We start from the raw sequence: 144,179 nt of genomic DNA on the forward strand, positions 1-144,179 counted from the left end.
AAGAGCCTGGCTAGGGGGCATTTATGGTGGCCAGGGCTGGATGCTGATATTGAAAATTGGGTTTCAAAGTGTGATCCGTGCCAAGAGTCACGACCCAGTCCCCCCAAAACAACTCCGGCTGAGTGGGAACAGCCTGCTGGTCCTTGGTCTAGAATCCACATTGATTTTGCTGGCCCAGTGGGGTCTCAGTATTTTTTAATAGTGGTTGATGCTTTCTCCAAATGGTTGGAAATAATAGCAATGAACAACATAACCACAAGTGCCACTATCAAGGTATTGAGCAGACTGTTTGCATCCCATGGTTGCCCAGATCTCTTAGTGTCTGACAATGGGCCACAGCTAACAGCCAGGCAATTCGAATTGTTCCTAGATGGCCTAGGGGTCAGGCATGCCCTCATCTCGCCTTATTCGCCCTGGGCTAACGGATTGGCAGAACGTTACGTACGGGTGGCAAAGGAGGCATTGCGCAGATCAGGCCCTGGGGATGTGCAACAGAACTTGGACCAATTCTTACTCACCCAACACATTACCCCTAACTCGCACACACATGTAAGCCCTGCAGAGTTATTGATGGGAAGGAAGTTGAGGTCACCACTAGACAGGTTAAACCCAAGGTTCTGTGTTAATAATAACCAAATGTGTACAAAACCTGAAAGAGAAATGTATTTGGGACAAAATGTATATGTAAAAAGTTTTGATGGAAATGTAAACTGGATGAAGGGAATTATTGTTAAGCAAAATGCACCTAAGACCTATGTTGTTAAACTAGAGGATGGTCGTTTGTGGAAACGACACATAGACCACATTCGGAAGCGAACAGAAAATCAATTGCCACAAACCGCTGACATGGACTCTCCCCCTTCAACAGACTTTAGTACATTGCCCGAAATAAGAGACACGCAAAGAGACTTATCGGGCCAGGGGGAACCATCCAGCGACGCCGAACCATCCTCGTCCTCCGAAGCCTTCGTTGGGCCCGCCAGGCCAAGTCCGCAACACCGGGAGAACAGCGGCGAGCCATCCTCCACAGTCGGTGGCGAAGGAGAAATTGAACTGCGCAGGTCAGCGCGAGCTCCTCAGAGGCCCCACCGATTGGACGACTTTGTCACATGGCTTTCTTGATGGATGTGTCCAACTATGAGGGGAGGGGTGTTGTATCCTGTAATGGCTACCTTGTAACTCTGTAAATAGTTTGTTCCTCTTTCGGCGCTGTCTGAGCCCAAGCAGGAAGTCGCTCCTGATTGGCTCAGACGCGGCCGGCTCTGGCTTTGGCGGGAACCGCAAATATATAAAAGGAGCGGTTTCTCCAGCCAGAGTCAGTCGGTACTCGCTGAATTGTCACTTTACCTTGCTGAGCGGTCACTTATTCTCTGAGCTGAATAAAAGTACCGATTGCTCCAAACCCTGTCTCTGGGTCTACTTCACTTTAAATCAAGAGTCACTTCTCTCTGTCTTTTGTTTCTCTCTCTTTCCTCTCATTCTCTGTCTCAATCATTTTCCCATTTCTCTTTTTTCCTCCCCTTTTTGCTCATTTCTCTCTCTCTCCCTTCCTCTCCTTTTCTCTCTCTCCTCTCTTGCTTTCTTTCTCTCTCTTTCTCTCTTTCTTTCTTTCTCTCTCTCGCTCACTCTCTCGTTCTCTCTCAGCAAAAAGTTGCGAGACCGGAACCTGAGCTTCCTGCTTCGCGGCACACCTGACCATGTCTTGCGGCACACTGGTTGAAAAACACTGCCCTATCACTAAGTCATGGGTATTTCTACATCCATATATGTTTTCAGAGATTGTTATCATGATCTAGAAGACGAAGAGGTTGCACATGGATAAAAATACAAATAGCAAACCAGCCTTTAGATTAAATACTGTGTTTTGTTTTGTTAGTGGTATGTAGGCCATTTTGTCAATTGAAATATTGTGACTATAGATACAACAATTGGGCAACTTAAAGTTAATGGAAATAGAATGAGGTCGTGTTTATATTCAGAAGTTTCATTAAAAATTACTGACATATGCTTATGATTTAGCTTGAACAATATGCTGAGTTGATTTAGGGCATGTAGAACACATAACGCAACAACAACAAATCTGAAGGTTAAAACCAAACCAACCATGTTTTGTGCATATATCTCTTGGAATGCTTATCTGGCATGAAAAAGCATATACTGTACTTTGAACCTAGTAAAAGTTGGCTGAGCCTATGAGATGTTACATATTTACAACACAAGCATCTGTCCCTCCACTGCTTGAAAAAGGCAGATAGCATTACAAAAACACCATTGGCACATGTCAGCCTTTACCCAAATGTAAGCTTGGCAAATCATTCCAATTATATCACATTTTACAGTTCACTTGACATGTTGGTGTTGCCAGAAGAACCTATCAAAAACTGAAGCCTTGTAACATTCATTATCATGCCCTCAATAACTCAGACTGAATCCCTGTTTCATGACTATGCAAAGATAAATCCTCTGCATTCATTTCTGAGCAATTTATGTTGGAACATTGGGCTGACAAAATCACAAGGAAAGCCTCCTGTTGGGAGGCTTTAGATTTTGTTCCTTCTCCAGCAATCACACAGGAGGTATATTACAGCTATAAACAGCTTTAGCTCCATGGCCAATTCATTCCCTGCTCCCCCAAATTGCTGCTTTTTGTGCAGTCACATGACATGAAAAACCAAATACTATACTTAATTAATGTTGTCATTTCTGTTGTATCCAAACATATTATGGGTTAATATTCACATGTTGAGACAATGATTGTAACACATTCAAATGACAAACCATTTTAGTACAGTCGGATAAGATCTGAATAAGGGACTCTGTCTGGGCAGCGTACCATACATCATAAAACAAAAATGAAAAACAATTAAAATACATAGCGTATACTTCCTGAATAGAACTATTACCATGGATGTTAAAGCAGCCAATTCAATTTATAGCAAGTTTATATAGCAATTTATAGCAACCCATATGCTCCATTCCTGAAGAAAAAATGCTCTTTTTTTGGTAATTTTTTGTAATAGGAAATACAGTGGTACTTGGTACCAGTTGCTTTGAAACTCATCAAATTTGGTACTCTATGCATTTTGATGTGAAAATGTTGTCCCAGTATCATAATTTGTTTGGTACTCAATGCACAAGCTAGAATTTATCAGGGACAACTACCCATATTTTTCTGAGTGTAAGATGCACCTTTCCCCCCTCAAAAAAGAGAGTGAAAATCTGGGTGGGTCTTATACTCCAAATTTTATTGCATCAACCATATTTGGGGGGAAGGTGGAAAGAGCTGGTGTGGTGATGGTAATGGCATTAATGGCGACAACAGACAGCAACAGGCAGCTAATTGGCCGTCTTCTGGAAGACTGATCCAACTGCCAATCAGAACGGTGAAATTCAAAGAGTTCTGGGTAACCATTTGCTATAAATTGAGGAGAATCCTGACTTACCATCCCATCGATGCTACCTTAACCCCTGCCTAAAGCCTCTCTCACCTGCTCCAGGGCCGCCATCCCATCACTGATGCTGGGAGGCTGAGGGAACGTTGCCCTGCATCACTGCTGCTGGGATGCCACAGGAGCATCACCACCTGAGCTGCCGCCCCATCACTGCTTGACAGGTTAGCACCTGTTTGTAAATGGTTGGGGGTGCAAGGGTCTTCAAACGTGAAAGCTTTAAGACTTGTGGACTTCAACTCCCATTCCTGAGGTAACATGACTGGAGGAAGAATTCTGGGAGTTGAAATCCACAAGTCTTAAAGCTGTCAAGTTAGAAGACTCCTGGGTTAGGGGTGCAAGTTTAAGCCTTGTGGACTTCAACTCTCATTCCTGAGCTAACGTGACTGGCAAGAGTGTGTAACTTCAGGTTCTAGTATTTGAAATTTCTTTTTTCTCTTTTATTTTGTCTTTTCTTTTTGTATCCTTCTGTTGAATTATATGTTATAAACCACCCTGAGTCTTCGGAGAGAGGTGGCATATAAATCTAATAAACAAACAAACATATTTCTCAGTTGCTGTGTATAGCATTTCAGATATTAGATACCATAAAAGTAAAAAATAATATTTGGAATGAACATAATGTTTGAAAATATATGACTTCTATGCTATGGAAGCTTTAATCTACATACCTCTAGTAAATTAGGAAGTCCATGGCAACCCTGTAGAAGTGGTTTGTCAATGTTTTCTTTTAGGAAACTCCTAAGTGTAGCATACAGTCCTTGTAATTCCTGGGGTCTCTCATGCATGTAATATGTCCAATCCATATTAGTTTTCTCAATTAATCAATTACTTCTTGGTATGACTTAAATGTTGTATTATCATTGTAATATATTTAGAAATAGCTATCAAAATGTAAAGTATAATACATATCACAATAGTTATTCTTTTTTTTCACAATGACAAGAGCTAAATTTAAAATTCCAAAGCAAGATTACAAGACGTATTCAAATTATGTTGAAAGTACTTTATTGAAATCTCATGAGTGTGTCTGGCAAAGTAGCAAACACCAATACAAGAGTTTAAAATTTTTTCATTCTTTTTTTCAAAAATGTATCAAAAGTTATATTTAGAATATCGATACAAAGAATTAAATTATTGACTTGATTCATGGTCAAAGTAATACTTTCAAAATACATAATTATTAAAAAGTTTTACCTGAATATAAAAGAGAAAATTTAGGGGTAGGGGATGACACATTTGGTTCTCTTTACTCCAAGAAGCTTAGAGTCGTTTTAAATTTCTCTTGCTTTTTGCACTTCCTGGAATAGCATCTTTTTTACTTTGTCGCATAGACGACAAACTTCTACAATCTCTAGACCCATGGAAGGCACATAGACATAAAACACAAAAATCAAATGCACAATCTTCCCGGCTACAGAGTCCACGTTTTTTTAAGGAATGATATTTAGCAGGACACTGACATCTTGGGCAGGGCTTTAAAGCTTCATCACTGAAAAGAGTTTGCGCAACCTATATCAGGAAAACAGAGTTTAGGTATTGTATGCATGCATTTTCATAGAGCCACTAATTTATTCTCACATTATATATATTTAGGAGCAGAATGTTCAATATATTCTAAACAAAAAGTCAAAACACTTCATTATACTTGTAAACATATTAGGGCAAGAGACAAAGTTAATGGCAGCAGATATCACTTTTGCAGTAATATTTAACAATAGTCTTACTTCATTAAATATGTTCATCACTTAAATAATGTTTTCCAACACTCACAAATATTTTTAACTTTGCTTGCATGATTCAATATAGATTATGTCAAATTATATTGTGGGCATTGGTTTGTGTTTTATTCGAAAGTAAATAATTGCAGTTACCTACCTTTGTATATGCTTCATGCTTGCTCCTTGATTGAAGATGAGGGCTATGCTGTATTGGAGTCAAAAATTCATTGCCTGATGACTGCATTTGTAATGCCACAGATTTTGCTTGAGCCTGGACTGGTCGCAATGCAAATCTAGTCACCATAAATTTACTAGCAACGTTTTCCGTGTTCCATAGGCATCCCTTTAAAAATGACCCACAACCAGAAATCATTTATTTTTATAAAAAATAAAATTAATTTGCAATTTACCATTTTATGTCAACCACGCATTTAAAGATTCTATATGTTGTTTATCTGATAAGGTAAGAATAATAGGAAAATAATATATATTTCTAATTCAGTCAGTTTCAATACTGTAGGGATCTTGAAATTTAATATCCAAACTGAATACTTTTTATGCCCAAATATACACTATTTGTCCTTGCATTTCAGCATAATGGAAACCGTTTAGAAGTTTGTTCTAGATTACAGAGTTGATAGAGGAAGAGACCTTTTGAGCTTCACATTGCCCTATGTCAGTGTTGGCGAACCTTTTTTTCCTTGGGTGCCGAAATAGCTATCATGCACATGTGAATGCCCATACCCATCATTCAATGCCTGGGGAGGCAAAACAGCTTCCCCTGCCTCCCTGGAGGCCAGAAACAGACTGTTTCCCACCTTCTGGTGGACCCAGAAGGCTCATGTTTCACCTTACCCAGGCTCCAATGGCTTCCCTGGAGCTGGAGGAGCGCCCTCCCCCATTCCCTCAGAGGCTGCCTGGAAGCCAAAAAATGCCCTCTCAGAGCCTCTGTGCAAGTGAAAATTCAGCTGGCTGGCACACACATGAACGTTGGAAGTGAGCTGTGGCACCAGTTTGCATGCCAGCATATAAGGCTCTGCATGCCACCTGTGATACCCATGCCATAGGTTCGCCATCACTGCCCTATGTTAATGTTAGCCTGTTCAATCTTCCAGTTCAGACAGGGGCAGAATGTAAAGCAAATTCAACAAATCCAACCTATAGTATCTGTAATAGACAGGTTACTTTCTATGGCAACATTCTATGACTGAATGCAGTTTAAATGCAATTTTAAAAAAATCACTTCCAACAGAGAATTAAATAAAATAGAAATGTATACAGGTATACATTTATCAAAATATTTTACAATGTTACAATCAGAAACATACAGAAATCTTATTAATAATTTTAAAACAGATGTTTCTCAGATGGTTAGAGTTTAACCATACCAATATATAAGTATTTTAAGATTAATTTTATTAGATTATATCTAACAAAAGAGATATAATCATATAATCAAATTATATAGTTGACACTAGGCATAATCATGGACATAATTCATACATATAGCTTTTGTCAATCATATAATATTTTTAGTAAAATAGAGAAAGGTTAAACTAGGTTACCTTTTTAAGTCATACTAATGCTACATGCTAATAAGAACAATAGTAGCCAGTATACATCAGATACAGCCAAAATCCAGTTTTACCAATACTAATATTGTTCTGTTCAAACTAAAGTTCCAAACTGGTTTATTGTTACCAACATCCCACTGACATGTATTTGAGATGATACATATTTGTCATGTTATTTTTTTTTCTTCAAGGTCAAACCATGTCATTTCAATTCACTTTCCAAAGTGACCGTGTAATTTGTACATTACCTTAGCATCCGCTCTTAGCTGTTTGATATACAACTTCCGCCTGCGATTTGCATGCTTATCATGTACAACAATTTCTCGCCAGTTTTTGCTTACTTTCCACATACTGAAAGAAAAATTGGTTATCAGTAGCATTCCAACACTATGCAACAAATGAATGGATTGCTTCATTCCCAATACACTGTAGGTATAAGTGTGTATGATTCAAGTATATAGTGTTCTTAATTTACTTAATATACTGACAATGTAGTGTAAGAACTACACTGGAGGTTATTATTAAGAACAAACTGAATCAAGACAATATATGTTCATCAAATTATTGAACAATTTACACTTTTAACAATTTACACCATCTACTATGGAGAAACAAATGGTAGTATTAAATATTTAATTCCTAATATATGCAATTAATGTATATTATGTTAACATACTTCATTTCTTGGCCTAACATGAAACACATGGAAAATATTTTTCCATGCATAATAATTATTTGTCAAATTCCAAGCCTTATTTAATGGGGTTTAGGACTTTTTGCCTCTACCCTTGGCCGTACCTATCTCGCCTCCAGAGTTCCACCTCTGGACATTCACTAAATTTTCTCCTCGGCTGACACGCCTCTAGCTGTTTGCCCCATGCAATGAGCCACAAACTTTCTGTCCCACAGGTGAAAGATGCTCCACTATGGTAAATGGAAACTTGGATAAGAACATTTTATTTTTTAACATCTTTTCAAGCCTTCCTTTCACCCACTTCTGTTTCTTCTCCTAACAAGCATTTGTTCTTTTTCCTAGCAATAGTCTGAACTTTTTTTAAAAAAATCAGTTTTAGAAATAAAGTACAAAAACAAACGTATCACATATAAGCATATTTGCATTTTACAATTCTGTGTTTTCAGTTTACATTTTTTATGTATTCATATCACTCTATTTTTTTTCTTTTGAACCAATTATAGAATTTTTTTCCATGCAGTAAAAAGTTCTTTTTCTTGATGGTTCTGCAATTTTCTAAAGCCATTTGGCTGCAGCTCTTCCCCAACCCCCCATCCCCCGTGATCGATTGCACAGTAGCTACTGGCTACCTTGGCAGCTAGCCAATTGGCTGGCGGATAACTGTCCCAAGGAGCAAAAAACCCAGGACGAATCTTCATTCTGTGAATTGGCCATGGCCAAGCATGTGGGATAAAAGGTCCATGCCCATTGCCCCCGGTAAACAGCTAGGGGCGTGTCAGCTGAAGAGAAAATTGAGTGGTGAATAGCCAGAGGCGGAAATCTGGAGGCGAAATAAATGCGGCCAAGGGTAGGAGGCAAAAGTCCCATTTTGTATTTAATTAAAGTACTACTGTGTCAGAGATTACATAATACAAAGCACAAAGAAAACTTGGAATACCAGTGAAAACTACCACAAGATGTTGAAAAGTAAAGTGTTCTTATCCAGGTTTCCATTTACCTACCACCTGTTTTTTAACCAATCGCAGCAAATATTCTACAACAAAATATGTGTTCGATTTTGATTTTTGTAATTTTTTTCCTACATGTTTTGTTGGTGCTATTAGCTTCTACAAATGTTGCAGATTTTCAGCTCAGGGGATATTCATTTTGTATAGTGCAGTTAGGCTACATGAGCATAAGCTCTCAAAGAGCTAAATTTATTAATAGTCTATCATGTGATTACAATGTAACTACATATATATAAGAAAAGTAAACACTATTGGAGACATTCAGCAAATGTTTATAATCTTGCAAATATATATTTCTTACCTGCATAAGCTTTCTACAGTCAAGATGTCCAAAATTATAGCAAGAATATGTTTTAAGTCCCTGTCTTTTAATTCGGTTAAGATATCTAATTTTTCTATTCCCATTTTCTTGCCAATTAGTTGAGCAACAATATATTTTAACACAGATAAATGATCACCATCAAGTTTCTTCAGTAGTTCTTTTTTGTCTGTTCCTTTATTTCTGGTTTGCATGAAAATTTCATGAATCACTTGCAAAGCCGGGGTTTTTGAGAGATTTCCAAAATTTGGAACCATGCATTTACTTTCATCTTCTTTAAAAACGAATTCATCGTCTTCATTGATAAAATCATCTTTTTGTTTGGGGTTTGAATTAGCATTGGTATTGCAATCTTCCTCTTTTTCTGATTGTGAGCCACGTTCTGAAAGAGGAGATAATCTTCTTGAGCGTTGAAAAATTTTTACCTTTCTTTTAGAATTTAGATTGCTGGAAGGTTCGTTACAATTTTGAAGTAATTCTTGGAAGGATCCCTCATGAGCTGAAAAGGAATCTTCTGATTTATCATACCCTAGTGAATTATAGCTACTGGTATCAGGAGTTAGCAAGCTCAAGCCACTTATTTCTTTAACAGATGGTGTATTTGTTTCAGATGTATTAAAATTAAATCTTTCAACAAGATTGTTGATGGGTGTGATAAATTTGTCATCACTTACAGAAGATAATGGAGATTGAGAAGTTCTGATTAATCCTGAACTCTGATTACTAAAATATATGTGCTTACTGTCAGTTAAAACAATAGGAGTGATTGTAAAGGATTTGGACTGGATTGGTGATAAACCACCTGGTTCTGATAAGCTGCCTTTAGGTTTTGAATCATCTATTGTAGAAGTCCTTTGCTGGGAGAATATAAACCTCAGTTTCTGACAATCAGAATTAGATTCTTCAATTTTTAGCGTACTGGTAGCCAAAGGCTTATAGCTTTTGTCTTTTGGCGAATCCAAAGCATGCTTTGATATCCTTTCATCGAAGTTAAGGAAATGAGATAAACATGTCTTTTTCCTATTATTCGTTGAAGATGATAGTTGATTTTCAGAAAATCCCAATGTACCAACAGATGCTGCTTTTGACATAAGTAACCTTCTGCGCAGTGTTGAGTCTTTTTTGGCAACTTTGGGTGTTTCACAATAGTCTCTAGGTAGATTAGCATCCTTTCTTTCTGATAAAATAGCATTATGTTTAATGGGAGATGAAACTGAAGTGCACAAGCTACTAGAATGCAAATATTTAGAATATTCTGTTTTATTTTGTTCTCCTTTGCATTCTGAATCAGTATAAGAAAAACTTGGGTCCTTGATTGATTCATTGTATCCACTATCCTGAAATATGGTAGGAGAGCATGAATCTTTAAAACTGCAGTATATTGCGCTATTTCCAGAAGAGGTCAGTCTACCCCTTTTAAAAATATTAGATAGAAGTGAATGGGTTTCTGACATCTCGTGTTTGGAACTTTTTATCTCCTGCAAAATAAAAAATAGTATTTTACATCAGAAATCAATAGTATAATTTTATTTATAATTTTATTTACCTTTTAAGGCTTTTAAAAAGAGGCTTTTTGTCGGGAATAGTGCAGCATTTTCTACTTGTTCAGGGGTTGGACTAGAAGACTTCCAAGGTCCCTTCCAACTCTGTTATTTAAGAATTTAATATTCTTTGGTATTTTCACAGAAATACTGTTCTGTACTTGGTATTATCAGTTATTGGAAATTAGATCTTAAAAGTTTAGTTTTATTATTTGAAATAGCTTATTGTATTTTTCGGTATGTAAGACGCACTCCCCCCCCCCCCAGTGGGTGCAAATGTCTATGTGTCTTTTTTTTTTTTAACAAACACAACAAACAAAACATATACAGTACTGTAACACAATGAAGCTACAGTCGCTCCACTCAAAATAGAAGTCTTCATATAAAAGTAAAAAGTTTATCTGTAAAATACATATTGTTATATAGAGTAAAAATTTCAATCTTAATATAAATCTAAATCTGTATCAAAATTTATAAAGATATATATGAAAAAGAAAAAGTTTTTATGAAAAAACAAAGAGAAAAAAAGGGGGGGGAAAGAGATGAAATAAATTTATATTTGTACTAATAATTACCATCTTATGCAATTCTAATACTAAATTCAAATATGCAAAATAATATAGCAACACACTTATCTCTTATTCCTTGTTTCCCAACAAATATATACTTTCTGCCAGATATCATAAAATTCTGATTCTTCTTGATTATTTAACTGTCTCGTCATCATATCAAATGTCTATGTGTCTTATATAGCAAACGGTGGCCCCACCCACCAGCCCCCACCCTTCATCTCCCACTCTTCAGCCTCTGCCTCCCAGCAATTTGCTTCCATGCAGCAAACAGCAAACTGCCTGGTCTGTTTCAGCACAGCCTGATTTAACATGAGCAGCTGATGGGCAGTTGGATATGACTCCTGGAATACTGCCTATCAGCTGTTCCAGGCTGTGGTGATCGCCATCACCCATCACTGTCATTGCTGTCATCACTGCTGCCACCCATTGCCACCTCTGGCTTCCGTGCACCCCATTTTTGGTCTGTTCCGGGCAGCAGCAATTGTTGTCACCTACCCCCCCCCCCCATCTAGAATGGGCTGAAAATGGGACACACAAAGGCCAAAAATAGGGTGTGAAGATAGGCGACAATGATAGTCATGGGCAGTTGGCGATTCCTGCAGCCTGGAAGTATTCCAGGAGGCAGTTCCAACCACAAATCAGCTGCTCGTGTTAAATCAGGCTGTGCTGAAACTGACCAGGCTGTTTGTTGCAAGGAAGCAAATTGTTGGGAGACAGAGACAGGGTTTTTTTCTTCCCCAAAAGCTAGGTGCACTTTATAGTCTGAAAAATACAGGATATAGAATCACCAAAAAGTTTAGTTTCTGGCCATAATCGGCATGGATGGAGATCCACATGGATGTTCAAAAATTCGGTACTTACCCTGGTGGATTCACAAGGCAGCTGCAGATAACACAAAAACTCCACAATTGTATAGGCATTACCCAAGATGCTGTGGACCAGAAACATTTTACATTTACAAAATATACAAAAACTTTTATACCAACTGTAAATATTGAATTCTTTAGATTGCTTGAAATTGCAGATTATACAGAATACAGTAGGAAACCTTATAATCAGAATTGCTTCACAATCTAATAGTGTTGGACTAGAACAGTGTTTCCCAACCTTTTTTGAGCCGCGGCACATTATTCACACTTACAAAATCCTGGGGAACACTGAGCGGGGGGGGGGCGGCGGCGGGGGGGCGAACGGGGGGGGCTAAAAATGTTTGGACAAAAAACCCCTCTCTTCCTCCCTTTCACCCTATTTCTCCCCTATCTCTTTCTTTCCCTCTCTCTCCATCCCTCTTTCTTCCTTCCTTCCTCTCTTTTTTGCTTTCTCTCGCCCTCCTTCCCTCCTTTCTCGCTTTCTCTCTCTTGCATTCTTTCTCTCTCTCTTTCTGTCTCTCTTGCTATCTCTTTTATTCTTTCTTTCTCTCTCCCTTGCTTTCTCTCTCTCTCTCTCTTTCCTTCTCTCTTCCTCCTTCTCTCTTGCTTTCTCTCTAACCCTCCTTTTTCTCTCTCTCTCTTTCTCTCTCGTGCACCACGCCGGCAACATAGAGAGAAAGAGAGAGCGGAGAGAGAGTGGAGGGCGGCTTGCCGGTCCGCGGCCCCCTGGATCAGCGGCCCCGCATGGCCCCAGCGCAAACTCCGCCGTTGCCTTCGCCTCCGCCTAAGAGGCAGCAGCCACATCCAACCCTTTGCCCTCCCAGGTGTCTATGGCGCTCAGCGCCCGGCCACGCACCGCCTCCACCTCCCGGTACCCCCGCCCGACTTCTACCTGCAGGAACGGGTGGTGGGGCGCCACGAAGGGCGGCACTTGGAGGCCACCACGGCACCGTTGTCATCACGGCGCAAAGCCACGCAGTCCCGGATCGCTCGCTTCTCCGGCCAGCAAGCCGGCTGCCTGGGAAAACAGCGCGCTTTTTAAACGCGTGCTTTTCAAAGGCAGCCGACTTTGCTGGCCGGAGAAGCGAGCGATTCAGGACTGCGTGGCTTTGCGCCACTTCAAAAATTTCTGCGGGGGGGGGGTCCTAATGACTATGCGGGCGCACGCCCACGCAGCTTAGAAACAACAGTGGCCGGCGCCCTCCCACTGAGCCCGAAAAGTTCACTTCCCGTCACCGCCAGGGAAGCTCCACCCAGGCCGGGCTCACGGCACACCTGACCATGTCCCGCGGCACACTAGTGTGCCGCGGCACACTGGTTGGGAAACACTGGCCTAAACCATGACACCAAAGTGGTTCTCCTAAAGTTTGTGCTATAATTAATGTGTTAATTTTTAGTTCTTAATTAAAAGACTCTTAATTACAGTATCTTTTTGAAGGGCATTCAAAAATCAGTTGAAAAAAACTAAAATGATGACAGTCTTTCTTGGGAAGAAAAGGAATTTTATTAATTTCAAGGAGTATTGAAACAGCATGGAAAACATTTTCTAAAATTCATTTATGGTTTATATTGTAGAAAAACGGTTCTTGGGAAAAATTAATGTGTCATCTAATGAAACTTTTTGAGCTTGCTGCCAAGTAAATAAAAATGTCTTAATACCTGTTTTCCTAGAACAGTGATGGTGAACCTATGGCACAGGTGTCACGCCGAGCCATATCTGATGGCATATGAGCCGTTGCCCTAGCTCAGCTCCAACACACGTGCACACCAGCCAGCTGATTTTCTGTTCACATGGATGCTCTGGGAGAGCATTTTCAGATTCTGGAAGGCCTACGAGGGGGATGGGGAGGAGTTTTTTGCCCTCCCCAGGCTCCAGGGAAGCCTCTGGAGTCTGGGGAGGGTGAAAAACGTGCCTACCAGGCCTACCAGAAGTTGGGAAACAGGCTGTTTCTGGCCTCCAGTGGGCTACCAGGTGGAAGGCAAAATTGCCTCCCCAGGATTGAATCATGTGTGTGGGCACTCACACAGGCACGATGGTGTGCACATACGCTTTCAGCACCTAAGGGAAAAAAAGGTTCACCATCACTGTCCTAGAGTCTTACTTGTCACAGTTGGAACTATGATCACTTTCACAAAAGTTATTGGATACCTGAAGATTCATTGTTTACTTATGCTGAATTATATTATACTACTTTCTTCTACCTTTCTCTTCCCTCTGATTCTCTTCCTTCAGTTTATATTGTTTTTCCAGTGAAGTCTTGAGTGTGAATTGATCCAATGGGGAGGGGAGTTTGCAGGAAAGCAACAACTAAATCACAATTTCATCCAATAGTGGATTTAAAAATATGGAGAAACAGATTTGACAGCCTTAGACAGCTTTTCCCTGGAGGGAAATAAGGTGTAGATTTACAGATGTAGTCTGTAGCTATTCCTAACTAAAAATGTAACTAAAAATGGAACCACCATATTCAGTAACAGCGCATACAGGTGGTCTTCCACTTACAACTGTTCATTTAGTGACTGTTTGAAGTGACTTAAGGCAGTTTTTCACACTTGTGACCACTGCAGCATCCCCATGGTCACATGATCAAAATTCTGATGCTTGACAACTGTTTTATATTTATCATGGTTGCAGTGTCCTGGAGTCAATAGGGGAAACCAGATTCACTTAACAACCATGTTACTAACTTAACACCTGCAGTAATTCACTTAACAACTGTAGGAAAGGTCCTAAAGTGGGGCAAAATTCACTTAACTGTCTTGCTTCACAAAATAAAATTTTAGGTTCAATTGTGGTCATATTTGTCTCCTATTAGAACACAACAAATAACCATCATGAAGGGAAGAATGTGACATTTTTGATCTTTTTCAATTGCTGACAAAATTGATTATTAATATTAGAATATTAATATTCCACTTCTGTTTTACTTTGAAATGAACATCTACCAGTAATAAAATTTAGCAGGGAATGGCATACATCACTGAAAATATACTGCTCAAAAAATTAAAGGGAACACTCAAAGAACACATCCCAGATCTGAATGAATGAAATATTCTCACTGAATATTTTGTTCTGTACAAAGTTGAATGTGCACAACAGCATGTGAAATTGATTGTCAATCAGTGTTACTTCCTAAGTGGCCAGTTTGATTTCACAGAAGTTTTATTTACTTGGAGTTATATTCTGTTGTTTAAGTATTCCCTTTATTTATTTATTTTGAGCAGTGTATATTATCCCCTACAAGCCTGAGTAGAAGTTTTTGAACATATCTAAGGCAAGTTAAATATTATTAATTAATTTAATATATGTTTGCCTGCACTGGATATTTGCATAAGCCGTTGAAGAAGGAACATTTCTAATACAGAGGTATTTATGTTCACCTACAACATTTTACCTCAGATACATTCACAGCAGCCATCTTAAGCATGTCTACTCGGAAGCAAGACCCTTATTTTCCCCTCAAATTCCAGATTAGTGTGGAGAGCACACCTATCCTAAAAAACTCTTCCAAATTTCATCCATTCCTGACAATCTTGGGTGTCGGTTGTTTGAAACGACCTCCACCGGACCAGGCAACAGACCTCACTTACCTAGTCAGCCTGAAAGGCAAAAGTTGCTTCAAGTGAAGTTTTCTGCATGTTTAATTCAGAATGGAGGAGCAAGAGGAGGAGAAATGAAAGGCAGGGTGGGGGGGAGAAGACACCCCCTATCTCTTTCCCCAATGTATTCCCTCAGCAGTATGTTTAAAGCCCTCCAATAACTAATTCGCGTCCAGTTATGTTCAACCAACCCCGCTTTGCACCCCCAGGTGAGGGGGTTACACTCTTGCCATTTTCTCCGGGATCAGAAGAGCCGGGAACGGGGTTTATTCCTGGTTTTTTTCCCTCTGGCATCAGAAGAGCCGGGAACGGGGAGTGAGAGGCAAATCCTCCCTCCGGTCAAGGTGGGGCGAGGAAAGCAGACGGAGTGGAAGGGAGCCAGCGAGACCGGGGTGGTGGTGGAGAAGCAACGCGCGGAGATTTTGAGGAACGCGCTCTCTCGCTCTCTCGCCAGCCCAGAGCTGGGGATCAGCTGCGTGTCTCTTGTCTGTCCTCTTCCTGGGAAACGCCGAGGAAGAAGCCGCCGGCTGCTTGCGTGCGTCAGCTGAGCTTTCCCTCGCTCCGGTTTGAACTACCCGCCTTTCCTAACTGTTGTAATTCCCTCCCTTCCCTCCGCCCTGCTAGCTCCCAAGGAAGGAAGCTCGGGTAACTTTCAGGCGCATGAGCGTCGCGGTTCGGCGAAAGGGAGAGGAGGAAGAGCGGGCGCGATTGCTGTAGCTTGCTCGAGGCAAAACAAGGCAGCTACTGCGGGGAACTTTTATATATATATACGAAAGGTGAATTAAAGCAGCAGGACGGTTCCCTTGGCCAGGTTTCATCCCTGCCTTAATTCTCTCCTCCATCTCCTCCCTAGTCTACGGTAGTTCTGCGGGTTTCACTGGGTGCATTATTTTTAGCCGCTGCTTTTAGGATTTGTTGTTGTTGTTGTTGTTTTATACGGTGTATAACATTCTGTTTTGTGTCTTTAGTCCCGAAGCGGAGTCCCTGCCATCGCAATTCCCGCCGAAGTCGATTGGAATTCTCCTATGGAAAAGGTCTCGTTTCACAATGTTTCAATAGAATTCGCAGTGTGTTAAAATTGAGACGAGAACGAAAGGTCTTTGTCCCATGGCTTTTACACTGCTCAAAAAAATAAAGAGAACACTCAGAGAACACATCCTAGATCTGAATGAATGAAATATTCTCATGGAATACTTTGTTCTCTACAAAGTTGAATGTGCTGACAGCATGTGAAATTGATTATCAGTGTTGCTTCCTAAGTGGATAGTTTCATTTCACAGAAGTTTGATTTACTTGGAGTTATATTGTGTTGTTTAAGTGTTCCCTTTATTTTATTTTTTTGAGCAGTATAGTTAGGTAAGGTTCGATAAGTCATATGAAAACACAGCAAGAACACCTTCCTCTATGGTTTGCTTATTAATCTGAATGGTAGGTGGATTTAGGCTTTATAAAGCCCAGGACTACAGATATTTGCTGAATGTGTTTCTTTAGAGCTTGTACAGCATTCGGAAGGACTATGGGAAAAAAAGTTTTTTTCTTATAACAATGGAGGCACAGCTTCCATTTATTTTGTTTGTGTTAAAAAATGTGAACCTGGTCATTGTGGCTTGTAAACTATGTCCAACTATTTTTTTTAATTAACTGGTTAAACAAAGAGGTTTTAATTTGTGAATTTAGTCACAGCATTTTCAAATATGGTCCTTCAAACTTATGAGTTTGTCCCATTGAGTTCAATGAATGTTCTCATAGTAGTGCTATGGTTTGATGAGACCTTGTCATAATAGATTTTTTTTAAAATTTATTAGTGAAGAAAAGCATTTTGAAGATCTTCGGACCAATTTTCTTGAAACCAACATGTAGTTATAATAAATGCTACTCAAATAGAGGTGTTGGTATTTCAAGCTGTTCTAAATACATTTTGAATCTTCCAGCTCCCTAAAGTCCTTTCAGGATCTTTTGTTTTGTTGAATATTGAAAAAAAGAAATATCTTCCCGCCCTGGTTTACTAAATCAAACTAAGAATATATGTACATTCATAAAACGTTATATAATTACATCAAGAATAACTCAATTTATGGAACTGAAATTCCTTGCATTATAACTCTAGCTCGCTTTCTTGCAAAAGCGACGGTATTTTATTTGCTTACGTCATCAACGGGCGCCAGAGTCGTGCGTGTGAGATACATCCTGTAAGTAGAGGCCGTTATAGTAGGCTAATTTTGAAGAAATCAGTTCGTCTGAACACGTCTAGTCCGATTTTTTTTTGTCCTTTCCCCAATATTTTTCCTCAATTCATATTTCCTTTTGACGCACGGAGTAAAACCTCATAGATCAAGCCACGACCGGTAAGTCATAGAATGAGGTAATTTGCATTTGCGTTGTTTCCAATACCTTAACGGGCTCTCGTATCATTTTCTTTTTAATTTTGCTCAACCGAAATTGATTTATAGAAGAAAATGTAACTTCAACGTGCTGGCTTTTTTTTTTTTTACAACAGAATATGGAAACGGAAGAAGACGCTCCCCCTCCAAAGCAGCAACCTATGGTATATATCTGCGGAGGTAAACAATGCCATAGCACACGGAATAAAGCTGTTAAAGGGACGGGTGGGATGGGGTTGCTAGCAATGCTTTATTGATCAAAGTGTTATCTTTTTTCCCTATTGATTTCAGTTTTAGGGTTTTTTTAAAGCATGAACCTAAACAGTGCTGTAGATTTAAATAGAATGTGTGTTAGTTAAAAATCACTAGTTAATCTTCTGCAGTTTCCGTGCTAGTGCCGTTTTTCTGCTTTCTGAAGGAGGAGGAAAGAAGCTAGATATTACAGCTACTATGGGTTTGCCTCCTTTGTGTAATTATTCTGTGAAAAAGAATATGAGATGCCAGTCATAATCTAGAAGAAGTTCTTGAAGTTTTAATTATTTATATTGCTGAATGGTAGTCAGAAAGTTGGTAGGCAAAATTTACTTATTTCCAATGAAATCTGTTTTTTTAATGTTTTAATGCTTAGTTTAATTTCATTTTTCATGCTATCACTTACTTTACCCCTTATTGTCATTATTTTCAGGTTGCCATAAAGAAAATGAAATAAAAGCAAGAGATCCTATTAGATGCAGAGAATGTGGTTACAGAATAATGTATAAGAAAAGAACAAAAAGATGTATCCTTATACTTGAGCATCTTACATTACATAAATGTACATTGCTGCAGTGGCCATTAGTATGAAAAAAATCACAAATCACTTTTTCAGTGCTGCTGTAACTTTAAACAGTTACTAAACAAACTGCTGTAAGTGGAGGATTACCTGTATATTAGATGAAGCATACTGTAAAATTGCTACAATATTAAAAGCTCCTTAAGATCTGTAAATTAGAATCTCAGAGTTTACTATTATATTATTAGGTATGTAAATGTTTGATATAAGTTAGAAGTATTTTAAAGCAGCTTAAAATATATAACATAATAATTTGTAACCTATTTTCTCAAGTGACACTATAAGTGTAACTTGTGAAAGCAGTGTCTGCCACAATTAATTGTGCCAGCATTTGCTGTCCCAATTTAATATTTCCTTTCAAAACATTTTAAAATATTTTTTTTCTTTAGACTTTCATCCACCTAAGAGAGGAGTCTGGATAGGGAGTTTTTACCTGTAACACACCCATTTTTCCTTACAGTGCCTGAAAATTCTTATAGATGTTGACTTGGGCTTTTATTTATTTATTTATTTATTCATTCATTCATTCATTCATAATAATTGTAGATAAAATACTTGTGAGATTCTGGTAGAAAATAGAAACTACAGATTAAAACAACTTAATAGATACATATACAGTGATCCCTCGATTAGCACGGTCTCGATTAGTGCGAAACGCTACAACACGGTTTTTCAAAAAATATTAATTAAAAAATACTCCACGGTTTTTTTGCTATACCATGGTTTTTCCCACCCGATGACGTCATACGTCATCACCAAGAGTCACTTCTTTGTCTCTTTCTCTTTCTTTCCTGTCATTCTCTGCTTCAATCATTTTCTTATTTCTCTTTTTTTCTCCACTTTTTTCTATCATTTCTCTCTCTCTTTCTCTCCCTGTTGCCGGCGTGGTATATGAGAGAGAAAGAGAGAGGCAGAGGTCGGGCGCATTACCGGGAGGTGGAGGCGGCGTGGGTACGCTGGGTGCCGGGGACACCGAGGAGGGGGTGGACGTGGCCTCTCAGCTGCAGAGCCGAACAAGGGCGGAGGCAACGGCGGAGTCCGGCGCTGGGGCCATGCGGGGCCGCTCATCCGGGGGGGCGTGGACTGGCAAGTCGCCCTCCTTTCTCTCTCTTTCTCTCTCTTATACCACACCGGTAACAGGGAGAGAAAGAGAGAGAGCGGAGGGCACCTTGCCGGTCCACGCCCCCCTAGATGAGCGGCTCCGCATGGCCCCAGCGCCGCCCAGGCAAAGGGGAAACCCCAAGATCGCTTGCCATATTGCAGCGAAGGAGGCGAAGCAAGGCTCCAAGCTGCAATGCGGCAAGCGGCCTTGGGGTTTCCCCTTTGCCTGGGCGGCGGGAAGACCAAGGGAAGGTTCCTTCAGCCGCCCAACACCTGATCCGCTCCGCAGCGCGGCAGCAGCAAGGAGCCGAAGATGGGGTTTCCCCTTTGCCTGGGCAACGGGGAAACCCCATCTTCGGCTCCTCGCTGCTTCCGCGCTGCGGAGCAGATCAGCTGTTGGGCGGCCGAAGGAAGCTTCCCTTGGTCTTCCCCGCCGCCCACACGCAAACTCCACCATCTGCGCATGTGCGGCCATTAAAAAAATGGCGCGCATACGCAGATGGTGTTTTTTACTTCCGCACCACTATAACGCGGAAATCGATTAGCGCGGGAGGTCTTGGAACGTAACCCCCGCGCTAATCGAGGGATCACTGTACAATGGATCTCTACAATTGCTTTGTTCAAAAATACAATAGAATAAAAATATTTTAACTATTTTGTAGAATACAAGGAAGGAGGTTTCTACTTATACTTCCAGAGGAATCAAATTCCACAGCATTGGACCACTGTCTCATCCAAGCCCTATGAACTTCTCATGGAACAAAAGTTTTCAGAAACCCTTTTGAGATAGGTTGCATGAGCAGAATCAGCTTAATAGTTTTTTGAATAGTTTTCTGATTTAGAAAATCTTTGATCATTTGATAATTTTATCTGTAGGCCTCCCAGTTATAAATAAGTTTGTGAACCATGAGAAAATATATATGTGACCGAAAATCAACTAAGGGACAATCACTCTTTTATTTATACAAATTATAAAATTATTTGTCTCATTTTTATTATTGTTGTCATTTTCCATACTTTCCAGTCAATCATTTCTTTAACTCTGTCATAGTGGTTGTATTTGATGCCCGATGAAGAGAACAGAAGATGCATCTAATTGATCTGAATTCATGTCCATTCTGTGTTGATTTTATTTAAGCAAATACTCCAATTTTGGTTCTTGCAATAAAATTTTATTCAAGCATATTGTTTACTGTGTTTATAGAAGCAAAATTTGATTAGAATTAAACCTACATGTTAGTGGGTTGTTGTACTATCTAATATAAATTATACCATTTGATTAAAATTACCAAATTGTGTTTGGTTTGGAGGAATGAAGTTCAATTTTGGATCATAAAACAACAGTTCAATTTTCCAGCTTTAAGAATTAAACTCATTAATAGATGCCCAATTATTTACTTTGAGCTTTATCTCACTGACTAGTTACAAATATAACTACATATGCCCAATACTCACCCCCCCCCCCCCAGTGTTCCAATGTTGGAGAAACAATGTGCAAAGTAAAGAAAAAGTAATACAGTATACCAGTTTGATAAATGTACATGCCCCTTCTTTGATTTCTTGAAAAATAAAGGCTAAAATAATAGGATTTTGTAAGTGAGAACCTGTTTACAGACATTTTGCTTTATTTTTATGTTTTTTTTAAAATTACAATATAACAGTCTCCTCCCTTACATTTAACTTAATTGAAGTTTTAAATATTTGCGTACTTTAGTTTCAGATGGACAATCAGTTTTACGGTTCTAAGAAATAACAGAATAAAATACAGAGAATAGAGAATAGAATTCCTTATTGGCCAAGTGTGATTGGACACACAAGGAATTTGTCTTTGGTGCATATGTTCTCAGTGTACCTAAATGATACATTTCTCAAGAATCATGAGGCACAGCACTTAATGATTGTCATAGGGTACAAATAAGTACTTCGCGGAAATTTGACTTTCGCGGGCGGTCTCGGAACGCATCCCCCGCAAAAATCGAGGGAACACTAATATTAATGTCAATTGTAAAGATACAAGCAACAACTTACAGTAATACAGTCATAAGTGGGAGGAAATGGATGATAGAAATGATGAGAAAAAACTAGTAATAATAGTACAGCCTTAGTGAATAGATTGATAGTGGTGAGGGAAATATTTGTTTAGCAAAGTGATGACTTTCCGGGGAAAACCCTGTTCTGGTGTCTAATTGTCTTGGTATGCAGTGCTGTATAGCATTGTTTTGAGGGTAGGAGTTGAAACAATTTAGCTCCAGGATGCAAGGGGTCAGTAAATATTTTCTCAGCCTTCTTTTTGACTCATGTCCTCAATGAAAGCAGGTTGGCAGTAATTGTTTTTTCCCCCTGCAGTTTTAATCATCCTCTAAAGTTGTGTCTATTTTGTTGGGTTGCAGAACCAAACCAGACAGTTATAGACAGTGAAGGACTATCAAAAGTTTTACTACCACACTGTGGGCGTGGCTTATGCAGGACACCCTGCATTTTCTTTGAACATCTTTCAGTGCAAATTGGATGCTCTGGCGTGGAGCTCCATTTTTGCTACCACGCTGTGTTCCCCCACCTCACCCCATCCAGGCAGTAGCCCACCCCGGGTTATAGAGATGCAGATGACAGATTCAGTGATTCCTCTGTAGAACTTTATCAGCAGCTCCTTGGGCAGTTTGAGCTTCCTTAGTTGGCACAGAAAGAACATTCTTTGTTGTGCATTTTTGATGATGTTTTTGATGATAGGTGACCATTTTAGGTCTTGAGATGATAGAACCTAGAAATTTGAAGGTCTCTACTGTTGATACTGTGTTTTCTAGTATTGTAAGGTTTCTCCTAAAATCTACCACCATTTCTACGGTTTTGAGTGTGTTCAGTTCCAGATTGTTCCAGTCGCACCACGAGGCTAGTTCAACCTCCCATCTGTATGCAGTTTCATCGTTGAGACAAATCACTGTTGTATCATCTGCAAATTTTAGTTTTAACTAGTTTTAGATGGATCATTTGAGATGCAGTCATTGGTAGAGAATAGCTGCAGAATGAAATTGGGTCTGATACTATACTGCTCAAAAAAATAAAGGGAACACTTAAACAACAGAATATAATTCCAGGTAAATCAAACTTTTTTGAAATCAAAATATCCACTTAGGAAGCAACACTGATTGACAAATTCACATGCTGTTGTACACATTCAACTTTGTACAGAACAAAGTATTCAATGAGATTTTTTCATTCATTCATTCTAAACAATGTCGTCTGGCGGGATCTAGGGGAAGAGCCTTCTCTGTGACGGGCCCGGCCCTCTGGAACCAACTCCCCCCAGAGATTAGGACTGCCCCCGCCCTCCTTGCCTTTTGTAAGTCATTAAAAACTAATTTTGCTGCCAGGCATGGGAAAATTAACACACACCCCAATTGTCAAGGTTGGTGTATGGTTTGATTGGATTGTGTGATTATTTTACTATAAAAATTTTAAATTGAATTTTTAAAAATTGGATTTGTACACTATGTTGTGAGCCGCCCCGAGTCTTCGGAGAGGGGCGGCATACAAATCTAATAAATTATTATTATTATCATTATTATTATTATTATTATTATTATTCAGATCTAGGATGTGTTATTTGAGTGTTCCCTTTATTATCTAAATCTAATTTTCCACCTGATTTGCATTATATTTACATGAAACCTGGTTATCTTTCTTGGATCTAAGGATGACAAGGCCCCTCCAAGCTATATTTTTGTGCTGAACGACGTAATTGGGGGGGGGGGGGGGGGGTTCTTGTTCCGTTCCTTTGCTAAGGTGCTTTGCGTGGAAGGAGAAACGAAAAAGTGCATGCAAGTTCAGTAATATATTTAGTCGAACCCTTCTGTATGAGATCTATCCTTCCAGTGGTTTTAAATGGGAGGAGCGGGTTCTTTTCCCACGCGGCGTCTTTCCAAGGGTCGCCATGGCGACCGTCCAACGACGCCGCTCCCCCTCAGGGAGAGTTTTCTTTTCTGCGATGGGGGTTTCCACGCATGCTCCTCAGGAACTGAATCTCGCGCCTACAAGGACTTTCTGGCAGTCAAGCTGACTAACCGGCGGCGCTTTTGCCAGGTGCGAGCGCGCGCCCGCGCGCGTGCGTGAGCGCTCGCGTTAATTGGCTACTGACGGCGGGTGGACGCTCGTCTCACAGCATCCCGTTGTGGGATGGGACTGTTGGGAAGCAGTGGAGGGAAGGAGGAGGCGCTCGGCTTTCGTTGAAACAGGTAACCGTCCAAGGAACGAGAAAGGAAAAGGGGTGGGATCCAGAGGAATTGGGGAGAGCGGGAAAGATTCGGGGTGGGGGAGACAGAGGCATCAATGGAAATAATTAGAGCAGGAGTCTTCAACCTTGGCGGCTTTATGACTTGTGGACTTCGACTCCCAGAATTCTCCAGCCAGCATAAGTCAATGCAATGATAGCTGTGGAATTCTGGGAGCTGAAGTCCACCCATCTTAAAAGTTGTTCAATTGAAAAAGACACTGCTTTAGACAGATTCCTACCTATTTTAGTCTGAATCTCACAGAAGATTGATGCTCCTATGATGCATACATCAGTTTATGCATAAATAAACCTCATCAGTTTATTTTCTGAATTCACTCTCCAGTATAGGAATCCCTTTGACAAAAGAGCTTAGTGCAGCTTTGACAAGTTCAAGATAAGTATTTCTTAATCTTTTGTTTACTCAGAAGTTTCCCACTTTAAAAATGATGAAGGGCCTCCAACAAACTTTTGCTTACATGGGTAATGTTATCAAGATCATATTAAAGTTAACATTGTTTGTTGGGATTTTAATATAGGAGTTTCATAGGAATTAAATTCTGGAAAATAATTTCAATTTCACAGTCTTGATGAACCCCTAAGCATCTTAGATCTACATTTTATAAAACAGTGGAGTGGATTCAAGGATACACTGAAATTGTGCAAAATCCCAGGAAGCCATATTTTTCAGGTTAGTACATAGCAACAGTTGCTAATCATTTGAAAGAAAAAAGAGGCTGCGGTATCATTTTTGAACGACAGAGGGCATTTATGAGATCTGCCTTAACTAAAATTGTGCTTTGCTGCTATTCTTTATATATTTCTACTGTTTTCTTTGTGTGTCTTTAGAGTTCAGTCACAAATAAAATAAAATGAAATGGAGTAAATTATTGTATAGAAGAATGAATTCCAGCAAGAGCCATGAAATCTGATTTTAAATTTGGTTGATTCCAAAACTGGTTTTATTTATTGTATCATTTATAATGAAAAGAAATTAGCTGTGTTTTGAGTGAAGGGTATGTCTTCGTCCAATACATAGAATATTTATTTATTTATTTATTTAATTGGATTTGTATGCCACCCCTCTCCAAGGAATAGAATAGAATAGAATAGAGCAGAACAAATTGAACTCAGTTCAGTTCAATTCAATTTACTGGCCAAGTTTGTTTGAACACACAAGGAATCTGTCTTTGGTGCATATGCTCTCAGTGTACATAAAATAAATTTATAATTTATACATTTATAAAGAATCATGAGGCACAACACAATGATTGCCATAGAGTACAAATAAGCAATCAGAAAACAATAAATATTAATCAACACTACTAGTTGAGATGAACATCTTTCTTCCATATTTGAAAATAGTTTCCAAAAACTATCCTGACCAGGTTTATAACATTTTGTTTTATAACTTGCACAATTTCATAAATAATGATGATGAAAATATATTGGAAATAATTAAATTCTATCTTTGCAGCTATAGGTGCTGGTCAAATGTCATCCTGGTTCAGCCATGAAACAACAAAAACTTATCACATTCCTATTGATCATCTGGACTACAAATACATTGAAAAATGCACTGATGTTAAATATTTAGAAAAGATTCTCAAGATATTAAGGTAAGCATTTAAAGGATGTTTATTTTTATCATAATAAATATAGATGAATAAAATGAACTGATAATCTTTGCAATGAACAGTTTACCTTTAAGAAGCCTATCATTTATTTTTGCAGTTTATATAAATACATGTAATGATGTAATAATTTATAATTAAAATTGTATATGCCATTAAAATTATTATTATTATTTATTATTTATTGTATTTGTATGCCACCCCTCTCTGTAGACTCAGGGCAGCTAACAACAGTGATAAAAAACAGCATGTAACAATCCAATATTAAAACAACTAAAAAACCCTTATTATAAAACCAAACATACATACAAACATACCATGCATAAATTGTAAAGGCCTAGGGGGAAAGAGTATCTCAGTTCCCCCATGCCTGATGGCAAAGGTGGGTTTTAAGAAGCATACGAAAGGCGAGGAGGGTGGGGGCAATTCTAATCTCTTGGGGGAGTTGGTTCCAGGGCCGGGGCCGCCACAGAGAAGGCTCTTCCCCTGGGTCCCACCAAACGACATTGTTTAGTTGATGGGACCCAGAGAAGGCCCACTCTGTGGGACCTAACTGGTCGCTGGGATTCGTGCAGCTGATTTGATAGATTTTTTTAAAACTCTTGCTAAACTCATTTGTGGTAGCTAAACTCAATTAGGTTTCTATGAGCCTTAATTTTATATATGTAGGTGGAAGCTCTAAGTCTGATTAAGTTAAAAAAAGTAAAGGAAAATGTACAAAACAAGAACCATAGCAAAAGTAATTGGCAATATGTATTATAATAAATCAAGTAATAATTGACTAGATAGGTTTGTGTGTGTTGAGAGTGGCGATGTTACCGAAACTCAACAATTTGAGGGTTTTTATTAATGATTGGGAGGGAAGGATAAATATTTCATGCTGGTATTGGTATTTAGGCTTTAACTATTGGAATAATGATGTGTTCAGTTGGTTATCTTATATCCTGTTTATCTTTAGGTCAGGTGAAGAGGGTCTTTTCCCTGAACTTATTTTATTTTGTGAAAACCGCATTGAGTCTTTGGCTCCAAATAGCAGAGTTCTTCGAAAAGAAAAACCTGTAGCCAATGCTTCTAATTTTAGTACTGAAGAATGGAAAAAAATAAATGATGATTTGACGGTAATTCATAATTTAATCCATAATGTGAGAATTTTAATTTAGGGTTTCATTTAGTCCCCTGTTGAATTTACCACTACCACCACCTTGTACTCCTCAGCTGGCCACCTTCAGAAGACTGTATTCATCCCCTTAGTGAATTATAAAAGTTTTAAAAATTGTTGGTGTAAAATTTTAAGATTGTCAAACAAAGCACGTTGTCTAAGATCCTGCTTCTCATGAGAGATAGCAATAAGTTTCATGTTCTTCTATTAGTTTATTGATTGATTGATTGATTGATTGATTGATTGGATTTGTATGCCGCCCCTCTCCATGGACTCGGGGTGGGTAACAACAGTGATAAAAACAGAATGTCAAAATCCAATACTAAAACAGCTAAAAACCCTTGTTATAACACCAATCATACATACAAACATACTATACATAAATTGTAGAAGCCTAGGGGGAAAGATTATCTTAGTTCCCCCATGCCTGACGGCAGAGGTGGGTTTTGAGGAAATTACGAAAGGCAAGGAGGGTGGGGGCTATTCTAATTTCCGGGGGGAGTTGGTTCCAGAGGGCCGGGGCCGCCACAGAGAAGGCTCTTCCCCTGGGCCCCGCCAACCGACATTGTTTAGTTGACAGGACCCGGAGAAGGCCCACTCTGTGGGACCTAACTGGTCGCTGGGATTCGTGCGGCACAAGGCGGTCCCTGAGATAATCTGGCCCGGTGCCATGAAGGGCTTTATAGGTCATAACCAACACTTTGAATTGTGACCGGAAACTGATCGGCAACCAGTGCAGACTGCGGAGTGTTGGTGTGACATGGGCATATTTAGGGAAGCCCATGATTGCTCTCGCAGCTGCATTCTGTAGTTCTCCATTTGTATTACATTGCAAATTCTATATTAGCCAGGGAGTAATTAGAATTGTAGCCTAGAATAGTTAAAAATCGTATAGAGAATATCATCTATATATACGTGCACACACAAGCATAGTATTGACTTGGTTTATGTTTTTATTTTCTCTCTTGCTGTAAATGCAGTAAAAATATTAGTCATTAATGCATCTGTAAGAATGTATTGTTACCTTGTGCTTTTAGGCTGCAGATCTTAAATGTAGCAAATCAAAGCTTTCTTTTATTTTAGAGCTGGATTACAGAAATGAAAGAAGATGAGTATAAAACGCGTTTTGCTACAACTGAAGTTTTCAAGGAAAATGTGGAACATTTACCACCAATTCGTAGTTCAGAGAACCGTCCTCCTATAAGTCAGGTTATGCAATATCCATATGTGAATTTTATACTGTATACTGTGGAGAGGAGACAGAGTAAAAATGCCATTCTTCATTAGAATATGTGATATATTTCTATTTTTTTTAAAATTGCATATTTAAATTTGATACATGTGTATTAAGCAGTGGTGTTAAAATGAATTCATTGATTCCCCAGAATTGTATCTTGAAAAAATTGTTGAGTATATTTGCTTATTTGTGTTAGATTTATATTATACTCTTCCTTTACAAGCTCAAGGGAATATATATGGCACTGGATCCTCCCCAATTTTTGTTCTTAACTTCTAAGACAGTGTTTCCCAACCTTGGCAACTTGAAGAGATCTGGACTTCAACTCCCAGAATTCCACAGCCAGCATTTGCTGGCTGTGGAATTCTGGGAGTTGAAGTCCAGATCTCTTCAAGTTGCCAAGGTTGGGAAACACTGCTCTAAGAGATAACAACTATCTTAAAGTTATATGGTAGGATTTCCAAGGGAGAGTAAACTTGAATCAGTATCTACTCAGTGTTCCACCGGTGGTGGGTTGCTACTGATTTGGACCGGTCTGCATGAGCCAGTGGTGGAAATTTGACCGTTTGCCGATCTGGTAGTGATGGCCAGCTTGCCACTTCCCCGAACCAGTTCCAAAGTGGCCGCTGCTTGAACGAACCTTCTGCGCATGCACAAAGGCTTCTGCACATGCACAGAAGCTCAATACTCAGATGTAACATGCACACTTCTGATGTGACATGTGCACTTCCAAACTGGTAGGGAAGTTAAGAGAAGCCCAATCCTGCAGTAGACTAAACACTAAGGAAACTTAATTTGGATCACGAATTACTGACAGATGTAGGCTAGCATGGCCAAGTAGTAGGATATTTGAGCTGAAGTTGAGTGAATGTGCTGAACAACAGTAAATAAAAATTAAAAATGTGTTTTTATAATGTCTGACTGTTACAGAATGAAATCATAAAAAGCAAAAAATGTAAAGAGCAAAAAAAGAAAAATATACCAAGAGACTACAAAGAATGGGATAAGTATGTTGGATACCTTCTACTCATTACTTGGGATGGAGAGATGCTTTTACTCATTTGGATATAACTGTAAACAAAATGTTCTTAAGGCCCAGATTCAGTCCCTGATGTTGTTGTTGTTGTTGTTGTTATTTATTAGATTTGTATGCCGCCCCTCTCCTCAGACTATTATTGGTGTAAATAAAGGATGTTTTGCACTTTTGTGATGAAAACAAATATTGTAATGAAAAGTTATTGAAATTGAAAGATACACTAAATCATTTTGAATTTAAGGTTTGATGTTGAAAAAGAATGTTCCAAAATTGAAGAGAAGGAAAACAACAACTCTAAAACCAGTATTAACAATGACATAAAATTACCCAAAGCTGAGATAGACACAACAGGTAAGTAATCTCTAAAAATATATATAGTTTTTTTAGAAACTTTGGTTAATTGTATATCTTAATGGCATCTGTACATATCAGATATTTAAATTCCCATTCTCAAAAACAGATTCCTACCACTTTATTATGCTTTGGTCTGTGAAGATGCAGCTTTGCCTCTGTAAAACAAATAGAAAGAAAATGGGGTTTTTTTCTGATTGTATATCTTTACTACTAAAGTAATTAAACTACTAGTAGAAGGCATCTTTCATTTCATGCCCTTATTATCTTACGACCCAACTACTGCAATGTGCTCTATATGGGGCTACTCCTGAAAAGCATTCAGAGACTTCAACTAATCCAGAATGCAGCCGTGCTATCTATTGTGGGTTCAGCAACTCTCCGTGAGCTGCACTGACTCCCAATCAGTCTCCGGACACAATTCAAGATGTTGGTCATCACCTATAAAGCCCTACATGGCTTAGGGTCAGACTATCTTCAGGACCGCTTCCTACCTTATACTCCCAGCGACCGATAAGGGCTTACGGAGCTGGCCTTCTCCGGGTCCCGTCAACCAAACAATGCCAACTGGTGGGGCTGCGGAGAAGGGCCTTCTCTGTGGTGGCTCCGGCTCTCTGGAACCAGCTGCCCCTGGAGACCCCCACCAAACTGGTCTTCTTCAATCTGTAAAGACCTGACTTTTCCAGCAGGCCTGGGGCCGTTGACCGAATGAGATACCATCTAGATCCGTACACGAAAGATATTGAAAGACATGTATGGTTTTTACTAGGGTTTTGTAATAATTTTTTTAATTGTTCTTTTAAATATTGTTTTTATTTGTTTTAAGCCACCCCAAAGTCCTTGAGGAGTTGGGCGGCATATAAATTAGATAGATAGGTAGATAGATAGATAGATAGATAGATAGATAGATAGATAGATAGATAGATAGATAGATAGATAGATAGATTTTCATTTTGAAAATGAATTTTAAAAAAATTATCCTTACCATGTAGAAAATTATATAGATTTTAAAAATTAAAAATAAATGAAAAGTTACAAAGAACATCAAATCTTGATATTTCAGTTCAAGCAGAGTTGGCTGGCTCAAACCTTCTTATATACTGAATGAACTTATAAACTTCTAATCTGCAGTCGTACATTGGTTAACACTGTTCTCTAATGTCTCAGGCATAAGTATATTCCATGTTTGCTACTTCAAATCCTTTTAACTGGAGGTTCCTGAAAATTAAACTTATGAATTCCCCCCAATGCAAAATCTATGTCAAAATCTATATAAAATTTATAGGGTTATTGAAATGCAGGATTACTGCTTGCCAGGTCAGTGCAGTTTTCATAATATACCCATAGCTATGAAAGAAAATACTTTTATATAAGTGTTTTTGCCTGCAAATATTATTCCTTTTATTTATAATACAAATTATTCTAGGGTTGACTACAAAAGAAAAGACATTTGCTGCTCATCGTGAAAAAGAAAAGGGTAATGAGGCATTTGTCACGGGTGACTATAAAGAAGCTATTGCCTACTATAGTCGGTAAGTTACTGCTCTTTGAAATTTCTTTCTGATTTATTAAAATAATTTTACTTTGTCTTTGAACAAAGGAGGAACCTTAATTTGTTTTAAAAAATAATCAGTTTCACAGCAGAGTGGTCTTATGTTCCAGAAAGGATCTCTATCAAGTTAGTATTCTGAAACTCTGTAAAAGTTTTAGGACTGAGAAAAGGCTACAGACCTCACAATATATAGATAGAATCACTATAAAGATTAAGGGGAAATTGGGGAATTGTTTCAGTAAAGGGCAGTATTTTTCCCCCTAAGTGCCAAGTCCAAAAATAGGTGGCGGCAGCTTTCCTCTCTAACACAAAGTTGGACAGAACAAAACCCCTCAATATCTGTGTTCTGTCTGGGTCCCCCCAGACGCCAACACCAACCAAAAAGAGTAGCCAGACACACTGGTAAAAAGCAAAGGCAGTTTATATAATTCAAAGCAAACACAGGTAACAAAAACTGTTCTTACAGACAGGAACACTATGAAGCTTCACAGAGGTTTCACGAAGGCCAGGCAATAAAACAGGATTCTTGCTGGCAAAAACAACGCTGGCGATAATAAAACCCACGCCTCCCCCAAGTCTTCCAGACTTCTAGGCCACAAGCCAAGATCAGAGACGCCGAGAATCGAAGCAAGGTCACAGGACTCCCAGTTGATAACTCTCCACAAGACTGTAAGGGCGGGCCTGCCTTTTCAACCCTGCTGAGGAGAACCACACCCAAACCCAGCTGTTGCCAATTCAGGGATGGAAATACCTTTCTAATTGCCCCATCTTTGAGCTGCAAGTTGCTGCCTCATGTCTATTATAGCCTGTGCGTCTTCATCCAATGAATCCAGGCTACTAGCTGGGGAGAGCCCCCCCAACCGGGGGTCTCAGGCTGCTCTCCCTCCTCCTCTTCCTGACGTTCCTCTCCCCCGTCTGCCTGGTCCTCCCCCTCCTGTTCACTGTCCTCCTCCTCTGGGCATGGATCCGGCAGAGATCCAGCCGGTCCCTGAGGAGCCTCAGGCTGAATCACAATAATCTGATGACGTTTAGTCAAATGCCAATAAATTATTTCTGTTGTTTCCCAATTCAGTGTTGGAGATGTTACTATCACAAGAAAACAACCTCAGTTACATGCACACACTTACCCAACATACGTTTGGCAAAGCAACATTATGAAAGAAGTAGTAAGCAAAATGGATTTATTTTACTTACTACTTTTTTCATAGTGTTGCTTCTCCAAAAGGAAAGAGCATAAGCTAGGAGATAAAAGAAAAAGAAATCAAACTAGATCTGTTTTTTTCTGAATGTTTATTTTGACAAAGCTAATCAGTATGCGCTTTTCTTAATTTAGTTTTTGTTTTATAGTAAGACATTACATTAATGTCTATAACAAAAATGCCATTGAAAACATTTTTAAGTTTTTATATGTGTGATGGCAAACCTATGGCATGCGCCAGGTGGCACGCAGAGCCATATGGGAGGGCACACAATACTTTTCCATGTTTTAGCTCCAGTGTGCATACGTGTGCTGGCCAGCTGATTTTCAGCCGTGGGAAAGGCCATTTCATAGAGACATAGAAGATTGACGGCAGAAAAAGACCTCATGGTCCATCTAGTCTGCCCTTATACTATTTCCTGTATTTTACCTTACGATGGATCTATGTTTATCCCAGGAATGTTTAAATTCAGATACTGTGGATTGACCAACCACGTCTGCTGGAAGTTTGTTCCAAGGATCTACTACTCTTTCAGTAAAATAATATTTTCTCATGTTGCTTCTGATCTTTCCCCCAACTAACCTCAGATTGTGTCCCCTTGTTCTTGTATTCACTTTCCTATTAAAAATAGTTCCCTCCTGAACCTTATTTAACCTTATTTCGCCCTCTGGATGCTTCAGGGAAGCCCTGGAGGTTAAAAAAAAAAATCCCCCAATGGACAAACCAGAAGTTTGGAAACACACACTTCCGGTTTTATTTTATTTATTTATTTATTTATTTATTAGATTTGTATGCCCCTTTCCGTAGACTCGCATACACACACACACACACAAGGAGGGAGGAGACAGGGATGGAAAAAGAGGAGAAGATAGTAATAATAGTAATAGATTTTGGTTTTGTTTTATTATTAATTTCTTTTAATAAAAATAGAAGGGAATTGTTTGTTTATTTATTTATTTATTTATTTATTTATTTATTTATTTATTTATTTATTTATTTATTTATTTATTTATTTATTTATTTATTTATTTATTTAACTTCTATGCCACCCAGTCCCAAAGGGACTGCTGCTCAGACACTATACTTTTCCGCCCACACCGAAAAATAATTAGGGGGAACATTGGTGAGGGGAATTTTAAAAATCTAAAACTTTAATGCTTAAAAAAAAAAAAGAGGGGCTCTGAGGCGACGAGGAGGAGCACGCAGCTCCCATACATCTGGTACGAGGCTGCCTCCCTTACACTGCGCCAGAGAGAGAAACCTAGGGGGAATGGCAGGAAACTGGGTGGGCCTTCGTGCTGCTTTCAAATTTCCTGGGAATTTTTTCCAGGCTCTGGTTCTTAAGTAGAAAATGGTTCTTAAGAAGAAGCAAAAAAATCTTGGAACAGCCGGTTCTTATCTAGAAAAGTTCTTAATTAGAGACATTCTTAAGTAGAGGTACCACCGTACAATATTTGTAAACTCTAAATAATGTTGCTTACATCCATTAAAGTGAGTTTGGACCATAAAATCTGACACAACAGTGAAATTATCAAGCATTTAAGTTGTTAATAACTATTGATTGAAGTGTCTGAATTGATTGTCTGGACTGATTGATATATTTTGCTCTTTATAGAAGCATATCTGCACTCCCAACTGTAGCCGCATACAATAACAGAGCTCAGACAGAAATCAAACTCCAGGATTGGCAGAATGCGCTTCAAGATTGTGAGGCTGTATTAAAAATGGAACCAGAAAATGTAAAAGGTAGAATATATTTCTGAACACATTACGTGCTGAAACAAATGCCTTATATAATTATGGAATTAATGGGGATAGTGGAAATAAGGCTAACCCAGTATATGTCGCAATTTTAAACCAATTGGGAATTGTTTTTGAATTGTCTTCCTTTGAGATTTGGAGATTTTGGCAACCACACTGGTCTATCAGGTGATTTTTCAAAAAAGGTGCTTTTTTATGTAATTATTGCAACAGTTGGTACATGCCTGTCCTCAAATGATCTAAATTACCGTTACCTTTTGTATTTAAACCGAGAACATGCACACTCATATAATCAAATAAAATACATTTAATACCAATAATTTATTACACAAATATGTAGAGTAGAAAACTTAATATGCTTATTGTTCAAACTTCAACAATTGGCGGTATCCAATAAAATGAAATTCAATGGTGAAAAAAGTAAGGTTCTACATTTAGGCAAGAAAAACAATATGCACAGGTACAGTATATGTGGTACATTGCTCAACAGTAGTACAGTAGTCCCTCGCTATACCGCGCTTCACCTACTGCGGCTTCACTTCGTCACGGGTTTCTGAGGAAGTCGATCGGCAGATTTAAACAGCCCGCCTAACTCGATCGGCAGGTTTAAAAAAAATAAAAATAAAAAGCTAAAATTGTAAATACTGTATTTAAATACTATATCTAAAATAAATACTGTGTGGGAAGGGTTTATAAACACTTAAAACAATGAAAACTTACCAAACAATTACAATATAAATACTTAAATAAGTACTATCAGTCGATAAATTCCCCATCGCGGATTTCACCTATCGCGGCCAGGTCTGGAACATAACACCAGCGATAGGTGAGGGACTACTGTAACTGTGTGAGGGATCTTGGAGTCCTAGTGGACAACCATTTAAATATGAGCCAGCAGTGTGCAGCAACTGTCAAAAAAGCCAACACAGTTCTAGGCTGCATTAACAGATGGATAGAATCAAGATCACGTGAAGTGTTAATGCCCCTTTATAAGGTCTTGGTAAGGCCATTTATTTATTTTATTTATTTATTAGATTTGTATGCCGCCTCTCTCCGTAGACTCGGGGCGGCTCACAACAGCAATAGAACAATACTTGGCCATACTTGGAATACTGGAATACTGTACAGTATTTGGAATACTTGGAATACTGCATTGGTTTAGTAGGGGGTTGGACTAGAAGATCCCGAAGGTCCGTTCCAACTCTCATTAATATTATTAATGAGAAATTGTTTAATAGATAAGGTTTATAGACAGTTTTAAATGAAAATTATTTTAAGTATTCACAAAGATGTTGCATAGTCTTCACATACTTCTTTGATGATAAAAAGCAGTGACAACATAAAAATATTTAGTATTTCCCTGTCGTTATCCTACGTTCACTTCAAAAGTTGATTTTATGCCTGATTTGAAACAATACTAACTAGGAAAGGAAAATACTCATATGGTACATCAGAAATTCATTTTAGTTATTTATATAGAATCATCCACAGTAATGACTGAAAATAAAATGAGGCCAGATTCAAATATGGGTTTTGTTAGCCTTATGCCAATATTTAATAGTGAGATTGAAAATTAGCATTCATACTTCTTTAATTCAAATGTGTTATTGCAATTTTTTTTTTAAATCTATCAACTGAAACCCTCATTAGTAGATGTAAATAGTCATGATATACTTATCCCCAAGTCTTTTTTCTCCACTCTCTCTCCTCAATACAAGGAAACCCCAGTCATTTTAATGAACCCTGAATAGTATGCAGATTACTGCTTAATATTATGGCAAGTATGAATAATAAAAATCATTTGCTTTTGAGGCTGATTATATGTAATGACTACATAATTGCTTTACATTTACAGTATGTATGCAGCACTAAAATCTTGTTGGCACAGAAGAAAGTGATAATTATATTTGTTAATTAATCCATAGCTCTTTTGCGACGTTCCACTGTTTATAATAATCTACAGAATTTTAAAGCTGCTGCTGAAGACTTGAGGAAAGTATTACATATTGACCCAAAAAATGCCATAGCTGAAGTAAGTATTAATACTTATTTTGAGAGTCATAGCATTAATATGTAATGGTACATGTGTTGCAGTTTTTTATTGTTGGACATAGCATTATAGCAGGTCCTATAATTCTATGTCCAAGATGCTACCGTGTTTCCCCGAAAGTAAGACAGTGTCTTACTTTCTTTTTACCCCCAAAAGCCCCACTACGTCTTACTTTCGGGGTATGTCTTACATTGGAAAAAAATTGAAAGGGTCGCGTTCCCGAAGGCATCTCCCCAGAGTCCAGAAGGGCAGCCGCGGGACAGGAGCCTCGTGAGCCCTTTTCCAAGTTCAACCTCAGGGCTCCAAGCGGCGTGCACTCATGGAGCCACAGACGCGTGTCGGGGAAGCGCGTGTCTGGAGGGGAGGAGCCGCTCTGCGCAGTTGGGCAGCCCCACCTGCCTGCCGGAAAGGAGGCGGGCGAAGGAGGGTGCAGCTCCGGCCGCTCGCCTCGGAGCTGGTCGGCCTCGCTGGCCGCTTGCAGCCGAGCCTCGGCAGGACTCGGTTGCTGGGACGAGCGCCTTCGCTGCAAGCCGCCGCCCGCTCGGCTCGCTTCGTCCTTTGGTTTGCCAAGCCGGGGAAGAGGCGGTGGCGCCGCGGCGAGGCGAAGGCGAGGGGCGCACGGGGAGCTTGGAAGCGATGTCATCGGGCTCCCCCCCCGGCAATACCCCCGTGTTTCCCCAAAAGTAAGACATATGTCTTACTTTCGGGGTATGGCTTATATTAGCCGACCCCCCTGAAACCCCCGATACGTCTTACAATCGGGGGTGTCTTACTATCGGGGAAACAGGGTAATCTTTATTTAAATTCTGCTAACTTAGTGGCTGTGGCATTTGATAGAACTCTGTTGTAATGTGGAACCTGGGATTTCTGATCAAGACGTGTTAGACAGGAACTGGCGTACTCCAGGGCTCCTTGAAATTCTATTAGCCCGAAAACTGTTTAATTGGGGATTCCTGTTGGGAATGAAAACTACTGACTCTCTTCTAATAACTGATGATAGAAATGACATCTAAGAAGATACTGTTCTACCATTTTTCCTCCAGGTGACAGCCTCATATTGATAAATATGTAATGTTTGTCTTTTTAGTGATATAGGAGTGATATAAACACATCAAAATAATTATTAACTCTATAAGAACTTGCTTGGATGTGTCTAAGGATAGTTCACAGTTAGAAATCTTAAAAAATCTGTTGTCACATCTGTTGTTTCTTAAGTCTCAAATACCTTCTGGACAAAGCCATATATTTAGAAATTTACCGTAGTTTACCAGCTTTAAATGATGTAATAGGAATTTCAATGAAGATAAGGAGTCTTCTCTTAATAATAGCAATAATATGTTAAATATAGGTCTTGACTTATAGCTTATCAGCTAGATACTGGGAGCAACTATTGCTATCCTTTTCTTATACCTATAATGTTTGGGGAAATATTGTGAAGTTTCTCAAATTTGCCCTAAGAGATAAAATCTAAGAAAGCCTATCTTGATGGTATGGGATAGGCAAATAAGTTCCATATTACGTTTTTCTTGAGCTACCTAACATAAATCCAAGAATACAGTTTTCTTGGGGGATAGATGACTACCTGTGTTTGTTATTGTGATTAATTTCAATTTAGGAAACCAGATTATTTATCCTCATCTTCATAATAGCTTTCTTTATCTTGAACTATAGGCAGTTCCCTTTTTTCTCCCTTCACCCCAATTCTTGAAAATATGTATATTTTAGCTGTTCCTTGAACAAAAATAGGCTTTCCTTTTTTTGCCTATTGATCCAAGTAATAACTGCAATAATACTTAATTTATGAAATTGCATAAGAAATGTCAGAATGCTCTGCAAAAAACCAATAACAGCCAAATCAGGAGTGAACATCTTTACTTTTGGTGTCCATCTGTTTGATTGACATTACAGTCAAGATGTGTTAGGCAGGAATAGGGGAATCCAACACTAAAATTCTCTCCTGATCCTATATATATATATAGTGATCCCTCGAGTATCGCGAGGGTTACGTTCCAAGACCCCTCGCGATAATCGATTTTTCGCGATATAGTGGTGCGGAAGTAAAAACACCATGTGCGCATGCGCGCCCTTTTTCCATGGCCGCGCATGCGCAGATGGTGGAGTTTGCGTGGGCGGCGGGGAAGACCCAGGGAAGGTTTCTTCGGCCGCCCAGCAGCTGATCTGCTCGGCAGCGCGGCAGCAGCGAGGAGCCGAAGATTGGGGTTTCCTCGCCGCCCACGCAAAGGGGAAACCCCGATCTTCGGCTCCTCGCTGCTGCCGCGCTGCCGAGTAGATCAGCTGCTGGGTGGCCAAAGAAACCTTCCCTGGGTCTTCCTCGCCGGCCACGCAAAGGGGAAACCCCGATCTTCGGCTCCTCGCTGCTGCCCGCCAGCCGCTCGCCCGCCCGCCGCTCGAGAGCAAGAGGGGGAGAGATAGAGAAAGAGAGAGAAGGAAAGAAAGAGATGAGAGAGTGTGAGAGAGGAAGAAGCAAGATAGAGAAAGAGAGAGAGAAAGAAAGATGAGAAAGGAAGAGAGTGACGTCATCGGGTGGGAAAAACCGCGGTATAGCAAAAAACCCGTGGAGTATTTTTTAATTAATATTTTTTGAAAAATCGCGATATAGCGTTTCACGAAGATCGAGATCGCGAAAATCGAGGGATCACTGTATATATATATGATAGATATGTAATATATCTATCCTAGTCTCCCTTAATTTTCAAATTCAGCAAAAAAACATGTGATATATATATATATATTATATATTATAATATATAATATATACTATATATATATAATATATAATATATATAATATATAATATATAATATATACGAAAACAAATATATATATATATATATATATATATATATATATATATATATGTATGTATGTATGTATGTATATATATTTGTTTTCGTAAATTTTCACGGGTATATGTATGTAGATTGTTCTGAGTTCAAGTTTTGCCCTGTGTAATGTTTTGCATGTCTATGCGACGTTTCGGTGAAATCACATTCACCATCATCAGGCTGAAGTTCCAAGCTTCGTGTTGTAAAATGGAATCCATTTTACAACAACACGAAGCTTGGAACTTCAGCCTGATGATGGTGAATGTGATTTCACCGAAACGTCGCATAGACATGCAAAACATTACACAGGGCAAAACCCGAACTCGATACCTCTCGCTTACCAGACATCTGGAAACCAGCCCTCAAACATATCCCAGCCATAGAAACCAGACTCAGAACACACATTGTAAAGCAATCAAGCAGCCTGCAAGTTCCAACTACTCAGGATATCACGCCTAATCTACAACCATTAACTAATCAGCATACCTCAGCTACATCAACGACCCCAATTGTTACCCCACTGACTCACCAGGAAGTTTCTACACAGCAGGCAATTGCTGAGCCATCAAACCACACCCAGCCACCAGTATTTATAGAAGGAATGCAGCTCAGGTCTCGCAGTGTTCGCCTGAGAACAAGGACAGAAACACCAGCCTGAAGATGACGAGTGAGACCTCGTCGAAACGTCGCCAGAAATACGAACCCGGGGTTCAGAAAATTTTTGCCTCTTCTTACGAACTTTTTTCGCCTTACGAACCCAGGGAGGAGGCTGGAGAGAAACACTCCCCACAAAACTTTCTCCCCTCCTTCTTTTTTATAGTGAAACCGGAGTGGGGGAATATTATTGGATCGAACAGAAAAGTGGGGAAAAGAGGGTCATGAAGGGAGAACTTTCGCTTCTTCCACCTTCTGCTTGCCAAACATTCCCCTGGTGCGTGTGTGTGTGAGAGAGAGAGAGAGAGAGAAAGGAGAAGTGTCCTTTCTCAGAGTCCACAGAGGTCTATAGGCTGATGCTTCTTTTATAAAAGAATCTCAGGGGGAGAGCCCTGGAATAAAAGTCAAACCGGGCTGTTTAGAGGCACAAAAGCACAATCTCTTCGCTAGAAACAGGATTGGGGAAACCCGATGAGGAAATTGGGCGGGGTTTTCAAAGGGGGATTACAGCACTTAAAGAAGCTTTGCAGAACCCAATGTGCGGGGGGGGGAGGACACTTCAGCTGGGAAGTCTTTTTTTAAACCTGATTTGGGGGGGGGGAGCTCAACAGCACAGCCACATCGTTACTGCACGACTGGTTTCATGGACAATGTAGTTCCCACCGAAGTGGGATGGAGTCTAAGGACTACTGTTCCCAGCATGCTCCCGGCTGGAAGGACGAGGCAGCTCAAGAAGGCTCGCCAAAACACAGCAATGTTTCTCCGTTACATCAAACGGGGAATGTTTGGCAAGCTGATGGTTTCATTATAAAAAAGAAGGAGGGGAGGAAGTTTTGTGGGGAGTGTTTCTCTCCAGCCCCCTCCCCACAGTTTTCGTAACTTTCTTTCTTTCTTTCTTTCTTTCTTTCTCTCTCTCTCTCTCTCTCTCTCTCTCTTTCTCTTTTTTTCTCTCTTTCTCCCTCTCTCTCTCTCTCTCTCTCTCTCTCTCTCTCTCTCTCAAGCAGCAAAGGACTTAAAAGGAACCAGGGAAGGCAATTTATCAATCCAAGCATTTCGGGACAATCAACTTCAGATCGTAACTTTTTCAAAGCCCTGAGGAAACCAGCGTGTGTTTCTAGCGAAGGGATTGGGTTTCTGTTCCTCTGAACAGCCCGGTTTGACTTTTATTCCAGGGCTGTGGATTCTTTTCATTGCCAGCCCCCCCTCCCCCCCCGATTCTTTTATAAAAGAAGCATCAGCCTATAGATCTCTGTGGACTCTGAGAAAGGATCCTTCTGCTTTCTCTCTCTCACACACACGCACCTCCCCCCCACCTCCAAATCTCTTCCTTGATATCTCGGGCTCAGGAAAAGAAGCTCCAATCCACAGCCCGGATTGACTTTTATTCCAGGGCTGTGGATTCTTTTCATTGCCAGCCGCCCCCTCCCCCGAGATTCTTTTATAAAAGCTCCGATACTGAGAGTGTGTTTCTAGCGCCTCTTTTTGTGTACGGGCCCCGCTCCTTTAATCCCAAGAGAGATTTCATAAAGCTCAGTCTCTTTCAGAAGACTTGGCTGAGAACCCTTGGTTTGCTCGTTCCCAACGGGTGTTGGGAGCAGATCTTGCCTTCCTCCCACTCCTCCTCTTGCCTTCCTCCTCCTTCCCACGTTACCATGTCACACTCTCCCCAAGCTTTTTGTGCACCAGAGCTTTTCAAATCATATTTCGCCTTTGGGTGGCTCCCGTGTGGGGAACCAACCCCCCTCCTCCCGCCGGTTGGGGCATTGGAGGGATCGTGAGAGGTGGGAAAAAATCCTCTGGGTAAGTTGTGCCGGGAGAGCGCGCGTGTGCTGGGCAGGGATCTTCCAAAGTTACCAAAGCCTTGAACGGCAGATCTAGAGGAGGCTAGCGAGGGGGACCCTCCTGGAAGCAGTGGCTCCCAGGCGGCCTCGGTTCAGCTCTTGGAGAGGGTGGGACAGGCGCTGTTGGCGGAGGGTGGGAGGGCGATCAGCAGGGCGGGCGGGAAGGTGGCGTGTGCAGGCTCTCAGGTCCATCCAGGAGCTGAAAGTTTCGCCTTTCTCCACACCCAGCTTTGGCTCTTTGCGGGCTTCTGGCAGGAGGGGACAGTGGGCGATGGATGGCTGGGTCTCCCACGGACACATTTTGACAGCGAGATTGGGGAAATCCCCTCTCCCGACGCTTCCTTGGCTCGCCTGTCCCCACTCTGTTCTCCTCCACTTCGTCCGCCCACCGCTTTTTAAAAAAACTTAAAGTTTTGGATTTTCCTAATGGGCTTGCACGCATTATTCACTTTTCCATTGATTCCTATGGGAAACATTGTTTCATCTTACGAACTTTTCACCTTACGAACCTCCTCCCGGCACCAATTAAGTTCGTAAGACGGGGTATCACTGTATATATATTCATAGACTTTCACGGGTACAGGTATGACGGTCTTGGTATATTCGGGTTTCTTCCCGTGTAGGATTTGGAAATTTCTGGCGACATTTCGACGAGGTCTCACTCGTCATCTTCAGGCTGGTGTCTCTGTCCTTGTTCTCAGGCGAACACTGCGAGACCTGAGCTGCCTTCCTTCTATAAATACTGGTGGCTGGGTGTGGTTTGCTGACATATATACATATATATGCCGCATGATACAAACATTACAAATGTTTGAAAAAGGCAAAACAAATTAAACCAAGTTATAAAATATTTATGGAGGAAACAAATGGCTGTATACTGTAAGAAAAATGATAGAAACTCCATATTTTCTTGTAAAATACTGGCAATTAATGTAACTATGATGTCTTATTAGTCGGAATACATGTAGCTAAACATTGCAGGAGATTGTTCAACTTAACGTTTTTCTATTTATTTTCTTCTTGACATTTTTGACTAATAAGTAATTAAAAAAATCTTTTCTATCCTTGCTTCACCCAGAAGCAAAAAATAAAAATGCTAGTATCCATTTCCATTGTTTGATGCAAGGAGAAAGCTACCTACATATGATGTGATTTTTCTAGTTAGACATTTACATTGGATAACTATTGTGATAACTGTTTTCTCTGATGGCTTTGGTTTTGGGTTGCAAAATAAACCTTGTATATGTAAAAGAGCTCACTTCAATTTGCGAGACTGGCACACAAAGTGACACAAGAATTCAGAATTGATTATACAGAAAAAGCAATTGTTGGACAGATGCCCTGTAGAAATTAAAAAAACTAGTTAGGAGTACAGTACTAACAATTATTTTATGATTAAATGACATAGTTGGATCTGTATCTAAATTATGCTTAAAGAAACTCCATTAAAAGAAATTAATGTATTTTAATTATGGGTTTTTAGCTTTCTAATTATTGAATTTGTATTATATATTGTTTTCTGTTACTGTTGTGAGCTGCCCCGAGTCTGCGGAGAGGGGCTGCAATACAAATTTAATAAATAAATAAATAATAAATAAACAACTCATGCAAACTAAGTTTAAATCCAGTCCACATAACTTTGTACAGTTGAAAGTACAAATTGTAATATTTTACACTATTTAGTTAAAATATTACTATTATTCTACAGAAAAAGCTACTAGACATTGATAAGAATCTGACAGAATCAGAACCTATATCTCAGACCAAAAGCAAAGGAAAAAGAATATTCATTGAAGAAATTGAAGAATCAGAAGAACAAGAGAGAAATGAAGGAGAATTTGTAAATGGTTCTGGAGATAGAAGTAAGTTTATTGAATGTTTCATTTCAGAAATAGTGAGTAGATTGCAATGTACAGTATTTTTTAAAACACTGTCAGTTAATCTAATTTAGGATTTTTACAAAGACTTATAAAGACTCTCCAAGATTTTGGAAATTTCTTTAAACCCTACCTAGTGATATCAGCGACTTGAATTTAAATGTTTCTATTTGAAAAGTACTGTTACTTTACTAAGCTTCAGTAAACATCATATGCCTATCATCTCTTTGAACTCTTTACAGTTTCAATATCAATAGTTTTCCTTTGATGACTTCACATTAAAAGCCTGAATAACTTTTGGAATTAATGCGTAATAGTTTCCAAGTGGAAAATAAATTAAAACTAAAGGCAAATATATCTGTTCACAATGGCATATTTAAATAATACCTAAAAGTGTACAATTAATTACAAAGTAATGATATTGATATACAGTATTCAAGTTTATTGTATTCTGCAAAATAATGTTTGAAGGTGATATTTCAGAAATTTAGAATGTTTTTCCTTTACAAAGCTTTTAAAAGCAAACAATCCATAGTGGTATTTTCTTCAATAGAAATAAAAACACCTACATTTTACAAAATGTTTTAAAATAGTCTTTTTTCTACTTGATATATTTCAGTAATGACACTCAGTAAGTTTGTTTATTAACATAGTTATGACTGCTAATTCCATATAATTTATTAGGGTTTTTTTTTCACTGAATAGTATTTAGATAGTTAATTCCAGGTGAACTGTGTGTCATTCCAAAACAGGGTCCCACTGGTCTTGGAACAACAGCAGACTCGACCGTTTTAAATTTCTGTTAATAGCAGTGGTTTGGATTTTTATAATCACTTGATAGATGCACAAGTCTTGGGTTCAGTTCTTTTCGGTAAGCTAAATATCTTGGGAACTTTCCGGTGAACCTTTCAGTCCACCCCTGCTTCGTTCTGACAGTTGTTCCTTCCGATGATGCAGACTCTAACCCAGCTGATTCACTTCCTTGTAGAAACTGCAGTGCTGGTGGGAAGGGAGAGCACAAGCCAGCCAGCCGACATGGGCAATGTACAAAAGAAGTTCAATAGTCGCGGAGGTGCCTGGAAACCAGACCATAAAGAAGCCCAGAAGCCCAGAAACCCTTCGGAGAATAATGTTAAGAAAGGCACATTGGAAGAAACGATACGGGAACGTTTGCAGGATGACAAAAAGGACATCAATGGCTACCTGAGCAACTGTGTCAATGAAAACGAAATCAGGGAAGGGAAACCAAAGGAGGTAGAATCGCCAGCATCTGGGAAAAACAGCTCTACTCTGTTGCCTGCTAACGCTGCAAAACTGAAAACTGAAGGAAATGAATTATTTAAGAATGGGCAATTTGGAGAAGCTATGCTGAAATACTCCAGAGCCATTGAAAATGTACTCAGCTCAGGTGAGATACATATTTTACGTATATATTTCTAGAGGCAACGATTGGCATTTTTCAAAAGATGATTTTAAGATGCCACTCCTAAGCTTTTCGATTTTTCCTCCTTTTTTGTTATGTTCCAGGAACCAGCAGATAAAAGGTTCCTTTGCAGTAAGAGCCAATTATAAAATTGAATTCAAATTCAGTAGATAACTGCAGTTTTGTAATGCAGATTTCCTAGAAGCTGAATTAAGGGTTACATATTTAAAATTACCGTAAACTGCATAAAACAAAAATTTCCCCGAAGCAACTGAATTACTGCAATTGTGCATTTTTAGCACAACTGCAGTGGAACTTGGGAACCTAACAAAGCATATTTTTATGGTAACAGCAGCTGCATTTCAGTAAACAATTTTCTCTATAATTGTAATTCTAGGAATCCAAACTCCAGAGGACTTAAGTATTTTGTATTCTAACAGAGCTGCCTGTTACCTAAAAGAAGGGAATTGTGCTGACTGCATTCAGGATTGTAACAGGTAAAATAACAGTTGTTAATAAGGAAAAATAAATCTCGTGATTACGACAGTATTTGAGCTAGATTTTTAATATGATTTTTTAAAAAATAAATTGAAAGGTGTGGCCTGTGTTAATGCTATCGCATATTCCATTAGAATATATTGCATCTAACTTTTTTTAAGCCAGAGAGGAAAGAAGGTGATGAATAAGCTAGTTAATATTTCTTCCAAATTGCATCACAATGCCTGAAAGGTTTTAATGTTAAGGAAGTTCATTATAGAATTTGGATGCATGAATTTCCTGTTTCATATTTAAACCTGCAATCATGTACAGGGCATCTACAAAGAGTATCATAATTACAACATAGTTGCAAATTATGTAGAAATATTTCCTGACACACTAAAGCAACCATATAGTCTGTTGCAGAAAGATATTGCCATTAGTATCTCCTCTATCTCGACTATCCTACAATATTCCTGCTATTTTTAAAAAGTCTTCTGTTTTTGTGCTCTTAATTGTTGTCTAGTGAATCAGATCTCAGAAGGCAGACATACTTTAGTTTTTCGATTAAATACAAAAATACTAGAGGGCAAAGGTGTAATATTATACTCAGTTAAAAGTTTTATAATCCACAAACTACATACAGAATACCAGTGTACTCTGTGGGGAAACTGATAATATAGTGTAGTATTAATATTATATAATAAACTAACATAGACATGGTAGTATATTGTTTTGGGATTGTTACTGATTTACTATGCTACAATATAATCCCAAAACTTCTGCATGGAACAAAAGAAATATTTGGTTGCTGAACTATTTGGGCTGATCTTTAGTGAGAAAAATCATTTGAAAACAGATAGGTCATGTCAGAGTTCCATATATCAACATTTTATAAACTGAATCCCAATGTAGTTATGCTTAGAGTGGATTCATTGAAGTCAGTTGCTAATGTGGGACTATAAATTTATATTTCAATGATTCATAGAAGTTTCCCCTAGTAAGCCTAATATATCTGGTAAGCCTAAATATGTCCAATATATTTTTATACCCAGTAATGCATCTACATCATCTACCATATATTATTAAGGGCTATAGGCCCGTTAAGATGAAAACTTTAGTACTTTGTTATATGAATTCTTGTTTGTACTGCGCAAATGCAATTACAGAAATGTTATCTGTTAACATGCTTTATTAGTCTATTTCAAAATATATATTAATGCTTTTATGGTTATATTGGTCATTTAATTTAACCATACAGCAATTAAGAAAATGTTAAAAATAAAGAAAATTTTAAAAAAGTAAAGTGAAAATATAAAAAGATGGAAAGTAAATAAAAGATAAAGAAATATATAATTTGGGAATGACTACCTTTGTAATCTTGTTATATTTCTAATTTTAAATATTTGGCATGTTATATCCAAAAAGGTGGAATAATCTATTAAGGACAACTTTGCTGATGTAACTGAAACAGGAAAAAACAGGTGTAAATCCAAAATCTTTAATTAAAGGATTCTTAAAAGCTCTTTGCTGTACTGGGAATTTTTCAGCCATGCAATTTCCTACTTTAATTTTCCAATGTATCATTGTAAGAAACTCTGGAAGCCAGCAACAAAGAATTAATTTCCTGTGTTATATCATGTAATAAATCTTAGGAAATAATAATAATAAAGCTATCCTGTTACCCACAAAATAAGACATCCCCTAATAAGCCCAATTGAGTTTTTGAGTGCATGGCAATAAGGACAAACCCTTATTTCAGGATTCAAAAAAATATAAGACAGGGTCTTATTTTCAGGGAAACACAGTAAATTGGCATTAATAGCTGAACATCTATTGTCCAGTCTTTCTAACTTTTAGCCAGAATGGGACCAGAAAGGGTTTTTTCCAACATAGACCAATTAATATAATTTTCATGTCACGTATCACATAAAGAATTTATATTTAGAAAATCTAGATGACTTGGCCAAAATACTTTTAAAAGAGCGTTTACTCTATAGAGATTTGAGCTAATTCATCTTTGAATTCCTAAGCTTGTGTAATATTTTTATTACAACATTGAAGATGTTTCTTTGATATAAAATGCTATATAGACATCCATTCTTCAAACTTTTAAAATGGACTTTATTGGTAATCTTAAGAAGAAATCATTGCTGCAGAACTTTACTGGCTGAAACAAGTGTTAGCAGTTCTGCATAGAATAGTTTTTATCTTGTGAATAGAGCTTAACAAATTTCAGCAAGATCATTGTGTGAAATGGTAATAACATCAACTGATAAATTATTATCTTTATCCACCCTTTCTCCTAAAATTTATTTCATTAGAATCTTGTGATTAAGATGAAATTAAGTTTAAAAAAGTTTAAACTCTGCATCTTTCCTAGAGGTTTTATTTTTTATTTTATCCCTGGATGAAATAATTTTAATATTTGTTCTTTAGTGCATTGGAACTTCATCCGTATTCTATTAAGCCTCTCCTACGCCGAGCAATGGCCTATGAGTCAATGGAACGATACCACCAGGCATATGTGGATTATAAAACTTTATTGCAAATAGATAGCGGAATCCAGGTTGCAAATGACAGTGTTAACAGGTAAACATTTATGACATTTAAAAGAACACCAGGGTAGAACACTTCGAGAGATTATGTTATATATACACATTTTTAAAATAATTACTCTCATTATAATGATACGGTTTGCTTTTTTTTAAATGTAGCTGTCCTGACACTTTTTTCTTTTAAATTTACTTATTTATTTTTTAAATTTAAGGATGCCTAACTCAAATACTGTGACCTTGGGTAATGATACCGTTAGATGTTGCTGTTCAAGTGCTTAGCAATTGATTTTACACAAAACTCGGAATGCCTATTCATCTATATAATGACATATTAATGCATCTTAATCTGCAAAAGGTTAGCCAAGGAGCATTACTTGCAGTTTCTAAACACCTGGTTATAAAAGGAGAAATGTTGTAGCCAGTTGAATCAGTAAAATTGTATAACCATGATGTGTATACTCTTGTGTATCTTGTGTATCATAAAGCCAATGGAAGAACATTGCTTTTGTTATTTAACATCTCATTTTGTGTGCTACAAGAACCTCTTTGGCATCAGTAGTAATCTAGTATTCGGGAATAGACAATTAGAGTTGCAATAGCCTCTGATGTCATTTATCAAATTCCACATCTACCAGTAATCTTGAGACTAAGTGTAAGAGCCTTGGTGGTGCAGTGGTTAGAATGTAGTACTGCAGGCTGCTTCTGCTGACTGCCGACTGCCTGCAATTTGGTAGTTCAAATCTCAGCAGATTCAAGGTTGATTCAGCCTTCAATCCTTCTGACGTGGGTAAAAGGAGGGCCCAGATTGTTGGTGGCAGTATGCTGACTCTGTAATCTTTTTCTTTTTTAAAAAATGTTTTATTTTAGTTTTTGATTATATGTAATCTTCTTAAGGAGGGCTGTTAAGCACTGTGGAGCGATATATAAGTCTAAGTGCTGTTGCTATATATTCTCATGAAACAGATTTCATAATATGAAAGAGAAGTCATTTTTATGGTAATAGTCTATAGTGATTGGGATGGCAACACATTCTACCACAGTCTTCTCAATGGTAATATTGACCCATAGAGCTGTTGTTAACTGATAAGAATCCTGATGGTGGGAAAGCAGACAAACACTTAGTAGTTTCATAAAACCATTCATGGATGATGCTGTAATTATAAAAATTTCTGAATCATTCTCTTAAGGTTTATATCCTGATTTTTTTTTAAGTTCGTGTCAGTTTAAGAAAGCATAGAGAGAGATAAGGTAGTCTTCTCCAGCCGTCCCAATTGAAAGAACTAGAAGTGTAAAAACTTGTTAGATATCTCAAAAAGTAAGTAGAAACAATTGTGTAGTAATGCTTGAAACAGATTCTGCAGACAGTACCAGTAGCCAGCTTTCCAGCTTCACAATTACTGGCTAATGAAGTTGTTCTCCATTTTACTCAGTATAGCTATAGAACAGCCTGAAGTAATCATCCAGCAAATAGGATTTGGATGTCACAAAATCCCAGTGACACCCCTTGTCTATATTAATATAAGGGACCTGCAGAGACCATAGTAGTCCTGATCTGTTGCCATTTGGTAGCAATGTAATCCAGACAAGATAATGAATACTAGCTATAGAAAAACTAATCTATAATGAAATGCCTGCTTTGTATGAAGTGGCACTTCTCTCAGCAAACCTATAAACAGAAGCGCTCCTCAGCTCTTAAATATCTCAAGGTAGTCGCAGCTAAAAAGTTTGACAGATCAAGTGGGTGTACCAACCACAACCTTTCTGGAGTATTTAGTTCAATTTAATTTAATTTATTGTACTTCTTTGCTGTCCAACTTCCGAAGGACTCTGGGTGACCTACAATAGGATATAGAAAATACATTTTTAAAAAGTTTAAAAAATCACATACATACATATCATTCAGGCCAGACCTCGCAATTGCGAGATCAGTGGCCCCAAGCCTGCTGAAAAAGCCAGGTCTTCATGTATGTGGATGTATCCAGTGGTTTGTTTTTTAAAAAATATATTTTATTAGGTTATATTAAAAAAAACAGGGAAAGGGGGTGGGAATACAAAAAAGAAAAGTAGGAGGGGGATGGGGTAAACAGTATTTTTATACAGCAGCTTATATATATTGTTGTATATACAGTGGTCCCCCCAGTTTCGCGCTCTCGATCATTGCTAATCGCTATATCGCGATTTTTCCACCCGGAAGTAAAAACACCATCTGCGCATGCGCGCCCCTTTTATCTATGGCCACGCATGCGTAGATGGTGGAGTTTGCGTTCCCCGGGCAGATCAGCTGCTGGGCGGCTTCCCTGGGTCTTCCCCCTCTTGCTGGCGGGAGGGCGAGCGGCGGGCATCAGCAAGGAGCCGGGGTTTCCCCTTTGCGTGGGCGGCCAGTAAGACCCCAGCGCCGCTTCCCAGCTGAGTCCCGAAGCCAAACGCGGAAGTTCGCCTTTGCCGTCTGGCTTCAGGACTCAGCTGCTGCAAGCGAGCAGCCGGGCGGACGGGCAAGCGGCAAGCGATCTTGGGGTTTCCCCGTTGCCCGGGCAACGGGGAAACCCCATCTTCGGCTCCTCGCTGCTGCCGCGCTGCGGAGCAGATCAGCTGTTGGGCGGCCGAAGGGGTCTTCCCCGCCGCCCACACGCAAACTCCACCATCTGCGCATGTGCAGCCATGGAAAACAGGACGCGCATGCGCAGATGGTGTTTTTACTTCCGTGCCGCTACATCGCGAGTTTACGATTATCGCGCAGGGTCTTGGAACGGAACCCTCGCGATAATCGGGGGATCACTGTACATTCCAAATATTTGTCTATATGTAATTATTTTGTATTCAATATTCTTATTTGGATAATCTTATAACTGTAGTAGTTAGTAGTCCAAAGGTGACGTGGAAAGGAAAGGTAGTTGGAGATGGGATAGAAAAGAAGAAAGAAAGGAAAGAAGGAGAAAGAAAAAAGAGAGAAAAAGAGAGGGGGGGTAGTACCTGCTGGAAAAGCCAGGTCTTCATGTATATGGATGTATCCAGTGTTAGACAAATGCTAATCGCATCCAACTGAATTATTGTAACATGCTTTGCTGGGGATTTTGAAACATCAATTGGTGAATAGTCAGAATTCTGATCCCCCCCCCCTCCCCCCGAATTCATGTTTTAGGTGTATTGTTTTTGCTGTCTCGATAAGGTAAATGTGGGTGAAAGTACTTTTACATTTGAATTTTTTTAGTAGCAAATGCTTGCTTCATGTGATTCTGATACTATTGCTAAGTAGAGTGAAAAGCTTTTCTCACGTGGGTTCCCAGCCTTTGAATCCTGGGCCACAATAAATGGACAAATAGCACTTGGATTTTTGTTTTGCTTTCTGTTGTTGTTTTCTGTCAGGCGGTAGGGAAAGCAAGTAGAATGCTTGGCTGCATAGCTAGAGGTATAATAAGCAGGAAGAGGGAGATTGTGATCCCGCTGTACAGAGCACTGGTGAGACCACATTTGGAGTACTGTGTTCAGTTCTGGAGACCTCGCCTACAAAAAGATATTGACAACACTGAACGGGTCCAAAGACAGGCTACAAGAATGGTGGAAGGCCTTAAGCATAAAACGTATCAGGAAAGACTTCATGAACTCAATCTGTATAGTCTGGAGGACAGAAGGGAAAGGGGGGACATGATTGAAACATTTAAATATGTTAAAGGGTTAAATAAGGTTCAGGAGATAAGTGTTTTTAATAGGAAAATGAACACAAGAACAAGGGGGCACAATCTGAGGTTAGTTGGGGGAAAGATTAGAAGTAACATGAGAAAATATTATTTCACTGAAAGAGTAGTAGATGCTTGGAACAAACCTCCAGCAAATGTGGTTGGTAAATTCACAGTAACTGGATTTAAACATGCCTGGGATAAACATAGATCCATCCTAAGATAAAATACAGGAAAACTGGACCAATACAAAAAAGGACATGTGAGAAACCCAGCAGAGATGAGTTTTTAAAGCCTTACGAAAGGTCAGGAAAGTCTTCGGAGAGGGGCGGCATACAAATCTAATAAATTATTAATTATTATTAAATAGTATAAGGGCAGACTAGATGGACCATGCGGTCTTTTTCTGCCATCAATCGTATATGTTTCTATGTTAAAAGCAAACATCAACCTGCTTTTTAGACTTGGGAGGGAGAAAAGTATCCATTTGATATTCTATAGTACCTCATCTCAGTTCCCTATCTTCCCTCCCAAAGACAATGGGAATAACTCATAACTAATGCAAAATAAGATTGGGGGGAGGGGAGGAAGAGATGACCAGTCTCAAAATGATGAATCCCAATGACTGTCCAGGTCCCACAGAGTTGGCTTTCTCCAGGTCCCGTCAGTTAGGCAATACCACCTGACGGGGCCTAGGGGTAGAGACTTCTCTGTGGCAGCCCCAGCCCTCTGGAATCAACTCCCTCCAGAGATTCGTACCACCCCCACTTTCCTGACCTTTCGTAAGGCTTTAAAAACTCATCTCTGCTAGGTTTCTCACATGTCCTTTTTTGTATTGGTTCCATTTTGTAAGCTGCCCTGAGTCTACGGAGAAGGGCGGCATAGAAATCCAAATAATAAAGAAATAAATGAGGGCAGACAATTTTTGCATGGGTGTTTGGTAGGACAAGCAAAGCAGAAGAATGTCCTGGCAAGTTACATTTATTCCTTTATTATATCATCTTTTTAATATGTGGATTTAATTTATATTTACATTTTCTATTAGTTGAATTCGTATTCCTGTCCTTTAGCATAATATGCCGAATATAAATAATCAATACATTGATATTGCATATTATTATTTCAATGTGAGAAATCATTTTTAAAGGATTTACATTTGCCACACTGGTAATTATATACCAATCAATGAAGTTGTATTAATACTATACCACATCCCCCCAAATTAAAAGAAATTGTTATAAGCAAGTCCAGAACATCATTCTATTCCTATTTCCACATACTGAATGTTTGAAATCTTGACTAGGATGTGGCTTCCAAGGAATCTGCCTAGTCGGGATTTCCAAATAGCAATGACTAATTTATGTTGAAATAACTTTAAATTCTGGGCTTAGTTGTGGTTGTTCAGTACTAAAACCACCATTGGACTTAAATATAATGAAACAATTGATGATTAGCTACATATTGGAAGAGAGAGGGATACAACATTATCACCTTTTGAAAATATATGTACTGCTCAAAAAATTAAAGGGAACACTCAAATAACACATCCTAGATCTGAATGAATGAAATATTCTCGTTGAATACTTTGTTCTGTACAAAGTTGAATGTGCATAACAGCATGTGAAATCGATTATCAATCAGCATTGCTTCCTAAGTGGACAGTTTGATTTCACAGAAGTTTGATTTACTTTGAGTTATATTGTGTTGTTTAGGTGCTCCCTTTATTTTTTTGAGCAGTGTATACTTCAGACTGAACTTTAAATAAACTGAGAAAAGGCTTTATTTAGTATTTACTGTAAGATCTAGCATTATGATACAACCTGAAAAAGGTGAAGAATATGAATGGCAACTTCCAAGTTTTTAATCTTGACATTTCAATATACTGGTACATGCTTTCAGAATTGTCCAGAATAGCCTAACTCCTCGTTTATTGACTGAGTTCCATTCCAACTATCAAGTCATTAAACAAAATGGTGCCTGTGAACATGTGACAAATAGACACAATGTGAGGATCGTTGGTTGCTGTGATCATTCAGATATTTTCCTACAGCTCCATCAGTGTTATCTAGGGCAGTGTTTCCCAACCTTGGCAACTTGAAGATATTTGGACTTCAACTCCCAGAATTCAACTCCCAGAATTCTCCAGCCAGCAAATGCTGGCTGGGGAATTCTGGGAGTTGAAGTCCAAATATCTTCAAGTTGCCAAGGTTGGGAAACACTGATCTAGGGTGTGTTGTTGTCAGGCATACAAAATTTGTTGTAAATAATCTGTATTATTTTTTTAATTGCTGTCATGTTTACAAATAGTAGTTGCTAAATGAAGAATGCGTGTACTTCTGGTTTCTGGCTTGTTACTTAAAAATGTTTCTGTCTCTCATGCGTAACCCAATGACTTTTTCCCCCTTTCTAGGTTTTATTTATACTTTTCCCTTCACTGCTTATTACTCTTTTCTTCCTAGCAATCCATCTCCTTATTTCAGCTGTTTCCTTCTCTTCCTCTTCCTCCTGCTGGTAATTCTTTTTTTTCCAGCTTGCTAAGTATTTGTTTCTGGACTTTGTTAAACAGAGTTAAATTAAATTGAAGTGACCTAGATATCTCAATATCTTTAATGTGTTTTGTTTGAATTGGTGTCCTATGATGTTCTTAGAGTTTCTTAAAGATTACTATTAACGTTTTCAACCTAGTGAGAAATGAGGCTAAGCATCTTAAGGATAGTATAATCTGAGTGGCCAATACTGATCTGAACAAAATAAAAATTGGAAAGACTTTAACTTTGTACACGCATGGATCTGAGGCAACACAATGTGCTTGTGAGCATTTTAAATTAAATTTTATTATATATAATAAAACTTGTTTTTATTTTAGGATAACAAGAACCTTAATAGATCTGGATGGCCCAAATTGGAGGGAGAAGTTACCACCAATACCTGTTGTCCCAGTTTCTGCTCAGTTACACTGGTGGGATGGAGAAAACTTTACTTCAGAGTCCAAACAAAGGCAAACCGTTAAGACTCCTACCGGTAGTAAGTGCATATTATTTTAGTATACCAGTAGAATCATTAGTAAACTATTATGGAAAAAAGCTATATTTGAGATGTTGGTTCCATATCCATAGAGATGTTTCCCATATTTTTCTGAATATAAGATGCACCAGAGTATAAGATGCACCTTAGTTTTGGGGGAGGAAAACAAGGGGGGGAAATTCTGCCTCTGCCTCCCAGCAAACAGTATTACAAATTATAGAAAGACCTGGACAGACTAACACAGTGGGCCCACACCAACAAAATGATGTTCAACATCGACAAGAGCAAAGTCCTTCACCTAGGTAAAAAAAAAACCTGGACATACATACAGCCTGGGAGAAACCCCTCTCAGCAGTAGCGACGGCAAAAGAGGTCTCGGAGTCTTGGTGGATAATCGACTAAACATGAGCCAACAATGTGCAGCAGCAGCCAAAAAAGCCAATACAATCCTAAGCTGCTTCAACAGGAGAATACACTCCAAGACCAGGGAAGACTACTACGCCCTGGTCAGACCACACCTGGAGTACTGTGTTCAGTTCTGGTCACCACACTTCAAAAAAGACATTGAAACTCTGGAGAAGATGCAGAAAAGAAACCAAGACTTACGAAGAGAGACTGCGGGAACTGGGCATGGATAGCCTAGAGAAGAGGAGGGCCAGAGTGGACATGATAGCAGTCTACAGGTATACGAGGGGTTGCCACAGAGAGAAGGGGATCACTTTATTCTCCAGGGCACCGGAGGGCCGGACAAGGAACAACGGCTGGAAGCTGACCAAGGAGAGATTCAACCTGGAAATAAGGAAGAACTTCCTGATGGTCAGAACGATCAACCAGTGGAACAACCTACAAGCGGACGTTGTGAACTCCAATACTCTGGACATTTTAAAGAGGAAATTGGACTGCCATTTGACTGGGATGCTATAGGGTTCCTGCTAATGCAGGGGGTTGGCCTTGATGACCCGCATGGTCCCTTCCAACTCTAACAATAAATAAATAAATAAATAAATAAATGATATACTGTACAGTGATCCCCCGAGTTTCACGATCTCGATCTTTGCGAAACGCTATATTGCGATTTTTCCACCCGATGACGTCACTCCCTTCCTTTCTCATCTTTCTTTCTCTCTTTCTCTATCTTGCTTCTTCCTCTCTCACACTCTCTTCCTCCCTCTCTCATCTCTTTCTTTCCTTCTCTCTCTTTCTCTATCTCTCCCCCTCTTGCTCTTGAGCGGCGGGCGGCACCCAGGGAAGGTTCCTTCGGCCGCCCACCAGCTGATCTGCTCGGCAGCGCAGTAGCAGCGAGGAGCCGAAGATGGGGTTTCCCCTTTGCGTGGGCAACGGGGAAACCCCATCTTCGGCTCCTCGCTGCTACTGCGCTGCCGAGCAGATCAGCTGGTGGGCGGCCGAAGGAACCTTCCCTAGGTCTTCAACTCCCAGAGCGGCGGACAAGCGGCAGCCGGACAAGCGGCGGACAAGCGGCGGGCGGACAAGAAAAGCGGCGGGCGGACAAGCGGAAAAGCGGCGGACAAGCGGCGGGCGGAAAAGCGGCGGGCGGACAAGCGGCGGACAAGCGGGCAGGCAGGCGGCTCCTCAGCTGCTGGGTCTTCCCAGGTGCGGAAGTAAAAACACCATCTGCGCATGCGCGGCCATGGAAAAAGGGGCGCACATGCGCAGATGGTGTTTTTACTTCCGCACCACTATATCCCGAAAAATCGATTATCGCGAGGGGTCTTGGAACGGAACCCTCGCGATAATCGGGGGATCACTGTACACTGTTTGCTGTGTATTTCTGTGCATGTGAGCCTGACCCATAGAAACAGCAAAGAATTGGAGAAATGTACACTGTTTGCTGTGTATTTCTGTGCATGTGAGCCTGACCCATAGAAGCAGCAAAGAATTGGAGAAATGTACATTATGGCAGTATATTAATGCCAGAAAGTTTCTAACTCCTCCCAACTATTTAAATAGATCTACTCCAAGCATGGCTAACTCTGCCTTATCTTAATGCTAAACAAGACAATGTTACATTTCAGATTATACTTTTACAGATCTTTTTAAATGATGTGGCTTTCTGGAAGTTTAGTTAATTTTCTGCTCTTCAGATCAAGCATTTATTTTAAAAAGCTTCTTCATTTTGTTGTCTAGAACAATAATAAAGCAGTCTTTTAAAAGTAAGCCTAATAATTTGAACATTCTACAGCCATTTATAGTTATTGACTTACTTCCTTGCATCCAGTTCAGCAGAAAATAAAAATCTGTGTGTCTCTCCCAGCAATTTGCCTTCTTGCAGCTAGTTTCACTTTCAATTTAGCCTCAGATTGAGAGTCAGGAAGCTGATAATAATAAATCAACTGAGGGTCGGGAAGCTGATAATGAGTTGGTTGGCTTAACAGTGTTTTCTGTTTGCTGCAAGGAGATAAATTGCTAGGAGGCAGAGGCCAAAGGGTGAGGGTGGTTGGGTGTGGCTACATTCGGTGTATAAGATGCACCCAAGTTTTCACCCTCTTTTGGGGGGGTAAAAAGGTGCGTCTTATACTCCAAAAAATACGGTGTGTAGTATTTCATTGTTTATGCTAATCCTTCCTTCCCTGCAACTTCTCATGCTACGAAAGAGCATCTCAGAAAATCAGACCATGTCCTGGAGCCAACAAAATCCAAAGTGATGTAGTAGTTAGAAGTAGAAATTAAAACAATCTGGTGAATGCAACATTTCAAGGTAGAGTTTTTCAGGATCTCTTTCATACCTCCTTCATTGCAAATAAATCTTTACTAATGCATTCCTCGAGGATTGACCATACACTATGTTTCAGTTCATCTTGTTTCACATTCTTCATGCAGCATGGGGCGAATTGGCTAGGGTGTGCCCTTGTTTTATATAGCTTGAAACTGTGGTGCTTAGTTTTGACTTTTGATGGCAAAGAAATATTGTGAGATCATAAGGTTAGCTGAACTGATAAGAGATGTGGAAACTCCCTTATTTAATAATGAAAGGAATGTCCTATAAATATTTTTACTTACTTCCTGAATAGGTAAAAAATATTCTTCTGGCTATTAATGAATGGGCATCTATTTATCTTCAATAGGTGATAATGCAGAAGAGAAGTTCAAGCTATTTAAGAATCAAGGAAATGAATTTGTGAAAAAGGGTAAATATGAAGAAGCATTAATGAAATACAACGAGTGCCTAAAGCTAAATTCACAGGAGAAGACTATCTACACTAACAGGTAACAATTATATCCAATACTGCATCCAAATCCTAGCCAGCTTCATTCAGATTTTTAGGCAGTTATCATTAGTTTTAGTGGCGAAAAGCTGTTTGCGGTAGTCACCATTTTTGTAAATGAAATATAATTCCCATTTTGTACATACTGTACTTATATTTTCTGCAGGAGCTCCAAATAATATACATTTTACTATTTTAATATCCCTTATAACATCAGTGAAGAAATAATAACCAAAAGCCATTGAATGGACATTCACCACAAAACACGCTATGTATTATATTGCACCATTGTGATAGTGTATATTCATATTACTATAGCACCAGATATCGATACCAATATGGTGTTTGGGTCCATCATTTGCTCAGCTGGAAATACTCTACTGCAGGAGTCTCTAACCATAGCAACTTTAAGACTTGTGGACTTCAACTTCCAGAGTTCAGAGCTTTACTGGCTGAGGAACTCTGGGAGTTGAAGGACACAAGTCTTAATGTTGCCAAGTTTGGAGACTCTCGCTCTACAGAGCTGAGCAAATGACTATTAAAAAATAATAGGAGCATAAGCCGCACGAATCCCACGACTGGTTAGGTCCCACAGAGTCGGCCTTCTTCGGGTCCCGTCGACTAAACAATGTCGTCTGGCAGGACCCGGGGGAAGAGCCTTCTCTGTGGTGGCTCTGACCCTCTGGAACCAGCTCCCCCCTGAGATTAGGATTGCCCCCACCCTCCTTGCCTTTTGTAAACTCCTTAAAACCCACCTCTGCCGTCAGGCAAGGGGGAACTAAAACATCTCCCCCTTGCCCATGTTGTTTTGCTGTTTGATTGATTGTGTGCTTGTTTTTTATATATATTGGGATTGTTTTATGAATTTCTTAACTTAAAATTGTAATTGGATTGGTGGGCATTGGATTTGTCACTATGTACTGTTTTTTGCTATTGTTGTGAGCCGCCCCGAGTTTGCGGAGAGGGGCGGCATATAAATCCAATAAATCTAAATCTATAAGTATCAAGCTGTTTTTGAGTGTTGCAGTATGATCTTACACTCTCTTGTTTCTAATTGTACTATATTAGGGCTCTTTGTTTCTTGAAACTACTTAAATATGAAGAAGCCAGAAAGGATTGTGATTACGTTCTTCAGATTGATGGCTCTAATATAAAGGCTTTATATAGAAGAGCCCTAGCATACAAAGCTTTAGAGGTAAGATAAAAGATAATCGTATCTGCCAACCTGTAGATATTACCCATCAGATGTGTGTAGTGGATATGAAAATAAAAATGATGCACGGAACATATATTATTATATAATAAGAAAAACCTAGCTTGAAGGCTTAAGAATGTCAAAATGAAAAATGCTGAATTGGGGTGGTCCAAATAGTAAAAACTTTTAATATAAACCAGATGGGAGACATTTTTAAGGAAGTACAGTGGTACCTCTACTTACGAACTTAATTCATTCCGTGACCAGGTTCTTAAGTAGAAAAGTTTGTAAGAAGAAGCAATTTTTCCCATAGGAATCAATGTAAAAGCAAATATGTGTGTAATTTGGGAAACCACAGAGAGGGCGGAAGTCCTGTTTCCTCCCAGGAGATTCCTAGAGAGGCCCCACGGAGGCTTCACCCTGCCTTTTCTGTTTACAGATTCGGAGGCTCGGGTTTGTAAGTGGAAAATGGTTCTTGAGAAGAGACAAAAATATCTTGAACACCCGATTCTTATCTAGAAAAGTTCGTAAATAGAGGTGTTCTTAGGTAGAGGTACCACTGTATTTACAGGACTTGCCCTTTCATTGGCCGGACAGATTTAAGAGGACACAGCCATCACAGGTTCAACTGCTAGAGTTCAGTAGAAACCAAAAAGCAGTAGATACATTTGGCTGATTTATATATAAAGAAATCCTGCAACTAGCAGCTGGAAATGCTGCAGTGTAATCAGAGATAATTCTCAGAATAGTAACAAGATATTTGCAGGAATAATTGTTTCTGGTGTCACATTTTTAAGTGTTGCTCTAGACGTGGTTCTCAATTTATGACCAAACTGGAAATGCAATTTATAAATTGTTACGGTTGTAAGTCAAGTCATGTACTTGTAAGTGCAAATCCAGCTTAGCTAATGGCATTTTTTTCCTGGCAAAACTAGCAAAAAAATATAATAATCATAAACCACAATCCCATGACAGTAAGATGCTACAATTGGTGATAAATGCATGCCAATTGCCAAGTGTCCAAGTTGCAATTATCACCAAGGGGGCAGGTCATAAATGAATTTTTTTGCAGACTTCTGTTAATTCAAATCATTATTAAATAAATCATCATAAATCAAGGACTCTATCTATCTATCTTTCTTTCTTTCTTTCTTTCTTTCTATCTATCATCTATTGGACTTTTATGCTGCGCCTCTCCAAGGACTTGGGGCGGCTTACAACATATAATAAAACAATGTATAATGTTTTAGATCCAATTAATTAAATATAAAATCCAAAAACCCAAGCCATAAAAAGCAGTCATTCCCATTCAATCAACTTTATCTCAGCACATTCATCGGGCAGGGGGAAAGAATCTAATAGCCCCAAGCCTAGTGGCATAAGTCTTAAGACTCTTGCAGAAGGCAAGGAGGGTGGGGGCAGTACAAATCTGGGGGGAGATATTGCTTTTGGAATGAATAGGAATAGAATAACAGAGTTGAAAGGGACCTTGAAAATCTTCTACTCCAACCCCCTGCTTAGGCAGAAAACACTACACCACTTCAGACAAATGTTTATCCAACATATTCTTAAATACGTCCAGTGTTGGAGCATTCACAACTTCTGGAGGCAAGCTGTTCTATTGATTAATTGTTCCACCTACAGGAAATTTCTCCTTAGTTCTAAGTTGCTTCTCTCCTTGATTAGTTTCCACCCATTGCTTCTTGTTCTACCCTCAGGTGCTTTGGAGAATAGTTTGACTCCCTCTTCTTTGTGGCAACCCCTGAGATATTGGAACACTGCTATCATATCGCCCCTACTCCATCTTTTCATTAAACTAGAGATACCTAGTTTCTGAAAACGTTGTTCATATGTTTTAGCCTCCAGTCCCCTAATGATCTTTGTTGCCCTTCTCTGCACTCTTTCTAGAGTCCCAATGTCTTTTTTACATCTTGGTGACCAAAACTGAATGCAGTATTCCAAGTGTGGCATTACAAAGTGATATTAACACTTCACATGATCTTGATTTTATCCCTCTGTTAATGCAGCCTAGAACTGTTTTGGCTTTTTTTGGCAGCTGCTGCACACTGCTGGCTCATATTTAAAAATGGTTCTCCACTAGGAGACTGCCTCTCACAGTTACTACTGTTGAACAAGTTATCACATATACTATTCTTGTGCATTTTGTTTTTCTTGCCTAAATGTAGAACCTTACTCTTTTCACTTTGTTGGGACCCTATTTTAAATAAAATGAATCTTTTATATATTTGCCAAGGATGTAGTTTATATATATTTGCAAATTACATGAGGTCTTAGTAGGAACAGAGATACATGGCTTTTTTCTTGTTTTGATAACTAAAAGATTGTATAGCAGATCACTCACCACAGTAATGGATTCCTTAAGAACATAAGAATATCCCTGCTGGATTAAAGATTAGTCCAGCAAATAGCTATAAATATAGTAACATTTAGAAAATGTTGGGAAAAAATAGAAAACATGAAAGTAAGAATCCAGGTTATTTTTCTGACTTCAAGTAAATATTGTAACTTTTCTAAAAATTTCTTTATTTATGCCAATGACTGATTTTTCCTAACTTTCAGAACTATGAAGCTAGTATTGAAGATCTGAATAAAGTTCTTCTAATTAATTCTGATGTTGGTGAAGCACGGAAAGAATTGGATGAAACAACTCAATTATATAAGCTTAGACGTGAAGCCAACAATCCGCCAAAGCAAAGGAAAAAAATTGAAATCCAAGAGGTATTTAAGAAAAACCACAGAGGCTTACAAGCTTTAGATTAAATTGCTAGATTTTATTTGTAGCTTTATTTTTAGCTGATACATTATCCGAACACATTTGGCAGTTTGGAGATATTTAGTAACAATATACAGTATGAAATATAGAAGTCAGTTTGAACTACAGTGTTCCCTCGATTTTCGTGGGGGTTGCGTTCCAAGACCGCCCGCGAAAGTCGAATTTCCGCAAAATAGCGGTGCAGAAGTAAAAACACCATTTTTGGCTATGGACAGCCAAAAACTACCCCCACGCACACTTTTTCAAGGCAGCGCAAGGAGCCGGGCTTGAAGTTGGGGGCGGGGAGCGACGAAAGTGCGGAGGCCGGCAAAGATTGTTTTGAATGTCGGCTGCCCCCGCCCGCCAGCACCTCCGGCCCCCTCGCCGCTACCGCCCGCCCGCCCGATCCACCCCTCTCACCGGCTTTCTTGGGACACGGGTCCTCCTGCAGCAGCGCTGGCGGCTACGGCTTCTCATCCTCCTCATTCGGCCGATAGCTGCTCTGAGCGCTTTGAGAATGCCTGCCTCGCCCCTCTCACAGTCCCTTAGCTGAGAGCGCTTTCGTCCCAGCTATCAGCGAGGGGGCTGCAGGATAGGCAGGGCAGGCGTTCTCACAGAGAGGGAGAGAGAGAGGGAGAAAGAGAGAGAGAGCAAGAGGGGGGAGAGTGGAAGGTAGAGAGAGAAAAAAATGATAGAAAAAGGGAGAAAAAAAGAGAAATGAGAAAATGATTGAAGCAGAGAATGACAGGAAAGAAAGAGAAAGAGAGAGAGAAGTGACTCTTGGTGATGACCTATGACGTCATCGGGTGGGGAAAACCGTGGTATAGAAAAAAAACCGCGGAGTATTTTTTAATTAATATTTTTTGAAAAATCGTGGTATAGCCGCTTCGCGAAGTTTGAACCCGCGAAAATCGAGGGATCACTGTACACCTTTACAGTTTAATCTTCCCCTCCTTGGTCATGCCCCGGAGTCCAGACAAAAATTCTCTACTGCAAAATAAAGTCCCCATGAGGAGCATATGTCTTTTCCTTTATGAAATTACCCCAAAACAAAATTTAAGTAATGAAAGCTGGACAGAGCTAAAACGCATTCCTGGTGGAAAACACTAATTTATTTATTTATTCAATTTTTTCATGCCACCCTTCTCCTTAGATTCAAGGGCGGCTTACAACATGTTAGCAATAGCACTTTTTAAACAGAGCCAGCACATTGACCCCACAATACGGGTCCTCATTTTACCCACCTTGGAAGGATGGAAGGCTGAGTCAACCTTGAGCCAATTATGAGATTTGAACTGCTGACCTGCAGATCTAGCACTCAGCTTTAGTGGCCTGCAGTTCTGCACTCTACCCATTGCGCTATATCGCCTCTTAGTCAATAGTTGACTCATGACCTTGATAAGATGTAAGTTAAAACTGTCCTCCTTCAAGTTGATTTCAGAAAAGTGGTGCAGAAAGATATCACCTCAATACATTAGCCATTGGTCTGTGATGTCTCAAAGGACAATACCGTGCCTTTGTTTCCCTGATATTGTATTAATGTCGATTGAAACTGGTAAATTATGTTTTGGATTTGCTATTCCCCATACGAAGGCAACAACCACTTCCATGTTTGAAATTAGTAAGGCTGCTCTAAATTTTATGGCAATAACTGAGATTAATAATGGACAAGATGAATGCAAACAGGCTGCATCCTAATTCAGATAAATGAAAATTTGTGTGTAGCTGGTCATGCAGGATTCTTACCCAGGACGGGATTGCCGCTCTTGCTGCTACTGTTGCGCTATACACATAGCTTCGGGTTTCTAGTGTGGGCGCGTCCCAGTGAGATTTTGCTTCTGCACATGCGCAGAAGCAAAGAACAACCAAAATCTCATGTGCATGCACATCCCCTCATGAGATTTTGCTTCCTGTGCATGCGCAGAAGCAAAATCATGCTTGGACATGCGCACACCCTGGACACCCAAAGCTACATGCGCAGCTCCCATTTTACTACCAGTGCACAGTGTGGTCCGTATTGGGTAGGATTCCGATACAGATTCTACCTCTACTCAAGGAATTTATATTTTTCTTGAAACCTCTTTTCTAGTTAGGGTGTCTATGGTCCAAACACCCAATTTTTAAGGGGTTCAGTAACCCCCCACTAAGACTAGCGTGTTTGTTCTCGAGCATGTCAGATTCAGTCACAATACAGTGGTACCTCTACTTAAGAACTTAATTCATTCTAGGACCAGGTTCTTAAGTAGAAACATTCTTAAGTAGAAGCAATTTTTCCCATAGGAATCAATGTAAAAGCAAATAATGCATGCAAACCCGTTAGGAAAGAAATAAAAGCTCAGAATTTGGGTGGGAGGAGGAGGAGGAAGAAGAGGAGGAGGACAGTCGCTGCTGAAGGAAGAAGGGAATTAAAAAAATCCAAAACTTTAAGGCTTAAAAAAAAAAAGAGGGACTCTGAGGCGGCAAGGAGGAGCACGTGCCTCTCATACATCCAGTGCGAGGCAGCCTCCCATACACTGCACCAGAGAGAGAAACCCAGGCGGGCAAGAGAGGGGAACCTCTCGCTCCTTTGATTGAAAGGCAGCAGCGGCTGCCGCTGCTGTTACCTGCTGCCTCTTCCTTCCCATGCTGAAGGGTTCTCCTCTCCTCTTGCTCGCTCGTTTTGTATCCGGTGCCTTTCCTTCACTGTGGTGACTCCTCGGTTTGGCTGAAGCCAAGTTGATCTGGCCAGGGCACAGCGCCCCCTTTTGCCTTTCCACACCCACATGCTCTGGGAGGCAACCTCGCACCGGGTGTATGGGAGGCAGCGAGAGTATTTATTCCCTCTCCAAGCACCCAGAGAAAGGAAAATGTTTTGTTTGCTCTGGGCTGCCAATGCCCTCTTAAGCGCTACTGAAAGGTTACTCTGGCAGCCCAGAAAAGCCCGAGATGGTCAGGATTAAAGAGGGAATGGCAGGAACCTGACCGGGCCTTTGTGCTGCTCTCAAATTTCCTGGGAAATTTTTCCAGGCTCGGGTTCTTAAGTAGAAAATGGTTCTTAAGAAGAGGCCAAAAAATCTTGAACACCCATCTTATCTAGAAAAGTTCTTAAGGAGAGGCGTTCTTAAGTAGAGGTACCACTGTATATAGATCCTGCTTACGTCCTGTTTGTACTATTTTAACCTCCTGCACGCAAGACCGTCCTTGAGAAACTTCAGTTTATATATAATGCAGGCTCAACTCCTAACCAGAGCCAATTATAAACAGATTATACTCTGTGATGAAAATAGCCACTAGTTTGTTTCTGATCTGGCATGATTCAAAGCTGATGGTGCTTTTTATGAATTGGGAACCATACCTTTTGAAATATCATATCCTAATTTACCAATCTGCCTAAGATTTAACATCTGAGAAATGGGTGGAGTTTTTATTTTATTCCTTAGAGCAACTTTAAGACTTGTGGACTTCAACTCCCAGAAACTTCAGATCATGCAAAATAATTAATAATAATAATAATAATAATAATAATAATAATAATAATAATAATTTATTGGATTTGTATGCCACCCCTCTCAGCTGCAAGAGCAGTCATGGGCTTCCCTAAATATGCCCATGTTATTCCAACACTCTGCAGTCTGCATTGGCTGCCGATCAGTTTCCAGTCACAATTCAAAGTGTTGGTTATGACCTATAAAGCCCTTCATGGCATCGGACCAGGATACCTGCGAGACCGCCTTCTGCCACACGAATCCCAGCGACCGGTTAGGTCCCACAAAGTTGGCCTTCTCCGGGTCCCGTCGACTAAACAATGTCATCTGGCAGGACCCAGGGGAAGAGCCTTCTCTGTGGTGGCTCTGACCCTCTGGAACCAGCTCCCCCCAGAGATCAGGATTGCCCCCACCCTCCTTGCCTTTCGTAAACTTTTTAAAACCCACCTCTGCCGTCAGGCATGGGGGAATTGAAACATCTCCCCCTTGCCCATGTAGTTTTTGTGTATGATTCGATTGTGTGTTGTTTTTTATATATTGGGGTTTCTTTTTTTTTGGACTTTTAATCTAAAACTGTAACCTAGATTTTTAAATATTAGATTTGTTACTATGTATTGTTCTTCACCATTGTTGTGAGCCGCCTGGAGAGGGACTTAAATCTAATCTAATCTAATCTAAAGTTGTCACTTTGAAGACCTCTGCCTTAGAGAAACAAATTCAGAGGAAAATACCGTATTTTTCTGAGTATAAGACTCCCTTTAGTTTTAGGGAAGGAAAATAGGTAAGAAAGTCTGCCTATCAGGTATTCATCTGGCTGGCGTCCTTGGTCTGGTCAGCTTCAGCACATTATTTTATCCCCTGATTAGGGCTTTAAAAAACTTTATTCAGAGCAAGTTGCAATGAAAAAAAGTTTGCAAAGACTTAGGGCTGGAAAGCAATAAAAAAGCCTGCAAGCTGGGAAAATAGTTAGCGCCTCCTTAGAGCTGTGAAGAAAAGCTTTGAAAAAGTTACAGAGTATAAGACACACCCAATTTTTTAAGGGGAAAAAAGATGTGTCTTATACTGCAAAAAATACGGTAATAAATGGCCCGTGATGATTTCATCCAGACTTCATCTCTGTTAATGCTATGTCTATTCCTCTAAGCAGGACTTTGCAACAAAACTGCTGAACTGATTTTCTGGTTTGGTGTTTTATGGATGCTATATTTATTTTGAAAGTTTAATTGTTCTTTCAATTAATTTGTGTATTTTTATTATTGCTATTAGTCTCTTTGACTGACATTTCTGGAGAAAAGTGAGCTATAAATAATTGACTACTACCAAGTCACTTTGGACAAACCATAGGGAATTTTCCCATGAAATTAGTAACCCACTGAGAATTGGGCTCTAGAGAATAACTCAATCAGCCTTTCTGTGATCAGCTGCAAGTTATATATACAGTATATATATAAAGAGCAGGGACATTTTGGAAGATAATCTAGGAAGGAATAAATGAAAATATGATCATTATGAATGAAACATTTAAATATCCTTTAAGGGGTTGCACAAGTTCTTACATCTTGCCTCCTTCTTATTGTAATTATGATTGTTTTTTTAACATTGTGTGTATTTATTAAGGCTGACCAAATGCATGGTTATTTCTTTGTGAAGGTAAATGAACAAGAGGAAGATGATACCGAGACGTGTTCTTCAAATGCAGCACCAAACCCTTGCAGTGCTAAAGAGGAGCTTGGGACAACCAATAGCTCAGAAAAGCTAATCATTTCTAAGCCATCAAATGCCTATGAATTTGGGCAGATAATCAGCATTGTGAATGCCAGTAAGGACATTGCTGCTTGTGCAGACCTCTTAGCAATAATCGAGCCAAAAGATTTGCCGGTACTATTAAGCAACAAATTAGAAGGAGATACTTTTCTCATCATTGTTCAAGCTCTGCAGTCTAATGGGTTCAGCCAAAACCCTAATCTGGTATACCAACATCTTTTCTACCTAAGTAAAGCTGAAAGATTTAAGGTGAGCAGATTGTCTTCAGTGTAAATTATTTTTCAGATAGAAACATAGAAACATAGAAGTCTGACGGCAGAAAAAGACCTCCTGGTCCATCTAGTCTGCCCTTATACTATTTTCTGTATTTTATCTTAGGATGGATATATGTTTATCCCAGGCATGTTTAAATTCAGTTACTGTGGATTTATCTACCACGTCTGCTGGAAGTTTGTTCCAAGGATCTACTATTCTTTCAGTAAAATAATATTTTCTCATGTTGCTTTTGATCTTTCTCCCAACTAACTTCAGATTGTGTCCCCTTGTTCTTGTGTTCACTTTCCTATTAAAAACACTTCCCTCCCGGACCTTATTTAACCCTTTAATATATTTAAATGTTTCAATCATGTCCCCCCTTTTCCTTCTGTCCTCCAGACTATACAGATTGAGTTCATTAAGTCTTTCCTGATACGTTTTATGCTTAAGACCTTCCACCATTCTTGTAGCCCGTCTTTGGACCCGTTCAATTTTGTCAATATCTTTTTATAGGTGAGGTCTCCAGAACTGAACACAGTACTATTCCAAATGTGGTCTCACCAGCATTCTATATAGCGGGATCATAATCTCCCTCTTCCTGCTTGTTATACCTCTAGCTATGCAGCCAAGCATCCTACTTGCTTTCCCTACCGCCTGACTGCACTGTTCACCCATTTTGAGACTGTCAGAAATCACTACCCCTAAATCCTTTTCTTCTGAAGTATTTGCTAACACAGAACTGCCAATACAATATATACTGATATACTGTTATTTAGCTAAATGTCATTTTAAGTGTACTAATTAAATGTACATACTTTTTTTTTTAAACTTAGGTGGTGCAGACACTTCTTGGTAAGAATGAAAAAGAACAGGTTCAGCAGCTCCTGGCTTCTCTTTCCAATGCGCAAGACCAACAATTTTCTTCCAGTGATCTTGAGAATCTTAAGAAAACCTTTGAACTGTAAAGTTTCTTTTTTTTTAAATTACTCCATGCAAATAAGCGTAGTGTGTATGTCCACCTTGCACCAAGGGAAGGCAAACAAATAGTTTTATCTGGGTTATTTAATATGCTGCATATTTTACACACACTGTGATAATCTGCTCCTTCACCTTGTATATGTTTTATCCTACAATTATTTATATTTATAGGAATGTTCCCTACTCTTTGGCACCGGCACTTATATCAACAAATAAATTAGAAGTAGAACTGGGGCTTGAACAGACTCATTTAGATAGGAAAGAGAAAGAATAAAAAATGCTCCGTATCTGCTTAAGGAAGAGAACCGTTAGCCACAAGGACACAGTCCCATAAGGCCAAGGAAAGAGTCTAAAATGTTCCTTTTATGAAGGGATGTTAAACAAATGATAATACTTATAGGGCAAATATAGCTGTTTTGTTTCATTTCCTTCTAGTATAGGGGATTTTTCTAAAGAAAAATGGTGTTCAAAAATGGTGATTGACTACAATGAAAATGTCTGTGAATAAGCCCCGTTAAATAAGGAAGTCTCATTTTAAGTGGGGCATGTGTTGAAAGACTATGGAAGTATAACTCGGTGATAGGACTTTGTTTTTGCAGATGGGGGAAGAAATGGGCACTACGCATACCAAAATACAGTATATTTCAACTTCAGTTTTGCTTTCATTTGCTGTTGCAAATTCATCTGGCTTACGTTGAGTATGGCTTTCAAGAAAACCCCATCTGATTTCTTGTCTTACTCTTACAAAATTAACATGTTGGAAGGTTCTGAATGTATACACTGGTTGCAACAGGAGGTGTTTAAATCTCCTCTGGATTGCTTACATTGAATATACAAAAGGAGATTTCTCTGAGCTAGTGATTTACTACAGAACAGCAAAGATGAACCAAAATGTGTTTTTAAAAAATGGTTTGAAGAATAGAATTATTATATTTTAAACTGGAAGCTAATTTATTAATAGTATGCAATCCAAATGATAGTACAGGAAATACTACGGAAATACTATTTGCTATTTTGAATTAAAAGTTTTCTTGGATTAGAAACTGTAAAAAAAATGTTAAGAGCTTATTCACTTGAATGGTTTCCCTTGAAGAATTTTTGTAATAAGGTATTGAGTTGATTGATACAAAAATACTTGTAATGAATAAATATTTTAAAAGTAAGATATTTGGCATATTTTTATTATTGGTTAACAGCTTTGTTTTACAGAGTGTCACAAAATATTGATTATTCAGTTCCTGTGGCAAACATTTGGTCTTTTAGCATAAAAAATTATGTTTATGGATTAAAATATAACTTTGTTTTACAAAATATGGTCAATTTAATTTCACAATTAATACCAGTTCGGTTTGCTGTTTATCTTTTAAGATAGGGGTGGGGAACTATGGCCCTTTTACAATTTGTGGACTTCCAACTCCCAGAATTCCTGACCCAGCCATACTGGCTCAGGTCTTCAGGGAGTTGAAGTTCACAAGTGATAAAGGGGCCATAATTCCCCACCTCTGTTTTAGGGGAACCATCATAATCTAGTATAAAAACACAATATGGACTATTAAGATTCCTTCAAACCTGGACTTGGCTATAGTAGTCCCTCCTAAATCAATGCATCTTTGATGTTCCATACATTTAAACATTGTGGCTTATGAAATTTGTCTTTCCAAAGAGGTGTAATGGTGTTAGGATAGTTAAATAGGCAATTTTTATTATTAATAATAATAATAAATAATAATAATAATAATTTATTGGATTTGTATGCCGCCCCTCTCCGTAGACTTGGGGCGGCTAACAGCAATGATAAAAATAGCATGTGACAATCCAATAATAAAACAACTAAAAACCCTTATTATAAAACCAAACATACACACAGACATACCATGCATAACTTGTAATGGCCTAGGGGGAAGGAATATCTCAACTCCCCCATGCCTGGCGGTATAAATGAGTCTTGAGTACAGTGGTACCTCGAGATACGAGTTTAATTCGTTCCGGACCTGGGCTCTTAAGTCGAGCAGCTCTTATCTCGAACGACTTTTCCCCATAGGAATTAATGTAAATAATTTTAATTGGTTCCAGCCCTCAAAAAACTCACAAAGTTAGTCTAAATTATGCAGAAAGACATGTTTTTAATGAAGAAATGTACATGTACATATAAATGAATAATGAAGTTTCTTTCACTTAACTTGTAAACTTTCTTAAACTTTTAAATTTACATATGTTCAACTTCTCTGCCACCCAATCCTGTAGGACAGAGGTCCCCAACCCTTTTTGCACCAGGGACCGGCTTTAAGCGATCAAGAGAGGAATGGGTGAATGAATGGACGGAGGGTGGGAAGGAAGGAAGGAAAGAGGGAAGGGACAGGAACAGAGGAAGGAAGCAAGGAAACTTATGAAAGGGGAGAGTAAGAGAGGAATGAGTGAAGGGAGGGAGGGAGGGAAGAAGGTGGGAAGGAGAAAGAAAAGAAGAAATAGAGGAAGGGAAGGTAAAAGAGAGAAAGAAAAAGAGCAAGAAAGAAAGAAAGAAAGAAAGAAAGAAAGAAAGAAAGGGGGAAGGGACAGGAACAGAGGAAGGAAGCAAGGAAACTTATGAAAGGGGAGAGTAAGAGAGGAATGAGTGAAGGGAGGGAGGGAGGGAAGAAGGTGGGAAGGAGAAAGAAAAGAAGAAATAGAGGAAGGGAAGGTAAAAGAGAGAAAGAAAAAGAGCAAGAAAGAAAGCTGCAAGCACCCCCCCGAGCCCCCCAGGCCGGCTGCAACCTTTTAAAACACGCGCGCCGCTTCGCAGCTGTCTCCTGAAGCCGAACGCGGAAGTTAGCGTTTGGCTTCAGGAGACAGCTCCTTGGCGCTTGTATCTCGAATTTGGGCTTGTAAGTAGAACAAAAATATCTCTCCCCTCCCAGCTCTTATCTCGAGTTGCTCTTAAGTAGAGCAGCTCTTATGTCGGGGTTCCACTGTAGTTTACGAAAGACAGGGAGGGTGGGGGCAATTCTAATCTCCGGGGGGAAGTTGGTTCCAGAGGGCCGGGGCCGCCACAAAGAAGGCTCTTCCCCTGGGGCCCGCCAAATGACATTGTTTCGTCAACGGGACCCGGAGAAGGCCAACTCTGTGGGACCTTATCGGTCACTGGGATTCGTGCGGTAGCAGGCGGTTCCGGAGGTAGTCTGGTCCAAAGCCATGTAGGGCTTTAAAGGTCATGACCAACACTTTGAATTGTGACCGGAAACTGATCGGCAGCCAATGCAGGCCACAGAGAGTTGAGGAAACACAGGGGAATCTTGGAAGCCCCACGATGGCTCTCTATTAGCAGAAAAGTTAGAAACTTTGAATCCTTTCAAAGGCCTCAGCATGTATGAGCAAGTTGGCTAACCCCAACTTCTCCTGGTGGTCAAATCTATGGAAAATCTCTTACTGAGATTTCCTATGAGACATCGTCCCCCAGAGCACATCTGGGCGATCTCCTCTCCAGAGAAGTTTTTAAAAAATCAGTCAACTCATTGGTTCTTTGGTCTTTGCTGCAGCTGTCACCTCTGCTCTCCACAGAGAGATTTCACTGAACAAGTCCTGATTTGCTTTGAAAAATAATATTTCTGTCCCAACAGCATCTCTAAATCTTTGAGGCAGAGTTCATTGGAGTATCAAAACTCAAGAGAAAAATGCTTTTGGAAACAGCTAGCAGTAATATCCAATGAAATTTATTATTCATCCCTTGATTTATTGGACTATTTGGGGTACATGATGATAGCATTTTTAACCTGTTAGAACAGAACTTTATACAGTGATACCTTGTCTTACAAACTTAATTGGTTCTGGGATGAGGTTCTTAAGGTGAAAAGTTTGTAAGACGAAACAATGTTTTCCATAGGAATCAATGGAAAAGCGATTACTGTGTGCAAGCCCAAAATTCACCCCTTTTGCCAGCCGAAGCGCCCATTTTTGCGCTGCTGGGATTCCCCTGAGGCTCCCCTCCCACCTCCGGACCTCTGTGTTTTTGCGATGCTGCAATTTCACTGAGGCTCCCTTCGCTGGGAAACCCCACCTCTGGACTTCCGTTGCCAGCGAACCGCCCGTTTTTTGCACTGCAGGGATTCCCCTGCAGCATCACAAAAACACAGAAGTCCGGAGGTGGGGTTTCCCATGGAGGAGAGTCTCAGGGGAATCCCAGTAGTGCAAAAACGGGTGCTTTGCTGGCAACGGAAGTCCGGAGGCGGGGCATCTCAGCGGTGGCGGTGGGTTTGTAAGGTGAAAATAGTTTGTAAGAAGAGGCAAAAAAATCTTAAACCTCGGGTTTGTATCTCGAAAAGTTTGTATGATGAGGCGTTTGTAAGATGAGGTATCACTGTATTATTTTCTGTGAATGGAAGAGAAGCAGAGAAGAATACAATATTTTTTTGTATAGTTTACAGTACAAATCAGCTCATTTATTGTATTTTTCAAAGTATAAGATGCACCTAGATTTTAGAGGTAGAAAAAAGGAAAAAAGTATTCTGAACCAAATGGTGTAGTAATATATTATTTAATAAAATACCAATGTAGCAGAATACTTTTTGCAAACATGTAGAAACATAGAAACATAGAAGATTGGCGGCAGAAAAAGACCTCATGGTCCATCTAGTCTGCCCTTATACTATTTTCCTGTATTTTATCTTAGAATGGATATATCCCTGGCATGTTTAAATTCAGTTACTGTGGATTTACCAACCACGTCTGCTGGAAGTTTGTTCCAAGCATCTACTACTCTTAGTGCAATATAATGTGCCAATATTTTCACCCTCTTTTAGGGGGAAAAGGTGCGTCTTATACTCCAAAAATACAATACACCTCCCAGAACTCTCCCCAGCATGCTAGGCGGTGAATCCTGATAATTGGAGGCCCTGCATCTTGAAGTTGAGAAACAGTGTTGCAAGGCAGTGGTCCCCAACTGGTGGTCTGGACCACCGATGGTCCATAAGGAAATGTTGGTGGTCCGCAGAAAAAATATTTGCATTTTTATATTGCACTAAATCGGGGGTTCCCAAACTTGGCCACTTTAACTTGTGGACTTCAACTCTCAGAGTTCCTCAGCCAGCAAAGCTCTGAACTCTGGAAGTTGTAGTTCATAAGTCTTAAAGTTGCCAAGTTTGGAGACCTCTGCACTAAATATGATTTATCTTTTTTTTTTAAAAATCATATTAGTGATCCATAGGATTTAAAATTATGAATTTGGTCATCCCTGAGGTCCGAAAGGTTGGTGTCCCCTGCTTTAAGGAGTTGATTCGTTAAAGTTAACATGACTCCTCGACATAGCTGTAGAAGCTGGAAAGTAAAGAGGCTCTGTTAATGAATCACAGAACGTTGCTGTGCTCAGATGAGATCTGTCCTCCCAATTGGTTTCAAAATATGCACACCCCAACCACAAACCACACGATTATTTAGATAATGTAAAATATAAATACAGTGGTACCTCTACCTAAGAACGCTTCTACTTACGAACTTTTCTAGATAAGAACCGGGTGTTCAATTTTTTATTTGCATCTTCTCAAGAACCATTTTCCACTTACAAACCCGAGCCTCCGAAACTGTAACTGGAAAAGACAGGGAGAAGCCACCGTGGAGCCTCTCTAGGAATCTCCTGGGAGGAAACAGAGCCGGAAAAGGCGAGAAGCTTCCATGGGGCCTCTCTAGGAATCTACTGGGAGGAAACAGGGTCGGAAAAGGCAGGGAGAAGCCTCTCTAGGAATCTACTGGGAGGAAACAGGACCCGAAAAGGCGGGAAGAAGCCTCCGTGGGGCCTCTAGGAATCTTCTGGGAGGAAACAGGGCCTCCACCCTCCCTGTGGTTTCCCCAATCTCATACATTATTTCCTTTTACATTGATTCCTATGGGAAAAATGGCTTCTTCTTGCAAACTTTTTTACTTAAGAACCTGGGTCACTGAATGAATTAAGTTTGTAAGTAGAGGTACCACTGTACTGGGTGCCCAAATACTCATTGAAGCAAGAATAAATTTAGGAGCCAAACCTGTACTTGTTCTAAAAACATGACTTTACCATTCCAAGATATTTTCAGAACAGCAGTTTTAATGTATAGCTTTGAAAGGCATAGGATGGAAATAATTGCTTAAAACATTCACATCAAGAGCTACAAATTCAGGCTTCAATGCTCTGTAGCACAAAGTCACGTGTCCTTCCATTTCGTCAGAGGTAGAGTAAGAACAAAGCACATACACAAGCTTTTTCCAGTTATGGCAGCAGCTTCTTTCCTAGCTTGAATCCTGCAGTCATATAAAAGTATAAGCTTGTTTTAATTAAAAAAATAACGATATGTACATTTAATGATATCAAGTTAGAGATTAAAAACTAGAAATAAATAATAGCCTAATAAATACCAAATGGGTGAAAATGTGTCAAAAGGAAGCCAGTTCTTTACCAATATTCATGGCTGTTGTCCAAACTTTTCAAATGATGTAGTGACTTTCTTATCTGATAAAACAAGACTATGTATCTGTATTGTATTGAAGGGGGAAGTTGTAGAACAACTCTGAGAAAGGAATTTAGTTGAAATTGAGTGAAAGGTAACGAAGTAATACAATCGGTCAGTTTCCATCTGCAAAATATTCAAAGTAGGACTTTCTTCTTAGTATCTAAAATTATTTCAGATTGTCACGTAGAAATATTAAACACTTTTAAAATGATAAGAAGGTGCTATATGAAGCATGAAAAGTTTGCATATCAATTATCTTAACGGTACTTAATAGTTAATATATGAAGTGTATACATTACTGGGTGACAATAGTCATTTAGAACAAACATGAGGAGTCTATAGATGCTAAATTAATTATAACCTCAAGTGAGGAGTGTTCCTAGACGGCTAGATATTGCCTGCTTCTGATTGACAAATGATTGTGGCTTCTTAATTGCTGTGAAGTGAATCTACACAATCAGGACAGGATATCAGGTGAACACCAGGAGGCAGGGTGCAAAGCAAGATCTGTCTAATTACATGCTAATCCTTAGCACCCAACAATTCTTGGTCACTAAAAGAAACCAATGGAAAAGCATTAATGTCATCTTTTTTAGTTGGATTGTGCATTAAACACCTATTTTCTGTCCCATATCCATTTCTGCCTCCTAAAAGGTGTTCTGTCTGGCCGAATCAATTATCAGGAATAAAGACCCACTCACATTTTGGTTTCAAAACACCCATCGGCAAAGTCTATTAAAAAAAAAAATCTGCAATACAAGGGTTAACACAAAGAATGTGATGTTGGCCACATTTCTCTCATTAGCAGGAGATAACAAGAGTTCGGGATGCCAGCCAGAATAGGGTCATAAATCTCCACTACTGATGTTTCTTCTTTGACTAATTTAACTTCTTTGACTCACAGTCCAGGGAAATTTTACAGCTCAAGCCAAAAGCAGGAATCAAAATCCATGAGATCAGAAAAGTCTCTGAGCTCCGATGCTCTGTCGTGAACGTTGTTTGCCACACACCCTTTTCCCATCAGCCTGCCTTTATATACTGCCAAGGTGTGGCCAATTGTCCCATAGAGCTAATCAATGCCAAGAACCCCTTCTAAGGGATATTCATGTCTGGATCTCATCCTCCTTACTCTTGCATCTAACAGAGGGTCCTGATCCTCAAAGTCCCCACCATCCTCTGACTCAGACAGTACCCTGTCTGGGGGGTTCTACAGTCTCTGGTGGCTCCTCAGTCCCTAACTCTTCCTTACTCTCACTCTCAAATTCAGAATGACAAGAACACTAGCCTGCGATGCCAGTAATCCTCTGTCTCCTGGTCCTCAAAATCCATGATCAGTTGAGCCGGACATGGAGCACAACAAAAGGAGCAACAGTTTTCTTCCTGCCCATACTGTTGAGGACCAGGGGGGGAAAAAATACTGTGGCCAAGGAGCAGTATACATTTCAAGTACATATCCAGGAAATAGATACTCTGGCAGTCAGAAAAATTGCAGAAGCCACATGGGCAAGCCCAAGCAACTTGCAAAGTGTGTGGCAGATGTGCAGAAACATACGAGGGTTATCCAGAAAATAAGGTTACAAGGCACGTAGCTCTCACAGGGAATGTTCGTGGGGGAAGCTGGTACTACTTTCGTGTGGAGGGGAGCCAGCGGAAGAGAACGAGCAGTGTCTGTGGTCAGTAGATTATCGACTGGCATTGTGATGGTTAGAGATGAGCATCCTTGTTCCATTTCCCTCCAAGTGCGAAGTGCGCACTGTAATATGCTATCTGAATGCTAAGGGTATGAACACTGCTGCGATGGGTGCCCAAGATGCTTACTGAAGCCCACAAAATTGACAGAGTCCACTAGAGATGCTTCATTAGTCTCTACTGATTCTCTCTAGGGGTGCTATTGCAGAAAATTCCTTTTCTGACAAATTCCATCTTTGGTGATTGAAAACAGTAGAAGAACTTACCAGGATATACCATTCTGATCACTCAATGATAGACTTATCAGTCTAATCCTGCAGGAGAGAGAATTCATCAGTGCAGACATTAAAAATCCACATTATTCAACCTTTCTGTTTTATTATTTTTATATATTGTTCTTCCATTTTTCTGATGCTTTTTTGCTGGTCATTTTATACACGAAAATTAAACAATGGGTAATCCTCATTGAGCAACTGCCTCACTTAGCAACTATCCAGTTACAAACTGATGAAAAAGTAATTTTGTGATTACTCATTTACATACTTTGCAGATCTGTAAAGCTCAAGTAAGTTCATAAGCACGAATGCAGTTTCACAGCTCCCAACTTGATTTAACAACTAAGGTTCCAATCCCAATTGTGATTCATTAAACGAGGTCTATATTGTCCTAACTTGAATAGAAGGAAGGAATTTCCTTCTTAAAACAGGAAGGATTTTGAACACCTGCCTTCCAGGTAGGTAGACAAATAAATGCCTTTTCGCCCATCCTTTAGTGACTCCAATGGTACTTCCTTTAAGTGTAACCATTGTTTTTGCTGTTTCTTAATTTCATTTAAATTAGTTGCATTGAGTAAATTACTTCCATATACAAATTAAAAGATATTACACATACAGCTGGAACCTATTTTGATTTCTTGTTGAAATAACTCTTAATTCTCAATACCCGATTCAGTTATTTAGATATGAAAGATGTTATAGAGAAATAATAATTAAGCCTGAATTCTAAATGAAACATGCACAAAATCAACATGTGACAGCAGTCTAATATATTGAGATGCAAAATATAGTGTTCATTCTAATGAAGGTTAGGTTGTTTCAGAAATTTGTTTAGGGAGGATATTTAAAAAGTTAAACTTAGCATTTATACTTTTAAATGATATGGCTGATAACTTTTTTATCACAGCAAAGAAACTTCTGAAAAATATTACTGTCAAAATCAAGACAACCAAATATAAGACATAAGATAAAATAAGACTGGTGGACCTTTTACAATAGAATGGATCTGGAAATATGGTCAATTAGTGAAGACTGCCTCCTCCCTGCAGCCAAATTTCAATTCAATTACACAAAGAAAAGACTGGTGATGTACACAGAATGGCAAGTCTACATTCAATTAATTCCACCTCTTAGACTCATACATAGGAAGATACGGTACTTTATAACAAGTAGATGCATTGATCAACTCAGTTTAGCAAACCAAGTAGTGATTACATTTAAGAAAGCATTTGCACATCATTAACACTGGACAATTTTAACTGGAAAGAGCTGGAATCTAAGAGCTCTTTCCCTTTATAAAGCTTATGTATGAAGAAAAATCCTTCCCCAATATGAAGCCTGGTTCTTGTACAGAGGTTCTGCTCCTCCAACATCAATAAAGCAGATGTGAAAGTCTTCTGGAGGAGAGAATGTAATTCAGAACAATGCAACATAAAATCGAAGTCTACAAGTGTGCCATGCATTGTAAAAAGCCCTTTGTTCTAAAGACAGAAGACAGTGAAATAGTACTCAGACATTTATTTCAGGTATGTAGTTTACACACTCCATTGAGCAAACAAAAAATAGCAAATATACAAATATCATAACAAGCATTATCAAATAATATATCTGACACTAGTGTTATAAGCTGATTAAAGAAAATAATCAAGGAGGCCAGAGAAGATGGCTGCGGCCCAAAACAACCTTCTTCTCATATGTTTTCAGTAGCACCATAATGGCAATACTTACAAAAAAAAATGCCTCATCCACACATACACACAAGAAACCAAATTATTGAAGGCTTCTATGCCAAAACCCCAAACCCTTTCTCTCTCTCTTGTAGGAGGGGCAGAGAGCATACATCATTATGACTTGTGTGGTAAACATTTAACAGTGCAGGCGCTTAAGTGAGCTTCAACTCGTGTTCAGCTGAACCATAGGAAGGACATGTGACACAACCCTCCCTGCAAACCAATCATTTTTTTAGAGCCCATTTTCAAAGATGTGCAAGCTCTGCACTGTGCTTTTTTTTTTCTGTGCATGTGATTTGCAAAATGATGTCAAAAAAGTTTATCTGCTAAAAGCCTGAGTGAATCTTTGGTAGGCTAATACTTCAGTATTATGAATCCTATTAATCTACCACAGTTAGTTGATTCGCTGCAGTTTTCCTCTAGATTCCAAGAAGGTGGCAACTGACAACATTCTGGAAAACTGAACAGTGAAATCATCAGACCAGGCACTTATAAACCCAGTCTTTTCCAAAGGCACGAAGAATTAAACAGCATAACTGAAGTCCCCTGGTGAAGGTGACTGCATCAGGTTCTCTACTATGATAACAAATTAACTGTCTTACATTGTACAAAAACTTTATACACCTTATATCGTAAACCTTCTATTTTGCTGTCAATTGCAAATATAATTAAATTACCCCCACTTTCTGATAAGGAGACGTCACTTTGCTACCTATTGTATATCAAGTACCAATTTCTTTTTAATTTAAAGTTATGCCATATGTCATAACCTTGCTTAAAGAATGTGTTTCAACATCACTTAACATAATGATATTCTTCTCCACATAAAATTATCAGAACTTCTTTTTTTTTTTGGTATGGTTTACAGCAACTCATTTTGACCAGAGGTTGGTTTTTCTGCTGTATACCTGAAATCCATACTGAGGTTTTATATGAAGCCTACAAGTGGCCAATTGTCCCCATTCAAGTTCACCAAATACAGACTTTCAGCAAAGTTATGGCAAAAATACAAAACATCAATATAATGTTTTATTGTAATGCACTTGTTATAATCTTCATGTCACTTCACATAGTTCCACGCAAGCCTTAATAGAGACATATATCCAAATGTAAGTTGCATTGAAGCCTTGCTTCTTAAAGTGGCCTGGCAAGGCTCTTTAGTGGTAAATACAATTCTGCAGCACACAACAGGCTTAAATCTCCGTCTGAAGGGAAGTGTTTAACTCCATAACCTGGGCCGAATGGTTGTTGTTTCTTTCTTTCAGTGTTTCACCAGTATTCACACCTGCATTATTGGAAGTCCCCTTGCAGGTGCATTCTTCAGCAATGTAACTCAGCTGGGGGGGAGCATCTGAATTTGGAGCAATTGGCATAAACAGCAAATTGCTCCCCTGGTGAGGAGAGTTTTCTAAGTGGTCATTTTCAACCTCTGGCAGAATGCTCACAGTATTAAAGCGGGTGTGGTAATCGCTGGAACCGTGGCTGCACGAGGTTTTCATACTCTCCAGATCAGAACAACTAAACTCGGAGAAATGACTTGAGTGAGAGTCAGCTACAGACGGGACACTATCACTGAGGGAGGGAGAGTCAAATTCACTGGAGTTGGTGCTTTGCTGCTCCAACAGCTGAGCATCCATGTCCTCTCTGGTTTCATTTATCTTCGTGCTATTCTTTTTTCTGAGTTTACCTTTGCATTTTTTCCCTGCTGACGATTCTTTGGACCACTTGGGGACACTTGATTTGTTATCAGACAAGCAGGTGGAAGTACTACCAGCGTTACTGCGGCCTGCAGCACAACCATCATCCACGCTGCTGCTCCCACTGTGGTGTCTGAATTTTGCAGGCTTCGATTCAATGTCGACTTGCACCTCCATGCTGCTACCATCTCTAATAAGAAAAAAGGATAACAGTTCTGCTTTACAGTAGAAAATCTGCCAACTCATTGCAAACAGCATTTAAAAATGCGTATGCAACAATTAATGCAAGGTTTGAAAAAATGTGTCCTATCTTGATAAGGATGATTCATCAACACTACTTTTAATATTTCTTTTACAGAAAGTATGTGGATTCTATATTCTAGATCTGATCAGATCAAGACAAAATTAAGAGTGTTGGTAATGACCTTTAAAGCCCTTCATGGCATTGGGCCAGAATACATCCGGAACAGCCTTCTACCGTACGAATCCCAGCGGCCGATTAGGTCCCACAGAGTTGGCCTTCTCCGGGTCCCGTCGACCAAACAATGTCGTTTGGCGGGCCCCAGGGGAAAAGCCTTCTCTGTGGCGGCCCCGGCCCTCTGGAATCAACTCCCCCCCGGAGATTAGAACGGCCCCCACCCTCCTTGTCTTTCGCAAGTTACTCAAGACCCACCTATATCGCCAGGCATGGGGGAATTAAGACATCTCCCCCAGGCTTTCTTATATTTTATGTTTGGATTGTATGTGTTGTATGGTTTTTAAATTGTTGGGGGTTTTTAATATAATTTTATTATTAGATTTGTTCCATTATTATACTGTTTTTATTATTGTTGTGAGCCGCCCCGAGTCTTCGGAGAGGGGCGGCATACAAATCTAATAAATTGAATTGAATTGAAGAGACTTTTAAATCCTGCTTTGGCTTCAGAAGTTGACACAGTTGAAATGTCCATACAATATGATATGAGATACCTAAACTTCTGCATGTTATTAGAATAGGCAAAATGCCTTTCTAGATATAAACACGCCAGATAAATTAAATTAAAAAAACAAAATATACTCTGAACTTGACATAGCTATTTATAACTTTTTACCACAATAATCTATCTGTTGGTATTAAGAGTCAACATCAACTTGATACCACAGAATCAATAATCGTATCAGAGGTTTCTTGCACAGCTTATAAATACTGATTTTACCAACTTAGTTCAAACTCACCTGTCCAATGGGGCATAGGAATTTATAATGGACCCAGCCATTGCTTTGGTGCTGGCATTGTCACTCACTGTTCCTAAGCTAACAGTGCCAGATTCGCCACTCAAACTGCATCTCTCCTTCTGCACATCTGCTTGGACTTCCAACCTTAGAGAAAATTTAGTATTAGCTCAATAAGTAACTTGCATTTTTCAATGTGATACATATTGAAATCTTTTAAATGTTTACCGGCCACCCAGTGAAGAATTCTCACAGCAAATTAAGTAAAACATCCCTTAATAAATAATAGTAATACATCCTAAAAAAGTTACATATAAGAAATAGCCAGAATTCCTTTCAAATAATAGGAGCAGTTAATTTCTAGTGTGGTAACATTTACAACCCAAGTTTTTTCTATTTACAACAATCTCATTTTCATGCAGAAGTGTTTTCTCTAAACCAGGGATCCCCAACTCCCAGCTCCCAGGCTTGAGCCTTTCAGACGTGGGCCAAGGTGGCAGGCAAGCGTACAGATGCAAGCAACAAACAAGAGTGTGCTCAGTGGGTGGGTGTGTCCATTGCGCACCTGGAACCATCCCCTCTTCCCTCTCGTCAGTTCACAAAGCTGAAAAGGTTGGGGAACTCTACCCTAAACCATAATCCAATACTAAACATAAAAGCCATATACTATATACTAGAATTCCTGTCTCTCCATACTTAACTGCTATCATTGGAATTGGAGTTCCTCTTTAATCCAACTAGAATTTAATTACTATTTTCAGAATGTATCCACAAATATTCAAAAGTTAGATATTAGAATTTACAACAATCAGCTTAAACATATTACAGTGGTACCTCTACCTATGAAGCCTCAACTTACGAACTTTTCTAGATTATAACAGGGTGCTCATGATTTTTTTGCCTCTTCTCAAGAACCATTTTCCACTTACAAACCCGAACCTCCGAAACTGTAACTGGAAAAGGCAGGGAGAAGCCTCCGTGGGGCCTCTCTAGGAATCTCCTGGGAGGAAACAGGGCTGAAAAAGGTGGGGAGAAGCCTCCGTGGGGCCTCTCTAGGAATCTCCTGGGAGGAAACAGGGCTTCCACCCTCCCTGTGGTTTCCCCAATCGCACACATCATTTGCTTTTACATTGAATCCTATGGGAAAAATTGCTTCTTCTTACAAACTTTTCTACTTAAGAACCTGGTCACGGAACGAATTTAGTTCCTAAGTAGAGGTACCACTGTATTTCATTGTTTATTACAGTTTATATATAACAAATAGTCAATTAGAGGTTTAACATTTGGAATGCATTATCTTACCGGTTGAAGCAGTTGACCATTGCACTTCCTGACAGGCTTCCTGTTATGCTAGCTCCAGCCAAGGCCATGGTGCTTGCTGTCTCACTCAGATTGTCTCGAATGGCTCCTATTCGGTCCATATGGCTGCCACTTGCACTTAGGCTTCCAGTCAATCCAACACTTTCTTCCCCTATACTCGGATTGTGACGTGCTTCTGCTACTGATGTAGTGTCTAAATTGAAAAGGGGAACATATCTTTTACTAAAGTTTCATATTATAGAAAGCTTTGCTTTTATGGAAACTCCAGTAATAAAAACTGTACTTATTTTTCAATTCTTCAGTAACTGATGAGGGAATGTTGGTCTGAGACCGATACAATTATGATAGAAAGAGAAAATGGTGTCATCTTTTGATGGTATAATGAGGAAATTATATAAAATAATCAAATTTTCTCGTGAAAAAGGAGTATGCCAATATAATGATCCTTAATATTTTCTAGTTCTATTCTTATACCAAATTGGTACTGGGAAATAATAAAATTGTTCTCCAGAACAGGTTGGATCAATTCTTGCTTTCTGTCAGGAAATTAACATTTCACCAGTTAACGTTATTTTATCGCACATTTTCAACCAAAAATTAGCAAATCAAAATCACAGCATGGCAAGTGACACTAATCCTGGTATTGAATCAATGGCATTGGAACATTAAGCGAAGAAACAGTATCTAGAAAACGATTTTATCTATTAACTTCTCTGATAAATTAATACAGGGAAAGTTTAAGGTATCATCAATAAAGGAGGGTATCCTTTGAGGCTGCTACAATAGATTAGATGAATGTGGATGATTGCATTAGGATAAATGAGGTTTTAAATTTTTTTAGTTTTTTGTAGTATTTTAATATTATATTTCTACACACTTGTATCTATTATGTTGTATGCCACCCTGAGTCGGTTGAGAAGGGCAGCATAGAAGTCTAGTAACCAAACCAATAATAGATTTTTTTTTTCCTGGTAAGTGTAGGATTATGCAAATCACTATAGAACATTTGCACAGACTGCAAATAAAAATGTGTCTGGATATTGACTATATTTGACAAATAGTGACTATTACTTCCTTCAAATATATTCTCAACGGTGTATGTAATGTATATATGAAACAACTTGGCTACCTGTGAATTATGGTCTATAGAAGCTTGTAACTGGTTATTAGGGCAGCAACTATCAAAAGCAAAAATATGCAAAATATTTCAAATTTAAAAGTCCTCATTTCAATGTTTGTTCTTATTTGGTAGGATAATAACAGCATAAGAATACTTCCTATGATATCAAAAACCTATTTTAAGATTGAAAATATTTTCAATTGAAAATGTTTTCTACATTTCTGCAGAAAGACCTCTGCAATTCTCCAAAACGCTTTTGTAGAGAGACATCCAGACAAACATGATAACTAAAGATCTTCTTTCTTACCTGCTGCTGCATTTGCTCCACTCACAGTTATATCATTTTCATCATCAAACTCTATTCTGACACCCTTCCCATTGCCAGCTGATACGCCACAACCTCCACTTCGACAGAGAGAAATGGGAACGACTCCATAGACATAAGCCAGCATGATAGGGACTCCAATACCTATAGGGAAACAAAGCATAACACTGGGATTGGCATATCTGTCTTTTTTTAGTGATCTTTGTCTATTTCGTATCTCCGTCGTTTAGCAAAGATAGAATAATAGAACAAAAAGGTAATTCTTATCATAGATATATGATTTTCATCATGGATACAACCCAATTGGGCAAATTTATTCAGGTCTCAAGAATTCATATTTACCCTGAGGTCTTTTGGTTCTCTATTCTTTTCAAGAGCAGTAAGGTCTGCATGCACAACCTGGCGGGCCCCAGGGGAAGAGCCTTCTCTGTGGCGGCCCCGGCCTTCTGGAACCAACTCCCCCCGGAGATTAGAACTGCCCCCACCCTCCCTGTCTTTCGTAAACTACTCAAGACTCATTTATACCGCCAGGTATGGGGGAGTTGAGATAGCTCTTCCCCCTAGGCCATTACAAGTTATGCATGGTATATTTGTGTGTATGTTTGGTTTTATAATAGGGGTTTTTAGTTGTTTTTTTATTATTGGATTGTACATGTTGTGTTTATTATTGTTGTTAGCCGCCCCGAGTCTGCGGATAGGGGCGGCATACAAATCCAATAAATTATTATTATTATTAATAATAATAATAATAATAATAATAATAATAATAATAATAATATATACGTGGTAGATAAATCCACAGTAACTGAATTTAAACATGCCTGGGATAAACATATATCCATCCTAAGATAAAATACAGAAAATAGTATAAGGGCAGACTAGATGGACCATGAGGTCTTTTTCTGCCGTCAGACTTCTAGGTTTCTATGTTTTTATTATTATTATTATTTTCATGGCGTTTGGGCTCATATTAATAAGGATACAGATTTAGATTTAAACACTACAAGACTCAACTTTTCCAAAGAGGATCCAATACAAATCCAATAAATAATAATAATAATAATAATAATAATAATTATTATTATTATTATTATTTTCATGGCGTTTGGGCTCATATTAATAAGGATACAGATTTAGATTTAAACACTACAAGACTCAACTTTTCCAAAGAGGATTCTACCAAACTTGCACTCGCTCCTTCTAGACCAGTTACCCCAAATCTGAGCTCTAGTGGCAGAACAGATGGGCTACTAGGTCTTAAGACTACTGTTGATAAATGTTGGATCTATGCAAAATAAGACCTCATGCCCTCATGCTATGGAGACCATCAAACACAGACTTAGTGTGTGATACTGAAACCTGGTTGGCCAGAGTTGGGAATGAGCCATGAGCTCTTGTGGGCCTCAATCATAATGCTGAGGTTGGGGAAGATTTTATGCAAATGTATTGACCACCCAACTCCAGTAACTCTAGATGGAGGTTTGTGACTGGTTATAAGTAAAAATGCATGAAACTTAGTTTCAGAGATAAGCTAGGGCTGGTTATACATGCCATCTTGGACTGATGTTGGAGCTCCCAGGGGTAAGGTGACTTAAACATGAGCAACTAGGGCAGTTTGTGAATTAATAGCTTCCACGGCCTTGTCATAAGTGCTTATAGTTCCAACACACATGGCAGGGTGAGGAGATGCTGGATTTATTTTTTCTTTGGAACAGGTAAGATGGAGGACACTGAAAACCTGTCCTTTCCCATGGTCAGATGACATCTTGGTCAATCATAACAAAGATAATGGGTTTATAAGAATGCTCCAACACAGGCAACTAATGAATCCAGAAAGTTTCCAAATGGCACATTATCTCCATTAGTTGGGGGGGAAATCAAAAGCAACGTGAGAAAATATTATTTTACTGAAAGAGTAGTAGATCCTTGGAACAAACTTCCAGCAAAAGTGGTTGGTAAATCCACAGTAACTGAATTTAAACATGCCTGGGATAAACATATATCCATTGTAAGATAAAATACAGGAAATAGTATAAGGGCAGACTAGATGGACCATGACGTCTTTTTCTGCCGTCAGTCTTCTGTGTTTCTATGTTTCCATAACAATTTAGTGGGCAGTTTGATCTCATGCCTGGTAATTTCTGGATTATAGAGACACCCACATTGCTGGATGACATTGAACTTATATCTTCCCTTTTCCATCTCAAGTAGTTCCTTACTTAAATGATTTGCTGAGGGAAATAAAATGATTGAAAAGGCACCTAGAATGACTGAATACAATCTAGAGTGGAAGCAGTTAACCACTAGTAAGAACTCACGTTCAAGCCTAGACAGGGATGACAGAGGTAAGCATTTATTGTTTTCTTTATTCATTGTGGCCATAAATTCTTGCATGGCAATTTTATTCATAATTACCCAGATCCTTCTTGGGAAGGATGGGTGGAGCAAAATGCCTGAAGACTCCTGGGATTAATTTAGAGGTTTTCTTGCAGATGTAGTAGCTTATGCCCTCTCTGTGGGTTTGATTCCATTGGGCAGAGTCCTCTATGATGAGCAAAGTAATTCCTCAGGATTTGATCTTGCGAAACATGATTAAGTTTCCTATAGAATGAGCCCTGAAATAGCTATGGCTCTCCTGGCTTCTTCAAGCTCCCAAGCAGGGCGTGTTAAAGCTTTATTTGTTAAAGCTTTCGTGACTGACTGTCTCCCTCAAGACGATTCTAGATTTTCTGGATTCAAGAGGTAGTTAGTGATACTTAGATTCTATACTGCCTGCATTGTCTCTTTAAGAAAGCTTTGCATTGTCTCCAAACTTCCCAGTCCAGGCATGAGACAGAAATTATATCAGTCACATTACGGGAATATTTCTGTTAGGACCTTGATGAGGGATGCTCCCTTCTTCCATGTTACTAATGGATTCTTCAGCAGCATTCAGCATTATTTAGTTTTTTTCTAGATCACCTATAAGAGCGGATACTATTTTTTAGTGGTTCCACTCCTGACAATGTGACAGTTTCAAATGGCAGTCATGGGGGAGAATGTTCTTGATCAGTCTAGTGTCTATATGCTCTACACCAAGTTATTTAATATCTAGTTTTTCATCAAACGCCATCACTCTGCTAAACAAATAATTCAATTCAATTTATTAGATTTGTATGCCGCCCCTCTCCGAAGACTCCCTAATTCCCTCAACACAGACTTTCTACTAAATCTGCACTTCTATTCTACTAGTTTTTCTCATCATTCCTATCATCCTTTTCCTCCCACTTAGGACTGTATGACTGTAACTTGTTGTTTGTATCCTAAGATTTTTATTAATATTGATTGTTTCTTCATTGCTTATTTGACAATCATTAAGTGTTGTACCACATGATTCTTGACAAATGTATCTTTTTCTTTTATGTACACTGAGAGCATATGCACCAAATTCCTTGTGTGTCCAATCACCCTTGGGCAATAAAATTCTATGCTATTCTATTCTATCTGTATGAAACTACTATGAAACAGATCATTCATCCATTTTTGGTGAGGAGTAGTCAGTATGTAGATAGAAATGCCACAGAAATCCTAAATCAATAATTAGAAGCTGTTAGGATGAGGTAAGGTGGAATTCCTGTGGGTCACCTGAAAACTTTGTTTCCTTTGAAAGAAGTAATTCATACCTCAGATTTTCTTGAACTCGGAGTTATTGCTTAAAATGTAGGTGTACAGTAGTCCCTCACCTATCGCTGGTGTTACGTTCCAGACCTGGCCGCGATAGGTGAAATCCGCGATGGGGAATTTATCGACTGATAGTACTTATTTAAGTATTTATATTGTAATTGTTTGGTAAGTTTTCATTGTTTTAAGTGTTTATAAACCCTTCCCACACAGTATTTATTTTAGATACAGTATTTAAATACAGTATTTACAATTTTAGAATTATTTTTTTTGTGAAAAACCTGCCGATCCAGTTCGGTGGGCTGTTTAAATCTGCCGATCGACTTCCTCAGAAACCCGCGATGAAGTAAAGCCGCAGTAGGTGAAGGGCGGTATAGCGAGGGACTACTGTAATCTGTGACCAAGAGGGACTTTGTCCTGTTCTACATGGCATGATAGTTACATCCTTACCTAAAGTAAGATGACTTCGCAATGGTAATTCATAACACAATCACCATCCAGGTGGACTATTAAAGCTAACTTTACAAGTGCATATAATAGAGAAGGCAGAATGCTAGTAAAACAACGCTGCTATTAAGAGGTAACTTTTAGCCCTACACGGCAGCACTGGGATACAACTAGACATCTTCCTAATATGAATTTCACTTGTCTGGTCTGAACTTCTGGGGAGATCCTGTTAAGTGTCCATCACCCATTTGAACCCTTTTTGGAATTCCCCACAATTTTGGAACATCTTCCACCAAGCCACAGCCATAATTGGGTTCTTTACTCTTTTCATTTTGCAAGGAACCATTTTATTCTACAGTCTCTTTTGTTCTTATTAATGATGACTGACCCTAGTTAGGATGCTGCTCTTGTTCTCGTATTTGCTGCTGGTTTCTTAGACACCCAAAGTACCTGCTGATAGTGGTAATGGGCAAATATAATTAAATAAACAAGCAAACTTTAGAGGAAGAACTCCATTTTTCAAATTATTCAAATACAAACTGTTAAAAAATAGTCTCACTGCTAGTCTTGGATTACTCATCAATAATATTGTTTTAGTAAAAGTTTAGTAAAACATAATGGTTTTAATGTAAATGTAGCATACTGAAGAAAAAAAGATATTCCTAGCCTTGGTCAAAAATTATACTTACCCACAGTGACTGCAGCTACAACTGGTGAAACAATTACAGATAAGGTTACACCACCTGCAATGGCTAAGTTCCTCTTATGCTTTGACATGTCTTTGCCTTCATAGCGATTATGAATCTTTATAAGAAAGAGGAAAAATGAGCATATTTTAGGGTAAATCCTATTTAATAACTGGTAGAAGAAATTATATACAGGGGTGATCAAAATTATCTTTATCTATTTACTTCCCATTTTTAAGTTAATGCGTTTAAAGATACCATTGTATTAATCAAACAAGATGAGTAAACAAAGCAATGTAAAAAATCTGTTTTGGATTTCTTTTGCTTTCCTGTATAAACTTTCCTCTGCTATGTTGGTTTTCAGTCTTTGGTTAGTTCTTCCCTCGAGGTCTCTTGACCCAACAATACTAGAATCACTGGTCAGAAATGGATAGTAAATTCCTTTAATTTAGATTCCAGTCCGAATCCAGAAATTTGAATTCACATATGTCTTTATATTATAGTTATGAAACACTATGCCATAAATGTTCAATTATATGGTTGGTATCCGGATTCAAATCTCATCTTTATCTCTAATATATTGGGAAATCACTTTTCTTTGTGGAAAACGGACTAGAAAGACCCTGATTGAAAACATTTTGTAACCAGAGAGAATTTTATGGGAATCATTTTGTATTGGTAGCTAAGAAAGTCGTTCGTTTTCCATGAAAACTGACAAGCTTGCAATTGACTGACCTCTCTACAGTTTTTACTGCAAGAACTTTTTTTTATGGTAAGCTATAAAGTTATGTCACAGCATAGTCATAACGTGACTCCCATTAAAATAAAATAAACTATGCATATTATCAGAGGGGCAATGAGATGGTATGATAAGCCTCCCTAGATAAGAAACAAAAGATTTGGAACCACCACTGGAAAAGAATTCATCCATGCATGGATGGATAGGTTGATACTCCAGAGGAAAAATATATTTAAAAAACATATGAAAAAAATACTTTAATAAACAGAGTATAATATTAGTGGAATAACAAGCAAGTCCCATTGAAAAACATGTAAATTTCAAAAGCAATTCAATTATCTTACCTTACGTCCCACATACACAGGAATTCCAATAATCATTGCTGGAATAGCAATGCCTGCTATTAAGGCAATTCCTACAGGTGCACCTACAAGTGTCCCCAGTTGCCAAAGAATTTTCTTCTTCCGACTCCATGGCTTTTTCCCCCAGAATGTACAGCCTGATGGACTGAGAATTTTCCATACATAAGATATCAGTGAACAGTCTTCAGTAATCAAATCCTTTAATTTAATTATTACTAAACCATACACTAACGCGTGAATATCCAGTACCATCTTGATAAATACAGTCTCAGCAAACAGCGTTTTTAAAAGAGGGACATCAAATCCTTCTTTTTTTATGACAGATACATCAGTTCCAAAATTCAACCCAACGGTACATTTTTTAGTCTCATCAGTCTTCTTCTATCTGGTGCCCAAAGACACAGGAATTGCAATTTACAACACTCTCAACCAATATTAGGCAGGGTGGTTTCCAAACTAACTAAATAAAATCTCTTTATACCTGGATAGTTAGTTGAGATTTGATTCTTAAAATTTAACCAATAAATAAGTAGCACATTCTCAACTAATCCTCAAAATTTCTAACGCTGCTTGTTGAGAGATTAGATAGGGTGGGAAGAAAGGGCCCCAGTCAGTGTTTACTCCTGGCAATCGCCTGGACTAATTTTTGCAGTTTTTTAGGGACAATTTCTGGAAGTGATTTGCCATTGCCTCCTTCTTGGGGCTAAGAATAAATGACTGGCTCAGGTTCATCCAGCTGGCTTTGTGCCTATGATAGAAACAGAGGTCATATCCTCTTATTTTTTAGCCCACTGTCCACTCGACCAAACTGGCTCTACCACACAATCTCAACATTGTCATAGTCTGTTAACAAGAATGACTAATTTGCAAAAGATTTCTCTGAACAGGAATTCAAAGGGAAGTGACATACAGTATTCCCCTGCAGGAAGTTATTTGCGTATATTCTGCTATAAATAGATGGGTCTTTCCGCATTTGCTCATCATACTATACAGCCCTTTAATACACACAAAATCCTCCAAACCACCATACTTCATTTTACTAAATGTCTATGCAAAAAAGATTAAGAGATTCAGAGGACCTTGCCCTTTTGCACTTCCCTGCAGGCTGTTAGAAACCTGGCTTTTCCCTCCAGGCATTAGGGAGAGGATATTAGAAGAACCCATTATACGTAAATCTTCCTATCAGTCTGACAAAAATGGAATCTACCAATGTTTTAAACAAATATGTTGCCTCTGTATTTTTTTCTCAGTACTGAATTATTTTAACCTTAGTAATCGGGTTGCTCTGGGAGGGAAGCAGTAAATTTATTGTTAGTTGCCTGGAGTTATGTATTAAACTGGGGAGCAACAAAGGTTTTCTTGATCTAACTTCAGAAAAATAGCAGTTTTGAACTAACCTAGCATGGCTTCTATTACAAATTAGAATAAAAAGCATGTTAAACTTCCGTTACCAGGGGGGAAAAATCCTACTATCATGTTTCACCAAAAATAAGGCCCTGTCCTACGTTTTTTTGAGCCCTGAAATAAGTGCTTGGCCTTATTGCATACACTCAAAAGCCCGATTGAGCTTATTACCAGGAGATGTCTTATTTTGGGGAAAATAGGGTATTTCCCATACATACCTTAAATAATGCAAATCTGAGATCTCCTTCATGCACAGCCAACAGAATTCACAGCCACAGACAGCACATGTCATGTGATTGCAACTTCCATCGTTCATCTTTATGATATAAGCAGCACAGCGGGGGCATGGCTTTATGTCATCAGCTGTTTAAAATAAAGAGGTACAATACCAATGTTGCTTCCAAGAAAAATAAAATGAAAAGTATATCATGTCTGAAATTCAACAAACACCCAGTACAGAAAGATAATTAAGTACTGTATATCTAAGTAAAACTTTAACGTGAACATTACACAGAACTTATTCTGCTTTAAAATAATACTAATAAAATAATAATCATTTGATCCAAACCTGGTCTGATGAGGTTTCTTTATATTCAATGTAAAAGCATAAAATGCATACTATCATAGATAATATAGCTCAAGTTGTAAAATGATAGTGCAAGCATAAAAAAACCCTCTTTAAAAACAATTTTTAAAATCCTTCCCATTCTATATTTAATCAGGCCATACGGTACCAATGATATTCTTTTCAGTTTGGGTTATTTCCCATCTTTCAGAGTACTTATTTTCTTCATAGGGGAAAAAGCAAAACATTTTCTCAATGACTTATTTCTTTTTTCTTCATAAGGAACTTTTGCTGAGTTATATGCAAAGTAACTACTCCTCTTTTCATGTTCTAAGAGGCGGGACTATAAACAGAACAAGGGCTTAGATTAGAAGTCTTCATGTCAGTGGTTTCCTATCTTAGCTATAAGAGACTCTATCTCTTCAAATTCCAGTTAAATCAATATTCTTATAGTTTAAAACAATTCATGCCTCCATAACAAAAAAACTAAGCTAGGACATTAATAAACCATAATTTTCTAGATTCGCATGACCTAATAAATAAAGAATGCAAAAAGAATGGGCTGATATCCATATCACTCCACTATAACTTGGCTTTCTTTTCAAATTCTGGCAGAATTTGAAGGACAAAGGCAATGCCTTAAGCCTTCCAGTTATTTAAGGCAGTGTTTCCCAACCTTGGCAACTTGAAAATATCTGGATTTCAACTCCCAGAATTCCCCAGCCAGCATTCGCTGGCTGGGGAATTCTAGGAGTTGAAGTCCAAATATCTTCAAGTTGCCAAGGTTGGGAAACACTGATTTAAGGCACATGTTTTAAGGCTCAAAGCCTCCTATCAAGTAGAATCTTTGTTTTTTTCCCCAACATCTTAATATAATGATTACTAATATGCTGTGCAAAATTTAGGGGTGCTTGGGAGCCAACATAAACTTTGCAATCTTGTTCTGAATCAGAAAGTATTATTTTATAATTCTTCATGCTGGATCTATGCAACATGATAAGTCAAAACTAAGCAAACACATATTTTATCCAAACATCTGGACTCAGCCAGTGTATGGTATGTTACTAGACACTTCAAACCAAAAGTTCTATCAGTAATCAGATCTTTTCACTGATTGCATAAGCTAATTATGTTCACTATATGCCAAACACTAGCAGCACATTGTTTCAGTACATTCTACACAACTATACAATTTTGCACTAATATCAACATACTGAAGAAAATATTTCAGATCTTCCTTTTTTCAGTATCAGTAACTGATGAGTAATCTACCAACTCAAGATGTGATATAAAAATATTTCTAACATTTAGATTGAAAAAATAAATACCTGCAGCTCCAGACTCCTGACTATAGCTAATGGATGAAGAACGAATTGTTCGTAAACGTAGACTTTGCGCTCTTTCCTGACGAGCAGCATCACAAGTCTGGTTAGGATGCCAAATCTGCTTACAGTGGTAGCAAAATTCAGTTCCACAGCCTTCACGCCCACACATAAGTTTTGGACAGCTTGCACAGCCGAAAGCAATGACTGCATACCTTAAAAATTCAAAAATAGATGGAAGAGTATTTATTCTCTGTTCTAAGATAAAGCCTCCCTCAAGTTACTCTAGAAGTCTGGCAATTATGTGGTCAGATCCATGTTTTCTTGGCAACAATGTAGAAATAGTCATGAACTGCCTTCTTCTAAGATTCCATCCCCATCCCCCAAATTCCTAGTTTTTTCCAAGCCTGGAATTCTTTTGTAGTCTCTTATCAAAGTACTAACTAATTTTTTTTCTTTACTGGAAGACAGCATTAAGTCAATCAGATATTATCATATGCTGCGACTTTCTCAGTTCTATATAGTGCCAATTTAAATAGCAGAGTTGCTATTATGAAACATCATCTTTTATAAAAGTAAAAGCACAATAGTATTTAGAGAGCTCTAATTTATCTCATAGGATATATATTTTGGGGGCTCAGGTTGTTGGGTGCAATATGCTGACACTGTAAACTGCTTAGAGGACTGTAAAGCACTAGGAAGCGGCATATAAATCTAAGTGCTTATTGTTATTGGTATTTTAGGTCTCTATGGTAGAATTCAGCAAACTTCTACATCATTGTGCTATTCTTGCAAGATTAAATTATTGTTTCTCTTATGGCTACGATCAATCCTTGGGAGTTTCAATTACCAAACACCCTTCCGGTCATGTGATTGCAATCTGTTTGCGTTTACAGTATGACCAGTTGACAAGGGCCTTGTAGTCCTATGATTGCAATCTGCTGATTTCCCTAGAAAGTCTCTCCCATCCACATACCCTCCCATAGGCCTTCTGCTTGTCCCAGCCAAGCACTCTTACACACACCCTTTCTGATGCCCTTGCACCCACCCTGGGCTACACAGCATCTCTTGTATACTCCTCACACCTTCACCAACTTACGTGGCACGTCTCATGCCCTCTCACAAAAGCATTCACCTTCTCCAACTCACACGGTACCTCTCACTCACCCACTGATATCCTCTTGGACTCACGTCCCTTGCACACCTCGTCCCATCAGCCCTGACTCTTCCCCTCACCTTCCACCCCATCGCTGATTGTGCTGCATCACTTGTGCATTTCCTTGCACCCCTATGCTCCTTCCCCCATTCAGCAGCAGCCATTGATCTACTGGCAGGCCTGGGACATGCTGCCAGCTTCCTCACTATTTTGTGTGCCTTAGGTTTGCAATCACTGCTATAATGCCTTTCAAATGTAATTGCCGTAGCCAGTCTCAAAATGTACAGTTTATTATTTTCTTTGCTATTTAGTTGCAACAATATGTAAACATGTTTAATATTTAAATACAGTGATACCTTGGTCTTACAAACTTAATTGGTTCCAGGACGAGGTTCTTAAGGTGAAAAGTTTGTAAGACGAAACAATGTTTCCCATAGGAATCAATGGAAAAGCGATTAATGCGTGCAAGCCCAAAATTCACCTTTTGCCAGCTGAAGCGCCCGTTTTTGCGCTGCTGGGATTCCCCTGAGGCTCCCCTTCCATGGGAAACCCCACCTCCGGACTTCTGTGTTTTTGCGATGCTGCAGGGGAATCCCAGCAGGGGAATCGCAGCATCGCAAAAACAAGCGCTTCGCTGGCAACGGAAGAGGTGGGGTTTCCCAGCGAAGAGAGCCTCAGTGAAATTGTAGCATCGCAAAAACACCAAAGTCCTCGAAACCCCACCTCCGGACCTCTGTGTTTTTGCATTGCTGCGATTTCACTGAGGCTCTCTTCGCTGGGAAACCCCACCTCCAGACTTCCGTTGCCAGCGAAGCGACGTTTTTTGCACTGCTGGGATTCACCTGCAGCATCACAAAAATACGGAAGTCCAGAGGTGGGGTTTCCCATAGAGGGGAGCGTCAGGAGAATCCCAAGCAGTGCAAAAACGGGTGCTTCGCTGGCAACAGAAGTCCGGAGGTGGGGCATCCCAGCGGCAGTGGTGGGTTTGTAAGGTGAAAATAGTTTGTAAGAAGAGGCAAAAAAATCTTAAACACCGGGTTTGTATCTCGAAGTTTGTATGACGAGGTGTTTGCAAGACGAGGTAGCACTGTACATTCCTCCGATACTAAGCAAAAAGTAGATTTTGCTCACTTAAATTTTATTCCGATCTAACAGTTGACTCGTGTAATATGAAAAAGTTTGTTGCTAATTATAATTATACCAACTTTCATGATTTATATTCACAAAACTCTTAATATTTTGCTATTAAAAAATAAAAAAATGTGAAGTTAAAAGTGTTTAAGCACTAAGGGTAAGCTAGAATTCTACACAGGTTAGAAGGTGGGTTGATACAGAAGAATGGGGCCACCTATTCAGGAGGATATGAAGTACAGGAGATCCCTTTCTATGAGCTTAACATACAAAGGCCTTCTTCCCGAACACAAAAAGTTAATAATCTGGGTGAAAAACTACCTACTTTGGAGGATGCATTAAAACTACCTACTTTGGAGGATGCGTTAAAACTTAACAACCCCTTTTAATATTTTGCAGCGTGAAGCGCTAGCACTTGAGAAGATGGCAGTAGTAGAATCTGGGAGATTTTCTTAATTCTCTAATCTTTCTTAACAGCAAACTACTTTTGAATGTCAAAAGGAAGAAACAAAAACCTCAAATACAGTACATGATAAAAACATTCTGGTAAACAAGAGATTATATAAAAGCAATTTGATAATAAAGAAAGTATAAAATAGAGCTCTGGGTACAAAAACACATCACTTACCCACAGTCTGGAGCAGGGCACCACCTACAATCAGGGTCTGCAACAAGCCACCGTCTAAGCATAAACTCTTCATATTTTTCCATCAAGATGTCATCATTTAAAATTAATCGAATATCATGGGGATTAAATCGCTCAGAGCATTCTGGACAGCTGATATTAACTCTGCTCTCTGAGATTTCTATCCGGAGATACTGACGCAAGCAATCCACACAAGATCTATGGTGACAAGTCATTATTTCTGGAAATCTCTCCTTAGAGTGCCGCAAAAAGCACAAGGGACATTCTATGAAGTCTCCCGTCTGCTTACTACAGATGGCTGTTCCACTGTCTGATGACATATAGGCAGATAAAATAGAGTTCTTGTCTGGGCATACTTCTGAGTGTATAGTTTCAATACTTGCAATCCCATCGACGCCACCATTTACATCCTTGGCTTTATGTTTCGTATCTCTTTTCCTTCGAAAAAAAGATCCCAGTGAAATCCTTCTTTTCTTTGGTGCCTTTTTAATGGAAGGCAAGCTTACAGAGGAGGCAGTAGATTGAAGGTCCCTATCAGATCCCATTTGCCTATGTAAACTCATGGCTGCAACATTCATCAGAAATGGATCAAAGAATACACGCAGCTATGACCATTTTAAAGGCAAAAACACTATTGAAAAGCAGCATATTTAAGTCACAGAAGGAAAAGTAGATTAAGTCTTGTTATGCATTGTCAGATCTTGTTCATCCAGAAAAGTCTTCACAATATGTAATCCACCCCAAAATGCTCCTCAGCAATTCTGGAAGAGATAGAAGAGAAACGTAAAAAAATGAAGCCCCGTTTATTCAGATTCACTCTTATTGCAAAGGACTGGTATTAGTCTGCGTATTCATTTTACAATTACCTAATCCTCCACCCCACCTTGTTTGCTTCATCCACCTGTTGCATTTCTGTCAATTAGCAAGTAAATGAATTTTCCAGATTCTCAGTTGTAATTTTAAAAGGGGAAAAAAAACGATAGTCAGGGGAAAACATATGTAGGTACTATTCTATTTTGTAAGAAAGGGTTGCTCTCATTTTTCAAGATTTTTAACTAGTGAATTGCCAATCCTAAAATTGATACTATCAGAAGAAGAAACAAATCCAGACAGATGTTTCTTAAACTTTACTCAATGGGAAATATTTGCAGCACCAATTAAAAATTAAAATCCAGTGTTCTGGTGATAGGTCTAAAGACATCTTTCAAGATTTCTGTTGGAGTAATGGCACCAATGCAGTATTCTTGGTAACAGTATGAAAGTGGGTTGCCACAGCTTTCTCACCAAAACTTAAAACAATGGGATCAAGTTTGGTTCAAGCCAGAAAATGAATATTTGGGAGGGGATCTCTTAATGTGTTATGACAGGCAGTTGAGCAATGGGCCAGAAGACTAGTAGCTGTTTCAATCTAACCCCTCTATAACCAGCTTAACCCATCACTTGGGCAAAAACAGAGCATATGTAGCTTATCTTTCATTTACCAGCACCCACATATAAACAAACACTTAGATGCAAGGCAAAGGGAAGCCAGAAACAAACATGGTGACACAAACAGAGAAACAGAATAAAATACAGATGCATTTGATAAAGAATATGGAAAGAATTCCAGAAATTGTGCCCTGCATTGCATAGAGTTTTTGACAATATAATATTGTTAGGTGCTTCTTTCTTGAAAGATTTTCCACAAACTTACACACAATAATATGCATATATTTAGTTTCTGCTTGTGGTTTTTCAGATCAAAGCTTCATTATAAAGAAAAAGAGATGAACAGGAAATCAACTTAATAGTGACATTTAAAATGTCACTATATAGAGGGGGGGGGATTAAACTACTGATTTCTTTTATTACTCCTTCCAAACCAAAACCAAAAATGTACAGCTATGAATTTTTGAGGAGCAAACATTTAGTTTAATTTCCCACATATGGAGGAAGGAAAGCAATTTAGAAATTCTGAGAAAGATACAATATGTTTCATTTAAAACAGTAATTAACCTTTATTTCTCACAACTAAAACAGACAGAAAATATTTCCCTGAACTAATAAATTCCTTTAAAAAGTCAAATTTCCAAATAGGTCATTTGTTGCAGTAGCAGTAATTGAAGTTCAGAAATAAAGGGAGGAGACTATCATAATACCGTACATCCTTCCTAAGTTATACTATAGCCAGGAAATTAAAAAGGCAGTAACAGATCAATCATACCTTGTGCAATTAGAAACTAATTAAGAAATTAGATTCAACATGGGAGAACATGTCCATTACCGGCAACGCAATTGGTCATTTATTTTAAGCATGGAAGCCATGAGGCTTATTATACAGGTAGTCAAACAAGCCTGAATCAGATCAAAATCTTAGGATAGATCAAAAAGGACAGACACAATTTAAAGATATTTACTTTTTAAATAGTGTTATAAAACATGAATCTTGTCAATATTAGTCCCCATTTCAGTTAGAAGACTGTAAATTCAAACCAATGTCAATATTGAGAAATTAATACAGGCAAAAGAACAGGGTGCAAAATTCCAAACCATTATTTAACTCAACAATCACAAAAAGGAACATGATAGACACCTACATCAAATAACTAAACCATGGATAGTAAAATAACATAAATGCTTGCACATTAATGGAAACTGTTCAATAATAATTATATCCAATGGATTATAGGTTATGAAATAAAATGTCCCTGTGATGTCATATATTCTTTTTAGGGAAAAAAACATAATTCCCCCCTCCTTAGAGAAAAAAAATTAAGCAGAAAGTAATTGGATATTATGTTCCTATTTGTTGAATTCAAACAAATAATACAATGAAATATTCTTCTCAAAATAAAGTTTGTTTCAAAATGGTAGACAAATCAAATGTTATACAAATGCAACAGAATTTCCTTCTCTCCTACCAAATCATCCAACTTTGTTCCAAAATGAGAATATGTTTTGAATTGGAGCCAGTGGGTGCAATTTACAGAATGCAATTAACCTATGATTCTTTTTTACAGCATTCTACTTCAGTATATTTGCTAAAGTGATTTTAAAATTTAAAATGGTGATCTCTATTCTCTTAAAAATCTAAGACAATTATACTATGTGCAACTCTTTGAATTTTTAAAAATTTTACATAGCCCAGATTCTTTTAAACAGTTGAAAAATCCTTTGAACAATTCAACTGGACAGTTGAATTGACAGTACAGTGACACCTTGTCTTACGAACCCTTCTTCATACAAACTTTTTTGTGATATGAACCCGGTGTTTAAGATTTTTTGTCTCTTCTTCCGAACTATTTTCATCTTACGAACCCGAGCTGCCGCTGCTGCTAGGATGCCCCAAAGCGCTGGGTTTTCCCTGGGAATCCCCGCCTCCGGTCTTCCGTTCCCAGCCAATGCGCCCGTTCTTGCATTGCTGGGATTTCCCTGAGGATCCCCTTGCTGGGATTCCCTTTGTTTTTTGAATCCCAGCGACAAACTCCCCCCTTCCAAATGAGCACAGTGGGGTGGACAAAAACGGGAGGCAGGGATTCATGGAGCTCAAGGGAGAAGAAAGGTGTGGGGGAGATGAGCAGTGGCGGGGACAAAAACAGGAGGCAGGGACTCATGGAGCTCAACAGAGGAGAAAGGTGTGGGGGAGATGAGCAGAGTGGGGGGGACAAAAACAGGAGGCAGGGACTCATGGATCTCAAGAGAGGAGAAAGTTGTGGGGGAGATGAGCAGAGTGGGGGGGACAAAAACGGGAGGCAGAGACTCATGGAGCTCAAGAGAGGAGAAAGGTGTGGGGGAGATGAGCAGTGGCGGGGACAAAAACAGGAGGCAGGGACTCATGGAGCTCAACAGAGGAGAAAGGTGTGGGGGAGATGAGCAGAGTGGGGGGGACAAAAACAGGAGGCAGGGACTCATGGATCTCAAGAGAGGAGAAAGTTGTGGGGGAGATGAGCAGAGTGGGGGGGACAAAAACGGGAGGCAGAGACTCATGGAGCTCAAGAGAGGAGAAAGATGTGGGGGAGGTGAGCAGAGTGGGGGGGACAAAAACGGGAGGCACGGACTCATGGAACTCAAAAGAGGAGAAAGGTGTGAGGGAAATGAGCACAGTGGGGTGGACAGAAACTGGAGGCAAAGACTCATGGAGCTCAAGAGAGGCTCTTTTTGCCTTGCTTCGTTGGGACTGCCACCTCTTGCCACCTCTCGCTGTCCCTTCCACCACTCCGTTTGCCTCAGCTTCGTCTGCTGGCAGCTTTTTTTTTTAAAGCCTTAATATTTTGGATTTTCCTGATGGGCTTGCACGCATTATTCGCTGTTACATTGATTCCTAAGGGAAATATTGTTTCATCTTACAAACTTTTCTTCTTACGAACCTCGTCACGGAACGAATTAAGTTCGTAAGACGAGGTACCACTGTACTCATAAAAGAGTACCTAGATAAACAGCCTGAAATCATCATACACAATAGAATTCTATAAATAGCTAAACCGTTACTTGGGCAGTATAGATAGACCAAAGAAACAGTTTTCAGTGGTACGTAATGATCCTTTGGCTAATATGAACTCAGGTTATTTCATACAGTGGTACCTCGAGATACGAGTTTAATTCGTTCCGGACCTGCGCTCTTAAGTCGAGCAGCTCTTATCTCGAACGACTTTTCCCCATAGGAATTAATGTAAATAATTTTAATTGGTTCCAGCCCTCAAAAAACTCACAAAGTTAGTCTAAATTATGCAAAAAGACATTGCAAGAATAAATGTAACTTTACTTATTAATAAGATGATAAGCTGAGAGCTTTCCTTCCCTTCCTCTTTTTACCCAAAACAATCAACATGGCAAACTTTTATTTTTATTCATTAAACTGTAGTTATTTATTCAACTTCACTGCCACCCAATCCTGTAGAGGGAGGAAAGAAGGGAGGAAGGAAAAGGAAAGCAAGAAATGGAGGGAGGAAAGGAAGGAAGGAAAGAAAGAAAGGAAGGAAGAAAGAAAGGAAGAAAGAAAGGGTGAAGGGACAGGAACAGAGGAAGGAAGCAAGGAAACTTATGAAAGGGGAGAGTAACTTCACTGCCACCCAATCCTGTAGAGGGAGGAAAGAAGGGAGGAAGGAAAAGGAAAGCAAGAAATAGAGGAAGGGAAGGTAAAAGAGAGAAAGAAAAAGAGCAAGAAAGAAAGCAAGCAAGAGAGAAAGAAAATGAAAGAGAAATAAAAATAGAGAGGGAGAATGAAAGAAATGGAAGGAGGGAAGGAAGGAGAGAAAGAAAGAGAAAGAAAGAAAGCAAGAGAAAGAAAGAAAGAAAGAAAGAGAAAGAAAAAAGAATGAAAGAGCAAGAGAGCAAGAGAGAAAAAGAAAGAGAGAAAGAAAGAAAGAAAGAAAGGCAACTTCAAAGAAAGGCTCACTGAGCATCTCTCACTCTCTCTCTCTTTCTATCCCTCTCTCTTTCTCTCCCCCCTTTCCCTCTCTCTTTCTCTCTCTCCCTCTCTCTTTCTCTCCCCCCTCTCCCCCCTTTCCCTCTCCCCCCCCAGGCCGGCAGCGATGTTTTAAAACAGCCGCGCCGTTTGCGAGCTAACTCCTGAGGTGCGGAAGTTCGCCTTTGGCGTTTGGGCCACTCGGAATGTGAAATTCAAAACAGCGTTCGGATCCCCCCACCCCCAGCAGAAGCCAAGGACCCCCAGAGTGGGGCGGCAGGGGAGGCGACCGCCTCTCCACTCACCAAGTGCCGGGATACGAGCCGAGAAGAGCCGGGCTGGCTTACTTTCCTTCCTTCCCGCGCTGATGCAGAGCCACTCGAACAAAGCGTCACGCCCCCCTGACGCTTTTGGCGGCAAAAGAGCCCAGCGTCGCTTCGGAAGCCGCCGAAAGCATCAGAGGGGCGCGACGCTTTGTTCGAGTGGCTCTGCATCAGCGCGGGAAGGAAGGAAAGTAAGCCAGCCCGGCTCTTCTCGGCTCGTATCACGGAGAGGGGCGGCATACAAATCCAAGTAATAAATAAAATAAAATAAAAAAAATGTCTCTCCTCTCCCAGCTCTTATCTCGAGTAGCTCTTAAGTCGAGCAGCTCTTATGTCGGGGTTCCACTGTATTAGGATACTCTTGAATTACAATATAGAAAGCTTTTGCGAGCTCTTCTGCCAGATATTATTTTTTTAAAAAATGTTGCGTTATTAAATTGCAACTTAAGAAACCCTCAACACCCACCTATTATAAAGCAAAAAATATTATTTTTTAAAAAAGAATGAAGCAAGTACTGTACAGTATTTCATTTACGGAATTTTCTCGTGAGGGAGGTCAGCTCTATTCCTACTAACTTGATTCTGTCTTTGATGTTAATATTAGTCTTGCAGAATTCTAGAATTAGAATGTTCCTTAGAGGCTATCTAATCTAACCCCATGATCGGAGAAAGACACTAAACATCTCTGAGAGACGATTATCCAACTTGTTCAAAGACCTCTAGTGAACTTTCATGTATAGCCTCTTCCACTGGCTTGTATAGACAAAACATATGCTTCTTCATGATGCTATTATTGTGGCTTGTTTAAATAATGCTTTGTTTTTATTTGTGTTTTTCTGTATTGCTGATTTGTTAGTTCTTGTTAAATTGCTAAATTACTAATAATAATGTACCTCAATTATTATATGACACAGGTTACTGCTGTAAAAGTACATGTTTACCTTTTCAATGCATCTACTATTAGTCTACTATTAACATCAGATGTTGCTACATAAAGGAAAGAACAAGTTATAAATTCTGCATATTCATCATTGAACTTGAGGCTGCCAGAGAAGTAAAAATTCAGAAGTTTAATAATATTAACAAAGAAATCGGCATTTCAGAGGTTAAAAGAATATTTGAATGACAAAGATAGGCTTCTTTGCTCTCATCTACTTTATTCTAGTTTTCGGATTATTCGTTTGGACTTCTAGTGAATCCCATTTTAAGCAACATTTCAAAATTGAAAGTCAAAATAATCATTAGAAATTCTGTTCACAATTAACAACGGTATAGGTCTTTAAAAATGGCTGACCAGCCAATTTCTTACTCCTGGCAGCATAATAGCAGAAAAACAGGAAATGGCTCAGACTATAACTATTAAACCTAAAACACATGGATTGGAAAGCATGTGATTCAGACATTAAAAGAAATTACTTTTATAAGGAAAGTGTTGATTATTAATAAGAATATAGACAACTGATTTATGAGTTATTTACAGTCAAATGCTGCTAAATCAATAATGACAATATTTTCAAATAGTCTATCGGGATTTTTTCTGTTTTGTCTTGAAACCGCTGCTCTAAAATTCTGCAGTGGGGAATATTTGGAGCAATGTAGTTTTCAGGTAAAAAGTGGGCAAGTTAGAACAATTTGCAAATTCACTCAAACTAGCCACAGAAAAATAATGTTCTCATCTAGGATAGAAGGTTATTGGTACCATTTCAGCTTTGTCAGCCGAAGCAACCTTTGTAGCATATATAGGAGGAGATTCACATATTTTATGATCAAAAGAAAAACAAATGAGATATGTACTATAATCTTAATAATTTCTTACGGTGGTCATACTGGAAGCAACACAATTAAAATGAATTCCTGTCACTGGAGGAATTGCATGCGCGGAAGCAAAAATAATTGCCGAAATCTCACGCACATGCGCATTCCCTCAAAATATTTTGCTTCCTACGCGTGCCCACAGAAACAAAGCTGCACGCAAAGCACACCGGTATCAACAGAATTGGGAAATTGCCCCTGCTTGTGATGTGATTTAAACATTCCCTGGTCAAACTGTATGTTTCGATGAATCCCCGAGTAGAAGTTGACATAACTTCTTCAGAGGTGTGGCTGACCTGGACCAGCTCTAGAGATTCCAGTGTTTTCATATATATACATCCCCAGTACATTCAAGGTGTGTTCCAAAAGTAATGCAATTATTATTTTTTAAGTAATTTATTGAACAGATTTGCACAAATACTTAAAATTCTTCAAAGTACTGTCCTTGGGCCTCTACACATTTTTTCCAGCGACTCTGCCATGACCGGTACGTGTCTTGGAAGGAGCTCTTGGATCTCTTTTATGGATGAAAAATGCACCTTGTCACAACGCGCTACAAGTCCACGAGTTCCTGGCCAAGCACCAGGTGCCAACGCTGGCCTGACGTCGCCCCAGCAGACTTCTTTTTGTTCCCAGCCCTGAAAGGAACCCGTTTTTTGTCCATAGAAGAGATCCAATCAGCCGTGACGAAGACCCTGCAAGAGGTCTCTGAATACGCCTTCCAGGACGCGTACTGGTCATGGCAGAGTTTCTGGAAAAAATGTGTAGAGGCCCAAGGACAGTACTTAGAAGAATTTTAAGTGTTTGTGCAAATCTGTTCAATAAATTACTTTTTTAAAAAAGATTGCATTACTTTTCGAACACAGCCTGTATATGGCTCAAGAGAATGCCAGAAGATTAGGCAGCCTCAAGCAGGTAGCGAGCTTCTAGCACGCGGATGTGCCAGGGAGGTTACAAGACAACCATATATAGCTTTTGCAAGATGAATCCCAACAAAGGCCATTCATTAGCTTGCTTAAAAATGGCATCAAAATCACAGTGTAGATGTAAAACTCTTCAACACCACCGATAACACAACTACTCTCCAAAAAGACCTAGACTCTTTCTGATTGGTCTAACACATGGCAACTCCAAATCTCAACCAGCAAATGCTCTGTCCTACACATCGGCAAAAAGAATCAGAACTCCAAATACAAACTGAATAATCAAATTATCAGATAACTCCCCATTCAGTTAAGGACCTCCGAGTACTAATTACCACTGCAACAACATCACCAAGAAGGCTTCAAGAGTTGTTAATCTAATACTACGTAGCTTCTGCTCTGGAAATCTCACACTACTTACCAGAGCATATAAAACTTTTGCCAGACCCATCCTAGAATACAGCTCATCTGTTTGGAACCCATACCGCATCTCAGACACTAACACCCTCGAAAATGTCCACAGATACTTCACCAGAAGAGCCTTGCATTCCTCCTTCCATAACAGAATACCGTACGAAACTAGACTTACAATCCTGGGCCTAGAAAGCTTAGAACTAAGACGCCTTAAACATGATCTAAGTATTGCCCTCAAGATTATATGCTGCAACATCCCGCCTGTCAATGACTACTCCAGCTTGAACCACAACAACACAAGAGCACATAACAGATTCAAGCTCAATATTAACCGCTCCAAACTTGCCTGTAAAAAATACAACTTTAGTAATAGAGTTATTGAAGCGTGGAACTCATTACTGGACTCCGTATCATCCCCTAACCCCAACATTTTACCCTTAGACTGTCCATGGTTGACCTCTCCAGATTCCTAAGAGGTCAGTAAGGGGCGTGCATAAGTGCACTAGAGTGCCTTCCAACCCCTCTCCTATTGTCTCTCCTATATCCCATATATCTTCTCTTCTATCCCTATATCTTTCTTCTATTCCCTCATCGATTTATTTTATTGCTTATTTGACCCCTATAACAATCATTAAGTGTTGTACCACATGATTCTTGACAAATGTATCTTTTTCTTTTATGTATGCTGAGAGCATATGCACCAAGACAAATTTCTTGTGTGTCCAATCACACCTGACCAATAAAATTCTATTCTATTTTATTCTATTTATCCTATATTCTCTCTTCTATTCTTTCTCTATTTCCTCGAAGGTGTCCTCTATTACCTTCATTGTGTATTATTGTATATTGAACACAATAAATAAATAAATGAAAAAAATAAATAAATATTAAATGAAGTGTGAAATGATGCCTAAACATGGGGATCTGAAGAACATACAAGGTCCTTGAAACTTGTCATAGCTCTCAGGATGTGGGAGTGGCCCTCTAATGCTAAGGTAACCTAGACTATTAAGAAAACAACAGGTACAGAGACAGAAGCAACAGCCCTTCCTGCACACAGAAGTCAGATTTAGGGCCTCCTAAGGATTTTTAAGGCAAGGTCCAACAGTGAAACTAGGCAGCAGATCCAAACCAGATCTATTAACACAGGAAAAAAAGAAGAGGCTTCCACTAACAAAGAATCATCCATTTCAAAGGACTCAGAATAAAGTGTATTTATCTATATATCAAATTAAGAGACCACTGATACCACTTAGAGAGCAATTCAATACCAAATCCACTGTGAAGTTAAAGCAGCTGCTTAATCCCACCTTCCATTTTTACCTCTATAGTAACACAACATAAATTTATTTATGATAATATAGTATTACAGATTTCATTAGTCCAAAATTTTACATTTGTAATATTTTACAAAGTATTTGATTTCCCACTTACAGTAAGATTCTTTCTTTCTCCATTAACTGGTTATGGAAACAGCAGGCCTGGCATGTATCACTGAAATTTTGATGAGGATGGAAAAGTTCCTCTCTCTAAAATCTTCATGGCAGGATTTCAGATAGATCAGAGGTCACCAAACTTTTGGACCTCAAGGACCACTAAGTTCATAATTTTAAATACTGTGGACTACTAATATGAATTTTTTAAAAAGATAAATAGTGTTTAGTGCAGAGGTCTTCAAACTTGGCAATTTTAAGACTTGTGAACTTCAACTTCTAAAATTCTCCAGCCAGCTCTGGGAGTGAAGTCCACAAATCTTAAGTTGTCGTGTTTGGGTCCCCATGATTCAGTGCAATATAAAAATGCAAATAATTTATCTGCGGACCACCACAATTTTCTCACGGACCACCAGCAGTCTATGGACCACCGGTTGGTGATCCCTGAGATAGAACATCACTCTCAACACCAAGGTAGGAGAGGAGTAGTGATATCTTGTAATGAGACCTTTAACTCAGGAGGTTACCAGATCTTACAACATGCATGAAAATGGGTATTGAAATTCCCTTTCCAAGCTCCTGAACCCTAAAAGTTCAACTTGCCCTGATATTTATTGGAATTCAAGAGACCTAATACTGTATATTACAGTATTTAATAAAATACCAGCATAGCAGAATATTTTTAACAAACATGTATACTTTTTACAAACATGTACATTTTTTACAAACTTCAAACTTGACAGCTTTAAGACTTGTGGATTTCAACTCCCAAAATTCCTCCTCCAGTCATGTAAGATGGGGTAATTAGAAGGCAAAAGCAGCGCTTTGGGAAGAAAATGTTTTTCGCCCATTTTTTCCGCAAAAAGCGAGTGGGCAAAGGGTCTGGGGAGACTGCAGACAGGTTTTGGGTGCTGAGGGATGGCAAAAATGCAATTTTTGTGAAAAATGGCCCATTTTCACAAAAATGGAAGCATTTTTGCCTTCCCCCAATCCCCAAGAGTGATCTGCAGGTAGGGGGCGGGCTTCGGAACAGCAAAAATGGCTGCAATCAGTGTATAAGATGCACCGACATTTCCACCCTCTTTTAAGAGGGAAAAGGGTCTTGTACTCCGAAAAATATAGTAGATATGTTATTAAGGGAAAAGCCACCCAGCTCCATGGACGTTTCATTTATTACTGTTAATAAGGTTACATTCCTCTTAAAGAGAACTTTGATCTGGGGTTCATTTCAGACTTACAGATCTTGCTAGAATAGCAAGTGGAAGCCATGCCCAGAAGATGCTTTGGCAGCATCAGTTGCTCAGCCATTTAAAATCTGTCCTGGAGCAGAAGATGACAAAGACAGTGACTCATTCCCTATCATGAGAAAGACAGTGACTCATGCCATTGGGTTAGCTAGATTAATACAATTCATTCAATATGGGACTGCCCTTGAAGATAACCCAGAAATTGCAAATGGCACAAAATGCAGCTGCTCGCCTACTGGCTTGCATTAATTAATTCAGTAGAATAATCCCTGCTTTGGAGGGAGTATATTGGCATTAGCACTTAAGATTTACATATACAGTGATCCCCCGTTTATTGCGTCCCCAACCATTGCCAACAGGGTACTTCGCTATTTTTCAACCCGGAAGTCAAAATACCATCTACGCATGCGTGCCCGTGGGCACGCATGCGTAGATGGCAACCGGGAGATCAGCTGCTGGGCGGCTTCCCTGAGTCTTCCCCCTCTTGCTGGCGTCAGCGAGGAGTTTCCCCACCGCCCACGCAAACTCCTCGCTGCCGCCCGCCCTTCGCCCGCCCACGCCGTTCATTCTCGCCGCACGGGCCTGTCCACGCTGTCTCTCGGCGCTTTCGAGCTGAGTCCGGGAGCGAGTTCGCTCCCGGACTCAGCACGAAAGCGCCGAGAGACAGCGCCAAGGAACGGGCCTGTCCACGCTGTCTCTCGGCGCTTTCCAGCTGAGTCGGGGAGCGAGTTCGCTCCCAGACTCAGCACGAAAGCGCCAAGAGACAGCGCCAAGGAACGGGCCTGTCCACGCTGTCTCTCGGCGCTTTCGAGCTGAGTCGGGGAGCGAGTTCGCTCCCGGACTCAGCACGAAAGCGCCGAGAGACAGCGCCAAGGAACGGGCCTGTCCACGCTGTCTCTCGGCGCTTTCCAGCTGAGTCCGGGAGTGAATTCGCTCCCGGACTCAGCTCGAAAGCGCCGAGAGACAGCGCCCCCCGGACCCCCAACCCGGGTTTGGGGGGCTGCTAGGAAGCCCCCCATGCCGGCGGCAAACAGCCGCGCCGCCCCCAATCTTCGGCTCCTCGCTAGCGCTGTGGGAGTAAAAACAACATCTGCACATGCGCAGATGGTGTTTTTACTTCCGCATCGCTACTTCGCGAAAACCCGCTCGTTGCGGGGGCTCCTGGAACGGAACCCTCGCAACGAGCGGGGGATCACTGTAGCTTCATAGTGATGTACAGCCCTTTCAAAGTTCTAGTTTCAGGCTGCAATACTGCATTCTAACCACTGTGCCACGAGGTCCTATTCAAAGTGTTCCTACACATGTTGACATTACTTGGATTCTTATTATCTTTTTGAAAGATGTCGTTATCAGTGGAATCTGCCTACCTGACATGGTCTAAGCCAGAAAAGGGATTATGGGTACTTACCCAAAACATGAAGGAAACAAGGACCTAGAGCACATTATCTCTACTGCTCATGCTCACACAATCTGCCCATTAAACTCAAGATGTCTGCTAAGTTCACACAGATGTGGAAAGAACAGGGTTTTTTTTAGTAGGGGTTTTTTTTTAGGGAAAGATATTTTATATGGAATTGGTTTATTACATTTTCTACACAGACAGAACTGGCATGCAGCATGCTCCAGGTGCCAGTTCATTCATTAAGCAAAATCACCTGATGGGCCTAGGAAGGATGCCTTCTCTGTTAAAGCACCTGCCCTTCAGAACATCATTCTCTCCAAGATGCATCTGGCTCCTATTTGGCCAAGTCCAAAAGAGCTCTGAAAATCGGTTTATCTCCAACGGCCTTGGGTTAAAGTGGGTGGCTGGCCTTGAATTAGCTTTAATGGTTTTCTTCTCTTTCTGGCATTTGAGGTATTTTTTTAAAATCTATGCCACATGTTTATTTTCCTTATTGTGCTGCCCAGAGTTATAGAGAGGGAACCTGTTTTTGCTGGCAGACCGTTCAGGCCCCCACAGGCACCCCCAAACAGGAGTGACGTTGAGCTGCCATGTCCTCTCCTGGCCATGCACCCAAGATCAAACACAACACTGTTGCGGCCCTCAATGAAATCAAGTTTAACACCCCTACTTTATGGACATTCTCCATGAACTAATCAGACCTGATAGTTGTTTTATACAAGTATTCCTAATATAGCATCTTCAAAATATATGGGATCTAGAATTCATAAGTGTACATGGACATTTCTGAAAATTTTGGTACAGTATGAGCTAAATCAATTGATCAAAACAGAATATTCTAATTGCAACATTTCAAGCAAAAAATTGATAAAGGTAAACTGATGTATTGTATATGTTCTTAAAACCACATAACACAACTGCTCATCCACAGAAAAAGCAACACATAGAATAAAAATGTGCAGTATTCGAGTAATCTCCATACTCTTAAGCCAACTGTCAAGTTTTAAATTTTATGATATCGTTGGAGACAACTACGAAGTAGTAATCCTAAAGCTGAATGATTAACAAAACAATTAGCATCTTTGGAAGATAGTAATAGATTAAAAATGCAATGGCTTGATAATCACACAAATATCCACATATTTCTCTTTCCATCATGCTTGACCAGCAGAAGAAAGAAGAAATGCTATGGTGATGCTGTTGTCAAAGTAGCAACAGCAGCATTATCATACTCAATGAGTTGTCCTTAATGGTAATACATCTACATGAAGGGAAGAGAGCAATGGTGATACCACAAGGTTCTGTCTTAGGCCCAATATTTTTCAGTGTTTTCATAAATGATTTAGATGAGGGAATAGAAGGGAAACTCATCAAATATGCAAATGACACTAAACTGGCAGGAATAGCCAACACCGCAGAAGACAGGCTCAGGATCCAAAAAGATCTTGACATACTTAAACAATGGACTCCAAAAAAATAAAAAAAGAAAGAAATTTAATGTGTAGAAAAGCTATGTTTACACCTAGGCATGAAAACTAAAAGCTACTAGTATACATTAGGTGAAACATGGCTCAAAATCAGTAACTGTGACAGGGAGTCCTGGTGAACAATCACATAAACATAAGCCAGTAGGGTGGGACAGCAACCAAAAAAAGCTAACACTATCCTTGCTTGTATAAACAAAGGCACAGAATCAAAATCAAGTGAACTATTAGTACCATCTTAGTAAGAGCCTACGGAGAGGGGCGGCATACAAATATAATAATAATAATAATAATAATAATAATAATAATAATAATAATAATAATAGCACACCTGGAATCCTGCATCTAATTTTGGTTACCACATTACAAAAAATAGATGGTGAGACGTTGGAAAAAGTCCAAAGAAGAGCAACAAAGATTGTTAAAGGTCTGAAGACAAAAATATGAAGTATGGTAGTACGAACTGTATATGACTAGTCTATAGAAAAGAACGACTAGGGGTGACGCAATAGCAGTATTCCAGTTTCTGAGGGTCTACCACAAAGAAGAGAGGTCAACTTATTTTCCGAAGTGCAGAAAGCAGGACAAGAAATACTGTAATAGATAGAAACTAATCAAGGAGAGAAGCAACATGGGATTAAGAAGAAACTTCCTAACTGTGAGAACAATTAACCAATGGATACAGCTTGCTTTGAGAAGCTATAGGTGATTCATTACTGGAAGTTTTTAAGAAAAGACTGGACCTGTTTGAAATGGTATCGGTTCTCCTGCTTGAGCAGGCAGTTGGACTGGAAGACCTCCAAGTTCCCTTCCAGCTTTATTCTGATTGACTTATACAACTCTTGCAAATCCTATACAGGCAGTTCCTGACTAGTTGTTTAACAATTGTTCAAAGTTAAATGGCCACTGAAACAGATTGTGTAAAATGTCGCTCCACCAGCCTGCCATGACATGACATTTTGGGCACTTGGCAATTGGCTCACATCTGCAACTAATTCCCAAACACTTTGCAATAATTTGATCGCCATTTGCAATATTCTCTGTTGGATTTCTCAGAAAGTCAACGGAGAAAGCGGCAGGGAAATTTTGGAGGGACTTGAAATCTTTTTACAAGCCCCAAAATGGAGTGAAATCTTGCATGAAGGGGAAATTCATTGGTGGGCTACAGGATCAAAGCTTAAGTTCTGAAGATTTCATCTTGTTCCTGCAGCCCCAAGAAGGATTTTCTCTCTGTGCAGGAACATTTCAGTATAAAACCCTCTAATAGGCAGCAGTTTCCAGCCATTTACTATATTTTTGGAGTACAGAAAGCACCTTAGTTTTGGGGAAGGAAAATAGGGTGGGGTGTATGTGGAATTCTGCCTACCAGCTATTCATCTGACTAGTCCTTAGCTTGGTCAGCTTCAGCATATTAGTTGGTTTTGAGGTTAGGACTGGTTGGGGCTGTGCTTTTAAAGCACAGCTGAGTGTCGGAGGGGAGCAGCAATTAGAAAAGCAGGCAAAGCACAGAAGATAACTTAGCTTGTGTTAGGGCTGAAAAACAGCTTCAAAAGCATAGCTGATCATCAGAGGAAGCTTCAGTGACTAAAGCAAGCAAAGCGCAGAAGGGGTAAGAGAAAGCAACAGCTATTCCGGAATTTCCGGGTAGCCATTTTGGGCACTGGGTGTTGAGCGTTTGAGGCTGAAAATGCAATGGGTGGAGCCAAAAACACAAGCCACTGTCAATTGCAATCTCCACAGCCAGGAAGAGGACACGCAGAGGCCAAAAGGTAGGGGCCAGCGGGTAGGCGGGGCTACATCTAGAGTATAAGACGCACCCAAATTTTCAGCCTCTTTTAGGAGGGAAAAAAATGCATCTTATACTCCAAAAAATACAGTACAGGTACTTCACTATCCAGGAGTCCTGAGATTGTGGTTGTTGGCCAAACTAATGAAGCTTAATGACTGCTTTGCTCAATGACTAAGATGCTGGTTTCAATTATGTTGTTAAACAAGAACTACCTGTAATGCTATAACCAGACTTGTTAAGATGCTGTTAGGACTGGGGGAAAAACCCTAGTAGGTTATGTCTTAACAGGGCGACCTCTTAGCTATAAATATGCTAAAACTGTTTCACTTCGTACTATAGAGAGAATGCATGAAATGACCACGCATGGCTCTTGTGGGATATAAAGGAAAGCTTAAGTACAGAACTTCAGAATTAGAAGAGTGCTTACTCAAAGCACCAGAGTTGTTTCTTGATCATTTTAGCCTGTGAGTTGGAAATCTCCATTATGAGAACAAGGTGGTTGGTAACATTTTGTTAACAAGTTATCATTTCTCCTCTAAATTGTGTTAAAAGCTTACATGTATTCTATAATAATGAGTTAGTATATTATCAGAGACCTTGAAATATTAAAAACAGAAGAAACAACTGTCGTGTAGATTTTAAACATGAATGTGTCACATTTTAGAGAAATTATATGTTAAATATAACTTGTTTACTCAAACATATATCACAGGTGTCAAACTCGCTGCGTCATGTTGCCATCACGTGATATATTGCAACGTTTTTTCCTGTTGTAGAACTGGGGTGGGCATGGCCTGGGCATGACGTATCTGGTCCACAGGCCACCAGTTTCTCACCCCTGACATATATCCTTTATTTCAAAACAGAAAATATCAGATTTCTAAATTCATGAAAATGAAGTGTAATTAATATAATTAAATCAAGACATTACCTTAATGAAATAAGCCTCCATGTGCCAGCCAGCAATAGAATCTCAAAGATCATGCTCAAATTTGTAGTATAGCCATGTAATAAATTAGTTGATTATTCCTTATCAGGTTAACATGAAAACAAATCTTGGATCTGAAAGGAAAGCAAAGAAGTAGAAGTTCTCCTCTATTAATATGCAAATATTGTTTGGATTGCTTTAAGATAGGGCTATCAAACTAGAAGCCCAGATGAGTGGTGTGCTGGCCACACCCAGTTTAGTGAAGGGGGAGAAGTCATGTGCTGTCCTGACATCTGAGTTTGATTTTTAATTCTATACCTTATTAATTTTTCCAGCATAAATTATAAATTGCACAAAAAGTGAAAATATCTACTCAAGGTGAGGGGGGGAAATCCAAGCAATACTGAAGCAAGATCAGTTCAAGTTTACTGAATAGCATTCAAGCATTCAGGTTTTGAAGAATTCTCTCTCAGACAATATATTAAAAAACAAGACAACAAGTTCACACTGGAAATATGGAAAAGTCATGACTGGTATTTAAATAAACACTAAGTAAAACTTTTCTTCTTTTTCCTTGGCATTTAATAAAAATACCGATTGTGCTCACAATATTTTGGAGAATGAAAGTTTGAAAATGAGGCCTAAAAATAAACAGAACTTTCTGCAAAGTTGGCCATATTCCTCCAAACAAGCAAAATACCTGTCTACAACCATGGAAAGCTACACAATTCAGAGAAAGAAGTCCATAGACAGATGTGGACAATAAAAATCACATGTCATATCAGAAAAATATAAGAAAATATGCTGTATCTTTCTATCCTTCCTCTCACATTTGCCAACCTGATTAGGCTGCAAAATGAAGGAAAAGAGAAAAACTATTCCATCACCTCCATATTGGAAACACCCAGCTTTGGTTCTCCACTAGATATTACTATGGACAGTAATTCTAACAAACTATCTACTATTTCCATATGTGGACAGAATCTGAATATATGAGTACAGTATTTAGTATCTGAGCTTCATTTCCACCCCCCTCCTTCTTTCCCATTCATTGAACTTTGTCATGTCTTTTAGATAAGCATTAGAGCAGGGGCAGTCCTGTTGCACACTAATTTAAAGGAAAAGTCTTTAAATTAATAAATGTCCAACTAGATTTAAATGCAAGTAGAAGTTAATACATATTTAAAATAAAATACACGTGTCTCCAAAAAGAGATAACATGTGCTCAGACAACTGCTTCCAATTCAAACAATCACAATTTCAATATTTTAATTTATTTCCCTAAGTGTGTTGCATTGTAGTTCTTGTAGTTTCAAAGACAAAGCACAGAAACATCCACCTTAAGAATTTCTTGCTTACATTTCCTTCCAGGCTATGTACGGAATTCTGAACACAATGACTTAAGTACAAAGCCCATTTTAAGGCAATGTTTCTTCACCTTTCATTTCTTAAATATAACTATCAACATCACTGTTGTAATAACAAAAAGCCAATTTTCCACGAATGTTAACATTTTGTTCTTATAAGTTTCAAGGGCATTTATCTCAACAACTTACCCTATTTTACATAGTTTTTTAATAACCCTAACTATGCATACCACTACCAACATGGATTGAGATGTACAATTGATACTATGAATATGCTAATTCTGATTTAATTACTGTATTGCCCTATTAGGACAAAAATAAATAACTAGTTTGTAGTTTGAGACATAAATTATGCATGCTGGAATGTTTATTCCTTGGTAGTACTCTTAAAATATGTACACATATGAATTCCACAGGGAACTGGAATAAAGAAATGAGGTGTACTTGGCTTCAATTCTAGTATAACAATCTTGCAACAATCACTATTTCAAGGTTGTCTCCAAACCAACCACAAGTTTCCCAATCAACTATTCATATTAGTAAATTGGTTTGAGCCAGGCTTTCCACCCCTATTTTTCAACAATGCTTTATGTCAGTTTTAAAAAGACAGACAGAAACTAAACTATTTAAGATCACTCCTACATTGCTAGTCCTGAAAAACGACCCGACTTTTACACTCATTTTTATTGTCTTCTCAGTAACTATCAAGATGACCTATGTTGAGGAATTGACGTAATATACCAAAACTTATATTTTAAGGTGGTAAGGCTGATCTGCCAACAATAGCTTATACTATACAATACTATCATGTGGATATTCTCACTTACTCTTGCTTCTCCAGCAGTAGTATATTTTAACCAGATCACCAAAGGTACTTCCTTAAACTTAGGTTTCTAACACAGAAGCTAGCAATATTTCCATTAAGCAAAACAGTCACCAGCCAACAGCTGTTGACTAATGAAAAGGAAAGGAAAATTCCACCTTATTTTATGCTGACATCCTGTGTACTTCAGAAACAAGCTTTGTTATTTTACCTAAGCTTTAAAAAAACATTTACTTTAGGTGTAAATAGTAGCATTAAATTTCCCACATTGCATCCACTTAGTATATCTCTTTTTTGCCTTTTCAAACCTGTGCTAGTCTGATAGCCTGTCTCTGTGAGGCAATTTGAAACCACTGTTATCATCCAAGCCTGTTAAAATAAATTCAAATAGCACAGGTAACATGTCAACTATTTCAAGGACTGGTCTAATCTGTTCTTTTGAATACCAAATATTTCCAATTCAATATTTGATATTCCTTTACTACTAATATGAAACCGCTGTTACCATCCAAACGTGTTTTTAAAAATATTCAAATAACATGGTAATTTGTCAACTATTCCAAGGGCTGGTCTAATCTGTCTTTTGAATACCAAATGTTTCCAATTCAATATTTGATATTCCTTTACTACCAATTTGAAACCACTGTTATCATCCAAACATTTTTTAAAAAAATATCCAAATAGCACAGTTAATATGTTAACTATTTCAAGGGTTAATCTTTTGAATACCAAATATTCTTTTGAATATCAAATGTTTCCAATTCAATATTTGGTATTCTTTTGCGACCAATTAAAGCATGTTACCTGTACAATTCCAGGAAAATATTGTTACTTAAGCATGCCCCTTAAGGTCAGTTTTCCTAAAGGAATTTACAACCACGGTTATACCTCTTTTAAAAAAAAATAAAAATGGGAAAGTACCTGAATTCCTTTCAAGTAAATTGTATTTTTTATGGGAAGGAGGAGAAGTCGTAATCCTATTTTTGGATATAAACGATTATTGTATCTCCCCCCCCCCCCCCCCAAAAAAAAAATTAATAATTGAGGCTGAATGTGGAAAACATTTCCCCTGTCACTTGGGAATAAAACTTCCTTTCTTTGGCTTACCGGGCTACCTTTCTTATTTTGCAAGGAAGCGAGGCTTTCTTTCCCTCAGTTACTTCGAGGCTTCGGATTTAAGGTGGCGCTGCTTTACGCCGCCTTCCTCCTTCTTCTGCAAGCGAGAGGAGACTCGTCCGGGAACGAGGGCGTCGATTGCCGAGAAGTTCTTTTCCCGGAAAACTTCTCGGGGTACTCCGCAGGGACTTTGCTCGCTTTCCCCCCGAAGAGACGCCCCTAATCTAGGAAAGGGGGGCCGCAGCCTGAGGAACCAACCTCTTCGGGACGGTCTGAGGGGTGACTGGGAAATCTGCCCGGCGGCTTCGGCGAGCCCCACGATTCGCGACTGGATCCCCCCAACTCTCTGGCCGCCCAGCGGGCAGCTCAGGGGAGACAATGGCCACGATGACTTCACTCCCCAGCAATGTGAGAGGAGCCGCCGCCGCCGCCGCTGCTCCTGCCGCCGCCTAAGCCCTCTCCGCGCCCCGAAAGCGAAACGTCCTTCTTTTCCCAGCCGCCACCGCCCGTTGGCTCAAGTCGAGCCCTCCCGCCTTCGCTGCCTTGCCAAGCGGCTTCCGCGGAACTCCTTACCGCCCCCCCTCCCCACCCTCAACACAAGCTTCACCGCCGCCGGCTGGAGGCCTCCCCACCCGCCCCCGCCCGAAGCTGTCGGCACAATCCCGCCGCCTTTCCCCGATACCTTTGGACTCGGCTGAGGCAAACCCCCTCCAAGGCGGCTGGGCCCGACCTGCGCCGCGCAGGAAGCGCCTTTGAGGGGGGAGAAGAGGAGCGTGTGAGGGAAGCGGCGGGGAAGGGGGAGGAGGGGGGAAGGAAAGGCTGGCAGGCCCCAGGCAAGGAAGGGTTGGGCTTGGCCCGCCGAGAGGGAGATTTCCGCCTCGCTCCCCCGCTGAGCTCACAGACGAGGCGGGGCCGCCTGGGGGTTGAGCCCGGTGTCTGTCCGGCGGCGGCGGAGGAGGCGAGGAGGAAAGGAAAGGAGGGGGAAGAGGAGGCCTGGGAAGCAGCGCGGGCGGCATTTTCTCCTCAAGTTCGCCTTCTCCCTCTGCGAGGCGACGGCGGCGTGTCCTGAGGGAGGACTTCGGGAATCCTCCCGACAGCCCCGCTTTGCTCCTCCTGAGGGGAACCGACTTCCTCGCAAGATACACGGCCGCGTTGCGTTTTTCATCTGCCCCGACTGGCTGAGAGGGTCCCGTTAGCCCTCCTTGGCGAATATGGGAGGAGAAAATGTCTTCCACAGGCCGAAGCTCCGCTGCCATAAATTATCCCTGGGGGGAGGGGGTTGTGTGTTTAATCTTGGGGGCCCAGGAAAGGAAAGAGTGGCCGCAAAGGACCAATTGGCCCCGAAGCGGGTCGTTCCCGCTAGTAAGTTGTGGTAACATTTTCTGTGGGATGGGGTGGGGGATACCGCCAGACAACGTGGAATTTGCTGGGCCGTTCTGCCCTTTTTGATTTCCTTGGATCCCAGTAAGGGCTGATCGCCTGATAGTCTTCCAAGGAATGACAAAGATTTTAGATAAGCGTGGAGCAGCCCTGATAGATGGGATCTGTGGAAAATATTACTTTTTAAACCAAGTATTTCTCAACCGTAGCAACTTGTAAGAGAGGCGGACTTCAACTCCCAGAATTCAACTGCTAACTGCTGTAAATCCGTGGGTTGGGACGAGAGGAAGGCCAGATCGTAGGGAAATGAGAGAGAGAAAAGTTTCACAGGCCAATTTCTGGTGAAATGCAAGTCGAGATGCAACCTAATACACGTGTCTGGCTATCCCAAATTGAAATTTGTCCATCTTTTTAAAGCATTTACCCTCACAACTTTGGCCTTGATCTGTATTACAGTTAATATATGTATTGTGTCATCTTGTATAATTCTATTCACAAATAAATGTTGAATGATTGTTTTGTTTTTGGGGGTTTTAACTGTATTTACATTGTTTTTATCTGCTGTACGCTGCCCAGAGTCCAAAAGGAGTTGGGCGGCTTATAAATTTAATAAATTAAATTAAATTCTGTAGTGTCTTTACAATTACAGGTTAACATAGTGAATAGATAACCTGAATACCAAGGACCCATGCTGTCACTTAGTAAAAACTTAAAATTCTCTTTTCTTTTTTACCCTTGAAGTCTGCTTGAATGAATGGTTTTATTTATCAGTTCTTAACACTTGTAGCTTGCATTGTTTTATTTATCATTTGTTCTCCCCCACCTGGATTAGAACAAGAAAAAAAAATGAGTTAATTATAATCCATAAAGCACCTCAAAACACTTGAAATAACATATTATTTAATTATTAGCTATACTGTTTCACTAATAATTGATCAATTTTGGAACATGTTGCAGAAACTAGCAAAACAAAAGTATGAATACTATTCAAGTCTAAATTCCCAGTACTGGGAAGTGGGAACTAAAGTTTTGAAAAGACAATTGGATCCTTTGATTTATGAATAATCAATTATACAATGGACCTAATAGGATGAGCATTTGATTCTTTATCTGGAAATAAAGTCTCAATAGGATTTGTGCTGACTTTCTACACCAATTTGTAGACCAGCCTATCAAATTCTGCATTGGCAAGGCAGCATCAAATTTCTTCATATAAATTAATTAAAATAACATAAGTAGCAGATCAGCTGTTTCTTATCTGATATCTAGGAGAACTCTAGTACTGCCTCAACTATCAGTTGCATAACAAATAGGGTTTGCAGAATTCTCTGCCAATTTTTCTGTTTTTATTCCTAGTGAAAAGGATGGTGTTATAAAATTCCTTTGCTCATTTTTCATTGCCTTGGCCCTTCAACCATGTTCTACTTTCCTAAAGGCACACCTCTGCATGAGAATCTTTAGAGAACTGTTCTTTACTTGACAGCATTTTCTATTTTGAGTCCTGTCTGAAGCACCAAGATCATCTATTCACAGACAGCCTTCCTCCACAATAGTGAGATGTATTAAATATAAGTTATATTTATTTCTCAATTTGCATCTATGCACAATAATCATTTGCAAACTATGTGGAAATATGTGTCTTCTTTTTTGTAACAAGTTCCTCTTTGGCAAAGCAATTTCTTGAATCTAGTTCAATTAAAATGGTGGTTCAGCTCAAAAGTTACTTGTGAATTGAGTCATCTGGATAATCCCCTAAAATTTAGTTGTCAATGTTTTTATGGAATAAGATGATAAAGGTACAGTGGTATTTCTACTCACAAACTTAATTCATTCCGTGACCAGGTTTTTAAATAGAAACGTTTGTAAAAAGAAGCTATTTTTCCCATAGGAATCAATGTAAAAGCAAATAATGTGTGCAATTGGGGAAACCAAAGGGAGGGTGGAGGCCCTGTTTCCTACCAGGAGATTCCTATGGAGGCTTCTCCCGGCCTTTTCCAGCCCTGTTTCCTCCTGGGAGATTCCTAGAAGGCCCCACGGAGGCTTCTCCCTGCCTTTCTAGTTACAGTTTTGGAGGGTTGGGTTTGTAAGTAGAAAATGATTCTTGAGAAGAGGCAAAAAAATCTTGAACACCCGGTTGTTATCTAGAAAAGTTTGTAAGTAGAGGTGTTCTTAGGTAGAGATACCACTGTATTTGGATATTTCTTTCACTAGAACAGCAAAGGCAGTTTAGGAGATTCTAAAGATGGATAATTATCTTGTGTAGCCAGCTTAGAGTTAATATATAAAACTCAAAGGCTAGATTTTCATTCTTACTATGCTACCTTATTTCAAACCTTTTAAAAATAAAGGGAACTTTTCCTTCATTGTGTTTTACCCCTCCTATTGCTGTTTTGATAGCTTTTGAGAAATGTTGATGTTAAATATGTAGATTCCTTGTACCCTGTTTTCCCAAAAATAAGACAGCATTTTATATTAATTTTTGCTCCCAAAGATGTGCTACGTCTTATTTTCAGGGGATGTCTTATTTTTTTCAAAAGAAGAATTAAGTCTTCCACTAAACAATTAATTTATAATAAACTTTAAATATGGTAAATTGGAACTCTTATGTCTATCAATCAAAAAATTAATAAATAGAAGCAATATATATCAAGCACTATCAATGCCACCAATTACTAGTTTAGCTTATAATTATTAAATTTTAAAATATACACATCTACGTCTTATTTTGGGGGGATGCCTTTATTAGGCAATTCTACGAAACCTCTCATGTCTTACTTTTGGGGGAGTGTCTTATTTTCGGGAAAACAGGGTAAAACAACATTACCAGAGATGGCAAGAATTCAAAATAGCATTGACTATTTTGTGGGCTCTCTGTCCTCTGAAATGTAGGAGAATTGATTATTGATACACTCCAATGAGGTACTCAGGGCAACTCCATCTGGTTGCATTAATCCAGACGTGTCATAAGTTAATTTTTTGTTCTTCTGAATTTTATTCCATAAGTAAGCAAAACATTTCAGAATTGTTCTGAAAATTTGTTCCTTTAGGATTTTACTTGGGCCACAGAATCAATTTAATAACAAAAAATATTTTAAAAACCAGATTTCTCAATAAAGACTTTTGAGAACTATTTTCCTTAATAAATGAAAAATCATACACAGGGAAAAACAAAAGCTATAGCACTGAAGTAGTATGGTTTTAATTTTCACTTCACTACAAGTATCTTAAAAACAGTTGTAAAGCATAGGAATTAACTGATGCCATGAATATGTACTGTTTCAGAGCTGTGTGATGTAAATGAAGGAGGAAATGGCAAGATAAAAGACTTGAATAAATAATGTAAAAGTCATCCAGAACAGAAGGCATGATCACCCTTTAGTCAAATTTGTATTTGTAAAGAATGAAAGAAGGTTTAAAAGAAATCCCAAATAATATCAAGACAAAGCAATAGTGTAAGGACAGGATATTACAAGCCAGGCAATATTTTAGAAACTCAACAATACAAATTAATTTTAAAAAACATTCTAAAGAGAAAGAAATCCTAAAATGCATTGCAGAAAGGTTATAAGGGAACAAATAAAACAGCAAAATAAATCCATAATCACACATGTATATATGATCTTCTGATTTTAAAAAGCAATTAATTTTAAGGTCCATTGCTATTGTCTCAAAACATTGCATTGGTTATCTACAATCTATTCATTTATTTCACCTCAATCAAGTCTTGTACTTTGTTTTTTTTTTTTTTAAACTATGCATCGTTTCTGCCAGTTTATATTGCAGTTTATAGTAAACAAAAATTTAAATAAACCCATAGAATGTGCAGGTGTAGTCATCCTTTATCCTGAAGTGTGTCCTTTGGAATATCCTTTGCCCTATATATGGAAACAACTAAAATAAGTCGCTTATTTTTTAGATTCATTCATAGGCCTTAGTGGTGATTAAAAGGAAGCCCTGAGGACTCTAAGGGTGATTCACATATCCCGACAAAAGGAATGAAATTTACTGGTAACTTGAAATCTCCATGAATTTTGAAAGCATGTTTAGTTTGCGAATGTGCAAAAGACAATTGGCTTAGTCACATATCGTACTAAACTATAACAAGAATTGTTTAATTTTGGCTTCACACTGTGAAATTCGTAAGACTGTTCAACTGCTAGACTAGGTAATTGCTTAGTATTTGTTGCTATGAGCTGTTTTGGGAAAGAATTCTATTACATCCATCTTCCATGGAACAATCTTCTACATCCATCATATTTCCTGCTTACTCATTTCATTATGTTCTTTCTCCAAATCACCAAATGGTCATCTTTCTTCCATTCATACTTTTCCCAGTGACTTAAAAAGTAAGAATCTGGTCTCTACCTCTGTTAAACATGTTGCACTTTCTAATATTTGCTGGTTGTTAACTCTTATACCTTTCCAATCAGAATTCTGTCAAATATCTTCTAATTAAGCGCAACTAATTTGTTACGAAACAAATCTCTATTTTTTGCAGTCACTTTGCTATCGTTCATTTTCTGTGGAAAACAGTAAGGATACATTTATGAAGTCATCAGAGATGCAACCTCTGCTAAAAATTAGTAAAGGCACAAACCTATTTTAACATTTAGAATAGAATTTTTCAGTTACACCATCTACTCCTGTAAGCTATAGCTTTGTTTTTTTTTTTCAACATTTCAGTATTTCAGCCTTCTCTGTGGCGGCCCCGGCCCTCTGGAATCAACTTCCCCCGGAGATTAGAACTGCCCCCACCCTCCTTGTCTTTCGTAAATTACTCAAGACTCACTTATACCGCCAGGCATGGGGGAGTTGAGACACCTTTTCCCCCAGGCTTCTTTATATTTTGTTTCATGTTTGGTATGAATGTGCTGTTTGTTTTTTTAAATATATGATAGGGTTTTATATGCTTCTTTTAATATTAGATTTGTTTTGTTATAATATTGTTTTTATTGTTGTGAGCTGCCCCGAGTCTTCGGAGAGGGGCGGCATACAAATCTAATAAATAATAATAATAATAATAATAATAATAATAATAATAATAATAATAATAATAATAATTTATAATTTCCTTTTCATCCATTTTTGGACAAAGTTTATAGTATTAATTTCAACCTTTTCACATATCACAATCATTCCCTTATAATTTCTAAAATACTTCGCCAGCATTTGTTCATTCAATTTCATCGTAAATAATTTAATCACTTTTACTTTCAATTCCATTTGAGTTGCTGGAAGCTCCTTATTAAAGCATGTTTATCCACTTACAAAAACACTTTTATTTCAATCAAAACTGTTCTATGTTGCCTTTCAAAATAATAGAAGTCTCTTGCTGTGACTGATTTCATTCTTTGCAACTCTTCCTCTACAATTTATGCAATATTTTCCCCTTTATCCTCATTTTTTGCAGTAATCTCTCTCTTACAGCAATTTTTGTTTCTCATTGCCAGTCTCTTTAACTCTCTCATTCCACACAGCATCCTTTTTCATATTTTCCATTAACATAAATCAGCACACTTCTATGACATTCCCTAACATAATTCTTTAAGAAGCTTTTCTTATGTCCACTTTCCATTAATTCCACTGGGTGGTTAATCTGTCCGCGAGTGCTTTTTCACGTAGGATTTGTACTTTCTTTATATGCAGTAATTTTACTTTCATGATATATTTTTTAATTATCGCCCCCTTATTCTGTGTCCCAGTTATTTCTCCCAAGACCCTCTCTTGACACTAACAAAAGAAATGGCCTCTCCCATGTGTTAGAACCTCTTACTTCTTTCACTAATTATCTCACTTTCACTATAAACAATCCAATCAATTGTGCTTTTATATTTACACCCAGTAGTACACTAGTATTATGAGGATGTGCCAAAACAAATCTAATTAGAAAAGATAAAGCACATAGTTCTGTTAAGAGGTTGTGGAGCGGAAACCAGAAATATATCAGTATATTTGGCTAGAGGGCTATAATTAAGAGTGAAAGGGGATAAAGTCCTTTGTGTGGGAAGAAAATTCTGCAGGAAGTGAGGGGGGCCTTGGGCGAGATTGCTGACAGGTTTGATTGTTTTCCAGAGTAACACTTGCTGTGGGCAACATGGATTAGCGCTATCCTACTGTGTCTACACCCGCTTTAAAATGTTGGCACTGTTAAGTACTAGTTCAAAGCCAGCTCTGAGCCAGCCCCCATATTCCACACTAAATCATGAGACAATTATGCAGTGGATATGTGTGGCGATAGGCAAGTTGATCCCAGACTGGTGTGATTATTACTGCATGCATGACACCAGAGCCCAGGGTGTGAGGCGGCCCACACTTTTTGTCAGCTAGCAAAAATATCAATTTGATCCACACACATTATATTGCACACAAAAAATGTCCTGGGTTTTACTTGCTGGTTTTGGCTTAACACATTGAACCTATTTTTATTTTTTTTGAGTGTGTGTGTGTTAGGTATATTCTGAGAAGCGGGGAAGTTTTCACTCTAGTCCATTGTTTCTCAATTATTTTCCAATGTAGTGATTTATAGGGTAGTGATTTCTGACAATCTCAAAATGGGTGAACACTGCGGTCAGGCGGTAGGGAAAGCAAGTAGAATGCTTGGCTGCATAGCTAGAGGCATAACAAGCAGGAAGAGGGAGATTGTGATCCCACTGTATAGAGCGTTGGGGGGAGCTGCTTCCAGAGGGTTGGGGCCGCCACAGAGAAGGCTCTTCCCCTGGGTCCCGCCAGACGACATTGTTTAGTCGACAGGACCCAGAGAAGGCCAACTCTGTGGAACCTAACTGGTCGCTGGGATTCGTGCAGCAGAAGGCGGTCCCGGAGATATTCTTGCCCTTCCCAGGCTCCAAAGGCTACACCCATCCCCTCAGAGGCTCTCTGGAAGCCAAAAATGCCCTCCCAGCGCCACCTCTGTCTGAGCCAAAAATCAGCTGACTGGTGCACACGCGCACACTGGAGCTAAGGCAACAGCTCATGTGCCAGCAGATATGGCTCCGCGTGCCACCTGTGGCACCTGTGCCATAGGTTCGCCATCACTGCGATAACCAACAAAGAGCTGGAGTCTCACTGTCAGCCTCCTGCCTCTTCAGTATCTGAACTCGACAGGGGGGATGTTTCAGAAACTGATTTATGGATTAGCATTATGCAGGAACGCAGTCAGCTGAAGTGTAACAGAGCTGTCTTTAAAGTCAACTGGGAAGCTACAAATGATTCAAAATCTGGCTGCCCACTTGCTGATCAATCCTTCCAGTGCCACACAATAACATGGATTCTGTGAGGGCCACAATGAATGCTGGTAAACCTCCATGTCAAATTCAAAGTGCCATTCATTACATAGTGCAGTAAATCTCTTTATGACTTAGTTGCTTTGTTATCTTCAGGGCCATCTCACCCAAGTAGATTCTTCCTGCCCACTTCATGCTGGGTAAGAGGACAAGACTGAGAATTCCCTAACACAATTATATGAATGGGGAGGGAATCCAGAAACACTGTGTTCAGTAGAAGACTCTTCCTTATTAACATTTGAGAGAGTGGTTCACACCATGCTTTTCTAATAGGACTTTGGGGTGGAGAATGAAAAATAACTTCAGTGGAAGGAAATGCATCTAGGACTAGGAGACATTTTACATTTAGTTTAGAGGTCAATGTGTTTTATTTTGTTGGAGAATGATTTCATGTTCTCATAGTTTAATGTTTTCGTGTGAGCCACCAGAGTCTTTCAAAGAGGCAGAATATAAATATACAGATAAATAAAATAGCATTCATTTGATTATCTATCTATATACCTTATGTATGTATGTATGTATGTATGTATGTATGTATGTATCTATCTATCTATCTATCTATCTATCTATCTATCTATCTATGTAACTGTATCTGTCTGTCTGTCTGGCATTCAGACTATTGATTTTAATTTTATACATCTCTCCCAGGTTTTCATCCCTTCTTCTTCTTCTTCTTCTTCTTCTTCTTCTTCTTCTTCTTCTTCTTCTTCTTCTTCTTCTTCTGCCATATCCATCATCAGACATTGACGATCATGTTGACAATCCTATTTTTATCAACAGCCACACGAAAAAGGGCTGCTGAGTTTTGTCCAAAGCCAGTCCCTTAGATTTTGAAGCCATGATGTTCTTCTTCTGCCTGGACCTCATTTGCCTTCAATCTTTCCTTGGGAGATTTAAGTGAAGTCCCTTATGTTATATTTTTCTGGGTGTCGCCTCACACATCCAAAATAGTCTTAACTTTTGCTTTTTTATGGTTTTAATTATTTCCCTTGTTTTTCCCAAGTGACTTAGCATTTCTGATTTGTCAACCCAATTTATATGTAACCGCCGCCTGTCAATCCACATTTCAAATGCTCTTCAGGTGGCTTTTTATCAGAGAACAACTCTCCACTCCATAGAACAGCGTAGAAAAAAATGTAGCATTTGACAAGCCTCTTTTAATCCCTGTGCCTTGTAATTTTTGTGTTAAAAGTTTTATTTTTATTTTATTTGAACTGGGTTTTTTTTTCTGTTGTACAATGAATGTTATTACAATAGTTTTATATTGGTCTGTGATCAAAACAAAGAAATAAATATGAAAGATACTGAGGCAAATGTCCTAAAAACACAGACACATTAATATTACTACTCCTGATTTTTAATCACTTCTGGCTCTTTGAGAGGCATGGGGGATGGAGGCAGTCATTGCTTACATTCTATTGTTTAAATTTTTTAATTAGTTCTTGTATTAAACAAACACAACAAAGCAGACAGATAAGGGGCTATAAATGCCCCAGTTGTCTGTTATATGTTTTCATTCTAAGTGCACCACTGATTTCTGCAAGTGCCCTATTAGCTTTTGCCAAGAGATATAAATGTAACAAAGTGCAGTAAATAAATAATAAGCCAAAAGAACCTTGGCTCAGAGTCCGCTACTCAAAATAGGACCCGAAATGTATCAAATGACCTCAAACGAAAAGGCATATAATTTAAAACGATTGTCTGAAGATCAAAGCAATCATCATACATAGCTGTTCACGCCATTCTAAATAAAAACTTAACTTGCCCCCAACCCATTTTGATACAAATAATTGTTAAACTAATCAGCAATATTTGTTTGGGTTTTGTTTCAGTGTGATGTATGAATGCAGGCAATTTATTTTAAATGGCATTGTATTATGTGAAAATCTTGTCATAGTGTCCTCTTAGAATAGAATAGAATAGAACACAATGCAATGCAATGCAATACAATACAATACAATACAATTCTTTATTGGCCAAGTGTGATTGGACACACAAGGAATTTGTCTTGGTGCATATGCTCTCAGTGTACATAAAAGAAAAAGATAGATCTGTCAGGAATCATTGTATAAGGCGTAGTGCATGAATCTCTGAATGGCAGGCGATTGATCTTTGAATGATATGCAGCTGACAACCTTCAAAAAATTAAATGTGGGTATGCTAAAGAAGTCGGCAGGATAAAGTAAAAAACTAAATTTTATTTAATTTACATTTACATTTATGTGAAAATACAAATAGAATAGAATAGAATAGAATTCCAGCGACCGGTTAGGTCCCACAGAGTGGGCCTTCTCCGGGTCCTGTCAACTAAACAATGTCGTTTGGCAGGACCCAGGGGAAGAGCCTTCTCTGTGGCGGCCCCAGCCTTCTGGAACCAACTCCCCCCAGAGATTAGAATAGCCCCCATACTTCTTGCCTTTCGTAAGCTTCTTAAAACCCACCTATGTCGTCAGGCACGGGGGAACTGAGATATTCTTTCCTCCTAGGCTTCTACAATTTATGTATGGTATGTTTGTATGTATGGTTGGTTTTAAAATAAGGGTTTTTAGCTGTTTTAGTATTGGATTGTCACATGTTGTTTTTACCACTGTTGTTCGCCGCCCCGAGTCTACGGAGAGGGGCGGCATACAAATCCAATAGATAGATAGATAGATAGATAGATAGATAGATAGATAGATAGATAGATAGATAGATAGATAGATAGATAGATAGATAAATTCTTTACTGGCCAAGTGTGATTGGACACACAAGGAATTTGTCTTTGGTGCCTATGCTCTCAGTGTACATAAAAGAAAAGGATGCATTTGTAGAGAATCATGAGGTAAAACACTTAATTATTGTCATAGGGGTCAAATAAGCAACGAGGAAACAAACAACATTAAGGATACAAGCAACAAGTTACAGTCATGCAGTCATAAGTTGGAGGAAATGAGTGATAAGAATGATGAGAAAAAAATTAGTAGTAATAATAGGGCAGATTTAGTAAATAGTTGGACAGTGCTTAGGGAATTATTTGTTTAATAGAGTGATGGCGTTTGGGAAAAAACTGTTCTTGTGTCTAGTTGTCTTGGTGTACAGTGCTCTGTAGCGACGTTTTGAGGGTAGGAGTTGAAATAGTTTATGTGCAGGATGCGAGAGATCAGTAAATATTTTCACAGCTCTCTTTTTGACTCTTACAGCATACAGATCCTCAATGAAAGGCAGGTTGGCAGCAATTGTTTTTTCTGCAGTTCTGATTATCCTCTGAAGTCTGTGTCGGTTTTGTTGGGTTGCAGAACCAATCCAGAGAAATACTGATTGTACACTTATTTTAATCCACACACACACCCTTCCGTCACATTAAACATTAATATTTTGTGGGAACCTTCGAACCTTCTGAAAGTAGCAGATAGATTTTAGGTCATGTGTCAGAAAGGATGGCTTTCGATCCACAATGGTTTGCTTCGTATTAAATCAAAAGGAAACAACCACGTGTAAACCTACTGTAATCCTAGTGTGAGATAGTTCTTTCTTCTTTCTTTATTAGATTTGTATGCCACCCCTCTCCGAAGACTGGGGGCAGCTCACAACAATAATAAAAACAGTATAACAATGGAACAAATCTAATAATAAAATTATATTTTTAAAAAACCCAACAATTTAAAAACCATACAGCACATACATACCAAACATAAAATATAAGAAAGCCTGGGGGAGATGTCTTAATTCCCCCATGTCTGGCAATATAGGTGGGTCTTGAATAACTTGCAAAACACAAGGAGGGTGGGGGCCGTTCTAATCTCCGGGGGGGAGTTGATTCCAGAGGGCTGGGGCCACCACAGAGAAGGCTCTTCCCCTGGGGCCCGCCAAATGACATTGTTTGGTCGACGGGACCCGGAGAAGGCCAACTCTGTGGGACCTTATTGGCCGCTGGGATTCGTGCGGTAGAAGGCGGTTCCAGAGGTATTCTGGTCCACTGCCATGTAGGGCTTTAAAGGTCATTACCAACACTTTGAATTGTGACCGGAAACCGATCGGCAGCCAGTACAGGCCACGGAGTGTTGTAGAAACGTGGGCGAATCTAGGAAACCCCACGATAGCTCTCGTGGCCGCATTCTGCATGATCTGAAGTTTCCGAACACTTTTCAAGGTAGCCCCATGTAGAGAGCGTTGCAGTAGTCGAACCTCAAGGTGATGAGGGCATGAGCGACTGTGAGCAATGACTCCCTGTCCAAATGGGGCCGCAACTGGTGCACCAGGCGAACCTGGGCAAACGCCCTCCTCGCCACAGCCGAAATATGGTGTTCCAATGTCAGCTGTGGATCGAGGAGGACGCCCAAGTTGCGAACCTTCTCTGAGGGGGTCAATAATTCTCCCCCCAGGGTAATGGACGGACAGATGGAATTGTCCTTGGGAGGCAAGACCCACAGCCACTCCGTCTTGTCTGGATTGAGTTTGAGCTTGTTGTTCAGCTTTCTCCTACGTGGAAACAAGCTAAGTTGAAAGTACTCTTCTCAGTAGTGGGCAAGATGGAAGAGCTTTTAGAAGTTATCATCATATCCTGAGTTTTAGGAAGAACCAAAACTACCCAAATGATTCCAAGAATAAATTGCGCAAGTCCTTTCAAAATGATGCACAATTGATGGAGAGGATTCAAAAGAATTCCCAGAATTACTGCTCTTTGTCTACCATCAGGATACATCATCAATTAAGGAAGTTTCCATCCCACAAGTACCCAGAAGTTAGAATTGCAGGGACCTTTAAACACACACACACACACAAATCTCTCAATGGATGAGGGTGGGATATTAAATAAACAAACAAAAATTGATAGTTTTTGCTTTGTTTCAAAGGCATGATATGGAATAACAATAAGTTATTTTGGTTATGGACTTCCCTCAAACCACTGGTGGATCACTGCAGGAATCAGAAGCAGGATTAGATGGACATTATTTGATCCAGTAAGGGTTCTTCCATGATCAGGTGATCAAAATTTAAATGCTGGTTAATTACAGTGACTTAATTCATTCTGTGACCAGGTTCTTAAGTAGAAATGTTTGTAAGTAGAAGCAATTTTTCTCATAGGAATCAATGTAAAAGCAAATAATGCGAGTAAACCCATTAGGAAAGAAATAAAAGCTCGGAATTTGGGTGGGAGGAGGAGGAGGAAGAAGAGGAGGAGGACAGTCGTTGCCCAGAGCGAAGGGAGCGTTTCTTTTCTCTGGGCACTGGCAGAGGTTTGTTTCCTCTCCAAGTGCCCAGAGAAAGGAAAATGCTTTGTTCACTCTGGACTGCCAAAGCTTCCTTAAGCACCACCGAAAGGCTCCTCTGGCAGCCCAGAAAAGCCCGAGATGGCCGGTATTAAAGGGGGAATGGCAGGAAACTGGTCAGGCCTTCGTGCCGCTCTCAAATTTCCTGTGAAATTTTTCCGGGCTCAGGTTCTTAAGTAGAAAATGGTTCTTAAGAAAAGGCAAAAAAAAATATTGAACACCCGGTTCTTATCTAGAAAGGTTCGTAAGTAGAGGCGTTCTTAAATAGAGGTACCACTTTATTTCATACTTATGATGAAGTATTTCATACTTATGATGGTTACAGTGTTCCAGGATCATGTGCAGTAGTGGGTTCCCTATTTCTCCTGCACTAAACACTCTAGTGTTTAGTGCATCACCCTATGGAATCAACTGTCCCCCCCCCATTGTCCGTACTGTTCCCATCCTATTGGCTTTTCGTAAGTCCAAGAAGACCTGGCTTTGCCAGCAGGCCTGGGAACTATGCATCAACAACTATCATGGCCAAATTGTTTGAAAGTTATGTATGCATGTTGACGGGTTAGCTTATTAGGTCTTTTAATTAATGTTTTACAGTTTAGAGTTATATTTGCCTTCTTTGTAATGTTTTATAATTTGCACTATGAATAAATAAACAAACAAATAAACAAACAAACAAACAAAAGGAGAGAAGTTTCAGTTTGGCTAATAATTGTTCTGTCGGGCTCTCTGGTAGACTCCTCCCAAAAATTCACAGGTACAAATTTCAGACACACACACACGTTTGAAAATTCAGAACAATGTTCTTTATAATGAAAATTCACTTAAACCAAGCCCTCTTTTGGTATAGCAAAGAGCACTTGTCTCCAAACAAACTGGTAATTTGTACAAGTCCCCTATCAGTTCTGTGATACCTAGCTTGCAGCTGTGAGGCAATTCACAGTCCTTCTTCTTTCACAAAGTGAAACACACTTTGCTCTGGTTTAGTTTCAAAGCGGGGGAAAATCAGCACACAAAAGGTCAAAGTCAGTAAAGCAGTCATGAAACACAACGATCAGATAATCCTCCACAATGGCCAAACCCACAGGCTGCTATTTATAGCAGCCTCACTAATTACCACAGCCCCACCCAACCACAGGTGGCCTCATTTTCTTTGATAATAATCTCTCAGTTGTTGTTGCCTATGCATCGCTCTCCGCATGCGTGGCTGTATCATTAACTCTTCTTCTGAATCCAAGGAGGAGCTAGATAATTGATCTCCTTCTGAACTGTCTGCCACACTCTCCTCCCTGTCACTCATGTCTTTTTGGTCAGAGGAGCCTTCATCAGCAGATTCCACCAAGGGGGCAAAACAGGCCTGCAGCATGTGGATGTCTCCCCCACATCCACAGTCCTTGGGGCAGGAGCTGGGCCAGAGCTAACCACAACAATAATGGGGAGCTGCAATAAGTTTGCTGTCTCAGGAGTTTCTCAGTCATGCAGGTCATAGTTGTCTCAAAGGTGCTTCCTTCTCCATGAGGAAGAAGAAGAAATTTCACTTCTCATCCTTACTTCGGACTGGATGATTGGGGGTGGTGATGGTGGAAGCAATTCTTCTTCTCCTTCCTCAAGACAAAATAGTCCTGTTGCCTTTTGAAAAAGCACTTTGAGACACTCTCAAGTTAGCATTTCCTTTCAAGGATTTGAAGCTTAGGAATGGGAGGAGGAATGAGATTAATATTCGCTCCAATGTAAAAACAAAAGCACAATGTGATTTGTGTTTCAATTTGAATTATCCAGGGAATTTCTCAAGTGAAACCACAATCAAGGACATGTTGACATGAGCATCTTACTTCAAGACATTTCTTCAGAATTTTCTACTTCCTGCTGCTATCTGCATAATCGGCTGGTTTTATAAGTTTTCCATTTAACCAGGTTCACTCTGAATACCAATATTGCAGCCGAGCCATTAATAAATGCATTAGTTCTCTATACCTGCTTAATATTGTGGCAAAACAGAAATATATTCAGGCACTGTGAAGGCAACTAAAAATATAGCAAAACACTCTCAATCCCACATATTCTAGTCCAGTGACTTTCAACCTTTTTTGAGCCGCGGCACATTTTTTACATTTACGAAACCCTGGGACACATTGAGCGAGGGGGGGGGGAGTTAAAAAAAGTTTGGACAAAAAAATTATCTCTCTCTCTTCCTCCCTTTCGCTCTATTTCTCTCTCTCTCCCTCTTTCTCTCCCTCTTTCTCTTCCTTCCTTCCTCTCTTTTTTGCTCTCTTTCTCTCTCTCCCTCCCTCTATGTCTTTCTCTCTCTCTCCTTCCCTCCCCACTCTCTCTTGCTTTCTTTCTCTCTCTTGCTCTCTTTCTCTCTCTTGTTCTCTTTCTCTCTTGCTTTCTTTCCCTCTCTTGCTTTCTTTCTCTTTCTCTCTCTCTTGCTTTCTTTCTCTCTTTTGCTCTCTCTCTTGCTCTCTCTCTTGCTTTCTTTCTCTCTCTTGTTCTCTTTCTCTCTTGCTTTCTTTCCCTCTCTCTTGCTTTCTTTCTCTTTCTCTCTCTCTTGCTTTCTTTTTCTTGTTCTCTTTCTCTCTCTTGCTTTCTTTCTCTCTCTCTTGTTCTCTTTCTCTCTTACTTTCTTTCTCTCTCTCTTGCTTTCTCTCTCTCTTGCTTGCTTTCTCTCTCTTGCTCTCTTTCTCTCTCTCTTGCTTTCTCTCTCTCTCTTGCTTTCTTTCTCTCTTGCTTTCTTTTTCTTGTTCTCTTTCTCTCTTGCTTTCTCTCTCTCTCTCTCTCTCTCTTGCTTTCTTTCTCTCTCTGAGCTTCGCGGCACACCTGACCATGTCTCGCGGCACACTGGTTGAAAAACACTGTTCTAGTCCAAGAAACATTCCTATAAAACAGAAATGATATATGGTGGCTTACTGGCCATATTTTCCATAATTAGCTGGATTGGTTGTTCATATTTGTATGTGGGAGGGAAGGATGGAAAAATTAAGATAGCAACAGCATCAACAGAGTTAGAAAGGACTTTGGAGGTCTTCTAGTCCAACCCCCTGCTTAGGCAGGAAACTCTACACTACTGTTAGGGGACTGAGTGCGCACACTCTAGAAGTAAGGAGGAATTGGCAGGAAGCCATACATCTCTCCATCTTGTGATAAATGGGTGTTTGTGATTAGCCATGACTGTGTAAGTGTTTTTATAACTTGCTGTTAAAACTCCAAATGAAGTGGAAATGTTTTATTTATTTTATTTATTTATTGGATTTGTATGCCGCCCCTCTCCGAGGACTCGGGGCGGCTTACAACATATCAGAAACAATATAACAAATACATCTAAAAATCCAATTAATATCACTAAAAAGACTTTTAAAAGCTCTAATATGATTTTAAAACATTTTAGATGTTACCAGCTACTCTTAGGCCAAAAACGTTCCCTTCTGCAATACTGACTTTCACACTTTGGGCTGATTAACTTTGCATTTGTAGTTATGGTTCTTATTTCTTTATACAGAGAAATTACAAATACTTTTTAAAATATATAACTGCTATCCAGTTAAAGTTTGTTTATTGATTTTGCCTTTCTTTCAGCAAGGGGCGGGGCCAATGGCCATGGTGACATGGAATTCCCTTTTGTCCACGGGGGATCTCCGAATCCTTGCCGCCGGGGGATCCTGGTTCCTATGAAACGACATTAACATAGCAAGTTGAGCAAATCCAGTCCATCTATTAATTTATCATTCAAGTGTGTCATGTGAACAGAAAATAAAAGTAGAATGAACCAAGATTAAGTTAAGGCATGCCCATGTTACACCAACACTCCGCAGTCTGCATTGGTTGCCGAACAATTTCCGGTCACAATTCAAAGTGTTGGTTATGACCTATAAAGCCCTTCATGGCATCGGACCAGAATATCTCCGGGACCGCCTTCTGCCGCACGAATCCCAGCAACCGGTTAGGTCCCATAGAGTTGGCCTTCTTCGGGTCCCGTCAACTAAACAATATCATTTGGCGGGACCCAGGAGAAGAGCCTTCTCTGTGGCAGCCCCAACCCTCTGGAACCAGCTCCCCCCAGATATCAGAGTTGCCCCCACCCTCCTTGCCTTTCGCAAACTCCTTAAAACCCACCTCTGTCGTCAGGCATGGGGGAATTGAAATTTTCCCTTCTCCCTAGGCTTATAGAATTTATACATGGTATGCTTGTTTGTATGATTGCTCTCTTAAATTGGGGTTTTTTAGATTGCTTTTTAATATTGGATTTGTTACATTGTTTTCTTTATTGTTGTTAGCCGCCCCGAGTCTTCGGAGAGGGGCGGCATACAAATCTAATAAATAAATAAATAAACCATGATAAATGGCATGTGATCATAGTCGAAAGATAGATCTGACTAACATCCTAGGTTCAAATGCAGCTGGCTAGTTTCATTTCATTTATTGGATTTATATCCTGCCCTTCTCCGAAGACTCAGGGCGGCTTACAACATGTGAAGAAAAACAATACAATTCTAAAATCCAGTAATAACTAAAACAGTCTAAAACCTCAATTTAATATAAAATCTGTCATTTCCAATCCGCCAACATACTTTCCATTCAACATACATACATTCATAGGCAGGGGATGATGATTAGTGTCCCCAAGCCTGTTGGCACAGGTGTGTCTTCAAATTCTTACAGAAGGCAAGGAGGGTGGGGGCAGTGCAAATCTGGGGGGGGAGCCTGATTCCAGAGGGCCGGGGCCACCACAGAGAAGGCTCTTCCCCTGGGCTCTGCCAAGCAACATTGTCTAGTTGATGGGACCTGGAGAAGGCTGACTCTGTGGCACCTGACCGGTCGCTGGGGCTCATGTGGCAGAAGGCATCCCGTAAGAAAACTAGTCCGATGCTAGTTGCGGTGGGGAGGTAGTCAGAATATCCTGTAAACCTAACTGGTCTCAAACTGCTTTGAAATCCTTCTACGTACTGCATATATTGCCACGTCCATTGGTTGATGGAAATGTTGCTCAGTCAGGGAAATGCATTGTACAGGACTAGATATTTCATTAGCCTGTCATTATTATGATTACTCTCGCAGAGAACTTAAATTCAATTTGCAAGAAAGCTTCTCCTGTCAGATCTTGCCTCTTTTGACCTCACTGAGTATGCAGTGGACGTGTCGTCCATTAATCCATAGCCCATCTATCTTGCTTCCTCCTGGGCTCTCCCAGTCATATAAAATTGCACAAATGAGCAGATGGATTGCCAAACGTCAAGAAAAGCTTCGTTAAAGAAACATCACGTCCATACTTGCACTTGTCACTTCCTGGATTACTGGTCTCGGCTCGGCTCTCCTTTTTTCCCCTGCTACTGCATCTGCGCTCCTTGCTTTTTTCCTCTTTCCTCCTTCCTGGCCTTGGACAAGCTTCCCTCTCTCCTGCCCCGCTCCCCTCCAGCCTCATGCAGCCACCCCCCATTTGAGATGCAAGCAGAAGGTGTGGGTGGAAGTGACGCTGGCAGCATTTATGTTCCTGGCAACACCCGTTCACCTAGCTACCCAGCCTGAGGTGGGGGGAGGGGCAACCCAGGAAGAAGAGCGCAGGAAACGCGAAGCAAATTGTTACCCTAGCAAGCAACACCGGTAAGGTTGTAAGTCGAGGTCTTAAAAGTTCACTTGAACAATGATTATTTTTCAAGCCACTGCCACTGATCACATGGCCGGCAAGCCACTCCTACCCAGTCACATGACCATTAAGCCGCACCCACAAAATAAGCCACATCCACAGTGTGACAGTAAAAATTTTGGCTGCCCAATACTGGGAAAGGCCATAACATTTTTGAAACCTCATCTGATTGTAGGTTACTCAGCAAATCATAGCTAAACAAATCATGGTTTAAATATATGATTTTTCAATGTGACGTCCTCTAATCATGGATGGAAATTCTCATCAAGACATCCCATCCATATATTCAAACAAGCTGCCATGATGTCAGGCCTCAAGATATTATAGAGTTAATTGTAAATATCCTCTTTTAGGGTTGTAGAACAGGTTCAGTGTCTTGGAGAGACTGACTCAGCTTGTGGTAAAATGCAAGGCTGTAGTTAGTTCCCCAAATATGTACCGTGCCTCATAAATTGCTCAACCACATACATACAACCTTGTGAAAGTTAACAGTGACAGATCACAAGGATATATAAATTACATGCGCTATCCTAGAAGTGCATATAACTGCTGCATTCTGGATAAGTTGGAGCTTCTGAATCAGGGGTGGGTTCCGGATTCTGTTACTGCCAGTTCACTCAGGGATGTGTTGGATGGGCGCCCGGAAAGGGCGGCATACAAATCTAATGAATGAATGAATGAATGAATGGATGGATGGATGGATGGATGGATGGATGGATGGATGGATGGATAGATAGAAAGACAGATACGTAGATAGATAGATAGATAGATAGATAGATAGATAGAGATAGATAGATAAATAGATAGAGATAGATAGATAGATAGAGAGAGAGAGAGAGAGAGAGAAAGATAGATATAGATAGATAGATAGATAGATATAGATAGATAGATAGATAGAAAGATAGATAGATAGATATAGATAGATAGATAGAGATAGAGATAGATAGATAGATAGATAGATAGATAGATAGATAGCGACAGAGAGAGAGAGAGAGAGAGAGAGAGACAGACAGATAGATAGCTAAATAAATAAATAAATAAATGTGCAGTACTAAAAAAAAGGTTCTGCGCGTGCACAGAAGCAAAAAACCCAAGATGGAACCACCTAATGCACTTCTGAGAGAACTGGCTCGGGGTCGTGACAGGCCTGTGTCGCTGCTGGTTCCAACGTCCCAGGCCCAGGGTTGGGCTACTGCCCAGACAGAGGGGAACCCAGTGGGGTAACGAAACTGGAGCTCCACCCCAGAGCACCCAATTTGCACTGAAAGATGTTGAAAGAAAATGCAGGGTGTCCTGCGTATGCTACGCCCACAGTGTGGTACTAAAAATATTGGTAGCCCTTCACTGCCCAGGCCACCAAGTTACTAACGGTTCTATAGCAGTGATTTTCAACCTTTTTTGAGCCACGGCACATTTTTTAGATTTACAAAATCCTGGGGCACACCACCAACCAAAATGACACAAAATGACACCCTAACACACTCTCCTCTCTTTTTCCATCCCTGTCTCCTCCCCCCTTGTGTGTGTGTGTGTGTGTGTATGCACATTCTGGAACCCTTTCCAAAAACAGGTGAGGGCTGGGGGGTTTTCCTCTCTTATTCTTTCCAAAAACAGTGGAGGGCTGGGGGGTTTTTTCTCTCTTATTCTTTGGGTGCTTTTTATCATATGCTTTAAATCAAGGGTCACTTCTCTCTCTCTTTCCTCTCATTCTCTGTCTCAATCATTTTCTCATTTCTCTTTTTTCCTCCCCTTTTTGCTCATTTCTCTCTCTCTCTCTCTCTCCTTTTCTCTTTCTTTCTTTCTCTCTTTCTTTCTCTCTCTCTCTTTCTTTCTTTCTCTCTCACTCTTACTTTCTGTCTCTCTCTCTCTTGCTTACTTTCTCTCTGAGCAAAAAGTTGCGAGACCGAAACCTGAGCTTCCTTATTCGCGGCACACCTGACCATGTCTCACGGCACACTAGTGTGCCACGGCACACTGGTTGAAAAACACTGTTCTATAGAACCAATCTGGACTGATAGGAAGCCACCTCTGTTCTGAATACTCTTAAAGGGCAGTCTCATGTAAGTGCATTGCAGTAGTTCAATCTGAAGGTAACTCAGGAATGAGTGACTGTAAGTAGGGCTCTCTCATCCAAAGCAGGCCCAACTGGCAGACAAGGCAAAAGTGTGTGAAACCTTTATAGCAGGTGTCTCCAACCTTGGCTGCTTTGAGACTTGTGGACTTCAACTCCCAGAATATCTTTCGGCCTCCAGGAAGGACGTCTTCGTGACGTCAAAGCTCCGCCCATGGAATTCCCTATTAGGATTCTCCACCTCCTTTCCAGCCTCCAGATCGGCTGAAAACGCCGCCGCCGATTGCATAAACGGCACTCCGCCAAGTGGCGTCGCCCGGCTGTGACCTTCTGAAACAGCTAGGTGCTTCTCGGCGGCCTCCGGAACCCGAACCCGAACTTCCAGGTTCGGCGTTCAGTAGAACGCCGAGAAGCCCCCCGGTTGTTTCAGAAGGTGATAGCCAGGCGGCGGCGCTTCTCGGCGGCCTCCTGAACCCAAACCCGAAAAGTTAAGGTTCGGGTTTGGGAGGACGCCGAGAAGCCCCCCGGCCATAGTTCCCTCTAAGCTGATCAGTGAGCAATCGCTCACTTAAAAATCATCATCAACTCAGAGTTTTCCAAACCTGCCCAGAAGTCGAGAGGGAACGAGTGAGAGGGAAGGAGAGAGAGAGGAAGAGAGAGAAACAGATAGAAAAAAGAGAGGAAGGAAAAGAGAAAGAAAAAGAATGGGAGTAAGGAAGAGAGAAAGAAAATCAAAATCTAGTTTGAAACTAGCTCAACTATTTAAGTGGCATTTTGATATTGATAGAGTTGCCCTATTATGAGCTCACTGTTATAGACACACAGTACAGTATTTAACTTTGAAATTCTCTGAGGCAAAACAGGGTGGGTTTTTTGTTTGTTTGTTTATTTATTATTTCTGTGCCGCCCAGTCCCAAAGGGACTGCCGCTCAGACACTATACTTTTCCGCCCACCCCCCCAAAAAATTAGAGGGAACACTGCCCCCGGCTGTTTTAAAAGGTGACAGCCAGGCGGTGGCGCCCAGCGGAGCGCCATTTTGCGATCTGTGGTGTGTTCGTAAGCCGAAAAAAGTTCGTAAGAAGAGGCAAAACATTTCCAAAACCCGGGTTCGTATGACGAGGGGTTCGTATCACGAGGGGTTCGTATCACGAGGGGTTCGTATCACGAGGGGTTCGTATCACGAGGGGTTCGTATCATGAGGTACCACTGTATATCATATATCTTTTCTTCCTTTCATATAGGAGAGGGGCAGCATACAAATCTAATAAATAAATAAATAAAATAAATAAATATATATATCTTTTCCTCTATTTTTATATCTTTTCTTCTATCCTTTTCTTTATATAGAATACTTCATGTCTATTCTCTTCAATATGTATTGTGTATTGGACAAAATAAATAAATAAAATAAATAAATAAATAAAATAGTCTGGCCCTGAGCTATGTAGGGCTTTATCGGTAATAACCAACACCTTGGATTGTGACCGGAGACTAATAGCGAGTGCAGCTCATAGAGCATAGATAAAAGTTACAGGTCAATACAGTCACACACACTATGGTGATGATGTTCCTAATGGTTTGAAATCCATTTTTGTGGGAGGTATTGATGTGTAGAGCCTCAGCATCCATGGTAGCTAAAATTGTGTCATTGGGGAGACAGCCTTTGGATTGCAGTCTTCTTAGGAGGTCTGATAAAACATTGGATCCATCACAGCCAACTCATTGGGGTTCACAGAGACTGTATTCAGACCTTAAATCACCAGCATTCTTATGTAATTGGTGTATAAGAGTCATCATAGATTTTCCTAGAAGACCGTAATTCAGCCGCAAACCTCCTTAACAATACTACGTCTGTTTAACGGGGCCTCAAATAAAGCCTGCAGTTTTGTTTGAGGTCCAAACTACTGTGATTGCTAATTCCAATGGCCATCTGTTCCAGCAACTCATTTGTGTCTATTATGAATAGTCAATTTATCAGCAAAGAGAAAATCATTTACAAGAAACAAGACAACTTTGATAAAGCAAACTGCCTTGTAGATTTAATTTGGGTAGTGTTTCGTTCATCACTCATTTCAGCCTTGGAGTCTGTTGTTCGTTTCTCTCTTCCTAGTAAAACATTATTTTGATTTGTAGTCTTTTGCTGCTATTGTTAGCATTCCACACTGGGCTTATACCCAATGTTAGAATAGCGAACATGAAACAGAGTTTAGGTGACGGTGGTGGTTGTTCAGCCAATAACACAGACTAATCAGTAAGATTAGTCGACTAAACAATGTTGTTTGGCGGGCCCCAGGGGAAGAGCCTTCTCTGTGGCGGCCCCGGCCCTCTGGAATCAACTTGCCCCGGAGATTAGAACTGCCCCCACCCTCCTTGTCTTTCGTAAATTACTCAATACCTTTCCCCCCAGGCTTCTTTCTATTTTGTTTCATGTTTGGTATGAATGTGCTGTTCGGTTTTTAAATATATGATAGGGTTTTATATGCTTCTTTTAATATTAGATTTGTTTTGCTATAATATTGTTTTTATTGTTGTTAGCTGCCCGAGTCTTCGGAGAGGGGCGGCATACAAATCAAATCAATCAATCAATCAATCAATCAATCAAATAAATAAATAAATAAATAAATAAATAAATAAACAAATAAATAGTATAAATATTATTTACAATGTATACAATAAATTAACCAGTAAACAGTTAGCTACATACAACCAAGCAATCATATAAAGTTCTAAACATACAGCAGCTAACCATTAGTATCACACACGATTCCATACAATATCATAATATAATACGTGGACCATATTAAACACACAGCAAGTACACAGACCATTTAGCACACACTTTTCTAGATAAGAACTTGGTGTTCAAGATTTTTTTGCCTCTTCTCAAGAATCATTTTCCACTTACAAACCCGAGCCTCCGAAACTGTAACTGGAAAAGACAGGGAGAAGCCTCCGTGGGGCCTCTCTAGGAATCTCCTGGGAGGAAACATGGCCGGAAAAGGCGGGGAGAAGCCTCCGTGGGACCTCTCTAAGAATTTCCTGGGAGGAAACAGGGCCGGAAAATGTGGGGAGAAGCCTCCGTGGGGCCTCTTTAAGAATCTTCTGGGAGGAAACAGGGATGGAAAAGGCAGGGAGAAGCCTCCATGGGGCCTCTCTAAGAATCTCCTGGGAAGAAACAGGGCTGGAAAAGGCAGGGAGAAGCCTCCATGGGGCCTCTCTAGGAATCTCCTGGGAGGAAACAGGGCTGGAAAAGGCAGGGAGAAGCCTCCGTGGGGCCTCTTTAAGAATCTCCCGGAAGGAAACATGGCCGGAAAAGGTGGGGAGAAGCCTCCGTGGGGCCTCTTTAAGAATCTCCTGGGAGGAAACAGGGCCAGAAAAGGTGGGGAGAAGCCTCCATGGGGTCTCTCTAGGAATCTCCTGGGAGGAAACAGGACCTCCACCCTCCTTGTGGTTTCCCCAATCACACACATTATTTGCTTTTACTGTGATTGCTATGGGAAAAATTGCTTCTTCTTACAAACCTTTCTACTTAAGAACCGGGTCACGAACGAATTAAATTTGTAAGTAGAGGTACCATTGTATATCTTATATTATTAGCACGCAGCAGTATTAGCACACAGCAAGTTCATATACCATTTAGCACACAACAATATATTCTCCTTTAGCACACAGCAGTACTAGCACAAAGTATAATATATTCTATTATTAACACACACATTAAGCACACAGCTATATCTTAGCACACATCAATCCTTTAGCACATAGCAGAACTTAGCACACAGCAATATAGCAAGCATTATCAATACTAACCGCAATAGCCACCAACAACCAACAATACAACCCAATACAATACAACCCAATAGGGAACAACACATCTGTCTCCCTTATATGGCTAATTGCAGCCTAGCCCTTAAAATAACATTATGTTATTTCCTCCAAACATAAATTGCTGGTTAATTTATATACAGTATTGAAAAACCCAGCCAGTGCAGTACATAGTACAGTGGAACCCCGACATAAGAGCTGCTCTACTTAAGAGCAACTCGAGATAAGAGCTGGGAGGGGAGAGATATTTTTGTTCTACTTACAAGCCCAAATTCGAGATACAAGCGCCAAGGAGCTGTCTCCTGAAGCCAAACGCTAACTTCCGCGTTCGGCTTCAGGAGACAGCTGCGAAGCGGCGCGCGTGTTTTAAAAGGTTGCAGCCGGCCTGGGGGGTTCGGGGGGGGTGCTTGCAGCTTTCTTTCTTGCTCTTTTTCTTTCTCTCTTTTACCTTCCCTTCCTCTATTTCTTCTTTTCTTTCTCCTTCCCACCTTCTTCCCTCCCTCCCTCCCTTCACTCATTCCTCTCTTACTCTCCCCTTTCATAAGTTTCCTTGCTTCCTTCCTCTGTTCCTGTCCCTTCCCCCTTTCTTTCTTTCTTTCTTTCTTTCTTTCTTTCTTTCTTGCTCTTTTTCTTTCTCTCTTTTACCTTCCCTTCCTCTATTTCTTCTTTTCTTTCTCCTTCCCACCTTCTTCCCTCCCTCCCTCCCTTCACTCATTCCTCTCTTACTCTCCCCTTTCATAAGTTTCCTTGCTTCCTTCCTCTGTTCCTGTCCCTTCCCTCTTTCCTTCCTTCCTTCCCACCCTCCGTCCATTCATTCACCCATTCCTCTCTTGATCGCTTAAAGCCGGTCCCTGGTGCAAAAAGGGTTGGGGACCTCTGTCCTACAGGATTGGGTGGCAGAGAAGTTGAACATATGTAAATTTAAAAGTTTAAGAAAGTTTACAAGTTAAGTGAAAGAAACTTCATTATTCATTTATATGTACATGTACATTTCTTCATTAAAAACATGTCTTTCTGCATAATTTAGACTAACTTTGTGAGTTTTTTGAGGGCTGGAACCAATTAAAATTATTTACATTAATTCCTATGGGGAAAAGTCGTTCGAGATAAGAGCTGCTCGACTTAAGAGCCCAGGTCCGGAACGAATTAAACTCGTATCTCGAGGTACCACTGTACTAACAACTATGATGCTCTGTCTCTGGAAAATTAAATCACTCTCTACTTTAAATCCTCTTTCCAGTGGTCTTTCCTAAATTCCCATCCTCTGAAGGTAAACTGTAGAGTGCTACTATGATGAACTGTGTTAATTAAAAATAGCCATTCCTCAAGCTTTTATCAACTGTAACCGCTATATAGAGTGCTGGTGAGACCACATTTGGACTGTGTTCAGTTCTGGAGACCTCACCTACAAAAAGATATTGACAAAATTGAACGGGTCCAAAGATGGGCTACAAGAATGGTGGAAGGTCTTAAGCATAAAACATATCAGGAAAGACTTAATGAACTCAATCTGTATAGTCTGGAGGACAGAAGGGAAAGGGGGGACATGATCGAAACATTTAAATATGTTAAAGGGTTAAATAAGGTCCAGGAGGGAAGTGTTTTTAATAGGAAAGTGAACACAAGAACAAGGGGACACAATCTGAAGTTAGTTGGGGGAAAGATCAAAAGCAATGTGAGAAAATATTATTTTACTGAAAGTGTAGTAGATCCTTGGAACAAACTTCCAGCAGACGTGGTAGATAAATCCACAGTAACTGAATTTAAACATGCCTGGGATAAACATGTATCCATCCTAAAATAAAATACAGAAAATAGTATAAGGGCAGACTAGATGGATCATGAGGTCTTGTTCTGCCGTCAATCTTCTATGTTTCTATGTTTCTAATTCACCAAACCAATATTTTCTTTGACCTGCTACATTTCTGGTGCTTCTAAATAGGAGATCAGTCTTAGTCCATGGTTTAGGATTTTATTTTACAAAAAGCCCACTCCTTTCTGGCTGGTGACAAATAAATCCAATTTGTTTTCAGATTGTTCACTGTGCATATCTATACATGAATTAGAAATAAGAATTTGAGTAACTGCAATCAGTTTTAAGGAATAGACTTTAATGAAGCAATGTGTAGCTTTCAAAGAAAAAAACCCCAAATGTCTTGTAGTTAAGGAGTTGGCTGGGTCTAGGAAAATTCAGATTTAATCAGCCATAGAGCAAAGTGGATCAGTCACTCTTCTTAGTTTGGCTTATCTTTTATTTTATTTGTTTGTTTGTTTGTTTGTCAAAACACTTACAAGATAGCAGCTATGGATATAAACGTAAACATAAGTAAAGTAGGTACAGATAAATAGGACAATAGGGCAGTAAAACAGGGATGGTAGGTACAACAATGCGCTTATCCACGCCCAGGAATGAGCTACTGCCC

The 144,179-nt window shown here is 39.5% G+C and overlaps 4 protein-coding genes and 1 long non-coding RNA gene across 17 annotated transcripts; 2 read left to right on the top strand and 3 right to left on the bottom strand.

The window, feature by feature from the left end:
* Nucleotides 1–4,440: 4,440 nt before the first annotated feature.
* FBXO43 (F-box protein 43) lies at nucleotides 4,441–16,104 on the bottom strand. The gene is made up of 6 exons (XM_070748114.1): nucleotides 15,338–16,104; nucleotides 11,739–11,808; nucleotides 8,747–10,242; nucleotides 6,993–7,095; nucleotides 5,328–5,513; nucleotides 4,441–4,961 (listed from the first exon to the last, which is right to left on the bottom strand). The coding sequence occupies exons 3-6, from the start codon at nucleotides 10,216–10,218 to the stop codon at nucleotides 4,713–4,715; spliced, it is 2,010 nt and encodes a 669-aa protein (XP_070604215.1). The 5' UTR covers nucleotides 10,219–10,242; nucleotides 11,739–11,808; nucleotides 15,338–16,104; the 3' UTR covers nucleotides 4,441–4,712.
* Nucleotides 15,784–20,843, top strand: POLR2K (RNA polymerase II, I and III subunit K). Of its 8 annotated transcripts, none has more exons than XM_070748123.1 (5): nucleotides 15,784–15,881; nucleotides 16,315–16,380; nucleotides 17,844–17,907; nucleotides 18,413–18,505; nucleotides 20,712–20,843. In XM_070748123.1, the coding sequence occupies exons 2-5, from the start codon at nucleotides 16,372–16,374 to the stop codon at nucleotides 20,732–20,734; spliced, it is 189 nt and encodes a 62-aa protein (XP_070604224.1). In that variant the 5' UTR covers nucleotides 15,784–15,881; nucleotides 16,315–16,371; the 3' UTR covers nucleotides 20,735–20,843. The 8 variants fall into 8 exon arrangements, with proteins under 8 accessions (XP_070604224.1, XP_070604220.1, XP_070604216.1 ...); XM_070748119.1 differs by lacking the exon at nucleotides 15,784–15,881 and adding an exon at nucleotides 15,959–15,991; XM_070748115.1 differs by lacking the exon at nucleotides 15,784–15,881 and adding an exon at nucleotides 15,998–16,122.
* Nucleotides 20,844–23,786: 2,943 nt separating this feature from the next.
* Nucleotides 23,787–69,093, top strand: SPAG1 (sperm associated antigen 1). Of its 3 annotated transcripts, none has more exons than XM_070748124.1 (20): nucleotides 23,787–23,889; nucleotides 24,510–24,615; nucleotides 25,402–25,543; nucleotides 26,517–26,676; nucleotides 27,801–27,926; nucleotides 28,885–28,961; nucleotides 29,232–29,341; nucleotides 30,768–30,873; nucleotides 33,708–33,838; nucleotides 35,779–35,885; nucleotides 42,953–43,106; nucleotides 44,110–44,529; nucleotides 44,942–45,041; nucleotides 47,461–47,613; nucleotides 54,120–54,277; nucleotides 57,361–57,502; nucleotides 58,570–58,696; nucleotides 61,277–61,435; nucleotides 66,584–66,946; nucleotides 67,786–69,093. In XM_070748124.1, exons 3-20 carry the CDS (start codon nucleotides 25,419–25,421, stop codon nucleotides 67,915–67,917), a joined length of 2,850 nt encoding a protein of 949 aa, XP_070604225.1. In that variant the 5' UTR covers nucleotides 23,787–23,889; nucleotides 24,510–24,615; nucleotides 25,402–25,418; the 3' UTR covers nucleotides 67,918–69,093. The 3 variants fall into 3 exon arrangements, with proteins under 3 accessions (XP_070604225.1, XP_070604226.1, XP_070604227.1); XM_070748125.1 differs by having other exon boundaries at nucleotides 23,854–23,889; nucleotides 24,464–24,615; XM_070748126.1 differs by lacking the exon at nucleotides 24,510–24,615 and having other exon boundaries at nucleotides 23,873–23,889.
* Nucleotides 69,094–73,967: 4,874 nt separating this feature from the next.
* Nucleotides 73,968–76,408, bottom strand: LOC139165137 (uncharacterized). The gene is made up of 2 exons (XR_011558749.1): nucleotides 76,338–76,408; nucleotides 73,968–74,173 (listed from the first exon to the last, which is right to left on the bottom strand). It is a non-coding gene; the product is annotated as an uncharacterized lncRNA (long non-coding RNA).
* Nucleotides 76,409–77,849: 1,441 nt separating this feature from the next.
* On the bottom strand, nucleotides 77,850–117,358 carry RNF19A (ring finger protein 19A, RBR E3 ubiquitin protein ligase). 4 transcript variants are annotated; one of them, XM_070748127.1, is made up of 11 exons: nucleotides 116,995–117,358; nucleotides 113,010–113,140; nucleotides 95,851–96,629; nucleotides 92,942–93,150; nucleotides 91,267–91,411; nucleotides 89,627–89,789; nucleotides 88,547–88,661; nucleotides 83,733–83,894; nucleotides 82,288–82,498; nucleotides 80,989–81,132; nucleotides 77,850–79,963 (listed from the first exon to the last, which is right to left on the bottom strand). In XM_070748127.1, exons 3-11 carry the CDS (start codon nucleotides 96,444–96,446, stop codon nucleotides 79,270–79,272), a joined length of 2,439 nt encoding a protein of 812 aa, XP_070604228.1. In that variant the 5' UTR covers nucleotides 96,447–96,629; nucleotides 113,010–113,140; nucleotides 116,995–117,358; the 3' UTR covers nucleotides 77,850–79,269. The 4 variants fall into 4 exon arrangements, with proteins under 4 accessions (XP_070604228.1, XP_070604229.1, XP_070604230.1 ...); XM_070748128.1 differs by having other exon boundaries at nucleotides 116,304–117,200; XM_070748129.1 differs by lacking the exon at nucleotides 113,010–113,140 and having other exon boundaries at nucleotides 116,995–117,058.
* Nucleotides 117,359–144,179: the final 26,821 nt, after the last annotated feature.

Source organism: Erythrolamprus reginae, chromosome 3, assembly GCF_031021105.1.
Source record: "Erythrolamprus reginae isolate rEryReg1 chromosome 3, rEryReg1.hap1, whole genome shotgun sequence".
Taxonomy (NCBI): Eukaryota; Metazoa; Chordata; class Lepidosauria; order Squamata; family Dipsadidae; genus Erythrolamprus; species Erythrolamprus reginae.

What these genes read in the sequence shown, in the direction of transcription:
- FBXO43 (XM_070748114.1), bottom strand. Translation starts at nt 10,218, where the DNA reads ATGTCAGAAACCCATTCACTTCTATCTAATATTTTTAAAAGGGGTAGA. An exon ending in ACTGTAGAAAGCTTATGCAG is followed by an intron (nt 7,096 to 8,746) that starts GTAAGAAATATA and finishes TTTTTCTTTCAG; the next exon opens with TATGTGGAAAGTAAGCAAAA. An exon ending in AGCTAAGAGCGGATGCTAAG is followed by an intron (nt 5,514 to 6,992) that starts GTAATGTACAAA and finishes TCATTTTTAAAG; the next exon opens with GGATGCCTATGGAACACGGA.
- POLR2K (XM_070748123.1), top strand. An exon ending in TATGGTATATATCTGCGGAG is followed by an intron (nt 17,908 to 18,412) that starts GTAAACAATGCC and finishes CATTATTTTCAG; the next exon opens with GTTGCCATAAAGAAAATGAA. An exon ending in TAAGAAAAGAACAAAAAGAT is followed by an intron (nt 18,506 to 20,711) that starts GTATCCTTATAC and finishes ACTCTGTCATAG; the next exon opens with TGGTTGTATTTGATGCCCGA.
- SPAG1 (XM_070748124.1), top strand. Translation starts at nt 25,419, where the DNA reads ATGTCATCCTGGTTCAGCCATGAAACAACAAAAACTTATCACATTCCT. An exon ending in AGCTGAGATAGACACAACAG is followed by an intron (nt 29,342 to 30,767) that starts GTAAGTAATCTC and finishes AAATTATTCTAG; the next exon opens with GGTTGACTACAAAAGAAAAG. An exon ending in AAGACTATCTACACTAACAG is followed by an intron (nt 57,503 to 58,569) that starts GTAACAATTATA and finishes GTACTATATTAG; the next exon opens with GGCTCTTTGTTTCTTGAAAC.
- RNF19A (XM_070748127.1), bottom strand. Translation starts at nt 96,446, where the DNA reads ATGAATGTTGCAGCCATGAGTTTACATAGGCAAATGGGATCTGATAGG. An exon ending in CTGTGTATGTGGGACGTAAG is followed by an intron (nt 88,662 to 89,626) that starts GTAAGATAATTG and finishes TTTCTTATAAAG; the next exon opens with ATTCATAATCGCTATGAAGG. An exon ending in TGGAGCAAATGCAGCAGCAG is followed by an intron (nt 82,499 to 83,732) that starts GTAAGAAAGAAG and finishes TTTTCAATTTAG; the next exon opens with ACACTACATCAGTAGCAGAA.